Genomic DNA, 144,179 nt, shown 5'->3' with positions numbered 1-144,179 from the left:
ATATATTTTTTCCATAACCCATGAAACCAAATGCTGGTTCTTTGAAGAGATCAGCAAAATGAAAGAACGTCTACCAAGAAAAAAGAAAAGAGAAAAGACACAATTTACCAATCTTGGGAATGAAAGGAGAAAATCTCTAGAAATGTCTGTTAACAAAACAATGACTAAACAACTATTTATATGTGCATACTGTTGTTCATATATTACATGAAAACAGGAAAGAGCAAATCTATTTTTTTGTTAGAATTTATAAAAGTGCTCACCAGAAAGTTAATTTTACTGTCAATTTTAATAACTCCATAAAAATATTTTTATCATTTTTTTCATAGTCACCAAAGATAAATTAAAATTTATTTCCTCAAGTTTTCACCAGATATCATATTTTGCTACCTATCAAATGGTTATATCTTTAAATTTTCATTTTTGTATTAAAGGTAAAAATCATGCATTTCAAACATTTACTTTTCATTGGCATTTTTCTCTTAAAAATTGATCATTTAAATCTGTCTTCTTGGTTGTTTTCTCTCTGAACGGTCCTATTTTTTTTCATTATACATTTTCACCTTATCTTAAATAGATTAGAAATATTTTTACCATCCTTATATGTCTTTTATTACCTCCCTTAATTGTCTTTTATTTCCTGTTTCTTTAAAGGTTTTTGAACTTACCATTTTCTTTAGTACTTTTTGACATCTATGTTTGTATCTCACTTAAGATGTCCTTCCCTTCATCAGTGTCATGAGAATAGTTTCCTGCAGATCATAAAAAATACTAAATGTCCCTGTAGTTGCATTAGTTTTTTACTTATTTTCCATTAACCATGCATAAGTTACATTTGGGTATTTCTTTTTCCAAATGAATTTTCAAATATTCTGAAATAATTGTTTCCATGGTCTATTATTTCTGCCTGATTTGAAATATCAGCTATTAGTAGAAAAATTTCCATAATCCTTTAACTAAGTTTGCTTTTTCTTACATTTGCTTATTTTACATCTATATCAATTGTCTATGTACTAAAGCTTTTAGTATCTATTAGTATCTAGAAAATTACTTTACTTTCATGTTATACTTTCTTTGAAAATGTGTTAGATACACTTGTACATTTTCTCTACCGTATGTACTTGAGAATTTGTCAAGTCAGTAAACACATTAATAACTATTAAAATTTGTATTCTATACCTGTATTCTTGCTACTGGGGAGGCTGAGTCAGGAGGATTGCAAATTTGAGGCCAGCCTTAGCAATATAGTTTGACTCTGCAATTTAGTGAGACCCTGCCTCAGAAGAAAAAAATAAAAAGGATTGGGGATGTAACTCGGTGGTAAAGTAGTACAGTGCCCCTGAGTTAAATTCCCAAATAAAAAGCAGTCTGTTTGGGAGTATCCAATTTATAAAACAATTTGAGAACATGGATATTAGTTCTATATAATATCTTTTCATCAAGGTACACAACATGACTATTTGAACTTTAACAATATCCTGTAGTAAAGATTTTTATTATTTGTTATGTCTACTTCATAATTCATTTTAATAGGATTATTCATATGTGTCTTCTTTTCCCTTTCCTTGTATATATAATTTCACAATTGGGGTTTTAAACACAATTCAATCTCTGTTGCAGTGAAGGACTGTGGTCTCTATTGCTGACCCCACTCCTCATCCCACCCCAGTCAAGAAGGAAACCCCTGGTCCCTTGGATTCCAGGCAGATTTGCAAACCAGTGCTTGTCACTCATATTCTGTGTGGGGATGGGTAAGTAACCTTCAGAGGTGTGGGCCTACTGGGAATAAAAGGTAGAAAAGCAGTATTAAGAAATATAGCAAAAGACGCAGGAAAATATTTTTCAAAGCAGCCAGGGGTTTGATGGGTGGAAGAGACCTGATGGCTCTGATCCTAACCAAGGAAAAAGCCCATGAATGCTTTATTTATAGGAAAACACACCAGAGGAATTTCTGGGGAGGAGAGGTTCTTCAAGGGAAACAAGAAGGGAGAAGCTGTGGGGAAGCTGGCCTGGTTGGGGACTTGCTCAATAACTCTTCCTCTTCCAGCCAGCTGGTGCCACAAGACTGGTTAGGCACACTGGAATTTCTTTCACCCCAGGGTAACAGTCATCTGAATTCAAAGCTATGAAATCCATAAATTCTACACCAGGCATGGAATCTGCCCCATTAACAGCTGCCCTGGCAAATGGGCCTGTCTTTCTAAACCTTCACATGGAAAGATTCTCAGATGCGACAGTCAAGCTGTTGGAGGCTACAGAGTTCAAAGCAATAATTTATTTGCTGCTTTTGACAAGTGCTGATGTTTTCAGGGGATGTGGTACTTAATTGGAGTATTCTCTCTAAGATGATGTTTTTTGTTCCCCTTTTACCTGCCCAGATCTTGAACAATTTTCCACCTTCATACATCTTCTCAGACACTTTCCAGCTTTTTCGTTTTTGGCTGATCTATTATCTAATTGCTTTCTATCTTCCTATTACAGGAGCAATCATTATGACGATTGGTGAGTTTTTCATGCCCCCTCAGAACATTATAAAGATGTAATGATGACATTATCTTGCTCTTTCTGCCATTAATAACTCATAGCTATCATAATAATCATTAATTACTACAAATTCCATAGTATTTCTTACCTAACCAAGATACCTAGTTCAATAACTGCTGTTTTAATTGGGAATGGGGACAAGAAGTAGATCAGAGTGGGATTTATGAACTGCAAAGCTGCAGTTTTGATCTTAGGTGTGAGAGTGGAAGGCAAGTAGAGGAGGAGAGGCTTAGTTAGTATCTTGGTTCCGGATCACTTCCTCAAGTCAGATCCTGTTGACTGGGAGCAACCAGGAATCTGTCGTCTAGCTTATTCCTTCAGGATGCACCCTTGAATTGCTCTTCAGCTTGCAAGCACAAGTAACTGCAGGTTTGCTCATATCTGCCCAGTGGCTCCTGACGCTGAACCTGAAGTGCAGAGCTCAGTCTGCCTCCCCAGTCTTGTGTCTGACCTCCCAATGCCTCCTCCATCACATCCAACGCAGTCCTTTTCCAGAGTTGCCCCTTTACTTATGCTTTGAAAACTTCCGACCTTCTCTTCTGAATCTCTTCAAGGCCATTGCAGGCACCCTGTTCTCTGTAAAACTGCTCCTTAGATCATATGTAGAACTTTCATTGAAACCAATGATTTGACAGACAGCAAACACTTCTTACATTTCCAAGTGCACATTTATTGGGGATTGTGAGTTTTGCACTCTGTGAGGGCAAAGACCATTCATCAGTTGTGCACTGCACAAATGAGAAGCATGTTACTTTTTTAAAACTATGTAAAACAGCATATGTAAAAGATGAAGGATGGAACTATATTTTGAACAGATATCACAGTAGTTGCTATTTAAAAAGAACATTGAACCCTCACAAGTCAGTTATTTTCATAATAATTAAGTCAATCAATGTTACTCTTAACAAATAACTATTGAGTATCTTCCGTGAGTTAGATACTGTTCTAAATAAAGTTTAAACCAAACAGACAATCCCTACCTGTGGAGTTCACATGATTCTATTAATCACAATGTTATTAACTATAGTAATAAGAAAATTCAAAATAATAATGTCTCATTTATTGAGTACTGCCTATATTTTTCAAGAATCTGTCTACAAGTGTGCTACAAAAGTTCCAAGAGGTGGTTATTATCATGATTTTATAAAAGAGAAACCTTAGACTTTGAGTGGGCAAGTTACTTTTGCATGGTTATTCCTTGTTACATTGTTTTGATTGTAATAGATCCCAAAAGCTTGACTTAAAAGCATTTGTGTTTGTTATCTCAAGATGGAATTTATAAAACGGAAAGAGTGAGGTTAGAGCATGTTCCTAAACATTGATATTGTGACCATAGTGATCTGCAATTCCTGCAATAAGAGATGCCATCCATATTATCCAACCCTTGCCCTGGCCTGGCCTTTTGACTTGTTTTGTCAAACTGAATGGTGTGGAATGAGGTTGCTGAGTTCTGGAATCTGGAACACAAAAGCCTGCAGCTTCCACTTCTACCCTGGGGAATGGTGCTGCCACCCTGTAAGAAGGCTGAGGCTGACACTGAATGATGAGACCCGTGTGGATCAACAAAAGTCCAGTGCTGAGATCCTGGCAATGAGAATGAGATCACCACAGACATTTGAATAGTTCTGGCCACGATCTTACTCCAGCACATGGATCAGCACAGATTGCTTTTCAACCATGAAGTTTCAGAGTCATTTATTACACAAAAATAGAAAATAAAGGGTAGAGTGGAATATTTGTTTACCTGACCCAAGGCTTGGTCTACATTTCCCCCAATATTCCAGTACTCCATGCCTCACCTCTTTCCCTAGTGTATCAATTCCATTGAACCAAAGGAGATGAAAACACTTCTAATAAAATCTGAATTATAAAGCGAAAGAGGAACACAGTAATTTCCATTATAATCGATGCCCCTCTCTCACTGTTTTATAGTTTAAGATTTGATTCAGGTTTCTGAGAGTCAGCATGGAGTAAAATTTAAAATTAACACTAGTTCTAGAGTCCACTTTCATAAGACCTGCAAACAAACCATTCTGGCAGCTGTTCACTTATTTGGACATTCACTGGGCACCTGCAATGTTCAGAAATGCAGATAGACAGAATGATATGAAGCATAAGTAAGTTGCTATTCCCCAGGGCAATTTCTGAGACCCAAATCACATTCCTAGTGTCAGGGCACAGGGGTGTGCCCCAGTGCCCAGAGGAGTGGTTTTGCCAGATGGCTCCAGTTTTGTGGCCCTCCCTGCTGTGACTCTCAGCCTCAGCTCTGCTTTCACTTTGCTCCCCCGGCTCCTCCTCCCCTGGCACATGCTGCCTCTTCCCTCAATTTCCTCTCCTGGACCTCATTTTCTGCTGCTTTAACTTCCACATTTAGTTCTACACATGCTTCATCAATAAATCTCTCCCATTCATTTATCTCCCTGAGTGTCTCTCATTCCGTTTCCATCACCCTCAATCTTGAGAAAGCTCCTCTTTTAGAGTGCATTTCAACTTCTGGTGGAAACTGTTGAAACTTTCTGGTTTTCTCTGATGGCATGATCCCTTCTGCCCCACGTACTCTCCCACTCTTTCTCATTTCCAGTTTAACTATTTCCCAACCCTCAGCAGCAGGAACCTTGCCTAAGTAACAGATGAGTTGGGTATACTTCATTCTTTACAGCCTAGGGCTCTGTCAGTCTCTCCTTCAAAGAATAGACATTAAAAAAATGAAACAAGAAAATGTCAAAACATTGATTCATCCAGAATCTGTCCAACAATGCTATCTTTATTTGTTTAAATTTAATTCATCTAACAATCAGGAATTGATCTAGCATCAAGTATCATTTGATTATCTTTGTGTATAAAGACACTGGTGTGTGATGGGGAAGATTCTATACATAAGAACTATCTATGTCTTCCAGGCACTTAAAAGCTAAGGGGACAAGACAGAAACAGGACAACACAGAGGGCCTATATGTGCTTTTTCTAATGACAAGTCATTTGAAAAAGAAGCAATGGCATGAAATGATAAAATCAACCACCTGGATAATCTATAACAAGAGGTCTAACCTGGGTTTGCTGCTAGCACATAAAATACATAAACATCTTCTTTGGAAAACTGAATTAGGGAAAGCTATGTCTTTCACTGTCTTTGAATGCAGTTGCTTACCAGCACTCAGCATGGCAACTGGGAGGGGCTACCAGACTTCTGATACCCCAGTTCCCCAACCTGGTCATTCCCTGCAGGATAGAACTTTCAGATTTGCACAGATTCCCCCTTTATGATGTTTCTACACTTGGCCCAGAGGAGGGCATCAAAAAATTGAATTTGCAAGGTTCTGAAATAGAATATAAAGTGTGGTATTTTAGACATCTAAGTTTGTCCTCAAAAGAGAGACCAGAGTTTCCCCTGAATCTTCTAGTCTATGCCAGAAAAACTTAAGAATCACCATTCTAACGGAACTACCATGTGTCACAGTTACCCAACTCCTCGGTATTTATACAAAAGATCTAAAATCAGCATAGCCTAGAGATATCACCACATCAATGTTTATAGTGGCACAATTCACAATAGCTAAGTTATGGAACCAACCCAGATGCCCATCAACAGATGAGCAGATAAAGAAGACTTGGCATATATATTTACAATGGAGTTTCACTCGGCCATAAAAAAGGATGAAATTATGGCATTTGCTGGTAAATGGGTGGAATTAGAGAACATCATGCTAAGTGAAATAAAAGTCAAGGGTGGAATCTTTTCTTTCATATGTGGAAGTTACACCAATAAAGGGGAAGAAAAGGGGGGCAGGAAATGTCATAAATATAGAAGAGAGTTCATTAGAGTAAAGGAAGGGGATTGAGGGAGGGAGGAAGGACGGGAAATGGGAGGAACAGTGAAATGAAACTGATCAAATTATCCTGTATACATTTATGAGTATACCACAGTGAATTTCACCTTTATGTATATCTATAATGCTCTGATTAAAGAGTCTATTAACAAGTAGAAGAATGATGAGTAAAGAAATGGGAATGGGGGAGGAAGAAAGGGAGGGAAAGGGGAAGTTCTTGTAAATGAATGGGAGCAAATTATATTACATGCTTACATAATTATATTAAAATGAACCCCAATGTTATCGATAACTATACTGCACTAATAAAAAGTTATTAAACGAAGGAATTATCACTCCATACAAAAACATTTATAGCACTCTCTGTCATAGAGTCAGGGAACTTTTTGCAAATATGCATTCTGATTTTTCAAACTGTGAGTTGAATGACTTTCTTCAAGTTTCTTAAACATTCCTTGTTTTTGTTAGTTTTTGATCTTGTCATTCTTGTTGAATTACAGAGTTCAGACATTCTTAGGAATTTAAACTTCTAATGTTACCCTCTCATTTTGGCCACAGTCATGCAAATGTGCTCAAAAGCAAAAGTTCATAGCTTGTGAAATTTCACTATTTTTATACATCCTCAGAGCAGTTTCTGACTACAAAGCAAAAATATACATCTGGATAGTTCCAAGAAGTTTTTGTTGCCTCCTCCCAGTTCTATCCACATAACACCATTCTCCCTTCATCTGCAGTCAAAGGCTTCCATTTTAGAACTTCCTTTGACTCTGTGCCCAAGGGTGCAGTTACCACCTGCAGCTCTACACTGACGGTAAAGGAACCTAGAATTCATGAAGGTCATACAATTCCTTTCTTGTTTCTACTTCACTTAGCTCATACTCTCCCTGGTTTCATTTCCAAGCAACACTGTTATAGTCCTCCTTTGATATGATCTTAATTCCACTGTCACTTCTATTATATCCCTGCATATTGTGGTTTAAATATTTGGTCCCTTGAAAACCCATGTGGAAACTTAATTGCCATTGTATTAGTGTTAGGAGAGCAGGCTTCATGAAAGGTGTTTTTATGTCATGAGGGTTCTGCTTTTATAAATGGATTAAGGCTATTATCACAAGAGTAGGTGAATTATCACAACTGTGAATTGTTACAAAAGCAAGTCCAGCCCCTATATTTCCTTGCACACAAGTGCTCTCCTGCCCTACCATTCTTCCTTCGTGGGATAAGTTATCAAAAGGCCCTCTCTAGATGCTGACATCATCTCTTGGACCTCTAGGCTTTCAGAACCAGGAACAAAATACAACTCTGTTTTTTTTTAAAAATAAATTACCCAGTCAGGTATTCTGTTATAGCACAATGGGTCTAACGCATTGGCTAAACCCTCAATCTAGTTGAACCTATCCTTTCACCTGTTTAGTGTCTGTATCTAAGCAACGACTAGAAACCATTAAAGGTGGGAATATAAATTTTTACCACCAATTTGGGAAACTATTTGGCATTATCTTTAAACTGTGTCTACTCAATGAGCCAGCAATTTTGTTCTTAGGTGAATAGTTCAGAGAATTGCACATGTACACCAAGAGATATGCATGAGAATGGCCATACAGCATTTTTTTTATAATTGCAAAAACAATGAAAGTCTATACAGTGAGTAGAAATAAATGAATTATATCCCTAAGCAACGATATGGATGTAGCTAATATTGTATGGAACAAAATTAAGTCACTGAAGAACACATTTGATACATTTTAAATCTCAAAGTCAGATAAATAAGCAGTATTAGGTTTAGTGTTATACATATATATGGTGACAATGTGTATGCATACAACAGACACCACACACACACACAGACACACACATAGGACAGAGGTAGAATTCAAGAAGAGTGTTTATCTCTTCAAGAAAGGAGAGGAAGAAAGTAGGTTGTATAATCTCTGATGAGATTTATTATATTTACTTCTTGGTTGGTTCCCATTTAACATATGACTACATACTTCAGGTGGATCCTCAATACTCCCCAGAAGTCCTATCACATTTCACCAACAAAGTGACTCTCCCATTTTTATGGCAAATAGAGAATTTTCTTCCTTATATTTTTCACCAAACCAACACCTCTCTTCCTCATTCTCAGCTCCAAGAGGTTAGAAATTAATCCCAATGTAGGCCAATTCTAAAATTTTTTTTAAAGTCTTGTATTTTTGTTTTGCTTCAGTAAATTATCTCCTCTTTGAAATCCTAATACAGAAAAAATAAAGTTGACTTAAAAAATGGTTAATTCAGATTTAACTATTTCTGAGGATTAACAGCAATGATGATTATACCATTTCCTCCTTCACAGTTTTAATCTATAAAGAGAATAGGCAAAAGAATAACTAGGCAAAGTAGCACTAAAACCTTCAATTTTATTAGCGATTTGAAAACAGTGATTAATAAAAAGAGTTTTGAGTAAAATATGTTCAAAGAAACAGTGGAGGCTTGAGGAATCAAACAGGGCATCTTATGCAATTAACAATGAACTGTGGTCAGCTAAGTCTACAAGTCTGCATGCACCTCTTCTATTGACCAATTGGAATGGAGAGGCTGCTGATGAGTTCTTCCCTTCAGTGGAGAATATTCCACAAGGGAAAAGGAAGCAGAAAAGAGCTCACCACCCTGATGACCAGTCTAGCAGGCAGGCAGCTTCCAGAGTCAGGGTGGAATCTGCATTATTCTCATCAAGTTCCAGTGGGCATCTGACTCTGGTCATCTAATTGGTTGCTTTTTTCTCTATGGAGAGAGACTTGGGGAAGAGAAAGAGAAGGGCAGTAGTAGTCACTGTCCCAGTTTTTCCAAAAAGGAAGAAAAGTTGTCATAAAGTCCCTCATGTCTGGTCCAGGGAAGGAACACTGATGCAAGATAAAGAAACTATCTTTATCTTTATCTTTATCTTTATCTTTATCTTTCCCACCTTTCCCCATTGTCTTATCCACTCCATTTTTTTTAAAGTAATATTTTGTTAATTGTTTTGTTTTTTCCTAAGGTCTTTAATCTCCTCTTAAGAATATTGTTATTTATAAACCTGGAGACCCTGGTGATATTATCTGATTTTCAAACATTTTAGTAATAAATGACTTGCCCATCTACTGTTCTCTGAGTTGATAAAAACCACAAATCTCTGCATGTCCAGAGCAGAATACAAAGATGGATTATTAAGTGGAGAATGGAAGCTCAACCAGAACTGTTTCCTCCCAATGGCCCTCCAATGTGGTTTTGTTTAATTTCATTACCTCCTATTTTACTAACTCCTTGATGTGAATATGTTTTCTGTGTTCTCCTGTTCCTTCTTAAATGCAGGAATAAACAGTTCTAATTAAGGAGTATGCTCATTTCATCCTGGTTAACTGAGGCTTTCTTGGAAGGTGACAAGTACCTCACCCTCCCTATGGACACAGATACATTCCCCAACATTGTTAATAATAAGCAAAGGGCTTTGGAGCCTCTCAGTCACAGTGTGTGTGAATTGCATCGGAGAAATGAACGATACTCAAGCACAATTCATTCACCCAGCAGGGCTTGGTCTCCTGTGACATCCCAACTTGGTTTTCCTTTTTATTTTTTGGTATTTTTGTTGTTGCTGTCATAGATATTTATATACTTTGTATTTTGTTGTTGTTATTGTTGCATTTGACATAACAACTTGGGACAGGAAGGGAAGGAATAAGAGGAGGCAGTTGGAGTTCACCCACTTAGTGCACATTTGTTGAAGCACCTATTATGCCTCAGGCAATTTGATAATTGGGGGTGGAGGAGGAGTGAGACAAGAAAAGATGTCAAACACACACCCTACCTTAAGGAAATCTAAATCCTAGGCTGGAATATAAACATTGCCAAAGCTCTACAAAAGGATGGACTGAGACAAATGTCCTTGTGGAAAAGATTTCTATTTTTAAAATTTTTTTTAGCTATATATGACAGCAGAATCCATTTTGATATAATTATACAAGCATGTTAGAGTCCCATTCTTATGGATGCATGTGGTAGTGGGATTCATTGTGCTGTTTTCACATATGTACATGGGAAAACTATATCAGATTCAGTCCACTGTCTTTCCTTTGCTTATCATCCCCCCTTTCCCACCTTTCCCCATTGTCTAATCTACTGTACTTCTATTCTTCCCCTCACCACTACCCCCTGCCATTATTGTAGATTAGCTCCCATTTATCAGAGGAAATATTCCACCTTTGGTTTGGGGGGATTGGCTTACTTTACTTAGCATGATAGTCTCCAGATTCATCCATTTGCTGGCAAATATAATAAAGTCATTCTTCTTTATGACTGAGAAATACTCCATTGTGTTTATATCCCACATTTTATTTGTCTATTCAACTATTGCAGGGCACCTACATTGGTTCCATAGTTAGCTATCGTAAATTGAGCTGCTATAAACTTTGATGTGGCTGCATCACTACAGTATGCTGATTTTAACTCCTTTGGATATGTACCAAGGAATGGGATAACTGGATCAAAAGTTGACTCCATTCCAAATTTCTTGAGAAATCTCCATACTTCTTGTGGAAAAGATTTCAAGGATGGGTGAGAGAGTTTTCAAGTGGACTACTAGTCATTTAGATCTCAATAAAAAACTGTCATTTCCACCCACCCCAATGACTTGGTTCCTTAGAAGGGACTTAGGTATAAAGGGGTGTTTAAATTAAATTGTGACTATGCCATAGGACTGTGCTGAGATACAGTAGCTAAAGAAATAGGTAGGCAATAGTAATTCTGGTAATAAGAAGAGACTGTGAGTTGAAAGTCCTAGAGAGACAGAAAAATTCACTGCAGAAACCAGACTGAGGGGACCTGCATGGGGAAATATGACTTAGAAGGATTCTCACAAAAATTAAAAATATATATAGGCAAGAATGTGCATTATCTTCTCAGATTTACAGTTTGTGGTGTTGAAAGCAAAACAGCACAACAAATATGTGAATGTAATTGGCTTTACAGTTATTGAGAGGGGACAGGGGCACTTCAGGTGGGCTGCTATAATGAGCTAAATTTGTGATTCTGCAAAGGCAGATGCACTCAATGGGTGAAATTACATAAAAGCACTTGCTCACTAGTTTACAGCCAATTAGAAATAAGAAATAAAGCTTGATTGTTGACTTCTTTGTGTCCAATTAGAATTGAAAGATTAGAATGTATTAGGGTGGTAGTACTATAGTTTTTAAAAACATTAGTATAAACTTTGCTCAGAGTTCATTTTATTTTGGCTATAAAAAATAACAAGCTAAGAAAAAAATTATAAAACTTAAGCTTTGCTACTTCTCTACTAAGCATACCTAGAACTATTTTCAGTAATAGGATATTCTAGGATGAAACTGCATGTTCCCATTAGTCCTTCAACGCTATTAATGACTCCCAAGCCTGAGGACAAAAATCAGGAATTGCCCAAGTGAGTCTTTTATGCTGGGTATGTTGTACATGTTTTACTTGGGTAATAGTGAGGAGGAAGTAATCCATGGTGAGAGAGAGTATGTGCACGTGCACACATACATACACATACATACACACACACACACACACACACACACACACAACACACACATACGCAATTTGTTCCCTTATCCCAGATGCAGTACACCTATACATTGAGAAACACATATATCACTTATGGCAACTTCGAAATAATATTTAAATATTTATTATGTTTGCAGAATTGAAAACTTGGGATATAATGGGTTAAATCAGAACATAAACAAGAACTTGACCTATTGGAAGTTAGTGCTTCGTAGGGCACCTGCTGGTTTTGGAATGTTTGGATTGTTTTATGGATTCTATAGGAGCTCATCACTGCTAGCCTTGACTTTGTTCCTGTCACTCAAAACATTGGGCATTTATGTACCTCAGCTTTAAAGGGTGCCCAATCCACGTTCACTGGGTGACTGCATGAATGAACGTATGAATTAATAATAAAAAGCAAAGCACTGGGACCTAATCAAGCAGGTAATAAGGCTACATGAAAACTCTGCCTTTTGTTTATGGTCTATTTCATGTGGAAGAATCTTTTCTTCCTGATGAAATTTGGAACTCAGAGGAGGACTACGAATTCATCTGGTCTGTGCCCCTTCCCCAAGGATCTTCACAGGAAATGCAGGTGATTCATAGTTTATAAAAGAAGTAAAAGAAAAAGCATTTTTTAAAGGTACCAAATTTGGTGAAAATGGTCAATCTCCCCTTTCCTGCTTTTGTGAAATTCTCTGTAAAGCTCTCTCTGTAAGGCACCACTAGGCTGCGGGCAGGTTTTCAACAGTGGAATAAAATGGAAGTGATCACATGGGATGAGGTATGTGTTTCCAGGGTGGTATTCTTGAAACAGCAATATGCTATGTTGAATGATATGTAAAGAGAAGAAAATATGAAAGGTAGGAAAAAAGGAAGTGCAATTATTCCCTATGAAGCAAAAGAAAGAAATGGGACTACGAATGTAAAGCAATCCATTGCCTCCTCACTTTCTCTCATTGCACCCTTTCTCTAAGAAATTGCAATGACTTCTGGGATATGGTGGGTACGGGGAGTAGTGACTCAGATATTTTCAGAATCAGTAATAACTCAACAGCTGAACTCTTATGGGCCAATATGGCATAGGGTACTAGGAACCCCAAACCTGGAAACCAGCACACATTCATTAGTGGAAGATGCTGATATTTCTGCACCTGTTCTAGACTTGCTCCAGAAGAGCTCCAGTCTAATTCTTCTACATTCACATACAGATTGAGATAGCTTTCTTTTGTCTGGCATTGCTTCTGTGTGAACAATCATTGCTATGGCTTTAGAAAAGGCAAGGTCCAAATGGCCCTAGTGTCAAAGGTAAACATATCCTCCAGTCCCCAAGTCACAAAATGGAAAATGGATTGTTATTTGAAAAAAGAAACTTATAACTCTACTCTCTGTTGACTTCCACACAGCCCCATCAGTAAATCATAAGAGCAGGGAGTCTTCTGTTTCATCTTCATTTTATAATCTGGGAATAACTGAACTCTAAGGAGATGAATGACTCACTGAGACTTAGGTTCCTCCTTGCTCTAGTTTTTATAATTTCATATCTCTTATAAGCCAATAAATCTTCATTCTATAACATTAAAAATAGTAATAATCTATTGTTATGGTATCAATCTTAGGACAACCTAAAACTGTAATAATAGAAATAAAAATCTGGAATTCAACAGAACAGCAACTCATTGATTTCAATAGCAGTCGCCAAAATCAGGAATCATACCTAGACATTTGACTTCTGGCATGGTTTATGACTTGTTGGCACTCACTTTATGACTAAAATTTTCAAAGGTAACATTTAACCATCTAAGACCAAAGCAGATTTGCACCATAAGATTAGAAGGAAAAGACAGCTCAGTGAATGCACACTCTAAAAATTCTTGGAATAAGAAAAACAGTAGAAAATTCTAGAAACTTTTACAAGCACTCAAAAAGCACACTGCTGTGATCAATAAATTTAGAAGCAAAATGCAAGTTATATGAAGTAGAGAGCAATACTTGTTTTAAAAGGTGCAAACTATGCTCTATTTAAGACATCAGAGAAATACAATGCATTTTCACAATACAATAATGAAAAACATTAAACTATTTAAAAATTCTGATAAATTAATTTTTAACAAAATACATTATATAAGCATTTTTGACAAATGATACTTATACATAATAGGTATTTCCACAATGAAGATTGATCAAAAGATATCGATACATAGTTTATGTTATTGCCTATATATAATATACATATAATATACGTATTCCTTTTTTTAATTGTCCTTTCTAACTTTCTGGGCTCAGTTTTACCTAAATATTTGTATATGTTTATTATTGGTTTACTTACAAATCTTCTATCATCTTCATTTGCCACTAGATCCCTTTGGGTACTGATAAATCCTGATGTTTCACTGATTACCTCTTTACCTTTCCAAGTTATTAACTGATTTCATTCCAAAGACAAGACATCATCAGATATTAAGGAAGGATGACACGATGGCATTCCTAGTCCAAAGGACAATGAAAGATTCCAGATGGGCACAGCTTTATAGGAATGGAGTTTGTGTGCTTAAGTGAGTCAGGAAAAGGACCCACTCTACCCTGGGGAAGATCAGTGTATAAGTCAGGGTTCTCTAGAAGAACAGAATCAACAGGAAGTATGATTATAAAAATGGTATTTATTAGATAGGTTTACATAAAATGACCAGAAGCTGGAGAGTCCACAATGGCCAACTGCAGACTGGAGAGCTGGAAGAAGCAGCAGCTGAACAGTTCAAGAGGTAGAAACCCCAGAACAAGAAGGATCAACAGTGCTACCCTAGTCTGAGACCAATGTTTCTGGAAACTACCTGGAGAATCATTGGCAGAATTCGCTTTGAAAGAGTGAAGAAACCAGAGTTCCATATCCTTAGACGATTGGAACAGCAATCAAGAATCTGTTCAAGAAGAGTCGAACTTGCATCTGTCTCTGCTTCCTTGTTCTTCCACTTTTATTCCAACCAAGCCACCATCCTATTGGGCAGTGCTGTCCACACTTAAGGAGGGTCTCCACTTCGGTTCACTTTCCCACATTTCAATCATTCCTAGACATGTCCTCATTGACACACCCAGAAGCCTCTTAATCATCCACATCTCTTAATCCAATCAAGTTTAGAATTCAAATTACAGCCATGCAACTATGCAGAGCTAAATTGAAAGGAGTTGAAGTTGAAGGAAGGACAAGAGTCATGAGTTGATTATTAGGACAAATCAGGGTTTAATGAGATACCTCTGGCACTCTCCAAGTTGTGAAAATTTGGCCCTAGGACTGTGAGGAGGGTGAGGGACATGCCATGAACTCATGAACAGAGGGCAATTCTGCAAAAAGTTCTGGAAAATAGATTCTGTCTACACATTCCCCCTCAATCACCTCTTTCCCAAGGGCACATTTTTGAGAGCTAATCGTCCATGGTGGAGATCAGTCTTGAGATACAGGAGAAGATCAGTTGGAGCCAAGGTAATGAGACAGTCTTCTCCTAAGGTTAGGACTTTCCCACACTGCTACCAATCCCAGAGATCGTAAAGGTATGATGTCATTCAAACAATGATTTTGATAATCTGAGTTCATTGCCTTGAGTTAACAGTAGGATCGTTGCCCTAAGGACTTGAAACCCTTTGGTGCTGGTGCACACAGAAGCCCTGATCTTGAACAGAATATGCCAACTCCTGCCAGCTGCAGTGGCTCAAGTCTGTAATCCCAGCAACTCAGGAGACCAAGGCAGGAGGATAGCAAGTTATGTGGCAAGCCTCAGCAACTCAGCAAGAACCTCAGCAACTTAGTAAGATCCTGTCTCAAATTAAAAAAATAAAGGGAATTGAGGATGTTGTATAATTGACCAAGTGCTAGTCACTAAATATATTTTCCACTAAGTGCAAGTTCGTTGGGGGTACAAACTGGATCTCATACACAGTTGCATTCCTAGCTCCTAGAGCATGCAATAAAAATTTGTTAAATGGGTAGTATCTAAATCAAATTATCTCAATGTCATCCTGTTCTCTCTATGCATCCAGTCATTTGGTCCTATCCCTAATTCTGTCACTTTACTAAGACTGTGAATGATGACACATTATAATCCACACGTAACCATGTAACCAACTGCAGTCTCCTCCCAGTCTACCTCTTCCTAAAGTACCAGTACCACCACCACCATTTACATTGATCCATGTCTGATTGCTCCAGGTCAAAACAATTCTCTCTTCTCTGGCCTATTGTGCTCAGTACTCAAAATTATACAAATAACTCCTCATCGCACACTTTCTTCAGTGTGATACCTGTGAGTCTGGTCTCTATGAGTGCCTCACCTATACTGTCCACATCTCACTTTCCCTTTTTTCCTATTATTCATCTAGGCACTGAGCTGGGCACCAAGACCATCCCCAAATAGTCCTGACTGGTGTGAAGTTATCCTAATCTGAATGAATACAGAAAAGTGAGGACAAGCTTTTCCTCTATGGAGCTCTACCTGGATTTCCATTGGCCAACTCCTGGTGATGAATACAGTTGCCTGGTAATGGTCGCAGGAAGAGATGGAGGGTAATTGGTAGAGGCAGAACTGTCCCTTTGTTATTTTGTTAGAAATAAACTCCCACCGTGGAAACTTGTTAACCTCAGTCCTTGCCTTCACATCTACTTATATGCAAGACCTCCCTCAACAAATCAATCTTTACACTGCAGTGGCACTCTCTTGACAAGATATGTTTGGTTTAGCCACTGTTGATATTTGTTCTTGAAATCTCGGTTGTGCGGCGTGGTATACTCTGAGAGCAGAAATGGAGATGCTTAGTTTATATGCACAGAGGATGGGCAAGATGCAAACAGAAAGAGACGGTCCACAGCAGGGCAGCCCGAGTGGCAGGAGCCCAGCAGCACTTAATACGTTGTGATGTATTGAATCTATGAAACGCCTGTTCAATAGCTAGTCAAAGTAAATTCAGAAGGACACAGGAAAGGGATTTATTTTTTCATCATTGTAAAATGTTCATTATTTCTTGTGCTATTGGTCATGGTTGAGTGATGCCCTTTTCTGGCCCCTTTGTCCTTAGACTCCCAAATGGAAGAATTAGATAAGGTTTGCTGGAAAAGAAAAAAAAATGTATGTATGTATACGTGTGTGTGTATAAATATGTATATGAAATATATATATGTAATTATATATAAATATATAGACATTTTTTTCCTTTGTGCTTGGCACTGGGCCACTCTACTGGGAAATATAAAGAAACAAGATACAGTCCCTGTTGCAAAGCCTGTGTGATTGAGCCAAACAGACATGTATGTAAATGATCTCAGTCAAATTTGGGAAATTCTCCAATGAAGTTATGCACTGCAGGAGGAGAGATCAAATAATTTAACTTGGGGGAGTGTCAAGCTCTCTAACTCATTATTTTCAGAGAATAAAATCCAGCAACAAAAAAAAACAAATCCTAAAGTACCAATAAAGCCTTGACTCTTGATAATTATATATATAATACATTATATATAAATATTGTGTATTAATATATGTACAGATATAATATATATGCATATATAATTTTATCTATCTCTATCTATCTATATATATATATATATATATATATATATATATATTTTGTTTTCCAAGTCCCTGGAGAGTCAAGGCTTTATTGGTACTTCAGGATTGAGTTTTTTGTTGCTGGGTTTTATTCTCTGAAAAGAAGGAGTTAGAGAGTTTCACACTCCCCCAAGTTAAATTATTTGATCTCTCCTCTTGCAGTGCATAACTTCATTGGAGAATTTCCCAAATTTGACTGAGATCATTTACATACATGTCTGTTTTGCTCAATCACACAGCCTTTACAACAGGGACTGTATCTTGTTCCTTTATGTTTCCCAGTAGAGTGGCCCAGTGCAGAACACACAGGAAATGCTCATGAAATGTTTGCTGAACAAGAAACCTTAATATTTGTGAAAAATTGTCTATGCAAAGAGATGAAACAAAAAGGTAAACAAAAGCTATTTTGAGCCAACTTAAGAGATATGCAGTTGCTATTAGATTATTAATTAAATTTTAATTTTCCTGAAGGAGTCTCCAGAGAAAGATGCTGTTCGAGGATTTTACCCTAGGCGAGGCTACACTGCAAACACTTCCTTGGGGCCTGGTTTTATGTTAGATGGCATGGGAGAACAATTGAATCAATAAAGCATGAGCTGTGCCAACAGAAATGGTGGGCACCCTCTTTAGAGACAAGGCCCAAGCAAGGGCCCCAGAGCATGTAGTGGAGTATATGAGTAACCCGATGGAGAAGTGGAAGCAACATGAATTAAAAGAGGTCAGAACAGGACAAAATCCCATGAGCTAGCGCAATTAAAGTTTTAGGAGGAGGTAAAAATGCATTGCATTGAAGTTCTGGTTGATAAACAACATGTGGGTAAGCATAAATTGAATCATGCTGCTATTTTATATAAACCCAGGATGAAAATTAGATATTATTTCTCAGACAGGAAATACTCTTCAGTGATTTCAGAGAATCCTCAGATCATCAGGGTTTCCTTGGATTAATCAGTGAACAAACTTCTTTTAAGAAATACAGCTTAGTGTTCTGTGAAGGAAAAGTGTGCTGAGTGTAGAGAGTGTGGTGGTAACCCTCAAATCAACTGTTAGCTGTGTGACTTTGATAAAGTTAGTTAACCTCTCTAGACCCCACTTTTCTCTCTTAAAATGTTAGCATCAGAGAAAACCTTCCCAGAATTCATTGCAGGGCCTGGCAAGTTTTGAATCACAGAAGAAAAATCACCTCTAAAGGCATAAGACATCATCTCATCCTTCAACCTTTACCAGACCAGGACTCAGATGAAAGTGAGAGAACTGCATAGTTTCTGTTCTTCTGCATACATACTCTTATTTGAGGCATTGAGGACTCTTTCCCTCTCCACTCAATTTTTATTTCTGTTTGGTAGTCAGAAATTCTTAGAAAACCTTTAAGTATTTGTGTGTGCAGACTTTAATATGGAGAATAAAGCTCACCATGAGTGAAAATCTGCATGTGATACAGTATTGGGAAGGGGATGTCAGAAGAATGTGGATTAATGAAAACAAGGGCAATTTCATTTTTCCATCAGTCTTTCAACCTGGAAGGTCACCAAGTCACCATGGGTAGAAGCAAGTGAAGATTCCATGGTAGAAATCTGCAATAAATGCATGTCTGATGGCAAGTAGGAACAGTTCAGAATAAGCCAAAAGAAATGCAGAACAATGTGTATTTATAGCTAGTTCTAAAATACATGGCTGCATCACACCTGTTCCAAGATGAAAAAATAGAAAAGACAAAATAGAAAATGAGAAAAAACCTAGATGGAAAACCTCTGGAAATCATCTCCTGTAGAGTCAAGAGGTGAGCTTTCTCAGTAGGATGGAAGAACCCATGGTCTCTACTAAAAGGGATAGATGTAAGATGCAAATTCTACAAAATAAAAGGAAGGAATGATTAATGACATAATTTGGGTACATAGAAAATAATGAAAAATATTAAGAAGCATGGTAGGGTGTACATAAAATAATTCACTTTAAACGGCAAGATAGTTAATCGCTGATTTGGGCAAAATTTGAAAAAATGTCCCAGACAGTAGAGATCAGCATCCTCAAACAGATCATAACATACAGAGAGAATCCAAACTGGGTCAGAAATGTACAAATAGGGAATATTTCTAAAGAAGGAAGAACAAGGTATGCTGAAGAAAGTATGGAAGATAAACTGGAAGGTAAGTTTTTCCTTAGCTCTAGACAGCTAGGTACAGATTTAAAAACCCACAGATTTTAGAACAAAATCAATGAGGAAAAAAAAATCACAAATTTGCATCTGGCAAATTCCCTTGTGCTTACCTAAGAAAAACTAAGAAAAGAAATACACAACATTCAAATACATAAAGATTATGTTACCACCTAAATTCTTGTTAGAAAATTAAAATATTGAGGTGGGAAGTTAGACTGGAAAAGATTGTGAAGACCAAGAATTTTACACAAGACCAAGTTGTCTCTCATTTTTAAAGGTCCTCTCAGAAAAGTAACATCTTTGCAGATAAAAGAAATAAAGAAAGATTTAGAAATATGATACATCTCAATATGATAAAGAAAAAGAAGAGATGCAATTCAAAATGCAATTCACAATGAAGATACACCTGAGAGGAACAAATATGCAGTATAACAGGGCATTGACACATATCAAAAAATTTCAGACTATAATAAATATTTTACAGAAATGCAATAGTCTTGGGGAAATTTAACAAAATGTACAATCTTTTCTAATTTTCTAATGGGCAAAATAATATATGTGAGTAAGTATATATAATATATATACACATATATATATATAAGATATAACATGTTTTCATAGAGGCTTCTCATATTTCATACACAAAGAGAATATAACCACTATTACAGCACATTGAAAATTTGCCAAAATTGATTATGACAAAAATGTTATGATGCCATGATTTTTTTGGACAAAAACACAAAATGACAATATAATAGTTAGGATGACCACTAGTATTCATGAAGCCATTTAAGTGAAATTAAGTCAAGGATTGTTGCAAATAGTTACAGAGTCCAAATATGAACAACTTCTCTAGAAACAAGATAGTGTAAAAAAGATGATATAGTGATAATGACTGGTGCATTTATTAGTCTATTGGCCTGCTATAGCAAAATACCAACTTAGTGACTAAAATGACAAAACTGTATTTTCTCACATTCTGGGGGCTGAAAGTTTGAGATCTTCTTAATATCCACATGGCCTTTCTTGCTCTGTCTTCATATGGCCTTTCCTCAGTGACTGTGTGCTCTCCCTACAGTCACCAATCTTTCTGTAGTAGGACCTTATCCTTCTGATCTCATTTAACCTTAATTACCTCCTAAAAGACTTATCTCCAAATACAATTACATTGAGAGTTAGAGCTTCAACATATGAATTTGGTGGGGACACAATTCAATCAATAGCAGTTTAAAAATCACATTATATCAAACACAATTGAAAGAGAATATCAGAAGTACATTGCACTTCATAAGATCTCAGGGGTGAGTCACAGAGGCAGCTTCCTTTTAAGACTGAAATTTAAAGAGATGTGAATTAAATAATAATTTTGAAAATAGTAAAGTAACTATTAGTCATGAAAAAAGAACATTCCAAAATAAGGGAGAATGAAAGACAAACAAACAAAACATAGTACATATTGGAAAAGTTAGGTAGATAAAGAAATAGACTGAATCACCAGGAAGATACAATGAATGCAGATGTAGAACAACTATACAATCATAATCCTAATGGAGATATGCTTTCATGTAAAATATGTGAGTCCATATATATTTTTTAAAAAATGTGTAATACCTATAGAAAATACTTCAATGTTAAGACAAAAAATGCTTGAAATTAAAAAAAAGAGTAAAGTTATGTTAATTAAACTAAAACAAAGTGGACATAAGGGTGATGATAATACATGAAACCTCAAAATCAGGAGATTAATACCTTTTATTCACTATGAATAAAAATGCAATTCACAATGAAGATACACCTGAGAGGAATGAATATGCAGTATAACAGGGCATTGACACATATCAAAAAATTTCAGACTATAATAAATATTTTACAGAAATGCAATAGTCTTGGGGAAATTTAACAAAATGTACAATCTTTTCTAATTTTCTAATGGGCAAAATAATATATGTAAGTATATATAATATATATACACATATATATATATAAAAGATATAACATGTTTTCATAGAGGCTTCTCATATTTCATACACAAAGAGAATATAACCACTATTACAGCACATTGAAAATTTGCCAAAATTGATTATGACAAAAATGTTATGATGCCATGATTTTTTTGGACAAAAACACAAAATGACAATATAATAGTTAGGATGACTACTAGTATTCATTCAGTGTTAGTGATGTACCAGGAAATATGTTAAATGCTTCATATGTATTAACATTTTTATGTCTAATAACAATACTGTGAAGTTTATATGATTATTTCTATAATTTACATACAAGAAAAATTAAACTTAGAATAAATATTCTTCCCAATGTCACTTGGACAATCATATGTCAAAAGCAGTGCTTCTCAAACATTAATGTGCACCTGAGTTCTGCAGTGAATTGCTGAACCCTATTCCCAAAGCTTCTCCTTCAGGGACTCTGGAGTGGGTCCAAAAACTGGCATTCCTAATAGCTACCAGTTGATGCTGATGCTGCTGACCCAGGACCTTGCAGGTTGTGAAACATTGGGCCAGGTGATGCTAAGGATGGTATCTTTATCTACTGTACTGCTTTGGAAAAGGAGAAATTGCCAAGGCCAGGTTCTGACAAAAATGCAATAAATTTAGAAATTTATAATTAGCAAAGCTAAAAAAAAATACAGTGCTTGGAAATTTAATTAAAAATAAAAAGCAATCATTCCCAAGTTAATCAATTTAATGCATTTCCAATTAAAATTCCAATTGGATTTTTTTCTTTGAACTTGACAAAATGATTCTACACTCCATGTGGATGAATAATAGAAAATAATAGCCAAGACAAATTAGAAAAAGAAGAGCATTTTGGGGTGACTTGCTTCACCATATAATAAAACATTACAGAGTTCCATACATGATTGCATACCCAGCAGGTTCCCATTTCACGATGCTCTAAAGTCTCCACTGAAACACTGAAATGAAAGTTTTGAGGTATAACAAGGAATAAACAGATGATAAAAAATGTGGTGGGCATCAAAGAGAAGAGAGTGTAGGAACTTGGGAAAGATGAAAGTGAACAGAAATGTGTCAGCAGATAAAATCAGAGGAATAAAACTTACCCCTCTGGAAGAATGCAGAGAGGGTTGAACAGAATGGAACACCGTTGACTTTCAGCATTCTGAATGGAGGAGCTTTGGAATCTGTATTAGTCAGATTTTCATTACTGTGACCAAAATACATGACAAGAATAACTTCACAGAGGAAAATTTATTTAGGGGTTGAAGTTTCAGAGGTTTAAGTCCGTGGTCAACCAACTCCATTGCTCTGGGTCTGAGGTGAGAAAGAACATCCTGGAGGACATCTGCTCTGCTTATGGCAGCCAAGAAGGAGAGAGAGAGAGTGAGGTGCCAGGGACAAAACAAAATCCCCAAAGGCACACTCTCAATGACCTACTTCCTCCACCTCACCCCACCTGCCTACAGTTACAGTACAATATCCTTTCAAATTATGAATCCATCGGAAAGATTAATCTACGGATAAGGTCACATCTCTCATAATATAATCATGTCACATCTGAACATTGCTAACAGTGCACAGCACATTGCCAATACACTTTCTATCCAAACCATAACAAGCTTGGTGAAGTCTCAGTTGCCAGATAGCAGGTGGGAGAACTAGAACTGACAACCAAGGGGATGACTGAAGTTCAGTGCATCAAGCAAGTGAACAAGGTGACATATCCACCCCCCCTCCTCTTTCCCTTATTTTCCTATTCTCTGCCCTGAGTTAGTGCAAAGACAATCTGATACTTATTCTCAGAAAACAATAGAACATTGTTCTCAACTGAAGTGAAGTGAGTGGTTGAAGATACTTAGGGTAGTGATGTTGGAACCTGGGAGTTAATCATGACTTATTCTGACTTAAGTGGATCTTCAACCTTAGAGCTGAATTACAACGAAGTTTTCTGGAGAAATTGAATAGTCAAAGAGACAAAGCATCCAATATAGTATGAGAGATTTCTCTAGTACTGCAAAAATCTGAAAGCACATTCTTAATCCAGGAAAATCAGGAAGCAAAGCAGGAAACTGGGCGCCCAAGCTAGTCCTTCAAGACACATCATAGGATTAGAGCCTTGCAGATAGACTTAGCAAATACCCAGGTCAGGTCAGAACAAAACAAAATAGGCCTCCAGAAGCAAAGGCAACTGGGAAAAAAAGAGCGATTGATAGAATAAATGATTCAGTGGAGATTTTATTTTTATAGGGTGATCATTAGAGAGAAATCATTTCAAAAGGGAGAAAAAAAATTCATCAGAAATTCTCATTAAGGCAAATGCATTCAAGAAAACACATGTAACAAGAACATAAGTGACTGTGCTACCAACAACTCTTAACAAAGTACCGGCATTACAACCAGCCTCTGTTTAGGTGTATAATCACAGTTGCATAGCTGTTGGGGAGGAAGGGAGAAACTAGGGAGAGATAGGAAATAAGTACCAAATTCCCACCCATGATAGCAGAATATTACTTAATAATGTAAATAAAAAGAGTAAAGGTGCATTCTCTGAGATGGTGAGATTTTTAGATATATGCCTTAAAAGAGTTAAAACTATTTGCAGACAGCAGGACTTGGGGATTGAGAATGATGGACCAGGGGAAAGTGAATTCATTATAAATATTGTGTGTGTGTGTGTGTGTGTGTGTGTGTGTGTGTAGCTGGGGATGAAACCCAGTGCCCTGTGCATGCCAGGTCAGTGTTCTATAACTGAGCTCCATCCCAACATTATAAATATTAATTTTTTAATTGGATTTTCCCCAACTATTCTTGTTTCTTTATGTTCCCATGCAAACTGAAAATGCCACTTGATTAAAAAATCAGGTTGTATTTTCATTAGAACAGTGTTAATTTTTTAACAATGTTAATGTTTTTAATTTAACTGAAGAAAAAAATTTATGCTCATTATTGTGAGTAGACCTATTCAACAATGGTTTTGTCTTTTCAAGTCACCTATTATGTCTTTCAGAAGAATTTTTCTATTTCTATTTCATTCGTTGAGTAGATGAAAACAGAATTAAAACTGTTCAGATAGGTTTCATAAGACAAATTGATCAGTTATTCTCAGTAAAAGTTAAACAACTTGGGAGGTTAAACATACCCATTGGTATAAAAAGCAAGAACTGTTGGTATGGATAATAAGATAAATCTCAAACCTCTGTTAAATTAAAAAGAAACACTACCAATTTAGTGGTGTGGAACTGAGGAGAATAAAATATAGACAAAGGAAAATGAGACAAATGCAAAGCATAAGATCGCAGATGTCTTTTGCTAATGATGGGCAGGTTTGAATTCAAGGCAAAGAGCATTAAAATAGAAAGAGGCAGAATGTAATGGTTGAGTGATAGAGTCAAATGGACAGAAACTTAAGGATTTTTACTCTCTCCATACATGAAATTGAGCAAAACCCACTAGTAATATATAAGGGTATATGGGAAAAGTCATATTCTTAGCAAGAGGCCATAATTTACTTCTCTCAGTCTATCAAGGCCAAATACCCTACAGGCCAATAAGTGCTCTCCTGCATGGTTGTACTATCTCCTTGCTCACTGAACTGGCAGGAGGTTTCCTGCATGGTCATATCATTCACTGCCATAATTGGGATTATCCAGCTTTTATCATTTCTGTTGGCTCTAGTAGGTAAAAAATGATATATTTACATTTTGTGCTTTATTTTTACATTCACTGTTTGCCAATGAATTTGAGTATTTTTAGATGTGTATTTCAGTCTCTTGGATTACTTGATCTGTAAATTTCCTATTTATGTTCTTCATCCATTTTCTAAGATGCTGAGTGTTTCTAATTGATATGAAGGAGTTATTTGCATATCCTAGCTACTACTCCATGGCTATATCTTCCCTATTGTGCCATGTTCTTTGTTTTCTTCATGTGATGAGCTTCTTTGAATGGAAAACAATTACAATTCTATCAGATTAATCATTTATTTCTTAAGTTTTTTTCAATGAATTGACTTTTTAAATCAACTTTATTCAGTCATAGTTTATATACAATAACCTATTTCCATCCTACTGTCCACATCAATGAGATTTTTGTTTGTTTTTGGTTTTTGGTACCAGAAATTGAATCCAGGGTCACTTAACCTCTGAGCCACATCTCAAGTCCTTTTTATTTATTTATTTTTCATTTTGAGTTAGGGTCTAGTAAAGTTGCCTAGGACCTCACTAAATTGTTGAGGCTGGCTTTGAACTTTCTGTCTCCTGCCTCAGTTCCATGGCTGCTGGGATTAGGGAAGGGCACCACCATACCCTGATTCAATGAGTTTTGATGAATGAATAAAGATGTAACCACATAGAACAACCCCACTATCCAAAGGATTCCCTTGTACACCTATGTAGCTGTTCACCATTGCCAACTCTAGGCAACCTCCTGATGAGGATTTTTGTTTTGTCTATGCTAGGAGTTCATAAGTAAGACATCACAAGAGATGTACTGTTTTGTGTCAAGCTTCTTTCACTTACCATAACAGGTTCAGCTGTACTACCTATACAATCTGTGATTTGTTTATTTTTTATAAATATACCACATGTGTTCACTTGATAGATGACATTTTGCTTATTTTCAGTTTTCAGATATTATTAAGGGACTTTGGTACTTCTATTTTTGACCTTTTGTGACTGCCATACTGTTTTCTGTAGTGACTGGATGAATTCACTCTTCCATCAACAGCGTACAAAGGTTCCCTTTGCTCCATAATCTTGTTATCACTTGTTACCTTCTGCCTTTTTGATAATTTTAAAAGGTGGGAGGTGATATCTTATTGTGGTTTAAACTGACATTTCCCTCATGACTAATGATGTTAAGCATGTGTTGATATTCCCATTGGCCACTTATCTTTCTTCTTTTTCTTAATTTTTTTTTATTTTTATAGACTGCATTTTGATTCATTGTACACAAATGGGGTACATCTTTTCATTTATATGGTTGTGCATGATGTATATTTAGGCCTTTGCTCATTTTACAACAGGTTATTTGTTTTCTTACTTGAGTTATTTGGATATTAACCCTTATGAAATACATAGCTTTCAGATGTTGTCTCATTCCATATAAAGTCTTCTTTTTTTTTTAACTGTTTCCTGTGCCATAAAGATGTATTTTTAGCTTTATGTAATCCCATTTGTCTATTTTGGCTTTTGTTTCTCATGCTTTTTAGGTCATATTCAAAAACTCACCACCTAAACCAAATTCATAGAGCTTCTCTATATTTTCTTTCTGTAACATTATAGTTTTAGTTCTTATGTTAAAGACTTTAATCCATTTTGCATTCATTTTTTTGTATAGTATGAGATAAGGGTCTGAATTAATTCTTCCATATTTGGATATCCAATTTTCCCAATACCATATTATCCACCAATTTCACTAGTACATATAATATCCAAAGGAAATGAATTCAGTATTGCTAAGTGATATCTGCACTATCATATTCATTGCAGCATAATTTACAGTATACAAGATAAGAAGTCAATCTAAGTGTCCATCAACAAATGAATAAAGAAAATGTGTCACCTATATATAGTGGAATCATAGTCAGCCATAAAAAGAAGAAAATCCTGCCATTGGTTAAATGAATATACCTGGAGGACATTATATTAAGTGAAATAAGCCAGTCACAGAAAGATAGATTCTACAAGAGCTCATCTATGTGCAGAATCTATAAAAGACAAACTTATAGAAAGAAAGGTAGGGGACATATTGGTCAAAGGATATAACATTTCATTTAGAAGAAATAATTTTAAATATTGTGCTATATGGTAAATAGAGTTAATATTAATATGTTATACACATAAATTACTAGAAGAATAGATTTTAAGAAGATAAGTATATAAGGTAATTCATGTGTTGATTTGCTTTCTTTAGACATTGCACCATGTATACATATTTCCAAACATCAGATTATTTGCCATTAGTGTGTATATACTTATGTTCAAATTTTAACAAAATAATAAGAATAAATAAAGTTTTTAATATTTTGCATTTTGAATATTTGTTTTTATCTAAAAATATTTAGTCTTTAATAAAAATGTTTTATTAAAGAAAATGTATATTCAACTTTAGAAGAAACTACTGAAATTTTTTCCAAAATGGTTTTGCCATTTTACAATTCTGTTGCCAAAATAAAAGGATATTAGTTACTCCATGTCTTGCCAACATCCGGTTTGATTATAGTTTTCGTTTTCATTGAATGCAGTAGGCACCTATTGGCATCTTGTGATTTTCATTTGACTAATTCTGAACTTCCTTTTATATGCTTATAAGTGTATGCCTTCTTTTCTACACTGGTTTTTACAAATCATTTAACCATTTTTTTACTGCATTTTCTTATTATTATTAAGTTGTTAGAGTTCTTTATACTTATGTGCATGAAAGTATTTTATTGGATAAGTATTGCAAATTTTCTCTGCTGGCCTGTGGCTTGACTTCAAATTTTTTTAATGCTATCTTTTGAAAAAGAGAATCTTAACATTTTGAGAGTCAAAGTTATCATTTTTTTAAATGGTTTTACGAAATTATTGCCATACTACAACATTGTGAAAAACTTCTCTATTTTCCTCCAGAAGTTCTATAATTTTAGTTTTTAGGCTGAAATGTATAAAACATGTTAAGTAAATTCTAGTAAATGGTATGAAATAAAAATCAAGTTTCATGTATCTTCCAGAGCTATATCCACTAATCTCAGCACTAATTGTTCATCAGCCTCATTTCTCAATTTTGGGACTATTTGTCCAGTGCACATATGCATGTTCTGTGTGTGATCACACAAAAACATACACACATATAACATTATAGAGTCTGGAAATATGCTTATATACTTATGTACATGCATGTGTATTTAGTATATATGTATATGCATATAATATATATGTGTATTTCCGGACACCATACCTGTTCATCATTCATATGTTAATCCTTAAACTAAAAGAAATTCTTAATGAATGTAGCTTTAATTAAACATGAATTGAGGAAGTTTAAGCCTTCCATTTTTTTTTTCTAAGACTTATTCTAGTTATTATGGGTACTTTGCCTGTGCTTATCGTTTTAGCATCAGTTTGTAAACTTATACAAAATTCTTGTTTAGTTATCAATTAGGCTTGGGTTAAATATGTAAACTAATCTGGGGAGAATGTATATCTTAACAGTACTGTTTTCCAATCTAAAAACTTGGTATATCTCTTCATTTTTTTTGCAGCTTCCTTTAAGATATTGTTGCAATGTTTTGCACTTCTTGGTGTATTGGACTTGCATATATTTTATTAAAATTATTCTTAATTATTCATTGTTTTAATACTATTAAACTGTCCTTATCAATTTTGTTTTCTAAGTTCACTGCAGAAGTACAAAAAGTCAGTTGATTTTTATACTGACTTGGTATTCTGAGACCTGGCTAAATTCCCTTGTTAGGTTTTGGTATGTTCCCTAGGATTCTCTACATGAACAATGCTATCTGTGAATAAAGACAGCTTTACTTCTTCCTTTCTGATCTAAATGCCTTTTGTTTCCTTGGCATGCTTTATTGCACTGATTAATGCTTTCTGCACAATGTAAAATTCAAGTGGTGAGAGCAGACAGGTTTGCCTTATTCCCTGTGCTAGGGAGTGGACCACTCCGTTCTTCACCATTAAATATGATGCTACCTATAGAATTTTCACATTGAGGAAGCTTCATTCTAATCTCAGTTTTCAGATTTTTAAATGTGAATATGTGTTGAACTTTGTCAAATATTTTTCTGTATCTATTAAGAAGATCACATGTTTTTATCTCTTTTGTTCCATTCATGTTGAATTATGTTGTTTGATTTTTGAATGTTAAACCAACATTATATTCCTAGAATAAACTCTGCTTTGTCATAACATATTATCCTTTATCTATATTGCTGTACCTTTCCATCCCCAGTGGTTTGTGCTTTTAAATTTTTATTTTTGAAGTCTCTATCAACCATACATCACAGAGATACTGTACTCCTACATATTTCTAATGCTTTAACTCCTTTTATTTCATATGTAAATTTTAAAACTAGAATCCACCTTCTATATGCAGAGATCTGGTTTTGTTATTCTCCATATGCTGAGTCAGTTTTTCAAAATCGTTTATAAAGGAATTTGTTCTCCCCCACCTATTTGTGCTGCCACTTTTATTTTATATGATGCTCCCAAACATATGAGTAAATACCTCTGCTTCTCATGGTGTTTCATTGTACTTTTTATTTTTTAGTCCTTAAAGAAAACTACTCTTTTGTTTTTGTATTATTTAAAATTTATATTATGTCTTAATTTCACATGTGAATATATACTCCCTCCCACAAACTTTAGTTTTCTTTTATACATTCACTTAATTCTTCCTGGATTTTTATTCTTTCATGTAAATTTTATATTAAGCTTACTAAGATAAACAATAAATCCAACTCTATATTTTAGTGGGATCATATTGTAATTATAGACTAAATTGAGAGATAATTTACATACATATAATATTTAATCATCCCATCCAAAACTATAGGCTTTTCATGTATTAAAATTATCTTCTGTGTACTTTTTCCACATTTTAAAATTTCTTATAAGAGAACTTATTATTTTTTGTTGAGTTTAATTCTCAGATACATTATAGTTTTTATTGCTTTTGTGAATCATACTTTATTTTTACTTATGGTTTCTGGTTGATTATTGCTGGTGTTAAATTTGTACTAGTATTTAAAGTTTATTATATATGTATGTATATAAATATCTCCATACTTTCTTGAAAATAATAGTTATACCTAATTAGTTTTATTGTTTTTTTCAGAATGATAACCACATTATCTGAAAATAATGACAATTTTGTTTTCCCTAATTTCATCATTTCCTTCCAGTAAATTAATTTCAGTCTTTTAAGTTTTCCTCCTCAGGTATCTTTTTACCTGCTTCCTGCAGGTTGTAATGTGTTGGACTCACATCATTAATTATGAATTGCTTGCAATTTTCATTTTCATTTACTCCATAACAAACATTATTTCTAGTTGTGTTCATATTTGTGTTTGTGTGTAGGTGTATGTACTTATAGATGTTTAGGTGTTTTAATTTCGGGTGAATATATTTTTATTTGACAAAAAAATCTAAGTTGATAATTGGTTTTAAGTTGATGTCAAAAAATATTGCATGACCAATGTGATCCTGCAATATGTATAATCAGAAAAATGAGAGATTACATTCTATTTCTATACGATCTATCAAAATGTATAAATGCATTCTACTTTCATGTACAACTAATTAGAACAAATTAATTTTAAATTTTAAAAAAATAAAATACAATCACCATTAATTATTAAATATGTATACATTTATATATATTTACATATATTTTGCATGAATGATATTAGCTTCCAAAAATGCTTTCTGATCTGGATGAGAAAAGAGGTGGATTGCTCTGGTAATTCTCCACTTCCTTTCCCAGATGGACTCTTCATTTTCCTCTATGCTGCTGTGTGCCTTGGGAGACTCAACCCTGAAGCCTCAGTCACTTGGCCTCCCTGGACTCCAACTTCTATTTAGGTTTATCTAATGCTAGGTACTGGCAAAAGATTAGCATGTAAGTGGGGAGTTGTTCACCTGCTCTTTCCAGTCTGGCTACAGTTCTGCCCTGTCTGTATTCCTCTAGAGCCTCCACTCCTGACTGGAGTCCCCTTTGCTTCCTTCATCCTTTAGGTCAGGAAAATCATTTTCTCTTAATGACTTTTCAGGTGCACTGTGGTCATTCCCTTCTGGAATTGCTGGTTTCTCACAATACTTTGCAGTTTTCCTTAACAGTCTGCCCCCCAACCCAAGCCTATAAAATGCCTTTTCCTGAACTTTTCTTCACCTTAATCCTTTAGGAGTATGCCCTTTTTTCCTGTCAAGGAAACAAAAGCACTAAGAGAGAGCCTACGAAACAGGAGAAGATTTTTTACACCTGTTCCTGAGATGTGAGATTGGTATTCAGAATATATAAAGAACTCAAAAAAAAAAAAAAAGAGAGAGAAAACCAAAAAAGAAAAAAATAGAAACAAATAACATGATTAATAAATGTGCAAAAAAACTAAATGGACAGTTCTCAGGAGAAGAAATGAAATACTAATGACCAACAAACATGAAAAAAATGTTCTGCATCTCTAGCAATCAGGGAAATGCAAATTAATACTACACTGAGATTTCATCTCACTCCAGCAAGAATGGCAATTATCAAGAATACAAATAATAATAAGTGCTGGTGAGGATGTGTGAAAAAAGATACACTCATACATTATTGGTGAGACTGCAAATTAGTACAACCACTCTGAAAAGCAATATGGAGATTTTTCAAAAAGTTAGGAATGGAGTCTGGCACAGTGGCCCACACTTGTAATTTCAGCCACTTGGGAGGTTGAAGCAGGAAAATCACAAGTTCAAATCCAACCTCAGCAACTTAGTGGGGCCGTAAGCAATGTAATGAGACCCTTTTTCAAAAGAAAACATTAAAAGAGCTAGGGATGTAGCTCAATGGTAAGTCGCACCTGTGTTCAGTCCCTAGTACCAAAAAACACAAAACAAAAGCAAAACAAAAATCAAAATTAGAAATAAAGCCACTCATTGGTATTTATCCAAAAGAAGTAAAACCAACACACTGTAGTTACACAGCCACATCGATGTTCATAGCAGTCCAATTCACAATTGCCAAGTTTTGTAACTAACCCAGACACCCATCTACAGATGAATGGATAAAGAAAATGTGGTATATATACACAAGGGAGTTTTACTCAGCCATTAAGAAGAATGAAATTATGGCATTTCCAGTAAATGGATGGGACTGGAGAACATCATGTTCAAAACCAGATTCAAAAGACCAGGTTCTAATATTTTCTTTCATGTGTGAAAGCTAGACCAAAATAAGGGGTGGGGGATGGCAGAGGTGGGAGAATCCCATGAAATAGAAGAGAGATCAGTGGAACGGAAGAGGGAGATTAAAGAGAAAGGAAGATGGATAGGAAAAGGGAGGAATGGTGAAATGAAACTGTCTAAACTATCCTATGTGTATATATGAATATACACAGTGAGTTTCACCTTTATGTGTACCAATAATGACCCAATTAAAAAGAAAAAAACTACAAATAAATAGAGGAAAGAACAGTAGAGTAAGGAAATGGAACAGTGAGTGGAAGGAGGGAAGGGAGTCTGAATTGCAAATTATACTCCATGCATGTATACATACTTATGTCGAAATGAACTCCAATATTATGTATAAGTCACTAATAAATAAAGTAAAATAAAAAACCAGGTACAGTAATGGATTCCTGTAATCTAGCAGCTTGGGGGGCTGAGGCAGGAGGATCATGAGTTCAAAGTCAGCCTCAGCAATTTATTGAGGTCCTAATCAACTCAGTGAGTTCCTGTCTCTAAATTAATAAAAATTATATATTAAAAAAGTCTGGGAATGTGGCTCAGTGGTTTAGCACCCCTGGATTCAATTCCTGCTACCAAAATAAAATAAAATAAAATAAAATAAAATAAAATAAAATAAAACCGTAGCCAAGAGACCTGAAGAAGTATAGTAGCAATTTCAGGAACATGGGACAAACTTTTCTGAACATGGAATTTTGTGTTATGACAGCCAAACTCACTTTAAGATACTTGATACCTGGTGGATCAGAAATGCAGAGCTTAGTTACTGTGTTATAACTATTTTCACAAGTTGTTAATGCGAAATGCCTTTCTGGCACACAATCTACCTTGAGTTGTTTTAATCCTAAATATTCACCAAGGACCATCTCAAAATTCATTTTTCATAGTGAATTCCTGCCTGGAAAATAAGAATTCAAAGCAATTTCTTCCTTATTCTCCTGATGGTTAACTTGTTTTTGCCTCAGTCCATTAGCACACTGACCTTATAGGATTTCCTCCTTTCTTGTAGTTTTATTCTAATTAGTTATACAAGACAGTAGAATGTATTTTGACACATCATACATATATGGAGTATAACTTCTCATTTGTCTGGTTGTATATGATGTAAAATTACACAGGTCATGTAATCATGTATGTACATAGGGTAATAACATCTGATTCATTCTACTATCCTTCCTCGCCCCTTACCCCTCTCCTTCCTTCACTCCCCTCTGCCTAATCCAAAGTAACTCTATTTTTCCCTAGTGCCCTCCTTATTGTGAATTAGCATCCACAAAACATTCAGCTTTTGTTTTTTTGGGTTGCTTATTTCACTTAGCATGATATTCTCCAGCTCTATCCATTTACCTGCCAATGCCATAAGTTCATTCTTCTTTAAGGCTAATATTCCATTGTGTATATATGCCACATTTTCTTTATCCACTCATCTGTTGAAGGACATCTATGCTGCTTCCATAGCTACAGTGAATTGAGCTGCTATAAACATTGATGTGACTTGCATCACTGCATTATGCTGTTTTTAATTCCTTTAAACCAAGGAGTGGGATAGCTGGGTCAAATGGTGGTTCCATTCCAAGTTTTCTGAGGAATCTCCATACACCTTTCCATAATGGTTGCACCAATTTACAGTCTCACCAGCAATGTATGAATGTACCTTTTTTCCCCACTTCCTCGCCAACACTTATTGTTGCTTGTAATCTTTATAATTGCCATTCTGATTGGCATGAGATGAAATCTTCCAGTAGTTTTGATTTGCATTTCTCTAATTGCTAGAGATGTTGATCATTTTTTCATGTTTGTTGATTGATTGTATTTCTTCTTCTGTGAAGTGTCTGCTCAGTTCCTTAGCTCATTTATTGATTGAGTTATTTGGATTTTGGTGTTGTTTTTGAGTTCTTTTTATGTCCTGGAGATTAATGCTCAATCTGAGGTGCTTGTGGTAAAGATTTTCTCCCATTCTTTAGGCTCTCTCTTTGTGTTCTTGATTGTTTCCTTTGCTGAGAAAAAGCTTTTTAGTTTGAATCCATCGCATTTATTGATTCTTGCACTTTAGGAGTCTTGTTAAAGATGTCAGTTCCTAAGCTGAAATCACTATACCTTTTCAAATGACAGCTAGACAGTGCCTGGCATGAGAATGTGTGCAGTACAAGCTCACATGTATGGTGGAAAACCATTTGTCTAACTTGCCTACCTACAGTTGAAGATAAGATTTGAGATTTCTTCGATACTAGGTTCCTTTTCCCCAAAATATTCCATACATTGTTTCCTTTTATTTTTATATGCATTCAGTGCAATTTGTAAATTATGCCTTTCTGTAATCTTCCACTTAATTGTCAGTTATAAATTTGATGTTCCATCCTTCATATCAGAGATGATGTTTTGAAAAGGGTTACACTCTCATTGTCTTTCATTTTACCTTTGATAATTGACATCAAATAAGTTGTATCATCTTTTGCCCATGGCAATTTGCTTTGTATTCCTCTGAATACACACACTCAAGTTTCTTTTACCTCTGAATACACACACTCAAGTTTCTTAAAGAATACCTGGTTGTGCTCTACTGTTTCTATGGATATTTTTTTTTCCTTTTTTGGATTATGATCTTTAAGAACTGTGGCAACTTTTATTGCACTATCCCTTCTGCTCACATACTAGGTGCTTTAAAATATAGGTGGCTCAAAAGTCACTTTTCTTAAATGCATATGGATCTTTCAATTATCCTACATGGAGCACAGAATAGCTCTACGAAAGCAGCTATGGGTTTATTTCAGCAAAGATCAAATCTGGAAGCACTGTGTCTACAGTTAACACAGTTACCAATCTGGCCTAGGGGTCAAAATCTTAGTGATCCCTTTCCTGTCTTCATCTACTTCATCTTTCCCACCAGCTATCAGTCCCTTCTTGTCACCAGGCAGTCAACCTAAAGTAGATATTCATATAGCTGAAGTTTCTGCTTTGGGGATCATAAAGTTGTCATCCAAATAATTTAAGGACTTCTTAGAAGCTATTTGGCTATAAGATATAGCTTGATAATTACAGTCAAGTAAGGCAGCTAAATGTTGAGGGTACCTTGAAACTTGGTCTCAAATCTATTATTTCATTTCCTTCCAGTCATATCCATTAGGATGGACCAAAGACCTGGTTCACATTTTCTTTATGTATTGCCCTTTAATTATACTGGTATTTCATCTCCCATATTTCTTTTTGCCATTGATAGTAATAGCCATACCTGAATCATTTTCTCTGAGAGTTTAGGTAGAAACTACATGAGAAAAGAGGCACATGTGATGTTTCAGTTTTCATTTTAACAATAGTTGGAAAACATATTTTTTTACACCCACTGATTTACTCCTACATGGACTTCTCACTTATCACTTTGTGAATCTGTCTTTCATTCCCTCTATTCTCAGGTTTCAAAGTCCCATAGTATTTCCTTTTCCTATAAACATTTCGTATAAAATAAACATAACTCAAAATGTTGCTCTGAAAGGAGCATTTGCTGTATCAGTCTTCTCCAGAATAAAATTATTTAAAACAAAATAATACATTTCCAGTGAAAATAAATATGAGAAACAGATGAAGAGAGAAGACTTTTATCTGAGACATCATTTTAGATCTTAAAATTATATGTAAACATTGGCACCTTTTTCTAATGCCTGTCCCATAGTCACAGAAAGGCTTGAGGAACAGTGTATGGATGTAATATATCCATGAGAAGAAAGGTAAGAGTGTCCAAATGCTCCCATGAAATGTGCCTTCTTAGACCCAATCATGAACATGAAAGGTGACCCTTTCACATATACAGAGTGTGCACTATGCCCAGGAAATGATCATCTATTGTGTCTCAAAATATAGATTTCCAACCTACAATTCAAAATGTTATAACCATGTTGTTTGTGATTTTAATTAGTTTTCCAAACATATGACAAACTAAATTGAATAAATCAAACTGACCTTTAAATTTCTAGAATTATAGCCTATTTAAATGTCTATAATGCTGCAATAATAACCCAAGTTAATAACCATTTCATTCTCCTCCCTGAGAGGCTCTCTGGGTGATACACAATGTTATTAATTTTGGCATGATTACAAATTATTCCCATAGTTCAGGTTTAATACAGTATTGATGTTGTTATTAATATGGATTTGTCAGTAAAGATACAAAACTGAGTTAGTCCCAGCTAATGTCAGTTTTAAGGTTAAAAAATAAAAAATAAAAAAGGAGTTTATATTGAGTAAGTCAGGAAAAACCAATAACACTACAGTTTCATTTTAAGGATATTTGGCTCAGAATGAAAAAGGATTCAAAATGATTAAACAGAAAAAATAAAATAAAATGAAAAGGCACTACAAATCTGTCCATTAATAACTTTCAGTCTTTAAAAACATATATATTGGTTATTTTTGTATTTCTCAAAATTTCTTGGGATAGATTAAATCATGTTAATTCAAAGAAGATTATCAAAAAGTAGGTTTAGAGGACTAATCATCAGGGTCACATAAAGAGGGCAATTTTGAACATGGCTTGTTATTTTGTGAAACATGTGCAATAGGAGGCAAAGAAGACTAAGCATAAATACGTGATTGACTTGAAGAGAGAGAAAAACTATAGCATATGAAAACTGGTATGGTAAGTCAGCCTAAGACAGTCCCAGTTAGACTCTTGTTTTGGTAATTATTGAGTATCTTTGTGCAAAATACTTCCTCTGAAATCTTACATCAAAAAATTTTTTATCTCAGAAAGTTTGCAAAAAGTACACGAGATAAGGCAAGAGAAGAGCTTGATGTCTAAACCATGTAAACTCCAGTTAGCAGGCTACCACTATGTGCAAATGCAGACGTTACTTTTATCTTGGTACTTTCATACTCAGAGAAATAAAGTAATTTCCACAAGGACCCACAGTTATTAAAAATTTGTGATGGGATTAAAACCATGTCATTTCTAATTACTCGATCAGTTACCGTGCTGTCCCATCTGCTTTAATTGTTTTCTGAGGTATGATCCCAGGTATAGAAGGTATGAAGTTTGATTTTTTTTTCACATAAAAATTAAGTCTCCAAGACTTCTGCTTTCAGTAATTCAAATAAACCCTTACAATAGGGCAATTAGAAAAGCTGGATGAAATACTTTCTCCTTAAAGATAATCAGATTACTATTACAGTGTGGAAATTTAAGGGCGAAGCATTAGGAGAACAGAATAATTCAGAAAAATTAATCCAACATTTGTGTATGTTTCTTCCTTGGAAGGGCCCAGTGAGGACAGAAGAGGCAATTGAGAAGCTGTCTTGTCTCTTTTTGAAAATTTTTGGTAATTTCATTTTTTCTTTTTAATTGACACATAAAGTTATTATAAGAAAACTACATGAATGTATCTTAAGCCTCCTTTTCAACTCCCTCCCCTATTGCTGTGATACTTGAAGATCATTTGCTCTTGTCTTTGCCTAAAATACCCAATGTTGATTACTCTTTGCTGCAAAATACTTTCATTTTTCAAACTCCAAAGTCATTTCCTCCATGAAGCTGAGATAGCATCCAAAAATGAAAAGAACCTTGCAATGCTCACTTGCCACTCACTTCCTTTGACTTTGCCATGGCAATGAACATTCTCCTCTGTGCATTCATACTTAAGTATATACCTGTCACTTCACAAGCATTTTAGATGTTTTAGAGAAGGGGCTATGATTTCCTTACATTTTTATTCCATTATGCATTAAGTTTTGTGGGACTGAAGGCTCATGCATTTGCAGAAAGGAACTTTTTTAATTCAGAGAATACAAAATTAGGTAGATAGAGTGCCTTAGAAGAATCTCATGAAAGTTAGGACTCTTAAAAGTTTAGCTTCAATAACTCTACAGTAAACCCATTTTGGGCCAAATACAAGACACAAAGTGTTTGATCTGCAGAAGTAAATTCTCACAAAGTGGATCAGGTTCACTGGTGTTTCAAGATATTTAATCTGAAATAGTTGATATTTTTTTGGTTCTCTGTATTACAACCTCAAAATAGTGTGAAACAGATGAAGTGATTCCAGTGGTCTCTAAAGCCTACTTTCTGGGATCCCTCACTGCTCAGTAAGACTTGGAGAGCAGTACCCTAGTATAATGGACTGTGCCAATAGAAGTAAGCCACAGACAGTGACAACTGAGAGTTACTTGGAAAACTGGACACTTAGCCATGTTAAAGTATGAGTGTTATATTTCTGAAAATGTAAGAAACATACAAGAAAAGAAATTGAAGATTTTGGAATAGGAAATACTGGAGTTCTGTTATTTGCTTAGGCCACAAAGCCATATGTTTAGAAAGCAAGGCTGTATTCTAGAATTTCATGATGGTGAAACTCAACTAGATGCCAAATCTTAAAATTCAACTTTGTGAAACATTTTCTAAGGAGGAAGTCTTATCTATACCTATCTACCTACATGTCTACCTATCAAAATTATCTAACATCAAAAACTTTCCAGTTTCTTGAATATGCCTCTTCTATCTTTATGTATTTACTGTTTACATGTAGAAAAGATAATAAGGCATGGCACAAAATAGTGCTAACTGAGTGAGACTTCAAATGCTGAAGGACATCCAAGGAGAGGGGTCACACAATTGCCCTTGCTCTCCATTAGAGATATATTAAAGACTAGTAACTTTCAAGGTTTTAGCAGTGAGTTCTAGTAGTGGGTATACCACACAGGTAAGCTGTGTGATAGAATAGTGAGTGATCAGTGGATAGAAGAAACACACATTCATGTTCTTGCTCAGCAGAAGGTCCAGTGGTAGATGACTGGTATGCAGATGTCAAAGATTTGAATCAGAATCATTCCTTGTCCCTTGCCCTACCTTTCATGTTCACAGTGAGGCAAAGTATTTTTTGAAGACTTCCACTCTAGCAGAATCATGCTCACACCACTTTGGTCAGATCTGGTTAACCTACCCAGCCATAAGTGATCTGGAGGTATCCAATAATATTAATCCCATTCCTGAACAAAATTGGGGCATCATTAGCAATATAGGGGAAAATGGTCTGTAGAATCTCTATACAATTGGGAATTTTCCAGTTAACTTTTACTTTTAGTTTAGTGACCAGTGATTCAACTTAGAAGTTCTTGGTGATAAGAATTTCTGATATAATGATTGGCCAGAATTAGAGATAATTTGGGGGAGTGAAGCCTGCCTAAATTCACACTTCAGTAGCAACCATCTGCTTTGCCTAGTCCATCTACAAATAGAGACAAATCTGTCCTTCTTCTTTAAATACCTTCTTAGAATTTGCTTCCTCTGTCCACCTTTCCTAGATCTATCTGATGTTCCCAGCCCTTACCTCTTTTTCCTTGGTTAGTTCAAATTCTTCACGGAAAGTTTGGGTGAGTACCATCACTCTTGGCAGGCAGACATTAATTTCCTTGTTCTACAGAAATGTAGCCTTTTCTTAGGCTTTCCAAATGAATAATAAATATGAGTCAAGTCAGTCTATTGTTCATGAGATAATAAATTGGTCTTTCTTCTACATGTAGGCTCCATAAACCAATGCCTACAGATATCTAGGGATATATTTCCAGTTACTAAAATCTTTAGGGAAAAAAATGTGTGTGTGTATGTGTGTGTATGTATTTGCATATGATCTGTAGAGACCAAAAAAAAATTTAAAGACTTTTCCTCTATTCTTTGTTCCCCAAAGTCCAGTGGGTTACAGAACTGGGAATAGCTTTTTATGTGATATTCAAATCAGCATATTTTTTAAAAAAATATACCCAAAGTCCAGTGTAATAAATTTGAACATATTAGAAAACAGAAAAAAGAACACTATATTTTACCCAAATTTCCTCATTTAGTATGCAACAATTAAAGAATCAAAAATACTACATTTTGGTGAATAAAAAATATTTTTTTATTTTGCTTTCCAATTTACTTTGAGAGCCACCTCTAATGAATAGTGCAGTCTCACCAACCACTGTTCATCTGTTCTACTGAGTCTATCACAGACCAGTTCCCTTAGGTCAAAAGCAGTGTGAATGCTACCAGGAATATTCACTGGCTTGGGGTGTTTACCTGTGGATCACTCTTTTGTTCTGACTTTCATGAGTTGTATTGGGCATTGGCTACTCAGGAAGACCCTAGGATATCCAAGAGGATCACTCCATATGGAAGCGTAGTTAGCATTATTTTATGCAGGATAATTTGAGTAGCACCAGAAGATACACACTGATCAAAAGGGGTAGCTCTAAAAACACCACTGCTACCATAATGGGCTAGTTAAGATAGACCTCTACTACATTATGTAGATTATCCATATTAATCTGTCTAAGGTCCAATAACATCAAACCTCTGCTCAGAAAACCTCACTGGCTCCCAATTGCCAAAACATTTTAATAAGTACGTGATTCAACCCAGTAAGTGAATTCCACTATTTTTTTCTTTAACTAAATCAAGTGCAAACATATGGTTAAATTGAAGCAGTTAAACCAATTATAAACAAAGTGCAACTTATTCAATAGGAGTGCAATGACTAGAGGAAAGTTTGAGTTCTTAGCAAGCTGATCTACCCTTAAGTCTCTCATTAATAAATTGTGTTGTATCTTGATGTTTGTCTTTTTTATTGGTTCTTTTGAAGCTACACAATCACCATCTAAAGATTTATACTTAAGATGCTCAAAGTAGAGAGACTGGGTCTGCCTTTTCTTTGCAGAATATCAGACAGGAAAGATGCTTTCCTCCTGTAGGGTAGGCTGAATGATTTGAAGATTCCAGGAGCCTCTGAAGGCCTTTTCAATTTCAATAGCTAGAAAAATAGGGAAAAAAATCAAGTTGTGCAAAGCCAATAGCTCCATCATTGGCATCTCTATCTCTTTATTTCCATTTGAATAATGAAAGAACTCATGATACAAGATTAAAAATAGCTTATTTTGAAAATAGTTTCATGTATTAGGTTGGAAATATACCCCAATAATTTTTGTTCAAACTTACTTTACACTCTTGGATATTTTAATCTAAAACTCACATCATGTATTTCTTCTTCCTCTCAAATAACCTCATTTCTTTATATATCAGAATTTCTTTCCCCATTAGTAAAAATAAAATCATGTAGGTGCAATTTTGTTTTCTTTATACTTTGGGGACTAAATTTAACTAATTAACATTTTAATAACATTCCACCATTTGTTCCTGCAGAATTAGGGGACTTGCTCAAGATAGATTAAGATATACTTCGAACCATCTGGAATCCAAGCAGCTTTGATTTTAAATAAGTACTTGTTTTCCTATATGCTTGTGGACATTTTAGGGTGATTAACATATAGGCCATAAGGTAAACTATGGGAAGAATGGAATTTATTTATTTTTATTATACTTCTTACACTCAAACGACTCTGAATTGCTTCCTTAAATGAGATTTAAATATTGGTGAGTATCGTGGCAGAACAGACACTCAAGGTAATACTGTGAAATCTCACTGATTCAGAATGATTGGAGAGAACACAGTCGGTATAGGGAAGGTCTTGAATAATAAACTTGTCAAGAACACTTTTATTATCTTTATGTGTATATGCCGTAACTCAAACAAAGTTAAAGTGCTGTTGCTGACAGATACCCTAGAACTGGTTTAATAGGAGACTAAGGATTAGTTCTGCAAAGAATACACATTGAGAACAATAGTCTAAGTGAGGCACAGACTTCCTGGGAGGGAAAATGGAGATAAAGTTGGGCTGAGATTGGGAAGCTTTACACAGCCTTGAATATGTTGCTAGGTTATAAGACCCACAGATTAAACAACATATGCCAGTTGGAATAAGCTCCAAGTCAATTTAGGTCATCAAGGTAATTTCTTATTATGGGACTAACAGCACTAGCCAAAATGATCTTCTTTGATAGTTGTGGGCATAGAATGAAAAAGTAAATTGAAAAAGATAAATAACATAAAATACTTGACTGAGGGCTGGCACACTTAAGCAATATGGTAGTCTGCAATCACCTAAGTTCAAGGTCTCCCCATTTGGTTTGGTGCCATGCCAAGCCCAAAGTGACAAGTCTGTTAAAAGACAATTTCAAACTCACAGCCAGCCTTGAACTGGCTCTCTCATTCCACGTGGAGCTGAGCTAGTGCATGTGACTGTCACCTCTGTTCCTTCCTGGCCATTACTTTGTCATAATTTTTTCATAAATTCACCTTTAGCACAAATGGTTCTAGAATTTATTCTACCCTTTTTCTTTCTTCTATAACCTCACAGTTTTTTACTGTCCTCCTCTTCTTTTATCCTCATTCCTCTCATTATTTCATTTACAATGTATTTGTTCAGACATATATTTATAAATGGAATATGAATATACTCAAATATTCATGTAAATTTTAATAACTTTCAAGTGTTTTTTTCTACCTGGGACTTTACTTAATCTTTATAATAACATTGATAACTATCATTTTCTATCATTTTACAAATGGAAGAACTGATGTCCAACAACTTAAAAGGCTTATTCACAACTATAAGGGCATTTTTAAATTCAACTTAATTGAATATAGAAGGAATGAGTTTTAATCATGGAGAATCTGAAAGTGAAAGAGAACTGCAAAGGTCAGAGCACCCGTAAAAAGTGAAGCTCTTCTGAAACATATCTTAAGAGGTTCTAAGTATTTGTGAAGTTTTTCCCCTACTTAAATAATAACAGTCCCTTAGCAAGTATTGATTTGTTGAATTTTCTTAGTTATAAAGAAAAACATCAAACCTCTAAAATTATAAACTTGCATAATGTCCCACTACTCTTTTTTTCTTACAAATACACATTTTTCTAGTTACTGAAACAATGGAACATTCTACAAGGATCAAGAGAGATTGGAAGAAGTGAACACCTGAATCTGGGCCCTCAGATATATTACTTCAAAATTTCAGAGTGAATTTTCTCATGATTGAAAAAAAGGAATAATTCCTAAGTAGGGTAGTAGTAAAGAGAAGATGAAATGATATATGGAGAGCCCAGAATTGTCCTTGGCATGTCATATTTTATGTACACCAACTACTGTGTCTCTGCTGACTTAGAAATTTGCTGAGCCTCAGTATTATCCTGTAGATTATGGAAGGGCCACACAGTCACTATCACACAGAACCAGCTCTGCCATTGTAGTATGACAGCAGCCAGAGACAATATATAAATGAATGAGTATGACTATGTTCTAATAAAACTGCAGAAACTATAAAAAAAAAAAACCTACAAAAAATGCAGTAAGCCAGATTTGGCCTGTGGGCAGTTGCTTGCCAACTCTTACTCTGGATCCATGGCATAGAGGAATTTGAGGTGAAGAAGAAAATATATCACAGGGAAATGGAACAAACCCCAAAGATGTCTCAGAAACTCCTTTATTCTTGATAGAAGATTTGAAGATTTAGATATGAGATTCTTTATTTGAAAGTTGCCATTTTTCTACTAAAAGTCAAATTGTTTAGTATGCTGCAAGTTAATCTAGGCTAGTCATGGCTTCCCTGACTTCACATTCACAAGCATCCAGGAAAGCAATCATGATCCAAGTCAACAGAAGCTGTGAAGTAGGTAATTTTCCTTTAGAGCCATCTGGAAGTGGTAGAGTAATTTGAACAGTTCTTTTTTCTTTTTTTTCTGAAACTGGGTTGACAAAGTATAACCACCTCCATCCTGTACCACCCTTATCAAGGTTAGTACAGATGGAGAAAATGCTCAGCTGTATGATTTCATAAATACTGAAATGCCTGTCTTCTTTACCATTGTAACAATCTACCTTCCAGGAATTCCTATTAGGCATCACCACTTCTCCAAAACCTTCTTGGCTTACATTTGTCACAAGCAGGTACTCTTCCTCAACTTGTTGTATCACTTATGTTGTCTTTGCCTATATGTCAATGTTTATGCTTTAATTGTACTGTTTATACAAATGGAATCCTCCCATATTTATTTGGAGTAAGCTGAGGAAGAGGAAGGAGTCTTTTCCTTCTCTTCCCCTCCCTTTTGCTTATATTAGGGATGGAAACATAGTCTGTGTTTCATAAAGTATGTTCATTTTTTCTAAAGGGTAGAACTGGTAACCTGCATCCTGTGGATATTTTCTTCTGGTTCTGTTGATGTTCAGGCTAATGGAGCTAATTGGTCCCTACTCTAAGTAGAGGTTTGACAGTTGCCTCAGAGTGACTTTTGCTGAAGTTCCAGCCAGATCTCAGGAATGTGTAACAAATGTAATGGAGGAAAGGAGAGTGTGGGGAATGTTTTGTTTTACTGTTTTTCACCACTGTTTATGTCATCTTCAACATGGTTACACAGAATCCAACACAAAATTGACTCCATTCACACCCAAGGAGCCCAATTTATTAGTCATCTAATGATAGAGACAAGGATAATTTTTCCCAAGTTTCCATAAGTATATTTGGAGATGCAGAAGAGCAGGAGTTGTTTAACTTGGTGAATGACTTAGGGTCTTTGTCTGAACTGACACAGTACACTTGGTTTGATCCCTGGTCTTCCAAGTTCTTCGCTAAACAGTATATTCACCTCCTTATATTACTAGCCTCTTAACTGTGTCTTTTCTCAGACAAGAATTTTGTTGAATTATAAACAAAAGAGCAAACTGGAACTGTGGCTCAGTAGTAGAGTGCTTGCCTAATGTGTCCTCACTGAGTTCAATCCTCAGCACCACTTTAAAAAAAATAAACAGTCCATCTACAACTGAAAATATTTAAACAAACAAACAAAAAATCAAAACCCTTTTATCAAAGTTTTATTACCCTGCCTTTGATGAAGAAACATTCAGTCCCATAACTTTGGTCAACAGATATCTGACATAAGAATCTTAAGAAATTATAATAGTATCTATCCCATTTCATTCATCAATATTTCAAAACTTCTTAAGTCTTTTAAGGTATTCTCTCCTTTGTTCAACACTATGAAGTATGCAGGGTACATTTTATGGTAACTCCTTTTTAAACAGTAAATCCCAGGCCAAAGAACTGAAGTGAATTATGAAAACATCAAGTTTGCAGTAGAGTATGTCAAGTCCCTGCCCTATACCTGAACTTATGTTATTCCAAGTACATCACACTTTCTTCCATTACTGACTTTTGATATAAACATTTTGTGACATTAATAGGTACTTTATTTATTTCCTTAATTCTATTTGAGGACATTTTGCCTCAGTTCTTTACCTAATTAGTAAAAATGTTTTTTCTTGACAAAGGCAAACCTTGCCTTTCAAACTTATATGCTGATGACTAATATAATTTCAATACAGAGCAGGAAACAGCAAGGAACTTTCTCTATAAGGATATAATTCTCGACTTCCATTTTAGAAGACTAAGTTTATTATAGAATCTATATGCTTAAAATATTTTGAGATTATAAAACATCTTTCCTGGAAGGAAGGGGAAGCATGTGTGAAGGTCTTCAACCTAAGTAAGGATTCAAAGAGTATCTGGAAAGGATGAAGAAGTATGGAGAGAGAGAGGGTAATCATTGAATTCTGGACATGCTAATCATATCAGATCTTAAAATAAATATAAAGCTAGGAGTGTTCAGAAAGTAATCAAGCTCTGAATAGAGAGACAGAGAAACTTTGAAATAAGAAACAATGAGAGTCATATGCTAACTCTGGTAGGAATCTAACTAATAGTAAGTATAGAACCTTTTGAGATGATAGCTCTGCTTTGGGGCCCTAGGGTCAACAGTGAAATGAAGAATAGATATCAGAATAAGAAATACTGGGTGTCTCCAAGGGCATTTCTTAAAGTGTATCTCAGAAAACTAGAGACCTCAAGAATAATCCTTCCTAAAAGGAAAGTTTGGTTAACTCGTTGGGAAATACCAGGTGCTATAGCCCCCTGCTAAAGATTCCAAATGCAAAGTAATTAAATTTCTGTTTAAAAAAACTTTAAAAAATAAAACAGATTTAGATATTTTAATTATGACATGTTATACATATGAAAAACTACATTAGTAATAAAATGAATATTCTTTTCGTTTGGTACCAGGGATTTAACCCAGAGTCACTTAACAACTCCACCACATCCCTAGCCCTTTTTATGTTTTGTTTTGTTTTGTTTATTTAGATATAGGGCCTCACTAACTTACTTAGTGCCTCACTAAGTTGCTGAGGCTGGCTTTGAATTGGTGATCCTTCTGCCCCTACCTCCCAAGTCACTGGGATTACAGGCATGTGCCACCACGCCTGGCTAAAACAAACACTCTTATACCTACCTCAGATTAAATACAGAATAACATTGTATTTTATTGTTTGACATTTTTTATTTAAGAAAAAGGAAGTGTTCCCGGTACAATTGAATGCTCAATTCATTCTTCCCAGTCCTCTTTAGAGGTTGGTATTGATCCCCTTGTTCATGTTTTATCTTTGATTAGTCCCGCATCCCAAACATGTTTACTCATGGAAACTTCTTTTTATGTAACATCTACTAACAGACCATAGTTCTGAAGCAAGTATATAATTTTGGAACACTGATTTAGATTCTGATCTGTCTTTACAAAAACAAGCTGGTGAATCTGCTTCAGACAGAGAAATGGGTCAGGAAAGAAAGAAGTGCATTTGGGGCCTGAATGAACAATCACTCTTAGAGAAATAAAAGCTGGAAATATGTGGTCTCCACCTGTCAAGCTCAGGTGATGATTTCCATGAGCCAGTTATTGACTTGTTTCCTTTGCCCAGGGGCTGGCTTATCTGGGGCTCTTAGAATGGGTATTCAGGGTTCACTGTAAGAAGAGAGAGAGACAGGTTCCGGGTGAAAAAATCAGACTGCAAACATCTAAAACTAACAGCAACCCTGATGGATGTCCACCCTCCAGGTAAAACCTGCAAGTTATGATCTAGTCTTCTATGCAGCAGGGCTCCTGTGAGAGATTCAATTCTGCTGCCATCTACTTCAGTGATACTCAGCCCCAATTCAGGATTTCTGAATGCCTCTCTGTGCCCTTCATAAACTGACTATCCCTTCCATTTTCCATACCCCTAACAAGTTTAGTTGAAGTAATGGTTTATACCTTTGTCCCTCCAAATCCCCTTATAGATACAGGAAGTGGCCATACATTCATCTCAGCTGGGTCCAATTTTCTTGAAATGAATTGAAAGACAAGGGAGTGATGATGGGTAAGGAATGACGTGTAAAGCTGAGTAAAGCTGAATTACATTTGCAAAGACTTCACACAAAGATGACCTGTGCTGTGTGCAGTTATTCAGATCATATTGAAACTGAGTCAATATAGTCTATGTCATGGTTAATTAGCAGGAGTTTCTGGGTACTTTCAGTACTTTTGGTAGCCCACTGGACTTTTTAAACTTGTCCCACGTTGCTATGTGTTTTTGTCCTATGAAGATGCAATGTAGTAGAGAGAGCACCCATTTAGCAGTTCATGAGTCTACAATCTACCACTTACTTAGCTATTTGACTGTACGTAAGACAATTGCCTTCTCTGAACAGGGACACCAGAATCTTCTCAAACGTTTAATATAGAATTAAATGAGCAAATGCACATGATAAACTTGTCTTAGTGCTTAACAAGTGGTAGATCCACAAAATTGGAACTGTTTTTATTACAGTTATTGTTACAAATAACTGCAAAACAAAAAGAGTCTGTTTATTTGGGATAGCAAGGCATAGTTGTTTTTGAGAGTGGGTGGTAGAAATTTGAAATTTTTCCGGGCAGAAGAGAACAAGTAGAGGACACAATCACAAAAAGAGAAACTGGGCAAACATTTGTGACCTAGTGGGATCAGGGAAATGAAGGGTTCAATTAATATTTAATTAACATTTCACCAGACTAGAATAGAGAAAGAAGTCTGTGGTTGATCTGACACATAACGTCAATGTGTTATTGGATATTATAAAGTGTCCCTTTGTCCCAAACCTCTTTCCCCTCTGGAAATATGAGAAAATACTGCAAGGCGTATGGGAATCTTTGCCCAGGATCTTGCTTCATCCTTCTGTTAATCTACAATACTATGGGAAGAGTGTGCTGCTTCTCAATCCACTGGTTTGCAAGAATGACCCTAATTGGATATCATTCTATATCACAAAGGGAACAAGGAGCTGAGGGCCTTGTGTAATTGAGGAAGGTGGAAGATAGACAGGCTCAGGTGTTGTATCCAGCCCACCAGTGGCTCTGGGGATGCTTCACCACACACCTTTGCAGCCCTCTGCATCTTCTGCATAGGCGTTTGTTCAAGTCTTCTCACTTCCATTCTCACCTTTCTGAGCCATTGTCCCACTATACAGCACCACTCAAGTCCCTCTCTTCTAGGAAGACCTTACTGAACCCCTTAGCCTGTAACCTTTTTACTAATGTCTCTTCCAATAAGATTTTAAGCTCCTTTAGGGTAGAAAAGTGTCTTCTGCATTTTTAAGCTTCTATCACAGATGTGAGCATATGAAAACTAATTTAAAAATGCCTGTGAAAAGGGATGTTTTGGAGACATACGTTAAAAAAAAAAAATGCCCAGGAAATTCTTGAGGGACACAAAATACTTTAGAAAACTCCAAGTCCAAATACATTCTCTCTTGCAAATGCAGTTAGAAAGGGTCTCCAGTGCAGGCCCCAGAAACCCTCTGAAGGTATCTGTCATGTGAGCTTGAAATGCAGCATTGTCATTATTCAGATGGAAAATAGAATCACTTATGAGATCATGGCTCATTGTCAATTCTCTATATATTTGCATTTATTGTGACAGATGCTGTCGAATCTCATCCTAGCTCTATTATTCTACAGAAATAGATTGGCCCTCTTATGCTATACAATAATAATTAGGATAATATCACCCATTAACTCTCCATGCCCCTTTCTATCTGGAAGGTTCAGAGAAAGCTTTGATGATTGCAAGCCTAAACTCTACTCTGTTAGTTTCAACTGGACCCTCACTTTCTCCAAAAATTTCATTTTTGACTGAAATATTTCATAGGCTATTCACATCCCAAAGGGGAATTTTTTTCAAAGTTTGAGATAATAGGTTTCAGCCATCTTGACTTAGAGCAGAATGAATAAATGCATTTTCTCCACAGAAAATTCATAATGCCTTAAGCTGAGTTTGTGCCTATGACACATTCTTAACCACCTACTGAATTGCTTTCTCTTCATTTTTGAGGTTAAATGGGAAGCCTGGAGCCTATAGTAGAATTTCACCATATGTGCTGGTGGAAAATTAAAAAAATAATAAAGAAAAAAAGAGATACAGTTTTATACTTATCAGGAAGCACAGGGAAGACAGTAAAACTTTCCAAGAACTTACTGCCAGATTTTTCAGGTCAGATGTCCACTATGCATCATGGAATTATTTGACCTGTACTTTAAATGTAAGTCACTACTTGTTTATCTTTTCATTAGTATGTATATTTTAAGGCAGAAGGAAGCATGTGATATGTTGGGCTGATACCTGATTTTTCAGTGGTATTTCATTTGGAGGCAGGATGGATGAACTATCCATTTGAAGGGAAGAAATAAGCCCAGACTGGATAGGATAGAGGCTAAGGAACGTGATCTTATCACAGAGGAAGTTACAATGGTGGTGAGCTCAATGATCAGTTCCTCAACATCAAGTTAGATAAACAGGCTCAGCCCTGGGCCCCAGGTCATGGGGCAATATGTTAATAATCTGGTAACTAGGAAGCAATATTGGAGACTGTTTTGATCTGTGGCTGGAATTGCTGGTAATTGAGATTGGCCCAGCTTCCAGGTCTATCCTTAGGTGAGAGAACTCAAAGAATGTTGTCAAGTCATCAGTCCTCCAAATGGTCTAAATCAGGCCAACATGCATCTCTTGTAACAAAAATGAACTGCCCTATGGGCATAGGGAGTATCCAGGTAGAAATGTCAGGCCCACACTTCGGGGAAAGGAGGTGGGTGGAGAAGGACTTTCAATGAGTAAGCCCTGCAGGTACTAACTAGAACATCAGGTCTGGGCTCTAAGAGGCTTTAAGACAACTATAAGCCATAGGTTGACTCAACTGTGATGCATAAATCCCAAGACCTCAGTCTGCAAGTGTGCCCATCAAGCATGAACTTCCTTATATCTCTCTGTAGTGCCTCAGCTATTATTTGGTTTTTACCCACATACAGAGGATGTCAGGGGTATTAATGATTAGAAATTTGAACAAGAATGAAAATAGGTAAGACCCTAGATTCTGATTAAACACTCACAAACTAAGATGTCTTAAAAGGTTGATTTAAAATCTGGAAATAAAATAATTTTTTTCAGTATTTTATTGATTTTTTTTTAAACAATGCATGTCCAGGGCTGGGGACATGGCTGAGTGGTAGAACGCTTGCCTGACATGCAGGAGGCTTGGGTTTCAATCCCCAGTGCTACAAACAAAATAAAACAAAAAGAATGCATGTCCATGATTTAAAAATGAGAATAACACCAAACTTCTGAAAGAGAAAACAACAGTCCTGAGTACTTCCATCTGCCCTACCAGGAGTCCTCCTTTCTAAAGCAAATGCAATAATTCCTTCCCATTTTATATTATTTTAAGTATGTTTTATATCTTTCTATTATATACTTTAAAAATTTTTCTGCATATTCTCATAAATATCCTCATGCTGTGTATCTTCATTTATGATATCAGGTATCACCTATGGCCATCCTTTCATGAGGAATGTTTTAGTTTTGCCATCCCCTTCTCTCCCCATGCCTATCTATCTCCAGTCATCTCTCCCCATTGCAGTTGTGACACAAGATTGAATTTTACATAACACATATGTTGGTCTTTGGCATTTTGTTTTTCCTGTGTTTGGTTCACTTTGGGTCTTTTATGTTTGTGATTGCTATTGTTGTTGTTGTTTCATTGTCTTAGTTTTTGAAGATTTTATTCAAAATCCTGGTTATTTCTGACTGCATTCATATTTCAAAGGAACAGCAGGGGCTAATGGGAAGCTCTAAGTGCTTCCATGGGGCTTGCTGACTTGAGTATGAGAGAGATGCCCACTGGTCTTTCCCACAGGCACTCACCATCAAGATTTGTAGGATTTGCTGCCACAATGACATCTCTGTTCTCCTGCTTGTGTTATGAAAGTGGGGACAAATGGTGAGAGGGACTCCTCGCTCCAACTTTCAGGTCTTCTATAATCTTTGAATTGTCCTCTTTCTTCTTTGTAGTGCACTATACTTGATGTCTCAATGTCTATATATACCTATGTGGTTTATTTATATATCTGGAAATTCCTCTGCAAGTTAGGTAGAAAGAAAGTAGCAATGTAGAGGAATAGGTAATCTCCAGGGGGAGGAAAGACAGTGCTTGGGTATTATTTTTACCATGTACCAATTTTTACTTAATTTTTCTGACACAAATGTGCTTAGTGCCTCCTTGTTCTGAGTCATTCTGGGGTTTTGGATGTCAAATATTCCCATTAATTTGTTAACACATCTCAAAAGGACACAGATTTTTCTTTTTTCTCCTCTGCCTAGTCAATTACCACTCCATCACCATTTCCACTCTCTAGTAATTTTCTGAGGCCTCCTTCCCTGTTCTCTTCCTTCTGTAGTTGCAGCCAACTCACTATGTTTAAGAGAATACCTATAGTGTATATTTTTAAAATCTCTTAATCTTCTCCCATTTGCTTTCAAATAGAGGAGTTGTGTACACATAATGCTGTTCAGAAGATGTGTTAGAAGTGAACATTCTGGACATTGCAGTTCACCATAGGTATTTTAGTTTGAGTGTTATTCTGGGCAGTCCTCAAATAATTCCAGATGGGTGACTGTTCATTACACTTAGTTATGAAACCAAGATGGCCCCAACCAAGCACAGGAAGAAATATGGATTTTTCCACACATATTTGACTCAGGGGAGTCCCATCTTGTCACCATTATGCAACATAGCTTCATTGTGAAAATGGCATGGGAACATACATTCTATTTGTCTTAACAGAAAATCCTCCACAATACAAGTTAGACTAGAAAAAGCCAAATTAGTCCAACAGATCTTAACAACCTCCAATGCATACTGAGAAGTTCATACATACCATAAAGAGGGTTGTCTGAAAAGGAGAGTTTTCACCATGGCTACCTTTAAGTACTCCTTCAGCCTCAGCTCCCACCCAGAAATCAGCTAATATTTCAGTGGAGACAGCTTCTCCCCTGCTTGACCAACTAGTAGTGTGAAACTAATCAGAATTCTCCTCATGCCACAGCTATTTCTGAATCTTAGTTTGCGTATCTAGAATAGTAGGTAATGAAATTATACTTTCAGGCTTTAATATATTTCACTTTTGATTGCAAAAGAAGTTAGAGAGGATTATTTGTGCTTGGAACTGTGTCTGAGCTCTTCTAGGGAAGATAGAATTTGATACCACACCAATTTATTTACTTTCTTTTCAACTAGATTTCCAGAATAGCAATTTTTGTATTTATTTATAATGTTTATCATTGCCCTAATGCTAATTTAATCTCTTTGAAAAAAAATCTTCAGGCTGGTAATAAATGATACACTGGGAAATAGGGAATTGATAATACTTACTGATTTCAAACTCTGTCTGAAATTCCAGTTTAAATTTACACTTAGGAATTATTTATATCCTCTTATGTCATATCAATTTAAATAATATCCCACTCACTGGGGCATAAAGAATAATGCTAATATTAAAGTTTCTATTTAATATTTGCTAATTGCACATGAAGGGCTTATATCAGCTGCATTTAGGGTGTTTTTTATTTAATTTTACTGTATTAGAAAATCTATGAGGTTAAGTATCCTGAAATTATTGCTTTTAAATATTGAGTAATAAGAATATTGTCCCCATGATGCACCCTATATCATGTGACTTTGAATAAGCTTTCTCCCTGTCACAAAGGGAGAGGAGGGAGCAGGGTGTTTGGTCTGATCTTGTTATAAAAAAGAGTGATCGTACTTTTCTTTTAAAATATCAAATCTGCATTGCAAAAGCTACTTTTTCCATGAAACTTATATCATGCTATTGATGGGATTATAGATTTTATAAAACCAAAATCCCAGAAGTGAAATAACCTGATTACTATACAAAGGAGGGTCCTAACCTCCAGGGAGAAATAGAAACTTTCAATACCCTCCCCACAGTTGACTTGATCTGCATCTTGGATCTCCCAACAAACTTTAATCAAAAACCTCCTCATTCTGGAAGAATGGTGAGTCTAAAAAGAGGCTTAGGACCCAGACCATGACCACACATCCTTATGGTCTGTGTGACCTAAATCACAATGCTGATCTTCCCTGAGCCTTGGTAGTTTCTTTGTCTGTAGAAGGGAAATGATAATCCTTACGTTGGAGGGCATTTGAAATAACAGAAAAAAATGGTTTTAAAGTCTATTCCAGGCCGGGAGCAGTGGCACACACCTATAATCCCAGAAGCTTGGGAGGCTGAGGCAGGAGGATGGAGAGTTCAAAGCCAGCCTCAGCTTAAGCAATCCTGTCTTTAAATAAAATACAATAAAGGGTTGGGGATGTGGCTCAGTGGTTGAGTGCCCCTGAGTTCAATCCCCAATAGCTACCCCCTTTAAAAAAGTCTATTACAGGGTAGATCTTAGGTTAAATTTTCCTATTAAAAATAACAATAAAAACAATAACAAGAACAATAATAATAATAAAATGATGGTAGGAAGCTTTTGGAAGTGATGAATACATTTATGACGTAGATTCTGGTGATAATTTGATGGGTACATACTACATATCCAAACTTATCAGATTGTATACATTAAGTACTTACATCTTTTTATGTTAATTATACCTCAAAAATGGTTTAAAATAGTTTCTAGTCTAGAGTAGGTAAAGATAAATGGTTGTATCATAAGTATCTATAGGTCCTAGAAGTCTATGGGTACAAGTTTACTACAGTAAAATAATTTAGATTCCCCTAGCTCCTTTACCACCTGCTTCTGTAGGACCTTGACTCCCAAGAGAATCCCCTCAAGCATTTCTAAAATACTAACCAATAAGCGGAAATAATAAACACCATGCTTCAAGTAATTCTATATCTGCCGTTCCAACTCCTGCCCTTACCCCACCATCATCCACGTACAAAACTATTTTCCCAGAGTTGATATTGCTGTATTTAACTCCCTTTTGTCCCATATTGATAATCATTTTTCTCCCTAGAGATTTCTCAGACTTGGGAATCTCAGACCTCCTTGAACTCTTGGATTTTTTTCTGGTACATCCCACAGGAAAAGTTGTGGTTCCTACTAAGCTATTGTCCTGTTCAGTAACAATGTCCCCAGAAACAGATTCTCTTCAGTTGAAGAAATAAGTGATTTATATTAACAGCAATGCATCTCATAAGAATATTATACAATACACAAAAATAATATAAACAAAAGTTGAAGGAGAGAGGGAACCCTATGCTGGGACCATTGGGGAGTTGTTTAAGGAGGCGATGGTTTCTGACCTCCATTTAAAAGACGGGTATTGGGGCGATACAAGATGGCGGCCTAGAGGGAGACTGCACCCCCAGTCGCTCCAGAACCCAGGAGGTAAGAAGGGGAGGCATTGAGAGACTCGGACTGAAATAGAGCCACAGGTGAGTCTGCCCACTGGGTAAAGCTCGGCCCGGGTGGCAGGCCCAGATAGAGGTGGCTTATCGGAGCCGGGCAGGGCAGCTAGAGTCATCCACAGGCAGCCCTGCGCACTCCAGCGGTGGGCCCCGCCCACACAGCCAGCTTCTCCAGGTTCTCGGAACGGAACTGGCCCGCTAGTGAGAGCCTTTCTGACCAGAACAAGCTCCGAGTCCCGGAGCCACTGCAGCACAGCGTACTCCGGCAACGAACCAGCGGAGAGCCTCGATCCGCAAGCAGCCTCTGGGATCAGAGCAGGGAAGCCAGAGACCTCTTCAGGCGGCTCTGCCCACTCCGGCTGCAGGCTCTCTTCACGGGGCGATCCAAGATGGCGGCCTAGAGGGAGACTGCACCCCCAGTCGCTCCAGAACCCAGTAGTTAAGAAGGGGAGGCATTGAGAGACTCGGACTGAAATAGAGCCACGGGTGAGTCTGCCCACTGGGTAAAGCTCGGCCCGGGTGGCAGGCCCAGATAGAGGTGGCTTATTGGAGCCGGGCAGGGCAGCTAGAGACTTCCCAAGGTAGACATCCACACTCCGGCAGTGGGCTCCTCCCACACGGCCAGCTGCACGGTGCAGGCCCACAGTGAGAGCATTTCCACACAGAGCCAGTTCCAAACTGTGGAACCAGTAGCGGGCTAGGGGCAGTTTTCTTCTGATGAGCTGCTTTATCAGATTCCTCCAAGACATCAGGCTACTGAAGGCTGGGAGGTGATACACTGGAAATCTACCGGGACACTATAAGCCAATAGCGGAAAACTGCAATATCTCAGGGTCCCACTGACAACTGACCAATATGAGAAAACAAGGGAAGAAAATGTCCCAAACAAACCTAGATACTACATCAATAAAACCCAATGACAGCACAGCAGAAGAAATGTCAGAAAGGGAGTTCAGAATGTACGTAATTAAAACAATCAGGGAAGCTAATGAGGAGATGAAAGAGCAAATGCAGGCATTGAAGGAGGAGATGAAAGAGCAAATGCAGGCATTAAATGATCGCACCAATCAACAGTTAAAAGACCAAATACGGGAAGCAAGAGATCATTTCAATAAAGAGTTAGAGATACTGAAAAAAAAACAAACTGAAATACTTGAAATGAAGGAAACAATAAACCAAGTTAAAAACTCCATAGAAAGCATAACCAATAGGACAGAACACCTGGAAGACAGAACCTCAGACATTGAAGACAAATTATTTAATCTTGAAGGCAAAGTTGACCAAACAGAAAAGATGGTAAGAAATCATGAACAGAATCTACAAGAATTATGGGATATCATGAAAAGGACAAATTTAAGAATTATTGGGATTGAGGAAGGCTTAGAGAAACAAACCAAAGGAAAGAACAATCTATTCAATGAAATAATAACAGAAAATTTCCCAAATCTGAAGAATGAAATGGAAAACCAAGTACAAGAGGCTTATAGAACTCAAACATACAAAATTACAACAGACCCACACCAAGGCACATTATTATGAAAATACCTAACATACAAAATAAAGACAGAATTTTAAAGGCCGCGAGAGAAAAGAATCAAATTACATTCAGGGGGAAATCAATAAGGATATCAGCAGATTTTTCAATTCAGACCCTAAAAGCTAGAAGGGCCTGGAACAACATATACCAAGCCCTGAAAGAAAACGGATGCCAACCAAGAATCTTATACCCAGCAAAACTTACCTTCAAATTTGACGATGAAATAAGACCCTTCCATGATAAACAAAAGCTAAAGGAATTTACAAAAAGAAAGCCAGCATTACAGAACATTCTCAGCAAAATATTCCATGAGGAAGAGATGAAAAACAACGATGCAAATCAGCAACAGGAGGCGCTAGCCTAAAGGAATAGCCAAATAAAGGAGAAACCAAATCATGTCAAAAACAAATATGTGTCAATTGACTGGGAATACAAATCATATCACAATAATAACCCTGAATGTTAATGGCCTGAATTCATCATCAAAAGACACAGACTGGCAAATTGGATTAAAAAGAAAAATCCAACAATATGCTGCCTGCAAGAGACTCATCTCATAGAAAGAGACACCCATAGACTAAAGGAGAAAGGATGGGGAAAAACATACCATGCACACGGACACAGCAAAACAGCTGGAGTATCCATCCTCATCTCAGATAATGTGGACTTCAAACCAAAACTAGTCAGAAGGGATAAAGAAGGACATTACATGCTGATTAAGGGAAGCATAAATCAGCAAGACATAACAATCATAAATATCTATGCCCCGAACATTGGCTCATCCACGTACATCAAACAAATCCTTCTCAATTACAGAAATCAAATAAACCACAACACAATAATACTAGGTGATTTTACCACACCTCTCTCACCACTGGATCGATCGTCCAAACAAAAATTGAATAAAGAAACTATAGATCTCAACAACACAATCAGCAATTTAGACTTAACAGACATATATAGAATATACCATCCAACAAAGAACAAATACACTTTCTTCTCAGCAGCACATGGATCCTTCTCTAAAATAGACCATATTTTATGCCACAAAGCTAATGTTAGCAAATACAAGAAGATAGAGATACTACCTTGTACTCTATCAGATCATACTGGAATGAAATTAGAAATAAATGACAGAATAAAAAACAGAAACTTCTCCAATACCTGGAGACTAAATAATACACTATTATATGATGAATGGATAACAGAAGACATCAGGAGGGAAATAAAAAAATTCTTAGAAGTAAACGAGAACAAAGAGACATCATATCAAAATCTCTGGGACACTATGAAAGCAGTACTTAGAGGAAGATTTATTTCATGGGGTGCATTCAAAAAAAGAAGTAGAAATCAACAAATAAACGACTTGACACTACAGCTCAAAGCACTAGAAAAAGAAGAGCAGACCAATACCAAAAGTAGTAGAAGACAGGAAATAGTTAAAATCAGAGCCGAAATCAACGAAATCGAAACAAAAGAAACAATTGGGAAAATTAACAAAATAAATAGTTGGTTCTTTGAAAAAATAAATAAAATTGATAAACCCTTAGCCACACTATCAAAGAGAAAGAGGGAGAAAACTCAAATTACTAAAATTCAGAATGAACAGGGAAACATCACAACAGACACGAGTGAAATACAAAACATAATTAGAAGCTATTTTGAAAATCTATACTCCAACAAAACAGAAAACCTCGAAGACATCAACAAATTTCTAGAGACATATGAACTACCTAAACTGAACGAGGAGGACATACACAACTTAAATAAACCAATTTCAAGCAATGAAATAGAAGAGGTCATCAAAAGCCTACCAACAAAGAAAAGTCCAGGACCAGATGGGTTCTCAGCCGAGTTCTACAAAACCTTTAAAGAAGAGCTCATTCCAATACTCCTCAAACTATTCCATGAAATAGAAGAGGAGGGAACCCTACCAAACTCGTTCTATGAAGCCAATATCACCCTGATACCTAAACCAGACAGAGACACATCGAGGAAAGAAAATTTCAGACCAATATCCTTAATGAACATTGATGCAAAAATTCTCAACAAAATTTTAGCAAATTGCATACAAATATATATTAAAAAGATAGTGCACCACGATCAAGTGGGTTTTATCCCAGGGATGCAAGGTTGGTTCAACATTCGGAAATCAATAAATGTCATTCACCATATCAACAGACTTAAAGTTAAGAATCACATGATTATTTCAATAGATGCAGAAAAAGCATTTGATAAAATACAGCATCCCTTCATGCTCAAAACACTAGAAAAAATTGGGGTAGTGGGAACATTCCTAAACATTATAAAGGCAATCTACGCTAAGCCCATGGCTAATATCATTCTAAATGGTGAAAACCTGAAAGCGTTCCCCCTAAAAACTGGAACAAGGCAGAGATGCCCTCTTTCACCGCTTCTATTCAACATCGTCCTTGAGACTCTAGCCAGAGCAATCAGACAAACCAAAGAAATTAAAGGGATACGAATAGGAAAAGAAGAACTCAAACTATCCCTGTTCACTGATGACATGATTATATATTTAGAGGAACCTGGAAATTCCACCAGAAAACTTTTAGAACTCATAAGTGAATTCAGTAAAGTAGCAGGTTACAAGATCAATGCTCATAAATCCAATGCATTTTTATACATAAGTGATGAATCTTCAGAAAGAGAAATTAGGAAAACTACCCCATTCACAATAGCATCGAAAAAAATAAAGTACTTTGGAATCAATCTCACAAAAGAGGTGAAAGACCTCTACAATGAGAACTACAGAACACTAAAGAAAGAAATTAAAGAAAACCTTAGAAGATGGAAAGATCTCCCATGTTCCTGGATAGGCAGAATTAATATTGTCAAAATGGCTATACTACCTAAAGTGCTATACAGATTCAATGCAATTCCAATTAAAATCCCAATGATGTACCTTGCAGAAATAGAGCAAGCAATTATGAAATTCATCTGGAAGAATAAAAAACCTAGAATAGCTAAAGCAATCCTCAGTAGCAAGAGCGAAGCAGGGGGTATTGCAATACCAGATCTTCAACTCTACTACAAAGCAATAGTAACAAAAACGGCATGGTATTGGTACCAAAATAGACAGGTAGATCAATGGTACAGAATAGAGGACATGGACACAAACCCAAATAAATACAATTTTCTCATACTAGACAAAGGTTCCAACAATATGCAATGGAGAAAAGATAGCCTCTTCAACAAATGGTGCTGGGAAAACTGGAAAACCATATGCAATAGAATGAAATTAAACCCCTATCTCTTACCCTGCACAAAACTCAACTCAAAATGGATCAAGGACCTCGGAATCAGACCAGAGACCCTGCATCTTATAGAAGAAAAAGTAGGTCCAAATCTTCAACTTGTTGGCTTAGGATCAGACTTCCTTAACAGGACTCCCATAGCACAAGAAATAAAAGCAAGAATCAACAACTGGGATAGATTCAAACTGAAAAGCTTTCTCTCAGCAAAGGAAACTATCAGAAATGTGAAGAGAGAGCCTACAGAGTGGGCGAATATCTTTGCCAACCATACCTCAGATAGAGCGCTAATTTCCAGAATCTATAAAGAACTCAAAAAACTCTACACGAAGAATACAAATAATCCAATCAACAAATGGGCTAAGGAAATGAACAGACACTTCACAGAAGAAGATGTACAAGTAATCAACAGATATATGAAAAAATGTTCAACATCCCTAGTAATAAGGGAAATGCAAATCAAAACTACCCTAAGATTTCATCTCACCCCAATTAGAATGGCGATTATCAAGAATACAAGCAACAATAGGTGTTGGCGAGGATGTGGTGAAAAAGAAACACTCATACATTGCTGGTGGGGTTGCAAATTAGTGCAGCCACTCTGGAAAGCAGTGTGGAGATTCCTCAGAAAGCTTGGAATGGAAACACCATTTGACCCAGCTATTCCACTCCTTGGCCTATACCCAAAGGACTTAAAATCAGCATACTACAGAGATACAGCCACATCAATGTTCATTGCTGCTCAATTCACCATAGCCAGATTGTGGAACCAACCTAGATGCCCTTCAGTTGATGAATGGATAAAGAAACTGTGGCATATTTATACAATGGAATATTACTCCGCAATGAAGAATGATAAAATTATGGCATTTGTAGGCAAATGGTCGAAATTGGAGAATATCATGCTAAGTGAGATAAGCCAATCTCAAAAAACTAAAGGATGAATGATCTCGCTGATAAGTGGATGAGGACATATAATGGGGGGTGGGAGGGGCTAGCATTAGGTTTAGGGTTAGGTTGAGTTAGGCTAAGCAGAGCGGTAAGAATGAAGGAAAGAAGGACTGTGTAGAGGGAAAAGAGGGGTGGGAGGGATGGGGGGAGGGGAAAAATAAAATAAACATCATTACCCTATGTAAACTTAAAAAAAAATAAAAAATAAATAAAAAAAAGGAAAAAAAAAAAAGACGGGTATTATTTTGGCAGATAGTGAAGGAGGATAGAACCCCATAGCATTAGAGATTGGTAGAAAGTCTCTTTAGGGCAGAAAGCAAATGTGAAGGGACATCTCAAAAGAGTGTTGGAGGGAGGAAAGGAAGAAAAGGCACTGCAGTGGTGGTGGTAGTGATGGTCAGGATGCTGCTGATAGTAGGAACCTTAGTGATGATGCTGATGTGCTGATGGTGATGATGGTGATGATGTTGAAATACTGTGCTCTTTTATTCTTATTTACCTGGATCAATAAAGTCCTGAATTTTCAACATGGAAACCCTGAACTACCTGCACATTTTTTTTCCTTTTATAACTCATAGACCACATTTACAGCATAGTGAAATATAGTAAATTTGATTAGAGATGGGTCTTATTCCAATGTTATCGCTGGTATAGCACCCACAGTTACTAAAATGACCAGGAAAACTGACAAGAGAGGAAGAGACTGAAGTAGAAATGGTATGTCTTTCAATAAAAGAAACTGACATCTTACTTTGGTTATTAACTTTTATGTTGGTGAAACATTTATAATATTTCACTGTTATAAAATAGTTAACACCATAACTATTTTCATCATTTGGTTAGCTAATTTCATAGGTTCCAATCTTTTATATTCTGTCACATTCTGGGCAGTTAAATGTTCCTACTCTCCAAATGTTGCCATTTTGTTTTCAAGATATGGAACAGTGGTGGTGAGTGACTTCCTAGAACTGGTTGAAAGAGCAAGTCATAACCTCTTGTTTCCATTCCTTCTCTGTCACAGTTGTCTAGGGACTAGAAGATACCTCTCTCTCTCTCTCTCTCTCTCTCTCTCTCTCTCTCTCTCTCTCTCTCTCTCTCTCTCTCTCTCTCTCTCTCTCTCCCTCTTTCTCTCTCTCACTATTCCAAAATACATTCTTAATTTCTTGTCACTATACCTTTCAGAGAAAGATGATCCAATGAGTTTTATATATTTGTCTGCTTTTTGAAAGAAGACTGAAAAGAAAGAAGTTCCAAGAATGGTATTTCTTACATGTGACAGTAAGATAACTGATGAATATCTGAGGGTAGAATGTTCTGGAAGGTATGAACACTTACACTGCATAGAAATTATAGAGAACAAATTTTCAAGTCCCATAGACCTAGAAATTTTCTTGTAATCATATCTGTGGGAGAAATATTTTAGAAAGGAACCCAAAAGTGGGAGGAAGCTTCAAAAAGATGATATTGAGGGGTTCAGCACATCTAACTCTGACAATCTCAGGAACATGAATATCAAGCAAGAGGGAAATATTTTTGACTGGAGAAGCCTGTAATTTTTTTCAAAAAATAGCAAAGAGGAGACTGTAATATCCAGGTCAAGGGTGAGTCAAGTACTGCTCTTTAACATAAAACTTCAGCAAGTATACTATGTCATACTATGAAAAATTATTCATAAAAAAATTAGTAGTGATGAAATCAATCTATGAACTTAAAGAATATGTTTGGAAAATGCTTCTGGTTTGCGATACTAAGTAGGAATGCTGCTTTAGTATAAAGCTAATAAAATGAAACTCGAGAATGTACATATGGACACATTTATAGTTAATATTTTTTAAAATGACTTAATTTGGAAATTTGTAGTTGACTGATGAACAATAACTTCAGCTTAATAAATGTTGATATTGAACAACCAAAAAAATCAATAGCTGCTTAATAAAATTAAAAGGAAATACAAATATATCACTTTTTTAATCATATTACATATTACTTTTTAAATCACAGAGTATAATACTTGAAAAGAAAGTGAAGAACATTGAATGTTTAATTAGAAGTATATTATCCATGCAGCCATTTTTCAAATGAACCAAAATGAAGGAACAAACAAGGAAAGGAAGGAAAGAAGGAAAAAAGGAAAGAAGGAGGGAAGGAAGGAAGGGAGGGAGGGAGGAAAGAGGGAGATAAGGAGGGACATACAGATGAACTTCTTAACTCAGTATGTGCAGAGGCAATGATGCATGTGAGAAGGCACAACACAGTTTGCCCTGCAACTAAAATGGTAGGTGACAACTTCATGGTGCAATATCACAAAAATAAATCCACACAAATGCACACATAGTCCTGTTAGGGATGGAAATTTAAACATTTCACCAATATCTTAATAGAAACCAGAATATTCTACCACTATAATTCACTTTTCTGAGTTGCATTCACATGTCTGAAACACTGTGGGAAAAAGAAAACAAATACTGGTTATTCTTGGTTCCTAACATATGAATGTGAATGAGTTTATCTAAATCATCATCATCATTAGGAATGATAGATTGGGCATTTCTAATAAAAATGATAGAATGTACATGTTGTAAAATATGCACATTTACTATGGTTCAGATGGCATAACAAGGTACCTAGAAAATTATGAATACCACGAAGAGACATTTATTTCAATATTTTGACCCAAACTTGATCTATAAATCATAATCATTGTATGTATTTGGCTTATGATCTTCTCATCTTCTCTCCACAATGCAGTTACTCCCTAGATATCCTTTTTTTTTTTTTTTTTCTTTTTTGGTACCAGTAATTGAACCCAGGGTTGCTTAACTCCTGAGTCACATCCCCAGCCCTTTTTTGTATTTTATTTTGAGACAGGGTCTTGCTAAGTTGCTTAGGACTTGCTAAAATGCTAAGGTTGGCTTTGAACTCACGACCTTCCTGCCTCAGCCTCCGGAGATGCTGGGTTTCCAGGCATGCACCACCATGTTCAGTTTAAATTTCCTTCTAGACCAATGGTGCCACCGTATATTCCTGGTGCTTAGAACCCTCTCTTTGACAGTCTCATTTCCCATTCCATGCCCTGGCTTCTCTTCATTCTGTTTTCTCCCGTCTATCCCCACACTGTCATCATTTATCATTTGGATTGTTGTTTCCCTCCTTAATTTCATACTATCACCAGAATGATCTTTTTAAAATGCAAATCAAGTACCTTTATTACCTTGGGCAGAAGAAGGCATGGTTTAGCTGGCATAATAATGGTGGAGTGCATAATGATGGAGGTGGTAGGAATTAAAAAGTTAGGCATCAGCTTGGGTGGTATCTTTCTCTCTCTCTCTCTCTCTCTCTCTCTCTCTCTCTCACACACACACACACACACACATGTCAACTAAAATTCTACCTCAGATGAATCCCATCTTCTTAATGAATTTTTGGGAGAGCTAGACACCCAAGGAAAATTTGCACAATATACCCAAAAGTTCCCCTTTGTAATTAGTTAAAGAAATATCTGAGACCTCAGTGCAGGTCTGCTTGGTGAAAGGCAGCTGGAAACATGCTTCCTTTTTAGAAGCTCTGTGGGTTCCTTCTCTACCTTTTCCATTCCTACTGCTCAGTTCAGACATGTGTGCAGAGACAGAAAGACAAAGTCACTAGCTTTATGGAGCTATCTTCATTAGGAGAAGATGCAAAAGAAATGAAGTATAGTGACTTGCTTTTTCCAAAGGCCAAGACTTTGCCCCCAAATAAGAAGTAAGATGATAAGGAAGAATCAGAAACTTAGTATAGTAACCTTCCCACTAAGAAAATATAACACCAAGTGTGCTGCAGTCTTTGATCCACCTGGCAATAAGTCCCTCCTTGAGATGGAAGGGGATGGTTAAGGAGGGGGAGTTGAGGGTGCAGAAAGAACAGAAATTCCCTTGAGTCTTCAGTGCTATTTTTGCCACACCCTCTATCCCGCCACTAGGAGCCACCACTTGTTGAGTGCGCCTTCTAAATAAGCCAAGACAATGCACAAAGTCCATCCTTATCTATTTATGCTAACCAAAGCGGTCCTCAAAGTAATCCTGCATAGTGGGTTCTGCCTTAGTGCTTCCATTTTTTTCAGGTGGAAGATAGAAAAGGTTAAATAACTGCAATGGCTGAATGTAGATACATGTGGAGATTTTAAGGGTTTTGTACTTCAGGGGAAAGTAAAATTACCAATCAAGGCAGCTAGAATAATGGGAATAAGCCCTGGATGTCAACAATAGAGGGATACTATGGACAGAGAATGTATGTTGGGACATGTGTCCCAATTAAAGGTGTGGGTCTGAAGAAAGTCTGTTGAATGGATTAGGAGGACAGTCATTGGAGATGAAGAATCAATAAAAATAGGATACTTAGTCATGCCCTGAGTCATCCAAAGACATGAAGAAGGCTGGAGCAAGAAGGAGGACTGATTGCTTCTCTCAGGGTGGGTCAGGTCAGGACAGGATCTGTCACTCTTGACATCCAGCATCCCAGCACACTGTGCCTTGTCCGCAATGAGCCACTGGCCTCGCCTGCTCCACTCAGGACTCACGCATTAGCAATATACTCCCATAACTTCAAGTTGCACTAAAAGCACCTTGAAGCTTAAATGCTAATGTATCAAAATGGCTGAAGTACTATCTCTAGTCCCATTTGAATTGAAAAATATCCAACTTCAATGTCCAGTGGATTGAATTGATTGAAATCTGCCTGCATTAGAAGACTTCAAGGACATGATGAGCACTCTGGTGACTCCCACTATTCCCCAGTTGGTCTGTGCCTGCAATTCTTCCATTGAAATGCATACTTTTAGCTTAAATGGAGTTCTCCTTTGTGATCAAAGTACAAATCTCCCTAGTGAGAGCTGTGGTTTAGTCTGATTTGGGTCACTCAGGACTTGGTATAAATGAAGAATCTAAGAGCAGATACTGAGAGGGGAACAAGAAGCCTGTGGGAAAAGAAAATCTGAAGGGGGAGTAATCCTAGGGGCAAAAAAGACACACTGTGCTGATGTCTTCATTCTGCACAACCATTCTCAGAGAAAAAGCTGCAGGCTTCTTATTCATTCAGTGCATGAACCTCTAAGCCTCATTATAGTGTACCCTGGTCAAATGGTAACATTTCTGTTAGACAAACCAAGGAGTTTGTAAGGAGGAGGGTTTAGTCAATGAAATCAATATCCATAACTAAAATTTAGTTTCGTCATATATTTTATTTCAAATGTATATGGAATAATCTATCTCTCGCCACATAACCCCAGCTTCAGCAAGGGTAGACCATGCCTACGTCCTATCTCACCCCCGGAGAAGGGTTATAAAGTTTTCATGGTCATCACAGATTTCTCTGTCCCTGGGGATCTTTGGATGTTTTTGTATTTTGCAGACTCAGCCTCAGGTAAGAGTAAGAGGAATCTAAATAAATCATTAGAAGTCTTCATAGGGATATGTGGTCCTGATGTAAAAGTAAATTAATTAGGTCACTTTGGACAAAGGGAAATAATAGAAAAGCATCATATCCCCTCCCAAAATACAGTTATTTCTGAACTCCTATTACCACTTCTTGAGTTTTTTCCCTTCCCCAAATGCTCAATGTAACAGCTGCTGGGAGAAAAGTCTCTATCAAAATCCCCAACACTTAGGTGTCAAGCAGTAAATGGATCATACTCCAAGGGGAATTCTGGCATTCAGAAAAGCAATGGCTTTGAGTCTGTGAGACCTGGGATCACCTCTGGCCCCAACATAGACCAGCTGTGGGATTATGAAGGCAGCCTTCCATGTTTTTGTTTGTCAAGGGTCTTACTTCTCAGTAACAGAAATTAAACTCAAGCTTGTATATATAGAAAGGGGTCTGCATTGGTTTTTATGAGTAGGAAATCTGAGGGATGAGTGGCTACTTCCTTTCAAGCTGAATTTAGTGGTTCAAATTACTCATGTATTCATTCCACAAATATTGTCTTAGGGCCCACTTTAGGTCAGGACCTGTTCTAGATGATGAAGATATAACCACAAACAAAATAGATATATCTAAATACATAGTATGGCAGATGGTAATGAGTTCTATGGAGAAAAACAGTATAACATCAGGCAGGACAGGAGTGGCTGATTTTTATTGAGTGGTCAAAGAAGGTGATGTTCCAGTAGAGTCCTACAAGATCCTGGTTGAGAATCCTTAGGGAGTTCTGTAATTGCCTCCACTCTGCCATGCACGTATAAGCTCTATACTCTACCTAGTGTTTCTCTGTCTCTGACTTTGTTTTTTTCTTTTTTTCTTTTTTTTTTTTCCTTCAGCTTTAGAATCAGAAGTTCCATTGCACCTGTCAGAAAAGTTACCCTGGAAATATCTGACCCTGTTTTCTCATCACTTCGGAAGCGAGACACATTTTCTTTCAAAGTGTCCCCATCTATGCCTGAGAAGGGACTTTGATCAACTAGGTAACAAAATGGATGTAGGACCAGAGGAATGGAGTATTTTGATGGGTCAGCCTGAATCACATGTCTAGAACAGGAGCAGAATAGAGAGTACTGGGTGGTTGACAGCAATTCCAGATGAAAAATAGACAGGAGTAGAAACAGGAAGAGACATCGTGTTGGTCAAGAAAAATAACTGGTGTCTTTCATGAATCTGGCCCCCTCAATATCCTTACCTGTAATAAGAAACTGCCTAAATGAAGAGGCTGAAATGCACACTAGACACAGTATATGTTAAGTGTCTTCTATGTAATGTAACTTATTAAATATTGACTATTGTCCTATAGAATTCATGAGCCTTGCCCATAGTCTTTATGCTTCTTGCTGGATTGTGGAGTTGGGGAAGGTAGCTGCCAGAGCTCAGTCTCCCTTGGGCACTTCTCCCCAAAAAAGGAAAGTATCTTCCATATTCCTCCAAGCAACCTCACTGAAGATAAGCACTCAGTTCCTTTCTTCAGGATGACTGAATGGCTAATAATTCAGGGGAGTATATATGGGGATACCAAAACAATAAACCACTAAAGCCACAAATATAATCATATATTGCAAAATCATTATGTCTTTGTTCTCAGACCTGAAAGGTATTAAGATAATAAATGAAAGGTTACTTTCTGCTTTTATTCTCTAGAAAATACTTCACTTAAATTGAGCTTCTTTCTGAGACCCCACCTCTACCCAAGAAGTAGTCTCAATCCTTGAAACAGTACCTCCTCCCAGCATGTATACTGGGAAGTAAATTCAGCATAAAAGCTGCCTTTTTTTTTTTTTTCTACTTCACAATGTTTATATCTACAAGTAAAATTGGGAATGGAGAATAGTGGGAACTCAAAATATATCAAAGGTCTTGTTCAGTTGATAATTAGACCATCCTGGACTACAGGATGCCCAGATGGCTACTTAAATGTTATTTCTGAGTATATCTGTAAGAATGTCTATAGATGAGCATTTGGATTGGTAGACTGAGCAAAAGAAACAACCATCACCAAGATGAGTGGGCATCAGCCAATCCGCCAAAGACCTGTATGGAAGTAAACAGTGGAGGAAGATGGAATTGTCTCTGTCTGACTGGATGAGAAGAGACATGTATCTTCTCCTTCCATTAGTGTTCCTGGTCCTCAAGCTTTTGAACTATACCACTGGGTTTGCTAGGACTATAGTGTGCAGACTGCAGATCATGGGACTTCTCAGCCTCCATAATTATGTCAATCAATTCTTATAGTAAATTATGTAAATTTATATTGAAACTGCAGGTAGAAGATCCAGGAAAATAAATAAATTTGGAAGAAGTTAAAGAGAATTTTTAATTTTGGAAAGGTAGAGTGAGTTGCATGTGGGCCTACAGGTGGAGTGTGGCAGTAGCAGTAGAAGTGGAGAGAAATGGATAGACTCATTTGACTCTAGAGAAAAAAAAAGAAGAGGAACATGGGAAGTCTTGTGAGGTGCTTGTACAGGTGAAGAGAGACCTACAAAGGACAATTAGAATATTTGTCTGGTTATAAATGTCAACTGAGCAGAGGCAACATCAATGCAAAATCAGTATGAACAACATTGTCTTCATAGTGCCTGAGCCTCTTTTTCTCATATTTTTCCTCTTCTTCAACTGCTACATCCTAGTGTTCCAGTATCCTATAACTTCCTCTAAACTGCAGGATTCTGGGGAATAGCTGTTTCTTTTAAAACATCATCTTTGTCTCTTACAGGTAAGTGCTATTATGTCTGCATTTTATCTTGTGGGTTCCTTTCTTCTCCCAATCTCTCATTAATCTCTGCCCTATCTTCATTTCTTGTTTTCTTCTTCCTCATATAAAAGGGATATGGGGGCAGGAATGATTGTAGAGTGAAACAGACATTATTACTTCATGTACATATATGACTGCATGACTGATGTGATCCTACAATATGTATAATCAGAAAAATGAGAGATTATACTCCATTTATGCATGATCTATCAAAATGTATAAATGCATTCTACTGTCATGTACAACTAATTAGAACAAATTTTAAAAATTAATTGAAAAAGGAGGTATGGACTCATAGAATAGAATCACGACCCAGTGACTCCCTCTAGCCTCCAAATCTCACCATGTTGCCATACAACTCATGTGGGTCCACACTGAATCAATTCTTTAATGGACCCTGTCCCAGAGAGAATTGAAACTGGAGTGGATGCTGCAGCTACTTGAGGGGCTGAGATGTAGCCAATAGGAACTAAGCAATCCTCCTGTCCTCCCTCCTAAGTCTATTTATTTTCTAAATGATCAGCTTGAGTGAAGTTACCCGGGCAGTTGTCAGGGAATGGATTTTTTGGCAACACATTGCTTTCTACAATGTGGGTGATGACAATAATTTTACATACCAGTACTATTTCATGACCATTGTGAACGATGGCGTCCAAATGGAGGGAGAACAGTGTTATTCAGAGAGAGGCATGGCCCAGGGACAAGCACAGGACCCATTCTGCTTTCTCCCTGCAAAATGTCTCCCCTGGGCTTGAAAGTGACGTTTATCAGCAAACAGTTATTATTACTGTTTTATTATTGCCTCAGTTAGCATTTATATGGCACTTTGTATTTTCAAGGTGCTTTTCAATCATTTTTATTAGTGAGAGAGGGCAGATTCTCAGGCACAGGTAGAGGAAGCTAAGAGGCTGGATTTTCTTGAGAAAAAGAAAGACATTTTTTGCAAACAGTCATTCGGCTCCCTCAATTTGACTTTTCAAATGGTGGTTGAGAGAAACAGAAATCATTTGTGCCATAATTATACAATAAAAAGTCACTATCCAACTGAAATGCCAAGGGAGAAATTATGAATGCTATATTATTACATAATCACAAGGAGAGAAATTCATTCATTCATACTTGCAGGCATGAAATTCATTCATCATAATTTAATGAGAAGTGGACAATCTCCACCAAAACCTTGGCAAGGCACTCTAAGGAATACAAAGAAAAGTCAATCCATGGCCTTGATCTTGAAAAACTTGAAATAAAAAGTTTGGAAGATAAAACACTTAAAACACTTGGAAGATAAAACACTTCAAATAATTAAGACCATGAAGCAAATAATACTGATTTAAAATACAAGAGGGATTTAGAGACAGAAAATTTATGTGTTTGGGTAAAAATATTCAGAACAGATTCCCTAAAGGAGAGAGGGCTTCGTTAAGCTCTAAAGGCTAGGTAGGCCTTGGAAACACTTTTGGAGAGATAACCTCAAGTAGACATGACCTCTGTCCCCTGAGAATTTTTAGCCTGAACATTTGAGCTGAGAGGTTTCTCACATTTAAAGAAGAAAAGGTTTCACAAGTAGATATTATAATTAGTGGGAAAGATATGATGTTCTTAAGGATTTTAGAATATGAGATACTATCCAAATTAAGGTGGATTTTACCTAAAGTGAATGCCTCAGCTGAAGGGATTGAAAAGGGATTTCTAAGAGAGGGACAAACAGAAGTTCTAGAAGAAGCTACTTTTAAAAGGGTACCTGCTTAAGATCTTTTTATTTAAGGTTGTCTCTAATCAGTTATCAAAGCATGGCTCACCACTTAAGATGCCCAAAGGCCATCCATCTCTCCAGTGTCAGAAAAATTCTTTATCCTACCTTTTTCTGTCATTCCCGTCAACAGTGTATACCATCCTTACACTGAATAGTGGGAAAAATTCATCCCGTAAGCCAAGTTGAATTGAGTATTTAGTATAAAGAAAATAGCATGAAGACATTTATGCTAATTCTCAGTCCCAACCACTTTCATATAACCCATCCATGTATATTTTTCTATTAGCTACTATTCCCCCAATCTTCAGCTACTATCTGAAATGGAATTCTAGGAAAAGACCACTTCTGGTTCTTAGGAAAATTATTTACTTGTAAGTCGTGGCTTATGGTGTCAGGAGAATAATATAAATGATTCATAGAGAAAATGAGGGAATTGCATGGCAGGATAAGGGTAAGTAAGGTGACAAAAGTCATAATGTTGGGCTGGGGAGATAGCTCAGCTGGTAGAGTGCTTGTCTTGCAAGCACAAGGCCCTGAGTTCGATCCCCAGTACCGCAAAAAAAAAAAAAAAAAAGTCATAATGTTGTTCCTTTAGGTGCAAGTCACAAAATGGAGTCTCAGAGGAACCACGGGAGCCAAATGGGGATTGGCAGGTATTGTTTCATCTTAGAATCAATTACGTGATATGAGAAAGACTGTAGTACTAAAAACTTGTGATGTATATTTTACAAAGTGATACTTGCAAGCAAAATCAAGAAGAATACAAATCTCATCTCTCACTTGCTCTCCTCTTCAACTAAGCACATTTCTCCTATCCCATCATCCATAGGTACTTGCCTCAAGTTGAAATTTCTCAGATTTTGCAACCCTGGCCTCCTTCTATAGTTCAGCATCAGGGCACTGAGGCGATGTGAGGCAGGGTGACTGAATTCTTACATGCCCGAGTGTTGAAGACCTCTCCTACTTACTAATATGTGACCGTGAGGGAATAAGTTAACTTATGCAACCCTGATACTTACCACTGTATTGGGTGTAATTACCTCATTGGGTGGTTGTGAAGTTAAAATAAAAATATATAAGACATTTAACATCTCCTCCAGCACATAGTAAGTAACCCCTAAATATTCTTTTTATTATATTTCAAATTTACCCAAAGGTCACAGGATTTCACTCTATAAAATCCTTCAGAATTCTAGCACCTTCCAAAATAATGATGAAACGGTCCTTAAAAATAGATCTCTGCTAATCTACTGGTTACATTTACAATGTTTTATATTTATTTGGTGTTTTAACTTTTCCAAAACTACAGCACATACTCACTGAAACCTCAGATGAACTTTCACATTAGCAGAGGAGGAAACTGGTTGGTAGAAATTAAGCAACTCACCAAGTCACACAGTTTGTGATAGCAGGAGCTAAGTCTTGAACATTGGTCTTTCTTTGGGTGGGTACCAGAGATTGAACTCAGGGGTATTCAACCGCTGACACATTCGCAGCCCTATTTTGTATTTTATTTAGAGACAGGCTCTTGCTGAGTTGCTTAGCGCCTCACTTTTGCTGAGACTGACTTTGAGCCCTTTATCCTCCTGCCTCAGTGGCCGGGTTTACAAGCATGTGCCACTGCTCTCTATCTTGAACATTGGTCTCTGGCCTCAAATCAGCAGGAATATTCACTCTTCTATACTATCTCTCCAGGTATGTCAATATGAACCTGTTTAGAAAGAGTAATGAGTCATATAACCAGGGCTCTCCTTTCTGTCCTGGGAAATACATATTTAAGAAGAAAGTTATGTTTTATAACTTTAAGGAAGGGTTCTAATGATTATCATTTTAACATTTAGGAGACAAGCGGAAGAGTTATTTTGCAAGAAAAAATGAAGGACGTACAAACCCAATTCTTTAGTAATATATATGTTGGTCATTCCTCTTCTAACAAAAGTGAAGAGGACTTTATTGATGAAGCACCTGACTCTCTGTGTAGGCAAAGGAGAGTAGGATGAATAATCCAAATTGTCCCAAGCACCTTAAACCATTTTTAAAATTAGAGAAAGCTAAGAGTCCAGCCAAAAGTGTATCTAGCATTTCTGCATGAAATTTATAGTCATACCCTGTGGTCCAATCAATAAAGTTGAGTAGGAGCCAGGAAATGAAGAATTTCTGTTTGCTGGAAACTTTTTGATTTGTTCTATTATCATAATTGATGACCTGGAATCAAGAACTTATTCAACCAGAATATCAAACATCTCGGTCTTGCATAGACAAATGCCTCTGGAAACCAATTAGGAAAAAGTTGTTGATTCACTTATCTCTTCCCTTCCCTGGTAAATTTCTATTTCTTTTCCCTGCTTCTCCATCTAACTTCAATTCTACTCTATAGAAATGTATGTGTTAGGGGAAGGGGAGGGTTGTAGGGGGTATTGAACAGTCTATGTGGATCAGCAAATTTCTGGTCATGCAGAGCTCATTTATGAAATTTCCATCAAAAAACTTCATTCCCTTCAAATCTCCTGTCTGAACTTTTCAATAGTTAACACCCCTTTAACTCATGATATTCCACACAACTGAGTTTGTTTCTAGTTCTTTTTTTAATTAATTTATTTATTTATTTTGATTCATTGTACACAAATGGGGTTCAACTGTTGTTTCTCTGGTTGTACATGAAGTACAGTCCCACCATTTGTGTAATTATACATGTACATAGGGTAATGACGTTTGTCTCATTCTGTTGTTTTTCCTTTCCCTCCACCTCTCCCACCTCTCTTTTTCCTCTATACAATCCATTCTTCTCCATTCTTGCCTCCCTCCCACTCCATTATGTATCATCATCCACTTATCAGAGAGATCATTTGACCTTTGGTTTTTTGGGATTGACTTATCTCACTTAGCACGATATTCTCCAACTGCATCCATTTACTTGCAAATGCCATAATTTTATCATTCTTTATGAGTCAGTAATATTCTATTGTGTATGTATACAACTGTTTCTTTATCCATTCATCAATTGAAGGGCGTCTAGGTTGGTTCCACAATATAGCAGCTATGAACATTGATGTGGCTGCATCACTGTAGTATGCTAATTTTAAGCCCTTTGGGTATAGGCCAAGGAGTGGGATAGCTGGGTCAAATGGTGGTTCCATTCCAAATATTCTAAGGAATCTCCATACTGCTTTCCAGAGTGGTTGCACCAATTTGCAACCTCACCAGCAACGTATGAGTGTGCCTTTTTCTCCACATCCTTGCCAACACCTATCAGGCCCAGATACACAGGCCCAGATAGAAATGTTTCTTGTTCTTGAGAGCCTTTTGCATCTGGCAGTTTCTCAAGCATATCAAGCTCATGTTCATCTTGGGCTTTTGTTCTGAAGTAAATCCTGTCTTTAACCTCTGCACTCAGGTTTTCTCAAAGATGGTACCTTTAATATTCACATCTCCACTCAAATATTACCTCTTCAGAGAGAATTTCTTCTGTATTCATCAGTTTTTCATTACTATAATGAAATATCTAAGTCATGAAAACTTAATAAACTAAAGAGGTTAATTTAGCTTGCAGTTCTAGAAGTTTGAAGGCATGGCACTGGCATTGGCTCAACTCTGGTGAAGAAATCATGGCAGAAGGCAGTTGACAAGATGTAATAACAATGGTAACACGTGGGAGGAGGAGATTGCATCTCAAAACAAGAAGTCAGACAGCTGGATGGGACCAGGCACAGGTTTTTAAAACAATGTGCTATGTCAAAAATTCTCTCTAGGAAACCAGCATTTCCATATAGGGGAGATTCCAAAGAGCTAAGGACCTCCTACTAGTCCCTAACTCTTAAAGCTTCCATAGACTCCCACATCACCACACTGGGGACCAAGCTCCCAACATAAAATTTTGGGGGAACAAACAATATCCAAACCACAGCAGCTTCCCTGAGCTTTCTAGCTAAGTTTTACTCCAAGGTACTTTTTTTGTCATACAACCTGTAATATTTTTATAGCATTTATCACTCTCAGAAAATACCTTAATTGTCTACTTACCTATTTATGAACCATTTCCCTGTACCAAGTTGAAGTTATGCAAAGGTAGGGACACAGTTTGACATGTTGTCCTATCCTCAGCTCCTAGATTAGTGTGTGGCTTATAGCAGATACTTAATTACTGTTATAGAAGTAAAGAAGCAGAAGCAGGACCAGGGATTTTGTTTCCACTGTGTTTTGTGCATGTTCTGTGTTACTGGAAATTTACTTCCAGTTACTTCTTTTATATATTGATGATCTTTTTCATCATTTAATTCTTCAAAATAAGAGCCAATGTCTTCTATGTTTATTTTATCTCCTATTTCTGATTGCAAAACTGATACTAGGTATATTCTTGGTGGTTAAAAGTGACAAAGTGGGAACCATGTAATTCAAATCAAAATAACCATCATAAATCTGAAAAAAAAAAGAAAGAGAAATAGAGGAACAAAACTTTGGAGACCCTCAGTTAGTGAAACAATTAGTTTAAATTTTTACTTTGCTTTTGGTTATGCTTCGAGCTGAGAAACTAAAATAAAGAGATGTGCAAATGGAAATTGCTAAGGACATGAACGTTTGTGTCCCTCAAAAATTTACATGTTGAAGTCTGGTCCCAATGTGACGGTATTTAGAGTGGAGGCCTTTGGGAATCAATTAGATTTTGAAGGCAGAGAGCGTGGGATGGATAGAATTAGGGTTCTTATAAGAAGAGACAGGGAGAGCTTGTGTCCCAGATCTTTGCTCTCTGCCATATTAGAATACAAGAAGTCAGCAATCTGGAATTCAGAGGAGGGTCATCGCTAAAACTGGTCCATGCTGCCACCCTAATCTTAGATGTTCAGCCTCCAGAACTGTGAGAACTAAATGTTTATTGTTTCAACCACTCACTCTATTATAACAGCTTAAATTGCAACAGAGATTAAGCATGGATGCTATATAATGGGGGTGGGGGGATGGGGAGTGAGAGAAGAATGGGGGAGCTTTAGATTATGAAGAAGGAAATGAGAGGGAGGGGAGGTATGAAAAATGGTGGAATGAGACCAACATCGTTACCCTATGTACATGTATAATTACACGAATGGTATAAATCTACATTGTGCACAACCATAACAACGAAATGATTTACCCCATTTGTGTACAATGAATCAAAATGCAGTCTGTAAAAAATTTTTAAAAAATCACACTACATCCTTATAGTTAAAAAAAAAAGATAATTGGAAAGCAAGATTGGATGGGGCATTGAGAACTGTAAGGAGAATGGATAAGGAGAATTTTCAGAGTACACTAGGCTCCAGCATCGGGAGCACTGGAGAATGTCAACATCTTTGCCAGAAATCAAGACAGGGTAAGCAACCCATTGAAGGTAGGGAGAGAAATTAATTAATTAATTTGGGTCAAGAAAATCTGAGTCCCAGAAGGTGGCAAACATACAAGGAGAGATGCCTAAGAGGAGGAAAAGTGAAGCTGGAAATAGGTATCTTTAGTTCCACAAGAATGGGTTGCATTTTCCAGAAAAGGGGCAAGAGGACCAAAGACGAACCTTAAATGACACCCACATTTAATGGAACTGAGAAGGAAGAAGACCAGGAAAGGGAAGGAGAACAAAGAGAGGAACAGTGAAAAATCCAAAAGAAAACTGTCATGGAAAACAAGAAAAGAGTGTACTTTATATTATTACAACATGAATTATATCTATAACTCATTTCTCTAACCAAACAATAAGAAACCTGAAGGTAAATGCCTTTGTTTTTGTTCATCTGATGCAAGAGAGGAGATGATTATAAGTAAATTTCATGCCCATGATGTATGTTCATAATTCACTTATTTTAACACATTTATTTAGTTTGGCTAGCGTATAAAGGTGTTAGATTAATGATATTTACAAGTATTCCTGACCCCCACTGCCCATCAAGTTTTTTCACTAACTATTTCGTACCTGCCAACCCAGTCATTTTCTGTTAGTTTTTATTCTTACAAGACAGGACTATGTGGTTTTGTTTAGTTCATTTATAGTGATAGAAAAAGTATTATGTTACAGGTCATAAACTGACACATTTTTTTTTTACTCAACCATATATGTACTAAAAACTTTCCTATGCTAATGCACAGATATATGCTATTTATGTCTACAGCCACGCGGACTCCCAAGGATCAGGTGGACATAACTCATTTAACCAGAACTTTGCCACCAATGCCAGGTCTCCTGATAAGTGCTCTGTGCACATGTGTGATTTTTTTCATGGACTGGACAAGACAAGGAATTATTAGCTTGGAAAGTACTGTCCCTTTCTCTATGACTACCTGCTTCAACCTATCAAGGGCCTCACAAGGCCTAGGCACAAAGCGATTAAAGTAAGTGCTGGCCAAATTGAAATCCACAGAGTTGAATATTTCCTCTGTCTCTTTCTTCCTTCTACATCGCCATGGTTGGCTTTGGTGCAGGTGTGGAGCAGGGGCTATAGAGGAGCCAACCCAGGGGCAATTGCAAGCCCATGCTCTGACCCAGTAGGGAGCAACTCATAGGCTTGGCCCTTGTGGCCTCTGGGATGAATATACTGACACAGAAAGAGAACCTGCATCCTGCCAAGTGTCCCACAGAATATAAGTCATGAGAGAATTCATGTCTTTCCCTCTCCCCAAGCCCTCTGTGTGTCCTCCTACCCACAAGCCCCAGGGATTCACATTGCCAGCTTTTTACTGCACTGACACACTCAAACACCCACCACTCTCAACACATTTTATACTTTTCACTTGGTCCCATTCAATCCCATGTGGTGTTTTGAAAATATGTAAAGGGAAAGTGAGGCTCCAATATTTTTCCTCTCCTCATAAATATGGCATTTTAAATAAGGTTCATACATATTCATCCTTTGCTCTTTCTTTTTTCTAAATGTGCACCTATAGCTTAAGTTTTATTCATACCCTTCTCTGGTTTCCTGGTTTGAATTGGAAAATTGAAATGTAAAATATTACCAAATAGTAACTTGGCTAAAACTCACCTTTCAGTGGGAGCCTGAAAATCAATGGGGATGACAATCCTTCGATAATTAACAAGCATGATAATGAAAGAACAGATCTATCTTCAATACAAAACAGCCACAGGAAGTCAGAGCAATCTGTAAACAGAATGTTTATGAAAAGTAAAAGATTGATTTTTAGGAGAAATTTGTGATGTTTCAGTGTTATTAATTTAGAATCACATTTCAAAATCTCATCTTTGGAATTCTCAGGTAGTTTGAAGACTTTGCCAAAGTTTCTAAAGAACTTTACAATACTTACACATTGGTTCCCCTCAGCTACATGTCCAAATGTGTCCAGCACAGATAAACTCCATCCAAAAATCATTATTTTTTTCTTTCTTTTTATCATTTTATTTTAAAAAAAGAAACTGAGCAGGAAATCTCACTTAAACAAGCTGTCTCACGACATTTCTGGCAAATCCTGATTCCAACTAAGTTGAAAATATCTCAAGAGCAGCCTGTCATAAAGAATTTCAGTGCTTCTTCTCCTAGGAAATGCAGAAATAGATGATATGTGGGATTCAAAAGATTCAAAACATCTTAAGAAAAAGCATCTTCATGTGAACTTCAAGTTGACCTGCTTTTATGAGTAAAGCATATGCTGCCCCTTATGTATCAGTAAGCTATTGCTGTGTAACAAACGACCACATCTCTCAGTGATTTAAACAAGAAATATTTTTATTGCTTATAAGATTATCAGTCAATTGGACAAATCTACTATTGTGTGCTGAGCTCATTATAAATCATCAATCAGCAGTATGTAGGTAAACTAGCCATGATGTTCTTGATTGAACTCTCGCACATGACACTTAAAGGACAATTGAACTCTTCTCTACAGGACCACTCCTCCTTCATCAGAGGTATTCCATGCTCATTCATATGGGAATGGCCGCACTCTAAGAGAGGCACAGTGTGCAGGACATCTTAAGATTTGTCTCAGAAGTGGCACACCATCACCACCACTCTATTTCTTTGGTCAGAGCAGGTCTAACAAAGTGCAAGGGATAGAGAAATAGGTTCTAATTCCTGGAGCAAAGAGTCTCATTGCAAAGGTTATGGAGTTTGAAAGACCATTGGGTGGGGCCATTAATGTGTTCATCTACCACACCTCTTTTTTAAAGAAACACTTTTTGAGGAACCTCATGAAGAGTTTTCCTTTTCTAAATGTAACATCTAAGTTTACTTACCACAATCTCTTCACAGTCCTCAGACAATAGCATCAAATGGAGCTCTGTGGATGTATGACCCATTTGCCAGAATTTGGGAGATGAGAAAATTTTTAAAAATAGAAACTAATGTACTAATATTTATGAAATGCATACAGGTTTACATGTATCATCCTTTGTCCTCTGTCCTTGAGCATGTTGATGGTATAGCAATTATGAAAAGAATGCCCCATTTTTAAATCCAGAATTTTCTTTCAGATACTTCCCTCTGTTCTACAAGTTGGAGGAAAATGCCTTTTTGATCTTATCAGTGTCAACAAAATATTTTCATGGAAAAGTTGGGGTATACATTCCTTTTCCAAATAATTTTTAAAAGGTGTGGTGACTGAACTATTGAGAGATTGTGGTTGCCAGGTTCATGCCACCAGGAATAATAACCCAGGTCCACCCATGTGCACATGATGACAACTAGAGCCACAGCAATGTCTGCCATAATTGTTTATAAAATGATTCCAGAACTGTCAAAATGTGAACATAATGGGCATCTTCAAATTGATGAAATATGGCATTAATATCACTGTATTCACTGTATGTAAAAATATTTTCCTGGACACCACTGCATGTTTGATAGCATTCTCCCCAAATGGCTCTATTAGACTTGCTGTTTTTCAGGATGAAATGTCTTCTTGAAAGTTTGTCCATTTTTTTGGCTAATTATAGAATCTAATTAGAATGTCATTTCAACTGTTTCCAAAGGGGAAAGATTTTCCTTAGGAAGCTAGGTGACATTGCCTCTACAGATAAACACATTCCTTTCAGAGATCCTAAAAATACTGGAAAGCATGGGACAAAAAGGACACACGGACATAGCATTCAGGGCACTTTTTGTTCTTTTACTATCTTTACCTTTACAATAAATTAGTGTCTCAAAGTTTAACCTTCGTCTATAATCCATCTGGGGCTTCCTCTCATAACTCACTCCAGAAGGAACATTAGTAGATGTGAGTTTTCTCCCAGGGATTCTCCCTCCTTCTGTTTTAAATCAAAAAATGCTTTTGCAAATTAGCCAAAGGAGACAGGCTATAAGCTTCCTGTAAGAATCCTTCAGTGTGCCCTCTGGACTTTTTGTCTGGCTGTTCTCAAAAGTTGTGCAAGTTAGGATGGACATTAAAATCTACATGGAACGTGTAAACAGCACATATGGGGACACACATCTTCCATAAAAACAACAGGCATCTGCAGAGTCGCTGCGATTGAAATGCACAGCATAAATGCTTACCAATCAGAGGCAAGCAGGTAGTTTCTAGGTTTGTGCAAACAGCTCTTTGAAACCACACTAGTGTAACCCCCTCATTTTACATAGGCAGAAATGGAGACTAATTATTCTCTCATTCAAAACATAATTATTAAGTGTCTTTAATCAGACAGGAATTGTTATAGCCCCAGGACGCAACAGAACAAAAATCAAGTGACTTCTCTGAGGGAGCTGGCATAAGCCCCACACTAGGACTATAGTGCCCTCACTTCTGCAGAAATCTTAACAGTACCTGCATCTTTAATTAACATAGAATATTTGGCAATAGGGAAAAAGAAAAAAAAAAAAAGATACATTTTAACTTCCAATGCCCTGATCAAATATTTGCTCTTCTCTAGTTATTCACTTACCTTCAAGAGAGCAACAGAAAAATCAGTAACACAGGGATAACTGGCAACCTCAGTAACAGAACTGAACTGCCAAATCAGCACCCAGAGACCATTGCTTTGAGGCACAAAGAAAATTTGCATTTCGTGTATTTGCTCCATTGTTTACACTGCACTGACTCTGTACAGAGTCCACAGCAAAATGCAAAAGGGACCATAAAAGGAGAAAGATGCAGCCCCAGTCCTCATAAAACTGCTTAATTATCCAAACTAAAAACAACAACAAAAGCCAGTGTAATAATTGGAGACAAGACACATTAGAGCATATACCAATTTGTGCTGCAAGAATTGAGTAAGTTCAGTGTGGAGTTAGTCAAAGAGGCTTTCTGGTGAAGACCAATCTAAAGTTGTATCTTAAAGAACATAAAGAAACTATTGAATAAAATTCAGATATTCTTTTATTTTTGGAAAGTCTTTTTAATATTTAAGTATAGCACTTCATTTTTTCCTTTTAAGGTACTACTCATGCTTATGCTGAAAGCCCCCTTTTTTTTTCTTCCATATCTTTAATTTCCACTCTTTTTAAATTTGTTCATTCTATTTTATTTCACTCACTATTCTCAATCCTGATGTCTATGCTTCTCAGCAATTTTGTTGTTGTTATTTTTATTTTGTGTTTGTTTTCTTCAGGGTCTGTTCTTCTTAGTGCTCTAGTGGGGACTTCATTTCGGCAATGGTTTTATTTTTCCCGCCTCCTCTTATTTTCTAAGCATACCATTCCTAATTCTATCTCCTTCTATCCTTACATTATATATAACAAGATCTCAGAAACCTCTTCATTGTTCTACCTTGTTATCTGATAGAGGCATTCTTTTTCTACCTAGAATAAATGTTTCTGGTGATGTGTTCCACCACATTTTCCTGCTGACCGGTGCTAACTTTGCAGGGCATGTTCTCTTACCAGGTATCGTCTTGTAGTAGGGTCTTGTTTTTTTGTTTTTCCTGCTTATTTATCATTTTTCAGGACAACTCTCTGTGCCTTTCTGTTTATTACTCACCTTTGAGTGAGGATGTTCTTCCAGGATCAGTTGTTGGTGACAGATTGGAAGTTGTCTGAAGTCTCATTTCAGCTGCTTACAGGAGAGGCAGATGAGATCTTGTCGCCATTCATGGTCATAATTTCTCTCCAGCAATCAAGCTGAGCCTTGCAGGGATTTCCATGACACAGTCTTCTCTCCCACTCGCTTCACCAAAAACCTGCTTTCTACAAAACTGGGTCATGGTGTTACCTGAAACAGCCTGATTCTTTTGGGCCTCACTTTTAAGAATTTTTAGGAAAGATCACAATAGCATTTACTCCAGGGCTTGATATCCTCTCAACTACAGCAAAACTCCTCTGAGTGCAGCATCAAAGCCCCAAACCTTTTGGAGTTTCCAGTCTGGCAGGTGGGAAGGGACACTCTTATGGTCCTGTGTAGCCCAAATATTCTCTCAACTAATATTTTTGGGCAGTTCTTTCCTTAGCCTGGGATACTTCCCAGGATACTTCCCAGTATATCCCAGGATATACTGAAGATTACTTATTTGTCAAGGGTTCCTCTCTGCAGATCTCAGGATTTTCTCTCTGGGCCACTCTCCTTTCTATTAATCTTCCCTGCAAACTCTAACCACATAAGCCTTCTCATATTCTCATATTCTCAATACCATCTCCTCAATGCAGAGGGTCTACTGGACTCTGTCTGGGTCCTTCTTCCTTAATCCATCAGATGAACCTCTTTCAAGGCAGTCGGTTTAGGATAACGTAGGGCTTACTTCATTTGTCTCCGATGTTATAGGGATCAATGTCTGATGTGGTATTCTGGAAACTATTTAAAAAAAAAAAAAGTCTTTATTTGTAGGAGATTGTTTCAGATGGAGGATAAGTCTGATCCCTGTTACTGCAGTTTGACCACAAAGAGAAGTATAGGTTATAGTATAATTCTTTGTTTAGCCCATTTTTTTTTCTTTTAAAAACTCGTTTCAAATAGCATTCAGGAAAAGCTCGCTCCATTTCTGTTGCTTCAAAGAAGAATTGCAGGTTTTCTTCCTCAAAATGTGCCACTTAGGCTGGAGACCTGGGTTCTGCCTTCATTGTCTGAGATATCCACCAGGGATGCTCCCTCAGCATGCTCCCGCACAGCTATTTAACCTTCGCTGCATTGGTGGCCCTTCATCTTGTATCATGGTTAAGAATAACAGATGTCTCCAGGGTGTGTTGCTTCACATTTCCTTTTCATTCCCCTTTATTTGGGGAAGAAATCATCATGTTGACTTAGCCTTCCCTCCATCGGATGCTGGGCCCCTCAGCAGGTAAGGATTGTAAGTCAAAACGCATAGACGTCCCTGCACATGGCATGAAGCCTGCACACTGGGAACTCTTAAAGGGCATTCACTGATGATAAAGAGGAATTCATGAAAGTTGATACTATCTGAGGAAGAAAAGAGAGAAGGGTATGATAAGGACACAGCAGAGCAAATGTTGTGATTAATAGACACAACACATATATTCCAATTTGAATTGAACCTAAATACATAAAATTAAGTAGGTTTTTTTCTTTCAGTTAAGATATGCCCTCTAGAAATGTTTTAAAAACCATCCAGGTACTAATGGTAAGATACAGGGTCATAGATGAATGAAAATATCTAGGAAAACAAAGCATATGAGAATGCAAACATGGCACATGGTATTTGTTTCTCAAAAGCTCAGGAAGAGAAGCAGCTTTCTTCCTTGCTAACAGACACCCCTTATCTTGGCTTCTATGAAGCATTCACTAATAGAAATAAAAATGAACCAAAAGTTAGAAAAATGTGATAATGTCAACTATACTCAAGGAAAAAATATAATTACTTAGTTGCTCTAATTACACATGCAGAGTAAAGCAATTGCTTGCTATTACTGGTGTATGCCAAAAACAACTTAATATTAATAAATATTTGTGAGAAATCACCTTGTAAATTTTAATTACTTAACAAAAGTAATAAAATAATTTTTAATTAAAAAGTATGTACACCCTAAGTAAAATGACCCCTTGAATTCCAATATAGCTTCTTTTTAGAGCTGCAGGGTAATATTTCTGAGCCCCTAATTATATACAAATCATGAGGGAGAAAAGAGACTAAATACCATATTGTCTGTTCCCCACAGAAAACTAGGAAATACAATTGCCAAAGGAAAAGAAAGAGGGGAGGAACTGAAATAGGTCACTTTTTTTTTTTTTTTATTAGATTTCCTTTCCTGCCTTGAAAGGGACATTCTCTTTGTTCTTTTGTTTTTTGGGTTTTTTTGTCTTGTTTTGTTGTGTTTTGTTCCCCTCACCACCACCCCGCCCCTAGGAAAGTAAAAGCTCCGAAGTTCTTGGGGCTACAAAGAGTAATGCAGAACCCTTATGTCTTGAAAACTACTTTTCTGCTATTATGGTTATGCCAGTCTCCAATGGGTCCACTTACTACAATTCTTAGTGAACCTATTAATTGTTATTTTCTTACCGGAAATTACTACCAGTTTATAGAAATTTGTGCTAATGTTTTTTTTTTCTTTTCTAAAGTGTGTAAGTCTTATTAATAATACCAACAACTAATGAGCTATAATTGGAAATCAACAACTTGTGGGATGGAGTGGTGGGTTAGTACCCCTTTTCTTCTTGATGTCAGGAGGAGAAGCTTAAATGGAATGCCCCTATTTTCTTATCCCAGAAAAACTAGATTCTTCCACCATCCCTAATATGGCTATGCAAATCATGTAATAAAGTAGTTTTCCTCATTTCTCATTCAGTTACACAAAATTCTGTCCCTTACTGGTATATTCTCAATTTTCCTTATTGTTAATACAGGAAGCTCATAGAGTATAATTTTTCCAGTCCCCTTTAAGAGTTTTATAACTAGGTTCTCTATTGAATTTTTTAAGTTTCTGATATCCTGGGTAAAACTCTCCTTGAATTTCTTCCTTCTGATGGAGCCTACAGCAGCAGAGGCAGGAAGAGGTGATATAGGGAGCAAGGAAAGGACGTTCTCTAAAGCAGACCTGTTTCCTGAGACATGATTTACTAGATGAACTCCTTGGCCACAGTCCCCCAACTAATTTTAATCTGAATAGAGAAATAAGGTCAGATTCCACCAACAAGGCACACCAGAGTCATTCTTCTGATAACAGCAATTTAGCCCTGGGAAAGAACACGTATCAACCTGAAAAATTCATGAAGATTTGAATCTGCTGCCTAATTAGCCACAGTAGTTGATACAAAAGGGGGGTGGAAAACAGCCCACAACTAACATGTAAAATTAGAGGCATTTGCTGGAACTTTCCCTCGAATGACTAACATGATTGAAATATCCACCAGACCAACTAAGTATATGGAATCAGGCCTACTAGAAGGTTTTTCTATGGTTATGACATCACATTTAAGTATGGGTAACTCAGAGAGCATGAATGTAAGTCAAACTCACTGTCAACAGATGCACGTTTATGCAATAGGAAATAGTGGTTGGAATTTCAAATAAATGTGAATCAGAAGCAAGAATGACTACATAGATTTCTCCAGGGTCAGATTCCACCAACAGGGCACACTCTCTACAATCATCCGTGCATTGCATCAATCCCCTTCCTCCACCCAAACCCAAACAGCAACACAGCAACAAGATAAAAAAAAAAAAAAAAAAGCCACCAACAGATGCTAGAACAGTGTTAGTGAAATGCTCACCTATATACCACAAATATATTCCCTCCCTTAGCTCCCAGCAGCGTTTACTCCTCTCCAAATTGTTCACCTAAGTGAGGCCTTGGCAAACTTAGGAAATGGTCAATAAAGAGAGTACTAAGGAGATTATTTTCACTTTCCTTTCCCACACAGAATGGCACTAGATCTAGTAAGACCCGGGGATCCTGGTCCAATTGAATCTTTTGCTTGGGACTTTTGGAATTATGGAGGAGTCAAGGGCAGAACAGAAATCAGAATATGAAACAAAGAATAAGCAAATTACCTTTTGTTCTAGGTTCTAGACTTCACAGAACAATAAAGGGAATTTGAGGTTTCTTTCTAGGTATCCAGCACACTCACCTTAGCAGGAGGGGGCAGCTCTGCCCAGCAGCTCGTGCAGAAACTGCATGATATGAAGGTGTCTCATGGTGTCATGTCATGCTGTTTCTGTGGAAACAGTCTAGCAGTGAAGGAACAAAATGAGTGCACCAAAACCTGGGAAGGAGAACCACATTTCACTACTGAACCTTTGTAACTGCTAAAGTTTCATATTGAGTTGTAATTGACTTTCCAGTAATATATCCCTATGAGTTATAAAAGAAAATATATTATGCATCAACATCTATGTCTATGTAGAGACAGATAAAAATAATACCTGGATATACTCTATATTTATATATGCATGCATACATATATATGCTTGGCTATTTCCTAAGTGATAAATGAAAGGATCAAAGGCAAATATGTGAGTTTATCTGGATTCTTGAAACCAGAAATCAATTTATATAGATAAGAAAACATATGAAACATATCTAATTATGCCACCCAAGAAAAAGTTCTCAGTAGGATGAATAGTAAGTAAAACATGAGTTGATAGTGAATGTGCTAATTTCAGATGTTTTGTAACATTCTCTTGAAGGAGATCTAAAGGATGGTGAGGGTCTGATTGAATGGATAAGATAGAAAAAAGGTGGGAAGGCAAATCAGTTTTCAAAAAGATGCAGAGGAAGACATGGGGCTGCTTCTTTGTAGGTTAGTGAATAATGTATGCATGGTTGCTTAATTCAGAGGTAGACCTAAGTTACACTTTGCACAAAAACATAAAAAGGATGCCAGACCCTACCTGACCTTACCTTTCCTTATCTCTCCCTGCTACTACATTCAGGAATGGATACAACTCACCTGGATATCAGAGGGAAATGCAGGATGATGGGCTACACAAAGCAATATTTTGTTAAAGAAATGTGCTTGCATTTAGCCAATGACCCTGGAGTGGTAAGGGTGTGATTGTGTGATTATGTTGTTTTGTTCATGTGCCTTGTACATGACCTGGGCTCCTGCTTTCCCCTCAAAGGACCACTTTACAAACTTCACTTGAGCATGAGGTATTCCAAAGGATTCTAATTGTTCCCAAATTGTATCAATGTTGAAGTTAGCTTTTGAAGAGTATTCTCTACAATAATGTTGATATTTAACACATTTGCACTAAGACAAAATGTTCCTTTTGGTTGCATTTCAGGAAATCCCAGGTCTCTGGCTGTGCCATCTGTTCAAGACAAGGTGTAATTCCATGGCTTTGGGGTATTTGGGCCTCCCTCTGGTTATCTCTTGAATTAGAGCCCATCTGGATGCCAGTTCACGGCTGTGCTTTCTTTATATCCATGAATAGATTTTAGGAAAAAGAACAGAAACCTAAGTATTGGGTCAAGTGGACAGTCTCTTAAGGTGTCCACCAACCATTCTTCTTTGTTTTACTGTAGATATTCAAAAGTTAAACTTTTAGCAGTTCTGTTCTTTCTTCATGTACTATAGGCAGTTCAAAGAAAGTCTAAGAATAAATACAAACAGCTTTGTCCAAACAAGTTCAATTCTGTTTTAGTCAAACATTTCCATAAAAACAAAAATAGAGAGCTTAAGAACTTCTAAAACATTTACTAGCCACTATTTAAAAACAATGAAAGAGAAAAAGATGATAGATCTTGATTAATTGAAAGCAAAGGAACTTGGTTATTTATTAGCTGATCTTTGATGAGTGATCACTGATGATGGTTACAAATAGGCAGGTGTTATTCAAGATGTGTCAGGGAAAATAATCTAAGCTGACTGAGTTAGACCAAAACATAAAATCCTGACTGATGTGGATTGGCTGATAGGGTTTTGAAGATCTGATAATAAAACTGTCTTTCAAATGTGACCCTTTCAAGAGCTTTGTGCCTATATCCAACTCAAAGATAGTGTTTCTTTAATCCTCTAGGAACTAGGAGGTACCCTACCTTAGGAAGCTTAGTCATATTAACAGGGAGATTTTTCTTTAAGATTTTGGCTTGGGTTAAAATCCAAGTTTCCCTGGGAGGCATCACTCTGAACTGACATTGGTCACGTTTACTTTACAGTTACTAAAAAATATAAGAGCAGCTTTATTTTAAAAGTACAACTAGAGGGCAAGGGTCCTGGAAAAGTGAAACAGATAGAGAAAGAATGTGGGTAGAAAAATACAGAGTGAGAAAGCAGGAATATTAAAATCAATGATAATGTCACAAATGACAGGATTTTATTTTTTGTGTGGCTAAATAGTATTCCATTGCATATTTATACATTTTCTTTATCAATTTATCAGTTGATGGACACATTGGTTATTTCTATTTTTTACGTACTGTGAATAGTGCTATAATAAACATGAGAGTACAAATGGCTCTTTGACATATTGATTTAATTTCCTTTTCATATATACCCAGTAGTGGATTTGCTAGATCATGTGATAATCCTAATTTCAATTTTTTTAAGAACTTCTGTATTGTTTTCCATAGTGACTGAACTAATCTACAGTCCATCAATAGTGTATAGGTGTTCTCATTTTTTCACATCTTTGCTAGTACTTAGCTTTTGAATTTTTGAAATTAGCCATTTCAACTGGAGTGAGTTAATATCTAACTGTGATTCTGATAGGCATTTTTCTCATGATTAGTGATATCAGACATTTTCTCATATGCCTATCAGTCATTTGTGTGACTTTTTTTGAGAAATAGCCATTTATGTTGATTGCTTATTTTTAATTGGATTGTGGTGGTGTTTTTTTCTTTGTTGCTCCTGAGTTGTTTGCATTCTTTACATAGTCTGGACATTATACTTTGGAAATATTTTTATTCTATTCTGTAGGTTTTCTCTCCACCAAAGGATAAAATCTTGTTTTTCACAACAACATAGGTAGAAGTAGAGGTCTTTATATTAAGTGAAATAAGACAAGAGCAAAAAGACAAGGACAGCATGATCTCACTCATGTGGAATCTAAAAACTGATCTCATAGAAGCTGGTAATAGAACAGAAGTAATTAGAGGATGGGGACAGTAAGAGGGCAGAAAGTGATGGAGAAAGGTTGGGCGACAGGTATTCAGTTACATATAGGCAAGGGAAATAAGTTAAGGAGTTCTCTTCACCTTTAAGGGATGACTGCATATGATAAAGTGATAATGTGCTATATATGTCCAAAAAGTTTGAAGAAAGAGTTTTGAATGTTTTCACTACAAAGAAATGATGAATGATTAAGGAGACAGACATGCTTATCTTGATTTGAACATTACTCGATATATAGAGTTATCAAAACATCCCATGGAATTCCATGAATATGGACCATTTATTAATCAAAAATAAAAATTTTAAAAAAAACAGCTGAAGAATGGCTTGCACTTTTCTGAATCCCAACATCTGATATGCAAAAATACAGTGGCAGTGGAATTCCTGAAAGATTAAGAGAATTTTCAGAGATTTTTGGATGTACTTGGCTACTGTGGTCCCAATGTGACTATCGCAGCTAACACACTCATTCTTGTCTTCTACCACTTAAAAGCTGGTGAAAATAAATTTTATTCTAAAGGTTCAGGTCACTAGAATCTCTTCCAAGGTATGAAAATAGCAGTTTTCCTTCCAGGAATCCTAGAATGAGACTTAGATGTCCTTTTTCACTATGGCAGCTTTCACATGATGTTCTATATTCTTCCCAAAAGCATATGAAGAAATTCTGACCATAAGTGGGCCAGAACTTCTTAATATTCTTTTTCCAGTCAAGTATTATGCAGCAGAGATATATGTCCTCTTTCCCATGAACCATGCCACGTTGCTGTTTTATGGTCCAGCAAACTGTAATTTGGGGACAGAGAGAAAACAGGAGAGAGAAACACAGAGGGCCTGATAAAATCAAATGAGATAAAAAATTAAAATAGGGATGTGAGAGATGTTGGAAAAATATTGAGTGTGGTCTAGAAATTGAGAAGGAGAATCCTAATACTAAAACCAAGAGGTTCATTAAAACTACCTTTATGGTCCCCCACATTGCCCATAGTAACAAAGGAGATCATAGGAAAGGTATATCTTCACTTGTGACCTTCACTTTCATCTAAGCTTCTTCCCATCTGGCATTAGAGGTCCCCTACAACATGGCCTAACCTGTCTCTCTGGCTAGCACCTCCTCTTGTCTCTGACACCTGTCCAAAGCTTCTCTTCATTACTACCATTCCTTCTTCTGACATCTTCTTCCCTTTCATACGAACTTTATTCCACTCTATCTCTCTTTCTCCATGTACATCACAAGACTCACCCTTGAAGCAATTCTCACTGCCCCTTCCAAGCAATTTGTTCTCCAAATAACCAAGTATGTTCATTCACACCATGCTTTCAACACTTGTCTTGTTTTATCCAGTAATGTGTACTGAACACAGACTCTGTCACACAATGTTTTAGATGCTATTATACTCTGACTTCATGGAATTTATAATTATTTGCATCCTGTGTCCCTGAAAGTTGCCCAAAGGAGGGATCACTTCAGTCTTTGGAGCTTCTGCATGCCCACTCCACATAGAATAGGCTTAGTTAAGTCAATGTTAGATCAATTGGGTCGTAATTCTAACAGTACATGTCTGTGCTTTCTTGGAGGGCTCTATTCTGTAAGATTAATCTTTGGTTCTGTTAGTATGAGTGGATCTCTACCTCTAGCAGGGAAAGTTTCTTTCTTTGTTAGATGAGCTAACAGGTTCAGTATATGTGGGGATATTGAGACCTTTCTGGCTACAACACTATTGTAATGGTTTACAGATTGGTTTCTGGGATTTTGTGAACCTCTTAAAATAATGCATTCATTTGTCTTGTTTTCCATAGATTCTGTAAGGTCTCTACAATTCTCTAACAAGAAATAATGAAACAAAGGGAAATTGTTCTTAGTTCTGAGGGAAAAAGGTATTAGATTAAAACATCATTTGACAACTCTTGAGAGGTTCTCTGAAACATTTTCTTCCAGACAAGGGATTCAAATCTATCCTGGACCAGTGAAAATAAACTATTGCCCAGAGGGAGCCATAAGCTGACTGTGATCCCTGGAATCATAGATACCATTTCCATAAAGTTCACTCTTATGACCTTGGTTTTGGACATTGTGCCTGTTAGACTCTCAGTGAGTAATCATTTAATACATGAACAAAGTCCAACTTTGGCAAACAGTGGTGAGATTATCCTGGAACGAGATTATCAACCAGAACACAGCAACCTTGACCTGATTCCCACTTTTCCAAAATGCTGATATTTGCTGCTAGTGCTCAGTGTAGCACCTCTTCACTGTGTGATTGTCTCCTGCCTAGAAGGCAACCATGAATGAACAAACTTCACTCTTTTCAGTCAGTCACATTGTTCTTTGTGAAAATCTGGGCACACAGAGATGGGCTAAAATGAACAAAAGAAAATTGATCTTTCAAGGACGTGTGTGACCCTGCTACTCTAATGCTTCTCAGCCTGTAACATCTTGAATCATATCAGTTGTGACTTTCTCATAGTGTGTAGGCTAGGTATCAATTGCCATTTCTTCAAAAAAGTTATTTAAAAAAAAATTATTTCCCCCTGCCTCTAAAAACAATACCTATTCACAGAAACACAAAAAGAATTGAGAAAAGACAGAGGGTACCAAAAAATAACATAAAATAAAAATAAAAATAACCATTACATGCCATAGTGCCATGATTGCCAATGTTGGCCTGTTCCATCTTTTGTTATGAACACAAATGAATATTCACCTAACCATATACCCCTGATTCAGATCTGCCCCCAAGTCCTAAATCTAAACTTATAAAATTTACATCCTATAAACTCCAGATTCCTAGCCATTTGATTTAGCCTATTATGGAGAAAACTATTTGGGAAATTGGGTTTGACATTAAAAGAATCTCTGTTTCCCACAGATGACCCTCTCACAAAAATTTTTATAAATTTCTAGATCAATGAGTGAATATTTCGATAATCTTATTCCCTTAAATTTAAGAAACTGAATCTTAATAATAGGGTATGAACCTGAATGGCCAGGGAATCAGGTATGTGAATTCAACTGTGGGAGCTATTATCTCACTGCTTCAAAGCCATGATGACAAATTCATCGTGATGGTCACATGCATGCTCTGCCCTTTACGAGGAAATGTCACCCCAGAAGGAATAAAACACCAAGCATACTTCCTTTGCTTCATTTTAAAAATTATTGTTTCTTGCATATAATTTTTTCTTGAAGGATATTTTCAAAGTTCATCTAGCTAAAGTATGACACACTACCTTGGCTACTATAAGTATCTTCAATAGTAACATGAAGGTAAAGTAAGTATGTCTTCTAATATGTTACAAAATATTCTCCCACAGTTTTACACAAAACTCAGCTTCCTAGAAGGATGGCTGAGGGATGCAATGATCATTTCTTAGAGAAAGAGGACAGACATAACTCACTGGATTTCTCCAAAGGCAAATGTTATAGTTTTGATCTGGAATGTCCCCCAATGTCTCATGTGTACAGAGGAGGGACAACTAGGCAGTGACTGGATCACATGGATCATAACATATCTGACCTCATCAGAGGATTAATCATTAATCATAATAGCTGTATGACTGAATGGTCTACTGGGAAGGAGAATTTAGCTGGAATAAGTAGAGCACTGGGGGCAGGCTCTGGAAGGGCTTATCTTCTTCCCAGTCTCTCTCTCTCTCTCTCTCTCTCTCTCTCTCTCTCTCTCTCTCTCTCTCTCTCTCTCTCTCTCTTTCAGTTTTCTTCTACAACTCCCTTCTGCCATGATATTCTGCCTCACTTCATCTCAGACCCTGAGTCATGGACAGCCAGACATGGACTGAAACCTCTGAAACCATGAACCAAAAATAAAACTTTTGTCCTCTAAGCTGTTCTGATTAGGTATTTGTGTCATAGCAACAAAAAACTGATTAACACAGCAAAGTATTGGGAATTCAGAAAATCTTAGGACATTGGGATTAATACCAAATAAGAGAATAGCTAGTGAAATGTGTGGTGTATTCACTGATGCTAAGGATGGGTCATAATTCATTAATAAGGACTGCTTATTAACAAAAATGTCAATGTGATTTGTGGAGAATATTAGGCACTTTGTAACTAAACAGGGTCACTGATTTCTTCTACACATAAGAAAATTGGAATATTTCAGAAAGATTCAAGTAGACTAGCTAAATGGCCAGGCCATCCAGAAGATACATGATCTCTACTACCCATGAGAGAAATACAAAATAAAAGTGGTCAATACTAAGTTACATACACTGATAATATACAAGAAGGTATTTAAAACAATAATACAAAAATAACACTCATTTTGCTTTGCCTTTAGAATTATCCACTAACAAAAATTTCCATCTGCCAATTTTTATAAAATGAAATTTGTAATTACTAAGACCTTTATAAAAAGTGATGTCTCTCATCATGCTTGCCACAAAAAACATTCAAAAAAATTTGGGGGTTTTCTGGTTGACAATTGTTGTAGAAAAGGAAAATCAGTGTCATATTAAAAATTTCCATGAATAATTCATTTTTATGTTATTAACTCCAGTGTATTGTAGCATTTAGGGTTTCTCTCACCTGCATCATGTAACTTCTATAAATAAACTGTCTTAAAGAGCAAGCAGGAAGTCTTAAAATATTTTAAGAAAGCTTGGCATTTACTTAAGTAACTCCCATTAGCTGTTTTAGCCTCCAACAATTTTATTGATCAGGAGTGATACCCCTGGTTCTACAGATGTTAATGTATGTTATGACCAAAATCACTGACCACTGTCAATATTATGGACACTGAAATATTACCATCATCATCATTAAGGTAAATACTCCAGTGTAAAACTGTTTTTTTTATTTAATCTATATTTCTCTCACTTGTATCTTCTCGTGTTTGAAGCCTAGCAGATACCTAAATCTTCCTCACTCCTACATCCCAGTTATTTCTGATGGCCACTCAATATGATCCATAGCAAAACCAATCTACTGGTGCCCACTATTGGTGTTTCTTACTAGTATGAATATGTTGTATTTTACTCCAATCATGCTGATTGGACATGGCTCTCTGCTTCAAGTTTCTCTTAGGAACTGCTCTGGTAGACTATGAATTGGTGTCCTAGAGCTAACCACTGATAGTTATGAGAGGAAATATTCTGAGAGGAAGTGGATGGAGTGTGAGAGCTATAACCTTATCAATATATCCTAGTTTAAATGAACTGACTGGGTTGTAACTGTAGGCCAGTGGGGCATGGCTGGAGGAGGTGGGTAACTGGGGGCAAGCCCTGGAAGAGCACATCTACTTTGTTACCCCCACCCCCCTGTCTCTCTCTCTCTTTCTCTCTCTCTCTCTCTCTCTCTCTCTGCTTTCTGGTTACCATGAAATGAGGAGCTTTTCTCTGCTGGGCCCTTCAGCCACGAAGTTTTTCTCTTTAGCCCTTTAACCATAAAGCACCATCTCACCTTTGGCCCAGAATAATGAAATCAGCTATCTATACACTGAATCTCTGAAACCATGAACCCAAAATAAACTTTCCTACTCTAAGTTGTCCTTAGAGGATACTAACACAGAGGGCAAGGGCTAATGAAGAATTATCAAGGCATCAACATGTTCACTGAGTTCTTGCCCTGTGCCTAGAAGCAGGTAGAGAGGCACAAAATAACAGCTCTTTCCTTCAAGGCCTATACAATTTAGTTGAGAAGATGAGTATAAAACTTGTAAACTGATGCAGAATATAAGAATTTATCCTCATGAGTGGACTTGGATGACACAAAAAAGCAGAGACTAAAGGAGATCAGAAGATTTAAGCTGAATGATGGGGCAAATTCATGGAAGTTGTTGAACTTGTGCCAAGCTCAAAAAGAACAGGTGGAATACCTGACGTGTGAAAGTTGGAATGGGAAGTGAGGATGCTGACCCGTATGGAGCAGATGGACCATGTGGAGAATAGTGGGATAATGAAAGGTCTTGACATCTTGTCAAAGGAGCTTAGATTCAGTACAGCTGGAAGTAAAGACCCACTAGAGATTCTGAGCTGGGGAATAGCCTGACAATATAAAACAACTGAAAACACAAAACAGCAATCAGTTTAGAGCTTTTCCCATGGGCACAGAGAACTGAGGGATTAATTCAGCTATGACAGACCAAATATTTCCCACAGACTCTGAAGTATGCCAAAGATCTCTAATGCACAGCCCTCTATATCCTGGCATCTAGTGAAGCCATATGTGCAAGTCCCAGCCATGAGAAAGGACTCAATGAGGAACAAGTTGTTAATCAGAGAGAAAGTTGTGGATATCTAAAACAAATAATATGGGTTGTAATAAGACCCAAATTAGGCACACTTGAATTGGTGAAATTCTGCAACAAAGTAGAATCTGTTCAATTTGAGATAATTACTCCTGAGAAGACCAACTTTTGCCTTTGTGAAAAGCACATTAATCAAAAACACAGACTTCAGAACCAGAGCAGCTAGGTTTGGATCCTCATTCTGCCACTTATTAGCTCTATGACCTTGGATAAATTTCTTGATCTTTCTGAACCTTAGTTCCCCATTTATAATACCTACTTTATGAGCATAATAATTAAAATTTGTAGAACACTTAAAACAGTAAGAATTAAGGACGTAATATGTGCTTTATAAATATTGTTAAAATAAGTAAGAAACAATATGGAAAAGGCAAAATTTCCTAATCATATTAAATTATCATAAGGGGTTTTTCCACCCATTGTAAAGATGCAAATATTTTAGGAATTTTAGAGCATCATCTAAGCAATTTATCTCAATATGAGTGGATGGGGGAAGTAGTACAGATTTTGGCCCCCAGGAACATTTGGCAATGACTGGAGATATTTTTGACTGTCACAACTGCAGATTAGAGGCATGGGGACAGGGGGAGCTATTGTCATCTAGTAAAGAGAACAGGGATGCTTCTAAGCATTCTCCATTAAGTAGAGCCACTCCCACATAACAATAAATTATCTTGCCCAAAGCATTGACAGTGTTAGTGCTCAAAAGTCCTGGATTATGTTATGTATATGTCACTGTTCTTCATCAAAAGCAGCATAGCAAAGTGGGAATAGAAGGAATGTCCTGAATCCTTCCCTTACTGTACTTTTTGTACTCTGCATTCCTGTTAACCCATTTTTAACTATGGTCATGATTAAGGTGTCCTATTGCAGACCTTAAATCATGACATGGTGCATAAGAAAGGAAAATCAGGATCTTTTTTTTTTTTCCACTAAAATATAGCTCTCTGTGCTAACACCATTGTTGTGTCCATTCTGTAGCCAAAAATAGCATATGGTAAAGGGGACAGAATCCTTGCCCTCAGGGAACATTCTGCTTGGTTGAGGAACCAAGAGCCACACTTGGGAAATCATTGTGGAGCCTCATGCAACTGTATATGAGGAAGACTGGAGACACAAGTATCCAGGTCTGTAGAGGAAAGAAGAAATGAGCAGTTTCTGTAAAGTCTTCATCAAGGCATCAAGTCCAAGTTGAGCCTGAGACATGAGTTGGACTTTGATGGGTGAGGAAAAGGCATTCTCCTGGATGATATCAGATTACCCAAACCACAGTGGTGAGAAAATTTATACAGAGGACAGTGAGGAATTTTCTCATGGTGGGGGTGGGCAGGGTGTTATTTCAGGGACTGAGTGTATGTGGGTAAGATTGATGAGAATAGGAAATAAATTTGGATGAGGATGGTGCCAGCAAAGGCACTTAAGTCTCTCCCTGAAGGTTGTGAGGAAATACTTGCTCAAGGGCCCCATGCATGGAGACAACCAAAGAAAAAAGTGTTAATACATCTAGGTTGCACCAGCAGGAAGGTAGATTTCATTCAGGAAAGCACAGGGAGGATTCCTCTTCCTGCCCTCACTAAGAGGGAACACTAAGAGGGAAGAAAAGGGCCTTCTGCCCTGGAGACCACTGCATATGGCACAAGCTGCTAAGCCGATTGTGCTTCCTGGGAAAGGTGTTGTTTAACCTAGCAACAGTTTTAAGTTTGTACACATTTGCATGCCGAGATGTGCTGCCACACAGTGCCATTTACAAACACCACCGCGAGCCCAGCCTTTAGCTTGGGGTGGGTATTCATGTTTACTTAGCTATCTGGGTTTCTTTTTTCTTTCTTTTTTTTTTTCTTTTGGTTACTAAATTATACATGTAAATCAATATGTATCTTGAATTTACATACCAAATGCAAATGGTGCGACTGTCGCTTTTTCTCCTGTTCCATATTTGTTCTCTGCAGAATGAATACCATATGCACCTTCGGTGAATCACTCTGGGCCTTTGCCCTTCCCGCTTCTCAGAAATCATCAAGGATGAAATGGGAGAAGAGTTCTGCAGGGCATTCCGAACAGACAAGCAGAGAGGCCTTACTGCACATAGCCAGAAACGGACACTGACTGTACACCGAGGAATCATGGTTATTATCAGACACAGCTACCATGGCCAATACCAGGTTTATGGTAGCTGCTGCAAACTGGGGAATGAATGTCTCAATTAAAGATATTAAGTTTAAAAAGAAAATCAAACCTGCTGGGAAATGGGGAAGAGAACTAGGCCAAAAGACCTAAGAGATGCCTGTTGCCAGCCCCAGGTGCCTTGTGTATGGCAGCCATGATATAGCACTCAGGCCATTATCACTAAGAGCTACACGTTCAGCAGTGCCCCAGTGCCCTTGTCAAGGATAAACCCTGGCACTCCTAGGAAATGGCCAACATTTATCTGTAGTCCTAATCTCCTCATTCTATGTTTTTCTTTTCCTTGGCTGACCTGAGTCTTTCCAGGACCCATAACTCCAGTTGTCCTCTCTGGGCAGGGCCTGGGGCCTTTCTCTTCTTCCCGTCCATCCACATTGACACTCAGACAGCATGGCTCATTTGCTGCACTCAGAAATTCTCCCTAGGAAACCCTGCCTCATCATTCATAAAGAAGAATCAAATAGACTCTAAGAATGATTTCTGGGAATATTTTGGAGCAGAAAAGAAAATTAGCTTCCTCCATTACCCTCTTCTAATTCCACCTCTGAAATTTCACCCTGCTATTTCTGGCATTGTCTTTCTTCACGTAAAATAATTTCTACTATTAACTGTATAAAATGGGCAAGATTAATTCTGAGGTTTTTTTTTTTAAACTAAATTTGAGTTTGATTCTTTCTACTAAATCTCATTCTCTCTCCTTTTTTTTTTTTCTTGCCAGTTCAGCACAGTTTCCCATTAAGAGCTATCAAATTCAATCAAAGTGCTCAATTCTCATGGTTCAACTTTCCTGAAATTTGGAACTCTTCTCTCTTTCTCAATGAACTTTGCTAACTACATGCATAGAGTTGTCATTCAACTTTAGTTACATCAAACAGATGCATTTCAAGTCGTTCATATCTAAGACAGGAGCAATAAGACCTTAATCATTTCCAAATGGAAACAAAGTTCTCTGATCATTGACAGCCGTGCTGTGTCAGCAGCATAGATTCTCCCATCATCCCATCCAACTGGCAGGAAGTCCTACATTCCTTTTATGGGTGACCCTCTCCCACTCCTTACCTACTGAAGGGGTACTTCGGGAATCCAATTATATTTAAAGTGCAATAGCTAATTTCTTTTTTTTCTCCACATTATTTTGTTGGTGCATTATAGTTGCATATATGGATAGGATTTGTTTTTACATATTTATACAAGCACACTATATATAAATGTGTGTGTGTATACACATGCACACAAACATATATATATATATGGATAGGGTAGTACCAGGGATTATTGAACCCAGGGGCACTCAATCACTGAGTCACATCCCCAGTCCTTTCTTTGAATTTGTGATCCTCCCGCCTCAGCTTCCTGGGATTACAGGCATGTGCTACCATGCCTGGCCCCAAAGCTAATTTCAAAAACTGAGACATTTCATAATTCTTGCCACTACCTTCAAGGATGAGAGTTAATCTTCAGAATATCCTAAAATAACTTGAGCTGTGCTTATTTAATTTACTTCCTCCATACCCACATGCACATATATCACTTTTTTTTTTTTTTTTTTTTGTAGTAGGAGAGAAAGCAAACCGATGTACACTGTAATGGAACCACTAATGAGTTGATGCTATCTACTGGCCTCTTTAAAATGCTGTTTCCTTCCTGTTTTGCATTTGTTAGGATATAAGCTTAAATTACGTATGTGTTCCCAACTCTCCTCTCTACCCCTCCTCGGCAGTGCTTTCCTCTCTCCCTTTCCTTCGTTTTGTAATCCAAAACCATATTTGCTTAGGCATTCACAGAGAGTCACACTCTCATGTGCATATACCCACCTATACACACATGCACAAAGACCATGCTTTAGAATCACCTAATTGTACATTCTTGCAAGAAGGTGAGTTTGTGTATACACACATTCTCTTTCCATATGTGAACATGTCCTGTATCTACCTTTTTGCAAATAACTTAAACTTTCCATTTCTTGATATTTAGCAGTCTTTGTTTCCTAGGAACTCCTTATTGTGTAAAAGGTAGCGTTTTATATGGATTGCTTTATGTGTTCATTTAAATAAAATCTGCAGTATCTGGTGAGGGTACATGGGTACAGCTTCCTAATTTGAAAGAGGAAGAGTTGATGATGTGTTGAGGAGAATGGGTGATATTTTATGTATAGGGAAATTATATGTCCAGTTCCCCAGGACAGGCCTTGGCAACTGTTGTCCATTATTGTTATTGTGGTGTTATCCTTTGTACTCTCAATTGTTTTCTGGCTTGGGCCATGAATTATATGGTCATCATTATGCCCAGCACTTATGCACAGTGTAATTATAGTTGCTGATGAAATGTGTTTACTGAAAAAGTAGAATGCACAAAGATGAAGATACTCTAGATTTATATAAAAGCAGAATGAACATTTCAGAAAGGCCAACTCTGGCCTAATTGTGGAGTAAGCCAGCAATCCCTGTCCTGAACACCCAACGGCTACCTTTGTTGAAGCCATTTTTTACCTCTTCCAATGATCACTTTTCACTCAGGGTTTTCATGTTGGAGCCTGACTTTTCTACACAGTCTCCAACTTGCAACTTATGATCATCATCTTCTAAAATGTAGTGAGAGATCCTAGGATCTAATATCCTATACTCAATCAGTATAGAAGCTTTTCCAAATTCAGAGTGCCAGTAAATGAGACACTGAAGATTAAGACCTAAGCCTCTAAACCCCAGGCTTGGTGGTTGTTCTTCCATCTTATGAATACTTAATCTTAGGTGAGTTCTCCCAGATTATAACCCGTAAGATTTCACTCTGGTACCTCTTCATTGTGTCTACTAATAATCAATAGAAGTTCAGTAAGGGTCCTTTGTGTAAGAGCTTTGTATGTATGTGTGGTGGGGTATGTGTGTGGGGGTGTGGTTGTTTAGTTGGATGAATAATGGAAGAACAGAATTTTTATTTTCCAAGAGCCAGCTCATACAATCCCTTTGCCTTTGGCCATTCAGTGCACTGGAAGTTCATCATTATTAAGCTTAAAGCACTTTTGGTCTGTAGCTCTCATTTAACAATGAGCCCAGGGTCTAGTGACATCTCTTATCTTTGTCATTTTTCATGTGTTAATGTGTCTCTCCAACCGGTCTCTAAGCTCATCAAGAGCAGGGGCACCATCACCTTTTCACCACTGACCAAAGATCTGGAAATGCAGAAATTGATGAATGGCTTTTGACAGATGACCACTCCCAAATATTGGAAAGAAACCCTAAAATTGCACACATCTTGATAACTCTTAATAGCTCCAATGAAATGGCAATATTGCCTAAGTATTCTTAGCCAAGGAATGTGTGTCTAAAACCTCTTTTAGAAACTCAACATCGCAAAGTTCATTGGATATCAGAGGTAGAAAGTACTTCACTGACAGTCTAACTCAAAAGCTCTGCTTAATGGATGAACAGGCTGACCTACATGAAATGACTTGCTCAAGGTGACACCATGAATTGGTGGTAAGGTTTGGATCCTGCAATGTGCACAAATGTTCCCTCCTGACTTCTTCCCTGAAGCCATTCCCAGTCTTCAAGGAAGAGTTTCTGAGGCATAATATCAAATTTCTTAGTCAGAGAGTTTTTGATTTGGATGTGAAATAGAGGATTGTGCTCCCTCAATATCATTTCTTGACATTTTTCTTGTAATTTTAGGATTTTTTTTTCTTAAAGTCTTATCCAGACCTGTAATCTCCCAAATTGCTTGCTTACAATCACTCTCTGCTCTCTGTGGGAGGAAATCATCTGTAGAGCAACTGCCAAAAATCAAGAGCATCCATCCTTCACAGTACGTCTCTGCTGGGCTGGACCTCTGGACCCCGTTGCATGCTTCTTACTTTACTCCCCTGAGTTCTACTGCATCTTCCTAAGGACATTTGGTGTCACTCAGCACTGGATCTGTGTTCAGTTAGCCTCTGTCCCCACCTTCCTCTTTCCTCTTCGTTCCCTCCTTCTACCCCCTAAGCAGCCTTTTGTGCTGAGAGGCACCAGACCCTACCTGGCTCCAATCTTTTCACAGCAAAATCCTCCTCTCCAACCTTTGACCTTACAGTAAGGCCTTCCCCACCTCACCCAGGAGCAGCCTGACAAAATCCTCTAAGACTCAAGGTTCTGCCTTTTTGCCAAGAAGCTTCTTTCCAGGGTATCTCTATAAATAATCAAATGAAATCCAATGTCCGACTTTTTCTTATTTGCTTAGTGGCTTTATACAATATTTAATGGAAACCATTTTGATGTATTATTTGTAGTAGGGTCCTTGTAGTATATAGGGGTCATGATTTTATAAAAACAACTTGGGTTATATATCTAAAGTTTCCTATCACAACCCTGTATTACAATATCATACTCAGGGTAAAATCAGATTAAACTTTGCTTACAATGCCCCAGGAATATGGTTTGCATACAACTTTTATTTTCTGCAAAATATGCTATTGCAGCACAAAAATCCTAACATGAGCCAGTACTCTGGACAAGGTGAGATATGAAATTTAAAAGTTAAAGAGAAACAAAAAGCAAAATGGCATTTTATTAAGAAGAGGAGGAAGGAAGGAAGGTGAGGTTGTTTGTTTCAAATTAACCATTCATAAGTACAGATTGAAAAGACAGATTAAACTTTGACAAGGGGCCTAGGCTGCCTTCACAAAGTCCCCTGGTGTTTCCCTCAATAATGGAGACCTCCAGCTGTGCATTTCATTCCAACCTCAACCCCTTGAGCTGTGACCCACACACAACTACGCAGTGCACATCCAGTCTTGTTCCTGGTTCTTCTTACTCAAAGAGCATCACATAAATCCCCTCCCTTTCTCCTGATGTTACTTCCTCAATCTCTCTTTTCTTTTCATCCTCTCCGGCCCCCACTTCCTGGTTTCACGATGATGGATTTTCTAAACAACTAAGTCCAAAGCCCTTTTTTCCCTCTTACACCTTCCCCCAATATCCCAACTTTCTCCCCCTGCCAGGCTTCTTGGCAGTCTTCCAGCTTGCTGGGGACAAGAAAATCCCAATATGTGCAGCCCATTTGAAATAGCACCCTACCCCTTTATCTCGTCAATTAGCTGGAAAGGGTGAAGCATCTGTGCCTGCTTCTCCGTCCCTGGACCACAAAGTGCTCACCATTGTACTGCCCTCCTGTAGGAGTGAGCAGGCTGTAACACCAGGGAAACTCTGCCCTCAAAGAGCTTACCATCCAGGCAGAGAAAAGTCACAAACTCATGGAAGGAGATAAAGACTATGAAGGAGAAGAACCATCGTTGTGGTTTAGAAATGATTTGGCCCCCAGAGGTTTATGTGCTAGAAGTAGGGTCAAACTCTAACAGTATTGAGATGGTGGATCTTGAAGAGGTGGGGTCTAGTGGAAGGTAAGTAGGTCATGAAGGTATCACCTTCAGAAGGGGTGAATTCCTTCTCACTGGGCCAGGGCTCAGTGAACTTAGTAACCACAAAACATGTTCTGATAAAAGTGAGCTGAGCTTTCTTAGTTCTCACCTTTGCTTCTACTTTCAGGCATGAGTGCTCCTTATGCACAAAGCTGCTTATCTGCCATGCCGTGATGTAGCCAGAGGGCCTCACCAAACCCTAGGAAAGTGCTATTGGGACTTCTGAGCTACCAGAACTATAAGCTAAATAAGCCTCATTTCTTTGTAAAGCACCCAGCCTAAGGATGTTTGTTATAGCAACACAAAGCAAACTAAGTCATTTAAGATACATCATAGTATAGACAATGGGTATTTAAAACAAAGAGAAGCAGATTGTCCATATAGGGAAATGGCAAGAAAGGCTGGGTGGAGATGGGGGCTTTAGGGACACTGGTTCTCAGTACAGATGACATGGTCATCACTTTAGAAAGTGAGATGGAGTCCAGCTGCAGTGCCCTCCAAGCAGCCTTCTCTCTGAGTCACCTGGAAGCTTTAAGAAAGCAATGAAGCTACAACAGCCACGTACAGTCAGAAGGAGGTTTGGGGGTTAATGAGTTTTGTTAGCGTGTTACTTTAATTGCTGTCGTTATTTCTGTACATACGCCTAGAGGCTTGCAGTGAATGCATTTTATTATTAATATTAAGCATTTTGTACAGCACTTTCTGTTTGCAAAGTGCTTTACAATCATTAATTAGTTATTCCTCCTGACACCCCAGCGAGGTGATCCAGGCCTCATTCACTCCCCTGCTTGGTTATAAACGACAGCCCCAGTGTGTTGAGGTTAAGTGACTTGGCCAAGGTCACCAGGCCATTGGGGGGAACGACTAGGATTAGAATTCCCCTGCCTCCCTTCAGGCTGAGGCCAATGCTGCTGGAACCAGCAGCTTCCCTGGACAGTGCTCATAAATGTTACAGTAAATAAATAAATGAAGCCAGAGGCAGGGAAAAAAAATGGTTTGTAGGCCTCATTGCTAAGGCCTGGGGACACCTCTGTCACAGTGGCAGGAACTAGAAAGTGCTGAGAGAAGACCAAAACAGAGCTCCAGTAATAATATAACCTTCCACGTTCTCATAGCCAGCCTTAACGTGTCCTCCTGGAGACCCTCGCTGTCCTTGACGCTGGCTCCTCTGCGCCCGTTTCCTTTGCACGTTTCTTCTTAACTCCGAAGGCATTTTACTGCCCAAAAGGGTTCCAAGATGTATAATAACGTGGTGATGCCCGGAAGAGCACCGTGTCAATTTAATTTGAACCAATTTGACAAGTCTGATACACTTTCAGGACAGCAGCCCACCGCGCGACGGCACCTGCTTCTCTTGTTAGGTTCTCACCCGCGCTATTTCTCCTGGAGGTAATTACCTTAGATCAAGAGACCGATTGTAAACGCTTTATGTTTTGCTGACAGCACAAAGCTGGGGAGAAGCAGGACTCCAGTTTGAGAGGCAAGGAAAATGCAACACGATGTGCTTCCCTCTCCTCAGCGGCTCTGCGGCAAATGAAATTCGGTATTGACAAACGCACACTAATGCCATTGGCCAGGGAGAGGGGCGGGCAGGAAAGTGCTGACCCGCGGAAGAAACATTTTCTAAAGGTGTCCCTGGGCCATGCTGCTGGAAACGTCACGAGGGTACCGTGAAGCCAAGAGCCTCTGGAAGTTGTCTTTCTATTTTAAAATAACGCATCAGTTTAAGAAAGAATTGCCCCCTCCCACCTCTTTCCCCACACCTGCCCACGCCCACTCCCAAGTACTGCTGCCAATTGGAGAAGCTTGTAAGACATTTTCCAGGGATTAGTGATCAAAGCCGACATCCTGTAAGGAAATAGAGATTTTTCTAAAAACAGGAGTACTCAATTTAAATCCCCTTATGGCAGATGTTTTTTAAAAGCAAAACCTGTTTTGCCTCAATCTGGGCAGGACAAGCCCAGACTTGATTTATGTTCATTACTCTCTCGCAATCTTCCTTTCAGATGTGAGAGGGGATCATGATTGTTCAGTTTGTAGCACATTTCTCACTCCATTTTGATGATATTTCCAGAAAAATGTCACAGGACCAGATGGGCCCCCTTCCTCCGCGACGCCCAAAGTTAGCTTTACCTTGGAACAGAAGAAAACACCACGATGGCTTGGCACAATCTTCACAATATTTCTTTTTGGGTTTGTTTACGTGTTTTACGTGATCTTTCCGTGTGCTAAAAGGAGCACATACTAAGGAACCACTCACTGTCCTACACTTGAGTGCCAGGTAGCTGGGGTGGCATCAGACTTCTCAGGGAACCGACCATGGAGGTGTGAAAAAAATAGATTCAGAAATCTCAATTCTACTTATCAGAACTACAGATGGGTCAGCTGCCAGCATTACAGGAACTTGTGGGTCAGGAATAAGAGTCAAACCTCTGGGAACTCATGGAGGAAGACGCATTGAGCAAGGCCTTGAAGAACCAGGGGAGCAAACCTACACACACATGCATGAACAGAAATCTGGTTCTATTTTTTTTTTTCTCATCTGAAATCTCATGTGACCTGGAATTGGTCATCAGTGCTCTTTGAATTCTGTTCTCTTGCCTTCAAAGTTCTGGAACCTGGAGAAGAACTCAGTTTGGGGTTTACTGTGTTCACAGTGAAAGCATCTCAGGATCAGTCAGAGGGGTATTTGTGGTTTCCATGCTCACGACCTATTTCCTGAACACAAAGATCTTGAGTTCTTTCAGGGGGCTTTGGTTTCTTTCTTTGTCTCTTTCCTGATGAATTTCTAAATCCTTGAGTCAGCCCCCTCAAACCTCCCACGGATCCCTGAGGCTCCCGGAGGAGGGCAAGTCGTGATTCTTCCTGGAGAGTGCCTGCTCATCCCAAGAGCCCCTGGCAGGCAACAGCTTCTCCCACTTGTTTTTCTCCCGCCTCTGACACTCAGGACACTGTAGATCCCGCATCAGGTCTTTCAGGGTGACACTACCTTGCTGCACACACTCTTTTTGAGTGCCAGAGTATCATTTGTTTGAATAGTACTCAGTATAATAATGTGGGAACAATACCTACTCTTAATTAAACACCTATTGTTACTGTGTATAATGCACTATGCTGGATGTACTGCACATTACCCCATAAGATCCCATGACAGTCATGTGAAGCAGTTACATCTATGATCCCCATGTTTAACAGGAATAACCTCAGGCTTTGAGAGGTTGCTAAGAATCTCAAGATTATACAACCAGAAATTGGCTGCTCTGAGTTTGAAAGTGTCTCTGGCTGACTCGGAGTTTTCTGTTCTAATCTCTACCTCCCTGCAGGAACTCAAGATGACAGTAGAGAATATATGCTGAAGTGTCGTTCTTCTGTCTCAACTCTTTTAACAGAGATGAAGCTCGGAGTTATGGGGGGGAAACATGAACAACCAAAAGAGATTTCAAAATTCTGTGTACTAATGGGTTTACCTTTGACTCAGGGGAGAATCATCCCATGGCTATTTATTCTTTTTTTTTTTTTTTAAACAAAGAACTATCAGTATTTAAAAAAAAAAAATTTGGTAGTTTTGGGAATTAAACCCAGGGGCACTCTACCACTGAACAACATCCCCAATCCTTCTTATATTTTACTTGGAAACAGGTTCTCACTAAGTTGCTGAGGCTGGCCTCAAACTTAAGATCCTCCTGCATCAGCTTTCTGAGGGGCTGGGATCACAGACCTGTGCCACCATACCTGAGCAATTATCAGCTTTTGTCCAGATCACTTACCAAAGTAGATCAAGAGAACAATCACTCCCATTTTAACCTATGAGCATAATGAAGTTGGCAGGTATCACAGTTATATTTCCAAATGGTGTGGGGGTCAGGATATAACTCTCAGTCTGAGTCTTAATTATGCTTTTGGAGAGAAGTTTTCAAATACATTTTCTTAAAATCAAATCCAAATGTTAATTTAATTTTCCAAAGTGTAAAGGGGCCCTTACACAAAGGGAATCATAAATTATGGGTTGCTAGAATTGCAAAGGCTCTTTTAATCTGAACCCATATTTAACAGTTGAGCTGTAAGTCCCTGTGAAGGGTGAGAAATGTGGCAATTCAGAGATTCCAGACTATTTAATGTAGCAACCTAGGTTAGAACCCATCATTAATCTAGATTGTACTATTCCATAGTATTCCATGTAATTCCAGCTACAACCAACCCAAAGTACAAAAACCATTTAATTCTAAGAAGCTTCACATGTCTTAACAGGCTGACCCATACTAGTATAAATTCTATGAATTGTGTATCAGTAGATAGGTTTCTTGACCTGATCTAATTAAAATAACTTAAATCTTACTAGTAACGTGGTATACTTTTGACTATATGTGAAAACTTTTGATATTCACATATCAACAGGCATAACATAAAATACTGTCACAGTGATACAAGCAGGAAGACCCATATGAAGTTTTACAAATTATTAGCTCTATCACATAGATAGCAGACTTTATTAAGAAATACTTTGCAATTACTCACACTCATACTATCTATCAAAGGCTCTACATATTTGTGTCAGTGAATAAATAGCAAGCATCTAGTTCATGCAGGTCTTCCAAGTAAACTTCTTGAATAAGCTAACTCGTCTTCCACTTCTACTTTCAAACATGTTTGCACTATAACTGCCTCACAGCATCTCAAGAATTAAGGTTAATATCATGCTAAGTGAAGTATGCCAATCCCCAAAAACCAAAGACTGAATGTTTTCCCTGATAAGTGGATGATGATACATAATGGAGGTGGAAGGGTGGGGGGTGAAAGAAGAATGGAGGAACTTTGAATTACACAGAGAGAAATGAGAGAGAGGAGGGGATGGGGATATGAACGATGGTGGAATGTGACAAACCTCATTATCCTGTGTACATGTATGATTACACGAATCGTGTGAATCTACATCATGTACAACCATAGAAACGAAAAGTTGTACCCCATTTGTGTACAATGAATCAAAATGGAGTCTGTAGAAATAAAAAATAAAAAAAAAAGAATTAAGGTCATTTAGTACAAAGTTGAAGTATATTTTAACTGGGGTCTTTTAATTCTACCATCAGGAATTTCCAATCTCTGGGATCCATAGTTATGATGTGTTTATGACAAAATTCATCAATATTTAGTTCCAGTGAAGGACTCCATAGGACTTAACTTTTCCTCTGAGGTCATGTGAAATTTAAGATATCCCACAGGGCATTTGTACAGCAGCTACAATTTCAAAATTCCCACATCAAATTTAATTTAATTCAATATGTGTTTACTCAACATTGACAATATACTCAACACATTTCCTGGTACTAAGAGATACAATAGAAACTATAGAATTTTTTGACATAAATTTCTAGCTTATCTGAGAATAATCAAAGTATATGCATGAAACAATAAGTAACTAGATAAAGGAGAATGCAAAATGTTTAAATCATGGTAAAAAAGTGTTGCCAGGGTAGTATAGAAGGAAACATCTAGAAATAGGAGCATTGAATGTGACATACAATACGGTCTTGGGATACATAGTGAATGAACCTCTACCTTGGCATCCACAGTAGACAGATGGGATTATCTACAGATGTGTGAATTATTTTCTATTATGAAGACAGGATCATGGGCAGTGTGTGGGCACAGAAAGATGTGAAACAAATTGATGTGGGAGGCCTGGGGGACGGAAGAGGGAAGATCAGGTTGGAAATGAAGTTTGGTGCATTAGAAAGAGGACCACCCCACACCCCTTCATACACAAATCTATACGATGGTGTTCTCTCGTCACAGGAGGAGCAATGGGCTCCAACTGCAGCTCAGAGGAGCTGGTCAGAGCTCCCTGCAGATTCTCATTGAAATATTTCTCATCAAGAAGACATTTAAGAGGATGGAGAGGGGTGCAAATGGCCAATAGAAGGACTTACTGAAATGAAAGCGGCAAAATAATTTCCCAGATTGCCAATGACTATTAAAATAGGCCATGAGGGTCCATGGTTATTACTTTAACAATTAGTTAATTTTAGCAGCAGGGAGGCCATTAGCTGACCAGCTCACTCTTCTGCCCAGCATATCCTAGCCAATGAGCTGTGATTGGGGCAATAAAAATGAGATTGTGCCCAGACAATAAAATATTTAGACTTTTAATATGTTGGTGGAGATGGACAACATTTTAAAGTGACAGGGCATCATATTTTCCTTTATTTTTCTAAGGCCAATGTGTCTAATCCTTGTCTCTACAATTTGAGAGAAGATATAAGGAAAGCAACTGGAGACGGAAAGAGTGAGAAGAAACAAAAATTAATGAAATCAAGAAGGAAATATACAAACACATTCAGTGTGCTGCAGTAAGTAGACAAACTTGGGTTTTACCTCCAAAAAGAAAACAGGATATGTGTAAAATCAGTGCATAAATATCAAATTAACATAATTTATAAAGAATGTAAGAATTAATGATGAAAACATAACTTAATCTGCGAATGGTGTCTATGGCTAATGTCTTTACCCATAAATGCCTCCTAAATGTAAGTAAATTGTGGATTTAAATTTAATCTACTGAACATATGCAAATAACTTAAACATTCTATATGCAAGTTAATGTAAATATTGCGAAACCCCTGAAATGGAAATGAGTATGTAAAACTTTCTGCATCAACAAAGCCAACATTGATATTACTATGTTTCTCTCGATGGAGGTTTGTGTTTCTACATCAAATGATAAGTGCAATGTAAACTTGAATATCATTCTGAGGTGATCATCCTGAGTTCTTTCTTAGAATCCTTCCTGTAATATATATACTGTAATGACGGTGAAGTCAGAATTTGTCTCTTTTCACCTATGGTATACATTTGAACATCATTTTTCTTATCTTATTGGGAATATATTTCCCCACATTGCCTCCCTATCCAAATCCTACCCAAACATTAAAACTTATTATGTCCATCTGGAAAACATTGAGCTTCTTGCTTGTAAAAGTACTGTATTTTGCACACTATTAAAAGATTAATAGCATTCTCAATAGATTTGATTATGGTCTCGAATAATTCAAGAAAACTTTCCATGGAGGCTGAAACTTGGACTGCCCTTGAAGGACTAATACAGTTTAGATGGGGAATAGGAGAGGCCAATGCTCTATGGATAAAAAATAATCAGAAAAAGATCTGATGAAGGAAGGCTTAAGACCACACTGACACTTTTCTAAGGGCAAAGGCTACTTGCAATAGATGGGCAGATGGTTCTTTCAACCAACTAGCCAACCATGAGACAATACTCTCCAGAATGAATTTTGCATTCCTGGTCTAGGGATACTCTCTGCTTCAGACTAGCAGGTGGGCAGCCCTTCCTGGTGTTCATGGCATTACATCATCTTTGAGTTCTTGGCACATCACTTAGCTTCAAATTTACTAGTATTCATTATTTGTTTTTAAAAAAAGGAAAAAAAGAAAAAGGAAAGAAAGAAAGAGGATAATTTACATTTCCTGATTCAAAGCCAGGGCCTATTCATCATCGCCTGCACATCGCTTATAAAGATGATAAATGAATGTATAGTAACTGAACCCTAAAACAAAATAATGTGTTTTTCTTAAAGCTTCGCAGGGCTGCATTTCCGCTGTAATTAGTTTACTTTTTTTAATCAAATTCTGTTAAGCAGCAGTCAAAATGAAAGCTGATTTTCAGACTGCTAAAAGCAGCCCAAAAGAGAGAAAAGGACAGAAAATAGGGATATTTTTTCACATGTAATGGTGCAAAAATATCAAGGTAATTGCATAACTTTCAGAAACAAGAATATAATCATGTCTTGCTGATTGTATGATATTCAAATACAGGTTGCTATAAGAGAACCTACCATTTGATACAAACCAAGATAAATTGCTATTCTATCTTTGGAAATTCACATCAAGAAGGACATCATTAAATTTCTATGGTTCTACAATGCCTGTAGAATAATCTGCAACCTCCAATATTACCATTTAAACTTCAGTACTTCATCCTAAACCAAATCCCTGTTCTCTCAGAAGTATATACTTAATTCGTCTTACGGTTCCCTGTTTTGGAAGCTCCTATTATTCTCCAAGTCTGTAATGTCTACCACTCCTTCCTCATCAGTTTGCTTCCCTACTCTGTAAAGCCTCCTCTGCCACCTCCACCACAATGGCAGCTCATTAAGTCTCTGGATCTATCACTTACATTTCAGTTGACATGTATATACTTATGACATTGTATAGTTTTTAGATTTTTAATTTCTCTGATGTGTCCTTTTCTCCTTGACTGTATCTCATAACATCTGAGAGCAGAGGTCATGTCTAAGAGAAGTCTCATATTCACTGATTGACAATATTGGGATTAAAGAAGGAAATCCTCTTTGCACTGTAGCAGGGGCACCAAAAAAGCCTCCCCATGTGTCATCCATAGCTTCCCAGCTTTGGAGCCCAAGACTCCAGGTTAGCTTCATTCCTTCCCAATTACAGAGAGGTGGGTAGAAAAATGTACCCCCTGTCATACCAGAAGTGTGTTAGACATCTTTTTCTAGACCTGCACTTGGAATACACCTGAAGTGTTGTAACTCTCTGTGGGTTAGTAATTCTCCACTGTTTTACATTCTTTCTTTCCACTCTTCTCTGATGCTCTATGGCTACCATCCCCAAACACATCCACTGAACAGTGTCCCAGAACTATTATGCCCTTAACCTTCCACTTGAATTACTGTTTCATTCCAACCTGTCCTTAGATCCTGCCCGCTTTTTCCAGGGTGGACATTTGTGAATGACCTAGTCTGGGCCCTTGAATAAGACCTCTTTCAGGAAGAAGCTAGGCACGCACTTATACTATGATACTGTATAACAGCTAACAGAGAGTGAGCAAAAACCATGCGTCGTCATGCATTCCATCGTGTGATGTACAAAATTTTAATCTTGTTTCCAAAATTTGCACATAAGTTTGCATTCTTACTATTAGATAGCATTGGGGGAAGAGGTACACTCTTCTTATGTAAACTTAATTTTTCACTTTAACTTTAGATCTGAGAGTCCCTCTATAAGGATTTGTAATATTAGAGGCTTGCTTTCTCTTCCTTCTCTCTTTACTTCCTTTCCTCCTCTCCTCCTCTCCTCTTCTCTCCTCTCCCTCCCTCTCTCTCTCCCTCCCTCTATCTTTCTCTCTTTCTCTCTCTCGCTCTTTGTCTCTTTGCTCTCTCTCTCTCTCTCTTGCTCTCTCTCTCCCCCCTTCTCTCTCTCTCTCTCTCTCTCTCTCTCTCTCTCTCTCTCTCTCTCTCTCTCTCTCTCTTCCCCCTACCTGGGATTTTATTTGTGCATGATTTATCAACCAAATGCAAAATACCAAAATTAAATCTCTGTTTGCACCCCTAGTCCACCCTTCTCTTGTTCTGCTATCTAAAGATTCAAGGAAACTCAACTCATTTCTAAATGTTTCACCAATGTTGTTTGGGATAGTCTTCTAGTGTTATGACCAACATGGGCATATACACAATACATGTTGAGCTGTTGAGCCTAAAGAGAAGACCTTAGGGCAAATGCATTAGGAAGTTCACTTCTGTGCTACATGAAAATTATTTTTTCAGTCAATTACATGGACCATAAAAGTGCTAAAATATCTCTAAGATTCTGGCAATGGCTTTCTTTCTGCCTTAGTTGTCTCAAAAGTTTTGGGTACTCATCTTTAAATTTGTCATCAAATTTCCATTGGCAGATGTGCAAAGAATATTTCAGGAATGGCTAGTCAGTGTTTGTTTAACCAGAAATCAAAGTAAGCTGTGTGACATAAATTTTATCATCTCTTTTCCATAGTTAAAATCCTTTGATAACTCCCTATCATTGACAAAATAAACATTAAAATCCCCTTAGAGGAGAGAGCTAAAAGTCTTTCACTTCTGGGCCCAACTATGTATATTCCTATCTCACTACCCCTATCCAGTGTTATAGGTGCCCTCCACACCTAATTTACATGTTGATGCTCTCCCAGTCTCCCAGTATGGCTATAACTGGAGATGTTGCATATTCTCTCCCCTCTCTCTCTCTCTCTCTCTCTCTCCCTCCATCCCACCCTCTCCCTCTCCCTCTCTCTTCCTCTCATCCTAACTCCAATCCCATAGCTTTCTGTTTTGTCATTTTAAACTAACCATTATAGTTATGTTTGACAGTCATGATACTGAGTTAAGTCCATGTGAGAACATAGTGACAGGGTGGCCATCTACAAGCAAAGAAGAAAATCCTCTTCAGGAAATGTATCTGTAGATACGTTTTGATCTCAGACTTGCTAGCCTACAGAATCATGAAACAACCAGTCTTTAGTATTTTATTACAGCATCCTGAGAAGAGTAATATACCCAATGTCCTTGAATTAAACAGAACTCTTCAGGGAAACAGAATCAAAAAAAGAGACGATAGAGATAGGTGATAGATGACAGATTGTTAGAGAGAGAGAGAGAGAGAGATAGATAGATAGATACATAGATACATAGATAATATAAGGAGGTTCAGAAGCCCCAAGATGAGATTGGCAAGCTGGAGATCCAAGAGATCTCATGCTATAGTCCTAGTCCAAAGAATCAAAAGGCTGGAGAACACTTATGTTTCAGTTAGACAGGCAGAAAGAGCAAATTTTCCCTTACTCAACCTTTTTTTGTTCTATTTAGGCCCTTAGGAGATTGGATGAGCCCTACCCACAATTGGGAGGAAGATCTGCTTTACGTAGTCTATCAATTCAAATGTTAATCTCATCCAGAAACACCTCACGGACACACCCAGAATAATGTTTCACCAAAAATCTGGGGACCCTGTAGTTCAATCAAATTGGCGTATAGGATACCCTCCATAGTTCTTCTCATGGTACTGGTCCGCAATGAGCTACCTACCAATCTACTAACTTGGCAAGAGATCTGTTTAATCATTTTGGTACATGTTGTCTTCTTCTGCTCTGAGTGCTGTTTTTTTTTTTTTTTTTTTTCCTTCCCTGCATTCCTTCACTGGGCATGTTCGGCTAGAAAACTCTCACCAATTCTTTAAATCTCAACTCAAGGGCTTCTGAAGTCTTCCTTTAAATCTCAACTCAATGGCTTCCGAAGCCTCTCCTCATTTTCTCGGAACTGACATATTCTTCCATTGCCCCTTTAAGCAACTGACGACAAAGTCCTTATCGTGTAGTATTATAGTAGTATTTAAAAATAAAAAAAATACTTATTTTCCACAATGAGCTCCTCCTCTGCTTAAAATGTCATTTTAATTTTTTTGCACTTAGTATAAACCATTATGTATAAAAGTACATTAATAAATTTCTGATGACTGAAGTAATGTTTATGTGAAAAAAAAAACAAGGATTACAAATCAAAAGACAAGAGTATGAGCCTGTGACAATGCCATTTTAGGCATTAAGTAGCGGCACACTGCCAGGAGTCCTGATGGCAGAGCATAAGGCAACTTCCTTCTCCGTGCAAATGTGAGCACTCTATTCAGGCTCCAGTCTCCATAGCATCATCCCAACTTCCTATCTGTTGCCATTCCCTATAATTTCTTAGGCAATGGGTGGTCTCCCCTCAGAGAACTAAGTGGGAGCTCAAAACAATCTTAGCAACACACACCTGAAGAATAAAAATCTCTGCAATGTCTCAATGTGTAAGGAGATGGAGTGCAAAGGAGAGCAAGATGAGTGTTCTAGTGCCTAAAATATTCTTAGGCCAAATTTAGCACAAAGTCCACTGGAATCAAACACAGAAGGTTGGTAGATGGCTGGGCATATTCCAGGGTTCGGAAAGATGAGGCCTGAGAAAAAGGAGATAGTAGAAGCCTTTCTGTCTGTAACATGCTCTCACACCATTCCTGGCAGGAGGTACACTGGGCTGAGCATGAGAGCATCTGAGCAGTCTCACTCACAAAGCTGGAGAAGATCCTGTACTCCTGGTCTGAGAAACTCCTCCCAGGAGATAGAATGTTTGCTTGCAGTTCCTAGACCAGAGAAAGGCAAGAAGTTTTCCCATTTATTAGATGAGTGTGTGCTAGTTGACTTTTCATCACTGTAACAAAATACCCAAGTGAAACAGGTCAAAGGAGAAAAGAATTCTTTACTCTCATAATTTGGAGGTTTTAGTCCATGGTCAGATGGTTCCATTGTTTTTGGACCTGTGGTGAGGAAGAACAACATGGTGGCAGGATGTGGAAGTGCTCATATCATGGTGGCTAGGAAGTTGAGAGAGTTAGGGCAGTAGAGGAGGTATAAGATACACCCTTCAAGGACACACCCACAGAGACCTACTTCCTCTGACTAAGCCCTACCTCTCAAAGTTTCCATCACTTCCCAATACCACCACTAGTTAGGGCCCAAGTCTTCTATACATGAGCCTTTGGGGAACTTTCCAGATCCAAACTACAACAGATAGCAAGGAGAGGGGTGACCTGATAGATTTTTAATGTAATCTGTTGGTTTTCTACTGTTCCCAAATCGCCATGCCTGCATCTTGGAAGCATATGTCTGCTTTCTTTAATTTTCATGGAACTGAGAATTTGTCTCTTTCCTGACTGGAAAATTTGGAGCCAGTTCTCTGGCAATTTCCTGGGTATCTATGTGCAAATTGATCTACCTGGCCATAGTAAGTATACCCATCCTAACAGGTAGCAACAACATACTTCAGATACAAATGTGCTTCAGATGAAAACATAAGTTGCTTTAGTTCTGCTCTCAATACAGATAAGTATGTTAGGAAATAGAGGAAGAAATTCCCTACTGCTATATTCCCTAAAGCTCATGAGAAAATTGAACTACAGCAATAACCATCCCCAAATTCACATTCACACACAACAAATCTCACCCTGTACATCCTAAGGGCCGAGAATGTGGATGCATTTGACAGTTCATTCTGAAGTTTGTGCTGGATTGGTCTTTTCTATATATTGTTTAGAGGGGTGGAATTTGGTGTCACTGACCCCTGTCACAATTTCAATACCTTCAGTATGGCAAGTGGAGCTCTAGAGAATCTGTTGTGACCCAGTGCAGTTGGTCCTGTGGTTAATACAGTAGATCATCTGATTAAGAATTTTTAACCAACTGATGAGAAACAAGTGCTGTCACCACCCATGTTTTCTATGTTCTGTAGAATCAAAGAGTATAATGTCTCATCAAGGCTGGAAGATCTGTAGGCATCTCTACTGCCCCTATCCCAAGCCAGGAGTAACTGAGAAACCCTGAAAAACAACTAATAGGGGCAGCATCAATTCTTGCTTGACTGCTATCATCTGATATCTGAGGATTGTCCCCATCCCAGCTAATGTCTTTCAAGTTTGTACATTCCTTTAATAAACAGTTACTTAACATTTGATTCCCCATCCTGCTTGAGTTTACAGAAAATCTAATATTTTACTCAATATTCATTCCCAAGGAGTGCTTATTACCTGTCCCACCATCCCCTGTCACAGGCAAACATCTGCTTCAGAGGACAACACTCCTTTTCCTTCCTTTCATCCCCTGTCTTCCAGCGGGTGACCAATGCTATACTTTGACTACAACATCTGAAACAGGAATGGAGCCTCCTCCAAAGGATGGCTAAGACCAGCTATAAAAGTTTGAGCTTTCTTATCAAAGGCTTCCAGATAATAGAAGAGGCTTACAAAAGAGAAAGCCCTTGACACTGGTTATGAGATGTGAGAATTTCTGGATTGGATAGGCTGTATTTCCTGTATAGCCAACCCCTTAGTAGAAATACCTTGGATATGGTCCCTCTGTTTGAAGTATTGACCCTTCTGTAATACCTCAAGGTCCATCAAGGGGCTGGGAGAAGTAGTTCTCATTCTCAGCTCACATTCATGTCCCAGGCTTGATAATAATCTGTAGATATACAACTTTGTCCACAAAGAAATGGATTTATATTATGAGGCTATCCACATTATCTCCTCTTTGTTAGCTACATATAATTTATAGATTTAAAGAACATTCGACTGAAAAACAATATTAGTTAACATTTTCTTTATTGAGATATTTCCAATCTCTGGGATTACCATCCTAAGGGTATCACCTATGTTAACTAGCTTAATGTCTACCTCAATTATCTGAGATAATAAAAATAATTATTATTTCCATTTTTCTGATTAGTAAAAGTAGAAACAGAAATTTTAAGTACTTTTCCAAAGCAAGAAAATGAAGTAGCAACCAAATGTCAAATGAAAACATTAAGTGAAACAGACCAAAAAATTACTGCAAATTTAGAACAGTTGCATCACTATCTCCTCTCATTCCTGTCTCCTGGCCCACCCAGGTTCTGCTGCTAGCCAGGAAGTATAAGCAACAACTGGATTTAGTCTCAGAGCCTCTGTACAATCCTGAGAGCAACTTCCTAAAGTCCTGCCTTGCCACAGGGACATTTTCACTGGGATTTCATTTGGTGATCATCCTTTCTATGATCATCCTTTCTATGGACAAGCTATCCTGTCACTGATCCTGGTCTGGTCCTGAAAGGGAGTAACACTCTTCACTGCCACTGCCACCGGTGTGGTGCAGTTTGATCTGGAGGCAGACAAGTTTATGGGCCCCTCCTACAGACTACCGACTCTCCATCCTGGTTTTCTCCCACTCCTTTAGGTGTGAATGTCACTACTCAAACAAAAATCTTCAGTGTGAAGGAGATACAGAAGCAAATCTCAGAATCCTTTCACTAGAGACAGTAAACAGATTTGGGGTCAAATATAACAGAAGAAGTGTTACAGTTTGGCTAGATGAAGAACAGGTTTCCCCCAGAATTCTCATTCTATTACAGTCCCTTCATTCTCAGAAAGTGAGCACACTTCTGAATCTCTGGATTCCATGAGGCAGGCAAAGGTCCCCATGGCTTGAACCTAATAGAAAAAGCATTGGGGTCTAGACTCAGAGTAACCAACTTGCCAATCATCTTAAAGTCTTTCTTGAATGACCATATAGCTGAATGTGCAGCTGGAAGGGTCATGGCTACTATCTATTGACCCAGGGGAAAAACAATTACAACTCTTTCTAAGGTTTTCCAGTGTACTGCATTATTTAATACTACTTCCTAACTGGGAACTGTGGGTTTAAAAGCAGTGAATGTTTTGCTGGCTGTTATGGTTGGATATGAGGTGTCCCCCAAAAGCTCACATGTGAGACAAGGTACGAAGGTTCAAAGGAGAAATGATTGGGTTTTAAGAGTCTTAACCCAATCAGTGATGTGTTCCCCTGATAGGGATTAACTGAGTGGTAACTGAAGTGATAGGGTATAGCAGGAGAAGATTAAAATTGGGGTGTGGCTTTGGGGTATATATTTTGTATCTGGAGAGTGAACTCTCTCCCTCTCTCTTTCTCCCTCTTTCTCTCTCTCTCTCTCTCTCCTTCCTGATCACCATGATGTAAGCTGCTTCCCTCCACCACCCTCTCCCACCATGATGTTCAGCCTTACCTCAAATCAGCCTTCAATGGACCAAGACCTCTGAAACCGTGAGCCCTCAAAAAAACTTTTCCTCTTCTACAGTTGTTCTGGTTGGGTACTTAAGTCACATCAGCGAAATAACTGATTAAAACACTGACCTAATGCTAATAATGGAAGTAAAGCACCCAATGTTGAGCAGGGATTCTAAGACTGGTAAGTTGTATAAAAGGTTAAAAACACATGACCTTCTTATTGCCAAAATCTATTCTGTTATAGAGATATGATACATATGCTTGATCCATTTACTCATTGATATACATTTGGAAATATCTATAAATAATAAAAAGTAATGAACTCTGTTACACACAATGATATGGATGTATCCTAAAACATTAGAACAAGTAGAAGAAGTCAGAGACAGAAGAAGACATCAGTAATTACCTTGCATGAGGCTGGAATTGGTATGGACCTGACTTCAATGATACAGGAAGGGCATTTGGGAGATGTGGAAGTGTTCTGAACTGTGAACGTGGCAGTGGTGTCATGACTGTACAGTACACACTTACCAAAACCCATCAAATTGTAATTTTAAAATGGGTGAATTTTTAAGGTACAATTGCATTCCACATAATGCTTTAGTCAATGACAGGTCATATATACAAAGGTATATAACCTACGTGTGTAGTAGGTTATCCATTGTATATGCATGAGCGTCAGAGTGCTCTGTAAAGTTTGCACAACAATGAATTCACCTAACGATGCATTTCTCAGAATGCATCCCTGTCACTAAATGATGTATGACTATATTTAAATTACACTCCAATAAAGCTGTGTGTGCATGTATAGGCACACACATACACATACACACACACATACACATACACACACACACACACCCGCACACACACACACACACACACACAGACAAATCCAAGAGAAAGTTTCAAAGCTGGTATCTGAAATTTGGGAATGAATAAAGAGGCATTAAAGGCCAAGTTAAAAAAAAATTAGAAGAGCTACGATCTGCAGGTTAAAGGTGTGCCCAGAGTTCTCTCCTGGGAAGCTTAAGTGGCCGGGAGTTCCTACACAACTCCAGGAAAATTTTCTGGGAAAATAAGGAAATTCAAAGCAAAAACTACTGGAGATTGACTTGAACTCACTTGACAGAAAGACCATTCCTGCACAATAATTAGGCGACTGATATATTATGAATATTTGGAAACTTCACCAAAATACTGCTGTTTGTTCTCAGGTTTGTGCTCCAGACCCCACTGTATATACTGTGTTATCTTTATTCAAAACGCCAGAAGCCTATCTGGTGTCAAAATTTTCATATTAAAGACTGTGGGTCTGTATCACATTACAGAAATTCTGTAGCTTCAAAGGCTAGAGCAAAGCTTTCCCTCAGCTACACTGAGAGCAACTGAGGGTGTGGAATGTGCCTTCAGACTCTAACAACTCCAACTGACCACTCCCTCCCCCCAACATACACTATTACTGACAGATCCTAAGGAAGTATAGTACATTGGATTAGTGAATTTGATTTGATTATGAAGAATCATAATCATAGAGGGGGGTTTTCAAGATGGCGGACTAGAGGGTGGCTGCATTTCATGTTGCTCCAGGATGCAGGATTCAAAAGAGGAGATATTGAGAGACTTGGGACCAACTCAAAGCCACTGGGTAAGTCTCTCCCGTTGGGGAGGCATCCCGGATGGGGCGGTAGTCCCGGAACACAGGGAACTTTGTGAAGTAGAGCTGCCCAGCGAGACACACCTCGCCCCGCTGGAGCAGTGAACTCGGACAACTGGGAGCATCATAGAGGAGGCCGCTCAGCACAGCACTTGGACTTGGAGCAACCACTGGGGCTCCAGGTGGCTGCCTAGAGGAGGAGCTGCGTGGTGAGCTGTTTGGACTCAGAGCGACCACTTCTGAACACCTGGGGGCTGCCCAGAGGAAGAGGAGGAGCGCGGCGGGTCGCTTGGTCTTGGAGTGACTGCACCAGAGCTACAGGTGGTTGCCAGAGGAGGAGCTGGGCGGCGAGTTGTTTAGACTCAGAGCAACCACTCCTGAACACTGGGGGGCTGCCTGGAGGAAGAGGAGGAGGAGCGCGGCAGGTCACTTGATGTAGGAGTGACTGCATCCAGAGCTCTGGGTGGCTGCTCAGAGGACAAGGCAAGTGGTGAGTTGTTTGGACTCAAAGCGACCACTCCTGAACACCGGGGACCTGCCCGGAGGAGGAGCGCGGTGGTTCACTTGGTCTCGAAGCGACAGCTCCTGAACACCCAGGGGGCTACCCAAAGGAGGAGGAGGACCAGGGCGGGTCACTTGGACTCGGAGTGACTGCCTAGGCCTATGAGCAGGTGGCGGGAGGAGGAGACGTGAAGTGAGTTGCTTGGGCTCCTAGTGACCGCGTGGGAACACCGGGTGGCTGTCCGGAGGAAGAGGCGTGTGGCGGGTCGCTGGGACTCGGAGCAACTGTATGGGGCTCCAGGTGGCTGCTCAGAGGAGGGGCCGCAGAGCCAGGCAATTAGGTGCAGAGCAGGGTCCCAGGACCTAGGCGGCTTCTTGATGGAAGAGCCACACAGAGACACGCTTAGGGCGAGCGAAGGTTCCAGGACGGCAGGCAGATTCTCTGAGGAGAGGCAGCCTAAGGAGACTCATCTGTGAAGGGTGAGGCTCCCAGGCCCAGGAGGTAGGTTCGGGCCCCTGGGAATGTTGCAGAGGAAGGCAGCCCAGCCCAGGCGGTAGTGGTAGATTGACGGGAACCTCTAGGAGGGGAACTGACCAGCGTGACCTCCCCACTGGGTTAGTCTTCCTGGCTGGGTGAGGTTTTCCCACAAGGATGGAAAAACCAGAGACACAGGCACAAACAGGCCTTGCCTCAGCCCACAGCCTAGTTTCCCTTTGGATGACCATTGGTCAACAAGTGGAGGCACCTCTGCCCACTATCAGGGATTATACCCCACCTGAAGGTCACCACCCCTAGAGAGGCAGCTTCCTTGTGGAGCACCGCATTATCAACTTCCTCCAAGACTTCAGGCTACTGAAGGATAAGAGGGGATACACTAGCAATCTTCAGAGACATTATAAGTCAATAGAGAAAATCTGCAATATCTTAGTGATCCACTGATACCTGAACTATATGAGAAAACAAGGGAAGAAAATGCACCAAACAAATCTAGATGTTATATCAATAAAATCCAATGACAGCATGGCAGAAGAAATGACAGAAAGAGAGTTCAGAATGTACATAATTAAAATGATCAGGGAAGCAAACAATGAGATGAAAGAGCAAATGCAGGCATTGAATGATCACACCAATCAACAGTTAAAAGAGCAAATACAGGAAGCAAAAGACCATTTCAATAAAGAGTTAGAGATATTGAAAAAAAAAACCAAACAGAAATCCTTGAAATGAAGGAAACAATAAACCAAATTAAGAACTCCATAGAAAGCATAACCAATAGGATAGAACACCTAGTCAACAGAACCTCAGATATTGAAGACAAAATATTTAACCTTGAAAACAAAGTTGAACAAACAGAGAAGATGGTAAGAAATCATGAACAGAATCTCCAAGAACTATGGGATATCTTGAAAAGGCCAAATTTAAGAATTAATGGGATTGAGGAAGGTTTAGAGAAAAACCAAAGGAATGAACAATCTATTCAATGAAATAATATCAGAAAATTTCCCAAATCTGAAGAATGAAATGGAAAATCAAGTTCAAGAGGCTTATAGGACTCCAAATACACAAAATTACAACAGACCCACACCAAGGCACATTATAATGAAAATACCTAACATACAAAATAAAGACAGAATTTTAAAGGCTGTGAGAGAAGAGAACCAAATTACATTCAGGGGGAAACCAATACGGATATCAGCAGATTTTTTAATCCAGACCCTAAAGGCTAGAAGGAACTGGAACAACATTTTTCAAGCCTTGAAAGAAAATGGATGCCAACCAAGAATCTTATACCCAGCAAAACTTACCTTCAAATTTGATGATGAAATAAAATCATTCTATGATAAACAAAAGCTAAAAGAATTTGCAAAAAGAAAGCCAGCATTACAGAACATTCTCAGCAAAATATTCCATGAGGAAGAGATAAAAAACAAAGAAGCAAATCAGCAAAGGGAGGAATTATCCTAAAAGAACTATCAAATAAAGGAGGAACCAAGTTGTGTCAAAAAAATAAATAAATAAATAAAATTTAAAAAATGAACCAAAGGTGAAAGGATGGGGAAAAACATACCATGCACATGGACTCAGCAAAAAAGTTGGAGTATCCATCCTCATTTCAGATAATGTGGACTTCAAGCCAATGTTAGTCAGAAGGGATAAAGAAGGACATTTCATAATGCTTAAGGGAAGCATAAATCAACAAGATATAACAATCATAAACATCTATGCCCCAAACAATGGCTCATACATGTATGTCAAAAAAATCCTTCTCAATTTTAGAAACCAAATAGACCATAACACAATAATACTAGGTGATTTTAACACACCTCTCTCACCACTGGACAGATCTTCCAAACAAAAATTGAACAATGAAACCATAGATCTCAATAACACAATCAATAATTTAGACTTAACAGACATTTATAGAATATACCATCCAACCAAGAGCGAATACACTTTCTTCTCAGCAGCACATGGATCCTTCTCTAAAATAGACCATATATTATGCCACAAAGCTAATGTCAGCAAATACAAGAAGATAGAGACACTACCTTGTATTCTATCAGATCATAATGGATTGAAGTTAGAAATAAATGAAAGAGTAAAAAACAGAAACTACTCCAACACCTGGAGATTAAACAATATGCTATTATATGATGAATGGATAACAGAAGATATTAGGAAGGAAATTAAAAAATTCTTAGAGGTAAATGAGAACAAAGAAACATCATATCAAAATCTCTGGGACACTATGAAAGGAGTACTTAGAGGAAAATTTATTTCATGGAGTGCATTTAATAAAAGAAGTAAAACTCAAAAAATAAACGACCTAACACTACAGCTCAAAGCCCTAGAAAAAGAAGAACAGACCAACACCAAAAGTAGTAGAAGACAGGAAATAGTTAAACTCAGAGCTGAAATCAACGAAATTGAAACAAAAGAAACAATACAAAAAATTGACAAAATAAATAGTTGGTTCTTCGAAAAAATAAACAAAATTGATAAACCTTTAGCCACACTAACAAAGAGAAGACGAGAGAAAACCCAAATCATTAAAATTCGGAATGAACAAGGAAATATCACAACAGACACGACCGAAATACAAAACATAATTAGAAGCTATTTTGAAAATTTATACTCCAACAAAATAGAAAATTTCAAAGACATCAATAGGTTTCTAGAGACATGAATTGCCTAAACTGAACGAGGAAGACATATACAATTTAAATAGACCAATTTCAAGTAATGAAATAGAAGAAGTCATCAAAAGCCTACCAACACAGAAAAGTCCAGGACCAGATGGGTTCTCAGCCGAGTTCTACAAAACCTTTAAAGAAGAGCTCATTCCAATACTTCTCAAAGTTTTCCATAAAATAGAAGAGGAGGGAACTGTCCCAAACTCATTCTATGAAGCCAATATTACCCTGATACCTAAACCAGACAGAGACACATCGAGGAAAGAAAATTTCAGAACAATATCCTTAATGAACATCGATGCAAAAATTCTCAACAAAATTTTAGCAAATTGCATACAAAAACATAAAAAAGATAGTACACCATGATCAAGTGGGTTTCATCCCAGGGATGCAAGGTTGGTTCAACATCAGGAAATCAATAAATGTAATTCACCATATCAATAGACTTAAAGTCAAGAATCACATGATTATTTCAATAGATGCAGAAAAAGCATTTGATAAAATACAGCACCCTTTCATGTTCAAAACACTAGAAAAAATAGGATAGTGGGAACATTCCTTAACATTGTAAAGGCCATCTATGCTAAGCCCATGGCTAATATCATTCTAAATGGTGAAAAACTGAAAGCATTCTTCCTAAAAACTGGAACAAGGCAGGGATGCCCTCTTTCACAACTTCTATTCAATATCGTCCTTGAAACTCTAGCCAGAGCAATTAGACAGATCAAAGAAATTAAAGGGATATGAATAGGAAAAGAAGAACTCAAACTATCCTTATTTGCTGATGATATGATTATATACTTAGAGGAACCAGGAAATTCCACCAGAAAACTTTTAGAACTCATAAGTGATTTCAGTAAATTAACGGGATATAAGATCAATGCACATAAATCTAATGCATTTTTATACATAAGTTATGAATCTTCAGAAAGAGAAATTAGGAAAACTACACCATTCACAATAGCATCGAAAAAAATAAAATACTTGGGAATCAATCTCACAAAAGAGGTGAAAGTCCTCTACAATGAGAACTACAGAACACTAAAGAAAGAAATTAAAGAAAACCTTAGAAGATGGAAAGATCTCCCAAGTTCTTGGATAGGAAGAATTAATATTGTCAAAATGGCCATACTACCAAAAGTGCTATACAGATTCAATGCAATTCCAATTAAAATCCCAATGATGTACCTTACAGGAATAGAGCAAGCAATTATGAAATTCATCTGGAAGAATAAGAAACCCAGAATAGCTAAATCAATTCTTAGCAGAAAGAGTGAAGCAGGGGGTATTGCAATACCAGATCTTCAACTCTACTACAAATCAATAGTAACAAAAACGGCATGGTATTGGTACCAAAATAGAAGGGTAGATCAATGGTACAGAATAGAGGACATGGACACAAATCCAAATAAATACAATTTTCTCATACTATACAAAGGGGCCAAAAATATGCAATGGAGAAAAGATAGCCTCTTTAACACATGGTGCTGGGAGAATTGGAAATCCATATGCAACAGAATGAAACTAAACCCATATCTCTCACCATGCACGAAACTAAACTCAAAATGGATCAAGGACCTCGGAATCAGACCAGAGACCTTGCATCTTATAGAAGAAAAAGTAGGTCCAGAGCTTCAACATGTCGACTTAGGACCAGAATTCCTCAACAGGACGCCCATAGCATAAGAAATAAAAGCAAGAATCAATAACTGGGATAGATTCAAACTAAAAAGCTTTCTCTCAGCAAAGGAAACTATCAGCAATGCAAAGAAAGAGCCCACAGAGTGGGAGAAAATCTTTGCCAATCATACTTCAGATAGAGCACTAATCTCCAGAATCTATAAAGAACTGAAAAAACTCTACACCAAGAATGCAAATAATCCAATTGACAAATGGGCTAAGGAAATGAATAGACACTTCACAGAAGAAGATCTACAAGCAATCAACAAACATATGGAAAAATGTTCAACATCTCTAGTAATAAGAGAAATGCAAATCAAAACCACCCTAAGATTCCATCTCACCCCAATTAGAATGGTGATTATCAAGAATACAAGCAACAACAGATGTTGGCGAAGATGTGGGGAGAAAGGTACACTCTTACATTGCTGGTGGGGCTGCAAATTAGTGCAGCCACTCTGGAAAGCAGTGTGGAGATTCCTTAGAAAACTTGGAATGGAATCACCATTTGACCCAGCTCTCCCACTCCTTGGCCTATACCCAAAGAACTTAAAATCAGCATACTACAGAGATACAGCCACATCAATGTTCATAGCTGCTCAGTTCACAATAGCCAGATTGTGGAACCAACCTAGATGTCCTTCAGTTGATGAATGGATAAAGAAACTGTGGTATATATATATACAATGGAATATTACTCAGCCATAAAGAAAGATAAAATTATGGCATTTGCAGGCAAATGGATGAAATTGGAGAATATCAAGCTAAGTGAGATAAGCCAATCTCAAAAAACCAAAAGACGAATGATATCGCTAATAAGTGGATGAGGACACATAATGGGGGGTGGGAGGGGTTAGTGTTAGGGTTAGAGTTAGGGTTAGGGAGGGGGCCAAGAATGGAGGAAGGAAGGACTGTATAGAGGGAAAAGAGGGGTGGGAGGGGTGGGGAGGAAGGGAAAAAATAACAGAATGAATCAAACAACATTACCCTATGTAAATTTATGATTACACAAATGGTAGGCCTTTACGCCATGTACAAACAGAGAAACAACATGTATCCCATTTGTTTACAATGAAAAAAAAAAGAATAGAGGGAAAATGAATATAAAAGGAGAGACAATGATGGAAGGAGGATGATTCTGCAGGTAGGTCCATCTTCTAATACACACTGCCATAGATTAGAACTAATATAGCCTCTTAAAAACTGGAATTGGGACTGGGGAGATATCTCAGTCGGTAGAGTGCTTGCATTGCAAGCACAAGTCCCTGAGTTTGATCCCCAGCACCGCAAAAAAAGAAAAAAAAAAAACACTAAAAACTGGAATTGGCCCCTAGGTACCCTAAAGAGCAATGGTATCAGAGAGGAACTCACATTTTGACTCAGTGAGAATTATGACTTAATGTATGTCAGTCATGATGCCAATCATACACATTGATGGCTTTGAATCTCCCTATTTCTTACCTGATTTCTATGGTAGACTAAGTCTCCACAGTGAAGCACATACTCTAGTACTTTCAGCCATCATGAACAAGATCTTTTCTGCATTGCTCTCTGTCAGCACTCTGTCACTTCAAGGAAACAGATCAGATTGAAACAGGACAGTTGAAATTGATGGGCATAACAAGGGAGACAACATGGTGCAGAGGAACAATATATGCCACATTCAAAGAACTCTCATCATTCAATTAGAACCCTTGCATCCTTGGATGAGTCACGTCCTCACTCAAAGTTTGAGTTCCTTTGACCCGAGACTTACTTATGCATGCTTGTCATTATTGTGCAGTTGAAGCTAAATAATGAATACAAACCATTTCTAGTATGTTCACATATCAATTTTATACATCATATTTTTTGTTGTATTTTATGGATATAACAAATTTAATGAAATAATCCATAATTGTTAATCATGTTGTTTTCAGGTTTCTCTTTCACATGAATACTGGAATAACATTTCGTGTATATCATCATGTGCTTATCTAATGGCTTCCGTCAAAATTTATAAAAAATTGAATTGGTATGGAAAATTTTTCAGTTAAATTAATTTTATTGAGGAAAATTACATAATTCAAATTATGCAAGTTATATAAGTATGTACATTACATTGAGTTTTGACAAACATCCATGTAACTCCCATTCAGGACAATTCTATAATCCAATATAGTTAATCTTAGCTTTCTTGTACCATTTCCCATTCAATTCTAATCCCTCATTCTTGACCCCAGGCAAGCATTGATCTTTTTCTATCACTAAAATATAGATTTTTTTTTAGATTTTATATTCAATGAAAGTATGCAGTACATATTGTTTGATGACTAGACATTTTTACTAAGAATATTTTTTAATTTTATGTAAGTTGTTGCCTTTATTATAAGTCTGTTCTTTTTATTACAGAATAGATGTCCATTGAATGAATATATCATTATTTATCAATTTATCCATTCATTAGCTCTTATGAGTAAAAATGCCAAAAACATTCAGTCTTTGGGTAGGCATATATTTTCATTTATCTCAAGAAGATACCAAGGAATAAAATTATGATGTCATATAAGTCTATGACTTCATAGGAAACCAGGGAATTATCATCCATAATGGTTTATCACATTACATTTTTCACGACCAACATGAGAGCTCAGTTGCTGCTAATCTTCACCAACACTTGGTATTATCAGTTTTAATTAATTCTAAATATCCATCTCCTCGAATAGTCACTATTTATTCCTGGTAAAAATTTTCAAAATTCTTTATTTGAACATCTTAAAATGTAACTATCAAAATCTATGGTCTCCTTACTATGCAATAGAACACCAGAACTTACTTCTTCTGTTGGGAACTTGGTACTCAATGAATAACTCTTTCACATGCCTCCTCCCCAGTCTCTAGTTTACACTAAGGTAGAAACAATCTTCTCTGATTTTCAGAAATGGTATCTTTTACATTTGGTTTATGATTTATTCCACATTAATATTCGTATATGACAATTTCTTCTACTATTAAAGCCAGAGGTAATGAAAGACTTGTAAAGCTAGAATTTCTATCCACCTAAACAATCATTCAAACATAAGAGCTGTAAAAGTATTATGAAGCATATAAGTATAAGAAGATTTGTTGCACACATGCCCTATGGAAAATAGTTTGGAATGAGCATAGAATTTAAGGAACAGCGAAGATTAATACAGGCAAAGCTAAAACATAGGGATACATAAAAACAAATATGTCCACAACAGCATAGAATTAAAATTGCTGGAAGATATAGATCACACTTTAAAAGAAAAATTATTAAAATAACACAAAGAGTGAGAAAACATGAAAAATAAACAGTTATCAACAGGAAGGTAACTAATACAAGTATTTTAAAGTTAAAAACAATACAATCAATGACCTTGAACTTACAACCATCTGTAGAGTTTTGCAAACAACATTATAAAGTGCACATTTCTCTCAAGGACTAATTAAACATTTACAAAAATATGATGTGCCAAGCCATCACAAAACCCCAAGAAAACTCAAAAAAATAAAAACAAGTATGATTCCCATATACATGTGCTTTGTACACCCATATTTTCCCCTTGATAACTCTAGATCAGAGGTCTAAGTCATCAAAAGTCAGGATAAAGCACTATTTTTCTTAACATAATGGACGACAGAAAAACATGAATAGACATCAACTGTCCCTTCTATCTTTCATTATTTCATAGATAAACCTGATCACCAACAGGCTTATGCCAAAACCAACACTCCATCTTCATACCTGTTCAAAGTAGCATCACACGTTTCTATCTCTGGTTATAACAGGGTAGCTTATAGTAGAACAACATTCTTTTTTTCCTGAAAGCAACCAAAAAAGTTAAAGTATTAACAAATAATATCTGTTTGAGCAATTAAAGAGTTTCTGAGTCAACAAAGACCTTAGATCTTAGTTAGAAGGGAACTAAGATCCTAATTGGAAAGGAATCTCAGGGAATTTTGCAAATTTTAAGCAGTTGTACATAGGAGCCTGAAGGCTGAGCTATGGCTTTTCCATAAGAAGCAGAGAAATCATCAGAGCTTTCAGTTAACACAGAGCTGGGGAGACCAAAATTGGACTTGGACTACTATACAAGTGGTTAGATGTACAGGGTTAGAATTCTTGAGAAAAGCAAGTTGGGAAAAAAAAATGAAATTGACATCTTACACTTGGAAATGGATGTGCTGAAAGCAACTAAAGAATTTGGCAGAGCAACCAGTTATCTCATGGCAAGAAAACTAGAGTTCATAAGCATTCCACCAACAGATCTGATGACAACCACCCCAGGATCTCAGTAGCAAATCCTGAAGAACTAGGCAACTAAAAGATGTATCAAGACTTACAAAGTCTTGAAACACAGCTTTGAGTAAGTTCAATTAATTGGTGATGGAATTGAGGTAATGTGTTCTCACTCCTACTGTCTGTCAAAGAATATGGTCCTTCCTTTATGGAGGAATATAACATTATCCAGAGATTCTACACAATTTTTAATTAAAAAGTACATCATTCAACAAAAGTTACCATGCTTTCAAGGAAATAAACCCAGAGGAAAACTAGAAAATAGAAATAGGCCCACAGTTTTTCCAGATTATTAGAGTTATTAAACATAGACATTAAAATAACTATGACTAATGTGTTTGAGAACAGTAGACAACAGGATGAAGCATTTCACTATAGAACTGGAAACTCTGAGAAAGCATCAAATGGATATTCCAGAATGACAATTACAATATTTGAAATTAAGAACCCAATGCATGAGCTTAACAGTCATTGGGTTACTACTGCTGAGACTGAAATGAAGTAAAACACAGGTTAATAGAAAATAATTGAAGCTCAGTGATAAGTGAATGGAAAATATTCAAGAGAGAGAAACAGAAATGTGCCAAGGTGAAGAGATTAAAATATAGGGGTAATAGTAAGCCTTAGAGAGAATGAGGTAAAAATATAAATAGATAATTCCTAAGGGCTTCCCAAAAATTACAAAAATTTTGAAATCATAGATTTAGAAGTTGTACAAATCACTAAGAAAGAAAACTGCAAGGAAAATACTCCTACCTATGTCATAATAACACCTCTGAAAACCAAAGACCGAAAACAAAAACCTAAAAAGCAGACAGAGACAAAAAGATACCACCTTCAGATGAGAAACAATAAGATGAACACTGATTTCTCAGAATATGCAGAAGCCAGATAATAGCATAATGATATCCTTGAAGTACCAAAAGAAAACACCTGCCAACATAAAATTCAAAAATGAGTGAAAATATCCTTCAAAAGTGAAAGTAAAAAAGTAAGATGTCTAATCAAACAAAAACTGAGAAGATTGTTAATGAACACCTGCACTCAAGTATGTATTAATGAGACTTCTGGAAAAGAAACATTATTAAAGATGAACTCAAGAAAAGAACATAGTAGTTTTAAACAAACTTTAAAAAAAGGCAAATATGTGGATTAATACAAATGATTCCTGCTTCTCCCCCCACTAAATTTCTTTCACTTTTATCATATGATATATAGATTTTAGATGATTTCTGGGTTTTTCACAGATTTTATGGTCCTCTGAATAATATTTGTGAAACTTTCCTATGAAAGTGTAAAGCTCAGTAGTGGGTAAGTTATGTGAATCTAAACTGCATTATGTGATACAGAAGTTCTACTTCAAATATGATCTTTGTATGAATGAGCTCTGTGTGAAGTACAACATTCTGGTGGTGGTTCTTATTGGGTGAACAATTACCCAGACACCAACTCTTTAAAATGAACTAAGGCCAATCCACCGTATCTCGCAGTACTCGGTCCCTTCCCAGATCATTCATCTATACTGGAATATTTTTCATCTTAACCATCTCATGTTGCTAAATGTTATTGACACCAATGTTTGATATGGTTCTATACTCCTGGTTTGAGAAAAGTGAGAAAGTTCCCAGGACTTGCATTACAGACTTCCTGTTGCACCATAGTCTTGTGAGGCTCATTTCATTAGTTTTATATCCTCTTGCTCTGTGTGTTGGAATGCTATCAAGAACAGCAGAGACACTTATAAGCCACATAGCTAATAAGGTCTACTCTAAATACCAATTTATTATGCAAAGAGTAACAGTGTCAGTTACTTACCTAGTGTCTTATAGCACCACAATGGTGCTTTCCTCTTCTCTGTAATGCTGAATTTATACATCTATAAATCGAATCTTCCAGTTGCCTCTGTCAACCAGTTTCCTATTAGTGTTTCCCCAAGAAGGTATTAGTTAGCTATCAGAAGATGGGAGAAGAAATACTTCTGACTTGATTTCTCTGCTTCTGGCAGCATCTTTGCAAGTCTACCTGTCTTTACAGTGATTTCAACTGGACATTAGTAGATGACAATGTTTGGTAGCAAGAGACTTGATATTTACAGTAGTTTTGAGTTCTGTTACACTGCCATTGAACTAGCCTTTTTCATAATGGCTAGGTCTTGGGACGGGACTAAGGATTACCACAAAATAAATCAAGCTGTAGTTCAACTTGCAGCTGCTCTTCCTGGTATGGCATCTTTCCTTGAACAAAGCAAATTCCCACTGGTACCTGGCATGAAGCTAATGGTGTATCATTTCTTTCTTCTGTATGATCAGGTGAGGCAGGAAGTCTTTACCTCACAGGGTAGTGATACTCTTTAACTGATATTCTCCAGAGCTATGTGAATTCTCCTGACCTCTATCATAACCTAGTTTTCAGAGACCCTGGGCCTACTGAATACCTCCACATACACACACACACAGCATTGTGTTGGTGCACCACCTTCATTCTGATTGGCCTCATTCTGATTGGTCTTGATGATTAGGAAATGGCATCTACCTTAGAAGCCTTACTAACTTTAGGTGTGCCAAAGGTTAGGAGGTAAACCCCATAGAAATATATGACTTGACGCATTGGTAACATACTTAGGAATACACCTTACAAAGGATACTACTAAAATGCACAAAATTTGCATTCTGGGATTCCTTTAGATTTTGAAAGCAACATATACTTCATTTGGGGGTGCTGTTCCAACCCACTTAGTGATAACCTGAAAGCCTTCCAGTTGTAGGTGAGCTCTGAGGCTGTTCCGGGGACCAGATGTCTAAGGAATGCTGCTCTGCCATATAGGGCTTACTACCCACTGTTTTCAATGGTACACAGAATAACTATGGCAGATAGGAATGCTGGAGTCTCTGGATTTGACCAGTAGACAAATCATAGTGTGGTTGCTTAGAATTTGGGAACAAAATAATGCACCTTTCTCAAGACATTATTTGCATCCAAAAAAAATATGTCCTAGATTAATACTGGTCCTGGTAGAGATTTAAAATCTGATTACAGGACAAAACTAGCAACTTGAATTACATCATGAGCTGAGTGTTTTCTCATCTACTAAATCATAAATTTGGTGATATGCAGGGGCACTCTATCACCAACTGAAAGTGTCCTATATTAGAAAAGAGTTTATAAGGGTCTAAAGGCACAAGAGAATTGAATGAGCAGGAGCTTCAGAATCTTCTGGCACTGCCACAGATGCACTATCCCTCACCACTGCTTTAACCTCTTATGATCTTATGGGGTGATCCCAAACTGGTTTACAAAGGAAGAAAGTCAGACCTAGGATGCAAATAGTTCCATGTGATATGCTATTACCAGTCAATCCCAATCAGGAACATCCCAGAAAGACAGCAGTGAAGGGAAATCTTCCTATTAGGCCCAACTTTGATATGTATGTATCAATGCACAAATTTCTTTGACCGATGAAAATATGGCCAGAGGTGTGAATTTATAATGACAAGCAATAGATAAATGTATAGCTTAAGGTCATATCTTTAGAAAGTAAGATTTAAGAATTAATTATAAGAAGTTCAGAGGGAAGTCATGGAATGAACTTCCAGGATGGGCATAGCAAGACAGGCTGTATTTGTCTTTTGTTATTTGATTACCAAAGAATACTCTGAGAGAGGAAATTCTCAAATATTAGGTAGACAAGCCAACCCTTTCTGAGGATGTTACCCAGCCTCTTTGCCCTGACACTCTGGTACTTATGAAACAGACTCACATTCAAATTTCTATGGCAGCAGAAATGAAATTATATAATAAGTTGAGCATAAACTCTCACCTCACTAAAACCAGCCTTAGGAGTTGTGGCTGCATCTTATATTTATTAATTTCTGAGTCACCTTCCCATTTCCATCTACTGTCTCTTTGAATGATTTCATTATCCCACCTGCTATGCCCTTCCTTGTCCCATTCTGTCCCTCCTTTATGGACATTTAAATATCTTTTTTTCATTGGAAATCAATGATTTTCACACAATCTCTTGGGGTCTTGGGAGTTTCCAGAAGCGATCTCTGGGCTTCTACTAAGAGAAAGGGGAAAGAGAAGAAAGAGGATCTGAATTGTTTAGGAAAAACTGTGCTTGCTTCAACTGTATTATTTCTGGTTTGTATGTTTTGTTTACAGTTCTTAGAGGAATTTTATCAGAACAAAGGCTTTTGCTTATAATACAGTGTTTGAAATCATGGATCTCTGCCACCAATAAACACATTGAGTAGAATTTGGTCTACGATAAAAATCTGGATACTGTCTTGATAGACTTTGCTTTATTCTAACTAGAAAGTGGGAGCAAGACGTCATGGGAAGCCAAGTTTCTTCCTTTATTCTAAAACTCTTACCTCAGTTCATTTATTTCCATTTTATCCCATGGCCCTGACCCTCAGTTCCTTGTTTCCAGAATATTTTCACCCTCAAAAGCCTGGTTGAAAAATTCCCTGAACATTCTACATTATCAAAAGAGCGAATGCATTCAGAGAGCCTGCAATAAAAATAACCCAAACAAATGACTACCACGTCACATGTCCTATTAGCAAAGTACTTGTGTGGGAACAAAATGTTGTTGTTGGTTTTGTTTTCATTTTTTTTAATACAGTCAAGGTCCCAGTGGGGCATGAATGTGGAATATCATCCCATTTTATAATATATGCACCATAATCTTCTTAAAATGAGTTTTCACTTCAAGAAACATAAGGACTTAAATATGAGCAGCCTGTTTTGTGCGCTTGTGTGTTTGGCATCTCATTACACTTCAGACCATTTTGTCTTCTTAGAACAATTGAATATCATTAGTGGAGGCATATTTTGTTGCCAGAACTTGCTTGGTTGCCATTGCGCTCGTTAAAATGTGTCCATTTGCCAGCTGATGGATGGGAATTCTGAAGGGTGCCTGGTGGGTGAGCATTTGAATATCAGAACTTTCATCTCTTTCTTCCAGAGAGAAAAATAGCTTTGCTACTAACCAACACAAAGCATGAATTGTCCTTGACTTCCCCTCCCTCCTTTTTGTCTTCTTTGTGTAACACTTAGTTTAGCTCAGAGTTCCTATCAGGCAGCCAGAATTGTGCAAAACATAAAAGCTTCAGAGCCAAGCAGAACTGGGAGTAAGTGAAGGCTCCTCAGCTTCATTTGCACTGTGACCTTGGGCAAATCACTTAACCTCTCTAGATCTCAGGGTTTTAATTTAAAAACAATGCTTACTTTCCCCATACTTACAGCGAAATTTTCAAACTCAGTTTTTGGGCACATAGTAGATGCTCAACGATCAGGAACTGTCCAAAATGATGGACCAAAGAGATGCATAAAACAATTTGAGAAGAGTTCAAAAGCAAATAGAGTACAACATTAATTAGAAATTGTGCAACACTAAAATATGAGTTACTCCAATGTAAATAAATCCACTTGAAGACAAAACCTAGAAGATACAGTTGATTCTCACCACTCATAGTTATAAAAAGTTATATAAAGTCACTGGGGACACCGCATTAGCAGCAAATTAGCATAAAGTGTAAAACATTGTTCCTAGAGTGAAAATAAAATTAGGTTCCTGTGAGCCTCTGGTCATGACATTTTCATTACCTAATCAATACATGGCCTGTTTGATGCATGTTTGCATTTAAAGACATTTTACTTAATATATATTGTTGATTCACTAGTATTGAATTCACAGCCAATAGCATTGTAATTTGTGCTGTGTGAAGTTTCATTCATACATGCATTTTCTCTGTAGGGTACATCACAACCTTCTTGCTTATGTTGTTTAGGAACACAAGACAGTAATCCAGCACTACTGTTGAGACCCTAAATCACCAAGGAAGAACATAAAAGCACAAAAAATGTGAAAAATGTCACACAACATAGATAATGAAAAGAACACTTATTTAAAGTATCAGATGTGAAATAAGAAGGAAGAGTGTCACCTTGTTCAATCTCAGCAGGGAATATCTCCATATAGTAACTTGAAATTTTCTGCACTCTGTGCAGGCACATGTCCATAGATGACCACAAAGATGCCATAAGTATTGATTTGGGGAGTATGAATAATTTCAGTAAGTAGGGAAATTCACAAATATGGAACCTGCAAATGGTGAAGGTATTTATACCAGGAAGGGCTTGTGGACAAAGGAGGAGACAGCTAAAATTAAGAGATGAGAACAGAGAAAACAGACAGGAAAAGTCCCTTTAGCATGGGAATGAAGGTAATCAATGGCCAGGAACAGTGTATGGGAACAAATCATATCTGCTAGGAACCCTCTTGGACCAATCCCCACGTGACACTTCTGCTACTTCCTTCAGATCTGATCAAATGCCCTTTATTTAGAGTGACCTTCTCTAGCCTCCCTATTGACAAAATCATTCACCTCTGGCTCTTTGCCCTTCAGTCTTTCCTTTCTTTATTTTTCCCAGAGCACACTTCCAAGACCTCCCTTATGAGTGTTTTTACAAATTTTCTGTCTGTCTCTGCAGAATACAGACTTCTTGAGGATAGAGACTTCTCTGTGTACACCAGTCCTGACATCTACAGAGTGCCTCTGTCAATATAGCTGTCACTATCTGTTGAATGAAGACATGAATGCAATGGTCTGAGTAACACATTAAGAAATATACCTTTCATCTAAGACAAACAGTCATTTGAGTAAAGAGTCTCATCAGATATGGAAGATGTACCATCTGATATTATACGAAAAACAAAAGAAGAGAAAAACTGTTCTAGCATGGCAGGGCAAGCAATCTACAGAGAGGAGAAAGGAGAACTTGGTTGACCATTCTTAGCTTGCATCTGGCATTGTAGCTAAGCACAGTTGTTCATATAATTAAAAACCCCTGGACTGAGACACAGGTCTTTGAGATTGTGGAGCAAGGGGAAGGAGCACATAGAATAATATTGAGGTTATCTATTCAAAATGGCAAAACCTACCTGCCAAAACCAAGTAGACCCAAATTTCTCTGTCTTAAAATCTTTCAGGATGTTTACACTGAAAACACCACCCAGCATGTAAACCCCATCTTATTACCCCTGTTTTTTCATGTTTACACCTTGTACAAAACCTCACTGAAATTAAAGCAAGTCTCTATCTTTTTAACAAAAACAACTTTCTGGCCATTTTGGTGTCTACTTCAATTGCAGTTGCAACCTTCATAAAATGATTTTAAAGAAACTGGGAAGCACCCTGTACTGTCAATGTTGCCTAAAATGAGAATACTGAAGAACCTTTTGGATCTAAGGGCTTTCAAAATTCCACTGTACTTGAATATCTAACACATTAAGCCATCTTCAGTCATTAATACTTTAGTGTAAATTAGCTTATCTTGGAGTTTTAAAAGATAATCATGTAATTCCAAACGTAATTTTATAGAATGAGAAAACTGAGACCCATAGTGGGAACATAGTTTTATAGCTAATTTAGTAATGTGAGACAGGACAAAAACCCAGGTCTCCTGACTTTCAATTAACTATAGCATTCTGATCCAAAAACATTCCAAATGTGACAACTAATGGAGGTGGTTAGGACTACTTCCTAATGAAATTTCCAATTAGTAATCCTTGTGAGGAAAGAGCACAAAACCCTTAATAAAAAGCAATATCTTAACTGAAAAAAATCCAAATAACTTGAAAAGGTATTATCTTCAATGTGTTTATCTAATTAGCTGTTCCCAGAAGTCAAGAACCATCTAAGGCACAATATTCTCTTATGGAAGGTAAATTAAGTTTAATTTTTGTTTAAAGAAGTGAGGAACTCAAGAAAAACTGGAGATTTGAACAGACTGTGGCCAATGGGCTAAAAAGGGAAAATAGGAGAAGTTCAAGAGGGGCACAAAGGGTAGGTCAGAGAACTGACCTAAGAGTCTCCCAAAGCACACATCTTGAAACTCCTCAGTGCTTTACTTTGGTCTGTCCACTGGAGCCCAGGTCCCCCATGAGGCTGGTAGGAAGCCACAGAAGCCAGCTCTTACTAAGTACATACAAACTGCCTGAGAGAGTCACGTAGAAGCAACTCAGAAATCTTGTGACTGTAAATGCCAATTGGGAAACCAGTTACACCTCACGAGAGGTGAAAGATGAGTTGATTCCTTATCAGAGATATTGGTTGGGTTTTAACTAGAATGCCTCTGGAAACGTCCCATTTCAGTGTTGTACATTTCATAAATACATTCTACCATTGCCTTCATGTCCTACACAGCACATATACCCACCCATACCCACATGCATACATACGCAGGGAGAAAATCTCTCACATCTAATCATGAAAACTACATTCTTCTTCCTCCTATCCCACAACCCAATAAACCCTTGTCTCCTTGGAAAGGACTTTATAATCCATTACATTTAGCTGTTACCACTAGACCCTGCCTTAGAAAAACCTGCATAGTTCTGTCTTCAATCCATTTTTCCTCTGATAAGTATTGCTTATCTTCTCGGGAGTATTGAAACCATCAAAAGGAAAAGTACTCTTCTAATGCCATGAAGGTAGGAACAGCTATTCTCTTCTTCAATTTGAATACAATACTTTAGCTTTGAATTCACTTTAGCTGCTTACAGTGAAATTTTTAACAGGAGAGCAGGCAGGTGAGGAGGTTCCTTGGGGGAAACAAGATCCTTTCCCAAAAGCTTCCAAAAGAAGTTACATTTTCCACCACAGCTCTGTACATCATCTGTCAACAACATTTGAACACAGAGATATTGAGCACTAATCATACCATTATCTGCAAAACTATAGGCCATTAAAAGAAACATCTGGCTTTCTATTTTGAAGGGCTGTGTTTTCCCAATTTCTCTTCAACACAGATTAGTCCACTGCGTTAGAGAAAAGAATAGCATTGCTCCAAACAAGGGATCAGCAAACCATGGCCCTTGGGCAGAATCTGGTGTTTCACCTGTTTTATAAAACTTATTATTGGGAAACAGCCAAATTTATTTATTTACATATTGGATATAGTTGCTCTTGTGCAAGAAGAGGAGAGAAAAGAAGCTGTGACAGATACCATATGGCCAGAAATACCAACCACACTTACTATTGGCCCTTAACAAAAGGTGTTTGCCAATTCTTTCTCTAAACCACCATATCAGGTTTTGGACATAGGCATTTATGTTTTTCACGAGGCTTCCAGAAACGTCTGCTATCTTGTGGTGTGTAAGAACTCTGTGTATGCCAGGCTGAAGAGACGGCCTATGGCATGTGTGGAAAAGGGACACATTTAAGACTGTTGCCCAAGAGTGGGGCTCAAAGGAGATCCTACATGATAGCTTCCACTTAACTTCTAGAGTCTCCTATTTCCTCCAGCTTCCTGATTTAGCCTCTTATTTCCTGATACAGATTTTGGTACTTTTCCACTTGGTTCTTGGCATCCTCTTTTTAGGCAGCCAGTATTTAATCTTGGCATCATTCTTTAGTTCTACTCTTGCCACTCATATTGTGTATGTTTATCTCTTCTTGCTCCACTGCCTATTCCAGACATCCAATTCCCATCTCAGTTTGAGTACAAGCAAAACAACAACAACAACACTCTTCTCGGTTAAGTGATTTATCTCTCAGGAGGTCTCCAATTCTTAATGTTTGATGCCAAGACAAACATGAAATTAAGAGACCCAAACAATTGTTTTTTCCCCTGTATCTCAAGGTCAATCTGTGCTTAAGAAGTTTTAAAAGGGATCATCCAAAGGCAAATAATTTCATGACCCAAGAAAAGCTCTGTTGCCAAGTCATGGCTTGGGATTACCTGGTACACTGGTTAAATTCATAATCTCTATCATTTTCAGATTAAAGAAAGCAACGTATTTCCCAAATTTTTTCTATTTTTCCAAAGACTGGGAACAGAATCTATAGTCAGGTTTTCCTGTTGACAGTGAAACAGTGGGTGGTCTGGTTTCTCTGGGGACTCCCAACTCAGACTCCATGCAGTCGAATGGTCTGATCTTCTCTTGGTCACAAAGCTACTCTAACATTTATTTTGACAAAATGAAAACTTACTGAAAATTACAATATTAAAGTAAAAGGACTGACTTTTGAAGACTTAAAGACTCTCATAATAAGGAGCACATCTATTTTTATCAACTGAAAGAAGTAATAAAATGTGTGTTTGCCACTATATATTATATATACCACTATGTACACATAAATTTATATAGTATTATCAATATATATGCATATTTTATATATGAATATATTATTTATTATATACTTTGAATTATATATATCTATATGCTATTATATGTGTGCATGTATATATGCATATATATTTAGAAGCAAAAACACAGAAAGTGGTTATCAGTAAACAAGAATCACAATAATTTGAAATCACATAGTAGAGCCATATAGACCTACTTATCTTGAAAAATCCCAATAATATCATTAAGTTAAATATATAAAGTAATGTATATTTGTGATAATGACTTTGAAAAATTATTTTCAAATTCAAATTGTGCTCAACATCTCTTCTTCTAAAAGCTAAAATATTCATAATAAATTTAACAAACTTCTCCAAAATGTTGAACTTTCCATGCATTAGGGTACTGCTCTGTTTACATGGACTCACATTCAGAAGGCCAACAGAGTCAGGATTCCTGTGCATAGTGATTTTAATGATCATGACCCTCTGAGAGCTCCCAGAGTGGTGCTCTATGTCATGATCATCACTGCGTCATTAGTGTGGAACACAACCCCTTCCAGAAAATTTCCACAGTTCTGTAATCTTGGTTGATGTCAGCTTGGATTCAAACTCTGTTTTCAACAGGCCGAATTATGGCCCACCTTTGAACTCAGGGCCTTGGGAAGCCAGGCTGTTCCTACTCAGGACCCTAGTCGACCACCCTCTCTCAACACAGCTCCCTCTCATCAGTGAGTATCAGGAGTGCCTCACAGATGTGTTCCTTTAGGAGGCAACAACTCTTTCCCCTGTAAAATTTGCATCTCCCAATCATTACTGCCTCTGGGAAACTGTGAGCCACTTCTAGGCCCCTGGAGTTTCTCTCAAGGAGATAATGAAGACATGTTTCAAAGTTAAAAGAGAGTAAATCCCAGGGGGTAAGAGCAAATGCAACCAATGAGAGAGACAAAATAGCAAAGACTGTCACAGAGGACCAGCTACTGGGGGACCTGGAGGATATAGATGTCGGCAGGATCCTTGAGGGGAGAACTTGGACAAGATAAGACTTTAGTCGCAAGAGAAATCGTAACAGATGAAACAATACAACAAAAAAGATGGTTACTGCCAAGAAAAAGATTTGAAATCAGCGACAATGAAGGAGATACCCTTCTATTACTCTGAAGAAATGCCTCTGTGAGAAGTGAAAGGACAGAACATACTTGTTACTGCTAGGGGCCTTTCACAAGATGGGTGGGAAAGGCACAGATGCAGTATCATGGTTGAACCAAAGCAGAGAGAAGATTGAGGTTGGAAAGAGATGGAGCATGGGCAAATATATATTTACAAGAATGTATTTTAATTGTTTGCATTGAGTAAGTCTTATTTTCCTTCTAGACTGCCGGTTTCTACAGGATAAGGACAACATTATATAAGTATTTAAAAAGAAAGCACATGCAAAATCATGTCCAAATTCACAGTTAACCCAAACTTACATGGGTAGAAATACCAGAACACTTTGACCCTAGAGTTCTATTGATCTACCTACATCAGATGTATTTTTATATGGTATGCTTTCGATGTGTGCAACATCCTTGGCTTCATTTTAAGTCTTTTCTGTTGTTTATTCTTCTTTCTTCCTTCTTTTCTACTTTTTTTTTCCTCCTGGGAATTGAACCCAGGGGTACTTTACCTTTGAGATTCATCCCCATCCTTTTTATTTTTTATTTTGAGGCAGGATCTTGCTAAGCTGCTGAGAGTACCAATAAGTTGCTGAGACTGGCCTTGAACTTGAAATTCTCCTGCCTCAATCTTCTGAGTTGCCAGGATTGTAGGTCACTGCACCTAACTTCTCTTCTACTCCTAATGTCTTATATTGTTATAGTTTATGAATCTCCATAAGCCAGCTTATGTCCTTTCAAGTACAAAGCAGTTTATTGAATCAAGAAAGAATATTATTTATGTGTCACATTTAAAATAATATTATCTTTTATGTGCAAATGTGTGTATATGTGAGAGAGTGAGTGAGCATGTGTAAGTTTTCACTCAGGTGAAAGGTTTGCACTGTGTAGTTATGAGTTGACTAACCTGCCCTTCAATCTCTGGGGCTCCTGAAAGTGAAACTTCATCTTTACTGCTTAATAAATAAATAATTTTATTGTTTGATAAGTAAATGTAACCCCATTGAAATCTGGAATCCATCTTTAATAACCTTTTTTAAATCATTTCTCTCAAATACTTTCTTTGGATGTCCACTTCCATGGGTCTTCCCTTTCCCAATGTCTCTACTCCATCACAAGTTCAAAAGACTCGAAATGAAGACAAGGGGACCCACCAGGGTCTTAAGCCAAATATTTGATACTGCTATTTCATTACTTCTTTTCTTCAGGAGACATCTTTGTATATGAAAAGGGGAATTTAGATTAAATACTTTCAACAATGTCAAATGAGCTATTTAATGGAACCAAATTCTGCAGTGTCTAGTTCTTATTGGAATATGGACTTCAGTGTCTCAGTACCATAAGATGACCTCTGAGTTTAATAGAAGTCTACCAATAAAAAGTAAATCAGAAATAATAAAAATGACATACTGAGGAGTTTAAGACCATAAATGCAGGCAAATTCATCTCAAAGATGAGTATTCAATCCTTGAATAATTAATGAGGATGTAATGCTTTGTCAGTACTGTCCTAGGCACAGTTGTGAATGAAGAAACAGAAAAAATTTAAGGCATAATTGTCAAAAACATGAAGATAAAAATGTTGCACAAAAAGGGTGAAGTTGGGAGAAAAAAGGCAAATGTACATGTAAATTATATATATGTTATATATATAATTTTATATACATAAGTAGACATATATTTTTAATTTATATAAATTTATATATATCCTTACTCTGAAAAGTGGTATAAAAATTAAAGGATTAATGCTTCAAAATAGAGCAAGTGCTAGAATAGGGAACAGAAGCCCCAGATCCAGTTGTAGCTTGGTCGCCAATAAGCTTTATGACCCTGGAAAAGTTACTTTGTATGTCTGTCTTTTTTTTTTTTTTTCACCTATGAAAAGAGGCAAATTGGATTATTGCTCAACTAATAGAATACATTATACTATGACTATTTAATATACTTAATATTGAACTCTGAACTCTGACATAAGAAATATTTGGAAATTGCTCCCAAATTAAAAGGATGTTATTGACAGAGAGGCAAATTTAATTTCCCCAAAGTGTCCCTTGATACACTGAGATACAACTCAAGGCATGCTGCAGTGAGGCTAAGCTCAAACAGGATATATTAAATACTTACATTCTGAAAAAATAAGAGTGATAGTATAAGCTAAAATAAACACTACTGGATTAGAATTTTTATAGCACATTTGTGCCAACACCTTTGCAGTGAAAGTGACCAGGGCTACAGGATTTGAGGATAAGGAAAGGCCCTGGACCATTTCTAAGCTTTTAACAAGATCTCTAGAAATCAATGACCAGAGCAAAGGAACAAAGGTAACATTATCATTTAAGCCAGCCTTGTGAGGACAGAATTAAGTAGAATATGTATTTAATAAAATGCAAACATTCTGATGTTCATATTTATCCAGTTCTAGAAGAAGAAACAGCATTTTTAGTATTACATTTGAAGAGTGCATCACACCCTGGAAAACTAGATTGTTATAACTGTATTTAAAATGTTCACATAGTCATACCAGCTGATCACCACTTCAGAACAATCAAAACTTTATTCTTAAAATTAAGTATTATCCAAAAATTGATCATTAATAAAGACTACCAAAATTTGAACTATGACTTTAGACTTGACTTTAATCCATCTCTCTGGGAGGAGAAATCTTGTTGGTCATATCTGCATCCATCCTCCGTCCTGTGGAATGGACCTTATTGTCTCTCCTTAACGCACAGGTGAAGGTGATTTCTTCATCTGAAATAGTCTGCAAAGTTTTTTTTTTTTTTTTTTCTTTTCCTGTCAAATTCTTTGAGGGCATTGGGCTGACAGTTCTGGGTCGGACTGAGTTTAATCTTTTCCTTTCAAATCAAATTATGGGGAAAATGCCAGGGAAATGGCTCCCTAACAGCTGGCATTGTTCAGAAATCACTGAGCTTGGTGAATTTGTAAGATAAGTGTCTAAATTGTGGAGAAAGGAAGACAGCTTCTCCTCTTGGGCTGATATCTGAGGGACTAATGACTAAATGACTCCATTTTCCTCTCTTCACAATGGTCTGCACGAAGACTGGAGAGCCTCTCAGGTTCAGGGGCCTCTCCAAAAATCAGCCTGCCTAAAAGCTGGCTTAGGGTCTTCTACACTGCCTTGGCTCCCTATTTGATAATCCTATGACTTTTAAAACTGGTGAAGATAGAAGAGAATGGACCTGTGGCTTGAGTAACGTGATAACCACAGAAACCTCCATGAAGATATTAAGAAAAAAATGGCTCTGGAAACAGAAAGGTCTGGGAGGGCAAAAGCCAAAGAGGGAGAAACAATTTTTAAAATATTATTGGAGAGGCACCACATTCACATTAAATACTAAAATATTAAAATTGATTGAGGTTGTGAAATAAGTGAATTACTTAGTCTCCCATGCATTAAAATTAATTTTTCATCTCCTTCTCCAGGCCACTTCCCACTGGCTTTCGTTGAGCCCTCTTAATATTTTATTTGCTGAAGGGAAAAGGTTTCCTTTTGACATATTGGCATTCCTGGGGTTGGTTGACTATCTCACTGCCAACTTGGTCCAAGTAATGCAATAACAAAGAGTAAGAGATTTACTATACATTCTAAACCAGACATATTTTTTCC

This window comes from Sciurus carolinensis, chromosome 15 (genome assembly GCF_902686445.1).
Source record: "Sciurus carolinensis chromosome 15, mSciCar1.2, whole genome shotgun sequence".
Taxonomy (NCBI): Eukaryota; Metazoa; Chordata; class Mammalia; order Rodentia; family Sciuridae; genus Sciurus; species Sciurus carolinensis.
This window is presented reverse-complemented; position numbering follows the sequence as displayed.